Below are 144,179 nucleotides of genomic sequence, written 5' to 3' on the forward strand. Positions count from 1 at the left end.
GTATCGCAACCTATCACCACCCACCGCTCACCAAATCATGTTGGTCAAAAGACGTTTTGCCGACCTCATAAATTTTGAATGCAAGTACATTACGCCACCGTGGCCACTTTAAATTCCGCACAAATGTTTTCCCTTAATGCAATAAATATTCGAGCTCATTTTTAATTCAGGCAATTTTATGGAAATTAAACGAAAACGATTTGAAGCTTTACACTTTCGCAATTTCGTCAACCTACCAAACTGGCAATGAGTATGGGTGTGTGTATGTAGTTGCAGAGGCGAGGAAGTGAAATTTCGTCTAGCAGGACGGAACAATTATCAATGTGTGTATGTGTGTGCGTGTGTGCGTGTTATAATTTGTTTACAAAAAGCTCAAAGTGCGCAATATCACGCATTATTTAATGAGAGAACATTTACTCTTGTGGATACTTATTCAAATCAGTTTGCTGAAGCGTGAAATTTAATTTTCAGAAGAAAAGAACGAATGGATATATTTTTTTTAAAGCATGAGGAAGTATAAAAAGCTTTAACCACGTCATTGTGGAACTTTAATCACAAAATCCTATATTATTTGCGTTGTCAGCGCTAGGCTTAACTTAAGCTTTTGTTCAGATGCAGCTTCTGGGCTCAAGCCAATGGTTTTTGTGTTTAATTTTAATCATCCCAGTTGGCTACCGTATCCTTTTTCTCTTCGTCAAGACCATTAATACGATGCCGAAAATGTTAACTGCGTAACCGCGATATTGCAAGCCGTCAAATGTGGGGAGTATTAGGGCTCGAATCGATAAAAGTTTCCCAAGAGGTCATGGTTTAATGTTTGCCTACCATTCGGAAGTGCCCGCATTCGAAACCGCGAACAAATTAAACAAAAAAAGGCTTTTTGTAATAGCAGCTCCTCAGCTGGCAAAGGCAAACCTCCGTATCACGGCAAGTGCTAACAATATACATATATTTAATTCATCCATTTGCGTAGTTAGATGTACTTTTTTTCGGCACAGAGGCGTTTGCGTAATTTTGATGTCCTCGGATCGTACGCACATCTAAAACACTAGAAACGCGTCTTCCATCTATCGCACCATGATTGATCTGGTTTCTCGTCTTCCGATCAGGAGGCAGCCACGTAGCTTGGTGTATTTTTTTACGTAATCTGGTGCTGGAGGGACCGAAAATTTCCTCTTTGCACACCCTGGCGTTGAAGTTGCCAAGCACGATTTTTATGTCATGGCGGGGCAGTGCTCATCGGAACATTCCAGGCGATCATAGAGGAAATCTTTGGCCACATTGTCCTTCTCTTCCATCTCGATTTGATGCATATTACTGCGAGACGCTCGTCAACCGGAGTGAACGTAAGTATCAGGGCAGTTCATAAGTTCGTGCGTTTTTTAAAGGTGGTTTTAAAATTAGTAAAAAAGATGTTTAAAGTAATTATTAGAATATAATATTTTTTTCTTCATTATTCATAATGTCTTCCTAACGTTTAGGCAAATTTTTAATTCCCTGCTCAAAAATTTGTTTGTCCTTGGAGCCAAAATACGCTTCGATATCCCTTTTTATAGCTTCTTTGGAGGAGTAGTTCTTGTTACTCATATGGGATTGAAGTCCACGGAAAGGGGATAATCACAAGGTGCAATATCCGGAGAGTATGGTGGATGCGGCATTAGCTCCCACCCCAGCTCGTTGAGTTTGCCTAATGTTTGCTTTGCGGTATGAGGTCTTGCGTTGTCATGGTGAAACAAAACTTTGCGTCTATTCACTAAAGACAGTCGATTTTTTTTAAGTGCCTCATTCAGGTTTGATAGCTGATGGGATCAGCAGTTATCGTCTGGTTTGGTTCCAGAAGTTCATAATAAACAATACGAGTACCGGCCATATCCCAGCAAATAGACAGGAGAATCTTCCTGGGGGTAAGGCCATCTCTAGCGGTCGGTTCTGGTGTTTCATCTTTATCTAACCATTGACGTTTGCGAACAGGATTATTGTAAAGGACCCATTTTTCATCACCAGTAACGATACGGTTCAAAAAGCTTTCATTTTCAAGCCGTTGCAGCAGCTGAGAACACATATTCACTCTCTGCTGAAGGTTGGCGACGGAAAGTCTATGCGGAACCCATTTCCCCATCTTTGAAATCTTTCCCTGAACCAGGTGCCTGTGAACTGTTCCATGCGATGAATTTAACCTCTGAGCTATCATATCGACTGTCAGGACGACCAGCGCGTAGGGCTTCCTCCACGTCGCAGTTACCACTTCGGAATTTTGAAAACCACTTTTGCGCAGTCCTTAAACTAAGGGTATTCCCTCCGTGAACAGTGTTTATTTCTGCAGCGGCAGTTGTTGCATTTTTACCACTTTTATAGAAAAAAATACAAAATATGCCTCGTTCGAAGATTCCATTTTATTTTCTAACCGCACGTGCTTCTATCCGCGATTAAAATCACTTGTTGAATGCACAATATATCAAAGAAAATATAAACAGTTCCCTTATATTCCGCGAAAGATACTTTGCGACGAAGTTTCTCTCCCTCAACAAATCCAACACCGAACTTGCGGTCCTTTACATGGCAGCTGTAGTAGACGTCACAAGATCCAGTGCTTTTCTTAGGAATAAGAGTGACTGATAAGAGACTTATTTTTCTTTCGGGCTGCTGTCTCAAGGGAGAAACCATTTCTCACAATCTCTGTTAGGTACTCTTAATCAGATGGTAAATAATGATTATAAATGTTACGATACCCTTACAGAAACTGCAATTTAATCATCCTTACACCTTTCGTACTTATCTTCTGCTTGGCTAAAACCAGAAAAGTGTAATTTCTTCTCCGGTCTGTATATATACCAGATCACTGGGACTTAAAGAGAAACAAGCCACAACCGATTAGAATTTTGTTAAGGAAAATACCTCTGCTTACTAGAAAACATTTATTTTATTTATTTATATTGGTAAGCTGAAAATAGTTATTTCGTAATCCGTTTTGCTCCGGGTATGGGACTCGACGAAGAAGGAACGAAATTAGTCATGAAGAGCGGTACACCAATTTATTTTTACTGCATCATAATGAAACTTCGGGCTTGGTTATTCATTCAATATCCCTCAAAGGAATCTCAGCCCAAGCCACATTTTAAATAGACTTTTTGAAGATATTGATATGATATAAAAAAGTGGGACTTTTTCGACTAACAAAATATAGACAATAGTATTTTGCTTGGATATGAAACACTCAAGGATTTCATTTCTTCCATAGATGCACAGATTGGAAGAGGAACTCCCTACACTCTCACTCTGAGAACAACCTAAAAAGTAGTTATTGACTTAGGCCCCTTAGACATTTTTGTTCTGAAGAAAGTCCTCATTTGTTATATAATATTATTTGTACAGGGTGATCCAAAATCGAACTTTTGACACGACAATGTGTAAGAAATTTAGATTTTTGTTAGACATTACAAAGTGGGTATTCGATTGAACAAAGTGGGAAATATTGAAACCGAATATCGAAAATCGAAGAATCAACCAAACGGTGAGGTCAATTTGCCGACTACAAGCTGATATTTGATCCCATTCGATTATTTTTTAGGCGGCGTTAGTGCTAAATGTAACATAAACCATACAGATATGGTTGAAGAGTTGGACCTTCAAATTGCAATTTATCGAAAATGTACCGAAAAATTTTATTCAGAGGTTAAACTACCGTAAGGCCAGCCGAGAAAGTCAATCGAAATTATGTTCCATCTTGTAAATTGTTCGTGCGTTTTTTACCAAAGCTCTAATTATATTCCAAAGACTAGGTCGACCACACTAAACATTCCGACGAGATCCAGCACAAAACTAATCGACAACTACTGGACCGGACAGTGCTTAGACATACGCTCAATGACATTCATTGGGAGACACTTACCACCGTTATCAGAGTCCAACCACCACCCAAAGTAGATGAAGAGCTTCATCTACCCCGAGAGACCACCGTATTACGTTCTGTATACTGTAACAGACTAAGCTCCTACCTATCCAGAATTGACTCTCACATATTAAACATATGTCCAGCATGTGATGGTACTCCGCACGATACTAACCACCTTTTCTCATGCTCCATCAAAGCTACTCTTACTCTTTCACTCTGGGTCGAAGTTATCGATAGAGCAAGTTTCCTGGGCCTCCCTTTAGGTGAGCTGGACAGGGTTTAGTAAACTGCTACAACAATAACAACAACCACACTAAACATAATTACCTAACTTTCTCATAAAATTTGAAATGCTCAAATGAAACTGATGTGTAATTGTAAAGATCCCAGCCACTATCACTTTAATGATGAAAAAAATGGAGCTGTATGCTGATCGTCTGGCTCATCCGTATTGACGTCTTTGAACCTTTTCCTTCGGAAGTAATTCATGTTAATTGTGATTGTCATCTGACACGGCAATGGCGCAGATTAGTATCCTTTCGAAAGAGGTTTATTTGCTAAAAAGGAAAGTAAGATTCAATTAAATGAGATTTGGAAAAATGGCCCACATTCTCATTTTCATAAGGCATTTAGTTTTTTGTTTGACAGTCTGCAAGTATTGCAATGAGCTAAAATCCTTAATACTCTGAAAGCAAAACATTGAAAATGGATAAATGCATAATACCCCTGCAGGAAAAAGCCAAACTGGTGTGTTAACTTCAGATACTGGTATTTAATACAGGAAATCATAATACTTCCTCATTGACTAAAATAATACCAATAGTAAAAGGATCGATTTGTCTGCAAATAAGTTAATTTTTTCCCCAGATGGGACAAATAAAGGCGTCGTCTATGGGCACGCCAATGCATCGCGATGATTAGAGGATTATGTACAAATAGATACTGATGAGAACTATCACTAATATTTATTTCAAAAACTCTATATCGAAGTATATTAAATAAAGGCAGCAATTATTTAATATTTGCACGAAATTTATTCACTTTATATGCAGCCTCACATTAAAAGTCAGTAAAATTGGAACGGAATAGAGGATGGTTCCATATGGCGAAGCCCACGCAAGTGGGGAAAGTACCTGATCGCCATTCAGTTGGCAGTGGCCAGGACGATTTTTTTCCTGCATATGGTCCAAGTACCAGGCTACGCCCAAATATCCTCTGGGTAGTTTCCGAACATCCGTTCGAGAGCGAGCTAATGTGAGAAAGCGAAGCAGTCCCGGATATCCGGTTGTGCGTTGGTTTGGGGCCCGCCACGCAAAAATCGTCCCCAATGAAAACGAAAACAAAGTCTCGGAGGCCAAAATCGCATAAGCGGTTACCGGGCCAAACAATTTATAATATTGTTGAACTGCCTTAGTTTAAGTTTTAAAACGTCAAAAGAAATATTTTGTTCCCTCCATTTTATTCAATTCGTTCTCTAAATTTACAAATTGATGGAGTATTCACAATTTTTGCCACAACTAAAGATTTATTTTGCAAGCACTCGAAATAATCTGAGAAAATTCCTTGTACTAGCCAAATACATAAAATATGAATTCGAACTTTTTCTAGCATTAATTTTATTCGTGTTCCCAAAGTGAATTCCTTAAATTCTATTTTTTTGTTAATTTTTTTTTTACCACCTGATATTAGAAAAAAGATAGAGGCGAACTTGTTGAGTTAACTTCTAGTTCCCAACTAGTTTTTTTCCCTACAGGGTTGTAATATGAATGCCAATGTGTAATATGAATAAGTGCTCCAATACGAGTATATGTAATAAATTATTTGCCCAAGACCACCTGTTAAATTTCCATCGAAATACACCCTTAGATGAGTGGAATATGGAGATATGTATGTATGTTAGCTTGTTTTAGGTCTTGGAAACGTGCGTATCAACACATTACAAACACGCTTATTCACAAATATTTGCTGATATCCTAATACGATAATGAATATAAATTTTGTCATTGCCCTAAAGTCATGCTCTAAAGTTTATTCTTCGATTAGATGGCCTATGGCAATACCGCAAAAGTGTTTAGGTGTAGACATGTCTGCCCGAATCACTCGAATGTACGCACATACAAACCTTTTCACTTACATATACATTTACTGTGGATTTATGTTTAGGAATATACAAGTATGTACACTTATGTGAAAAATACTTCAGTGGTGTAGGTGAATGAATGTTTTGAAGGTGTGATTGTGTTATTGAATAAGTTGGTTGAACAAACTCATGAATTTAATCTGAAATTGTATTGTATAATGCTGTTCTCGAAAAACTCACTGGAGAATGTGGGTTTACTTACTTTTTGTAAATTGCTTAATTTTGTTAAGGAATGTGTGCGTGAACTTAGTGATTTCTCGCTGAAATACACGAAAGTCCATGCTCTATTCTTCACGTATTTGAACAAAAAATCAAAGCAGTTTATTGACATTTGTAGTTTGTAAATAACATTTATAAACTTTTCAAATGCTTTGATAGTTTCAGCTCTTTCACTTTATTTTATTATTGCGGAAGTTGAAGAGTTAACTCCGTCGCTACTGCTGGGACACTGATATCCCACAGCATGTTCACTTCACCCTGAAACTTGCAATTTTCATAGGAAACTCAACCAAAATGTCCCAATCAGTAGCTGCGAACAATACTTACAATTTACCGTTATCCGCATTCCACACTGTTTCAATAGTGTTTAGTTTTGATCAGTTGTTTGTGAGCAGTCGCTAATATTGCATCAAATTTTCCCGTAATTTTGGTGAAATAATATGTATTTTTATAAGAAGTGTTAATTTTTCTAAAGAAAAATATTGCCCTTTTACTGGTAAGTACAAATATATATTTTAATAAGAGTTTTGTGAAAAATATTCAGCGAAAATTAATTTTGGGATGCATGTGTCCCAGCAGGGCTTTATATAGGGACATATATGTCCCAGCCTCGTAGACAGCAAAAAGGTCGAAATTAAATCGCGATCAAATAAGTGCATTACTTTAAGAAGTTGATGATGAATCCATGGAATCAGGAACTGATTTTAGTGACGAAAGTGATAATATTTATAGTCCTGAGTTAGATAAAACCACTGGCAATGACGATTCTTCCAGCGATTCAGAGGAGACCGGATTGAGTGACGAGAATGGTGGCATAGACGATCAACCTGCGCGAGGTGAGGAAGCCTCAGGCACGGTTATTTGGAGCACACCGATTGAGTCGTTTGTTTCAAGAAAATCGGTTAGTAACCACCGCGAATGCAAAATTGCAGTAAATATTCGGCGCCACTCAACCCCCTACGAAATTTTTTGCAAATTGTTTCCAAGAAGCATGTCTTTGTACATTGCCCAATGTACTAATGAGAGGCTCAGGAAAATATCCATAACGAAGCGAAACAAAAAAAAAAAAACTTCTTCAGACGCACTCCGGTGAAATTGATATCTTACTTGGATGCATGTTTATCATGTCGTATAACCATGTGCCGTCGATTAAAAACTACTGGTTGAATCATAACTCTTTGAGCAATGAATCTATAAAATCAGCCATATCACGTGATCGTTTTGAGCAGATAATGTCTAAGCTATATTTTGCTCCAGTTGACAAGCCTGCAGATTCAGGAAAAACCTATTACATTGACGATTTCATGAATTGCTTGAAAACAACTTTCAAAGCCTGCCGGGATGATAGTAGCTTCCAAAGAATCGATGAACAAATGACTAAATTCGAAGGGCGTTCATCACTCAAGCAATATATGCCACTCAAGCCAGTGAAACGGGGCATCGAAAAGTGGCTTCGCTGCGATTCTTTGACTGGATACACCTATGACATGAGTATCAATTGTGGAAAAGAAGGATCTGTCCTTGAAGGGACACTCGGCGAACGAGTTGTGAATGATCTTGCAGCATCGGCGGGTACGAAGTCAAACTAAAAGCCTTTAATTAATTTTTTAAGTAACTTTCTTGATTGCAGGTACCATAACGGTAAAGTGGCAGGACGTCGAAGTGGTAATGCTACTCAGTAACTGCCACACATCTGAAATGAGTGCTGTTAGACACAAAATGATAGATGGAACTGAGGCAGAGTTTCCATGCCCTGACATCGTAAAGACGTACCGCGCAATAATGGGCGGTAGATCGAATGCCGGGATTGTATGACATAAACAGAAAATCAAATAAATGGTGGGAAAAAGTATTTTATCGTGGCATGATGATGGCTGCTGTAAACACTTGTGTTATATATTCGGAGCTGAATAAGAAGAAACCTGCCTTCTTACCAGTGCTGGTCGAGATTGCTGAGTCGCTAATTGAAAAAGGAAAGGAATCTACCGCATATAAACGATCCCGTCGGTCTGGAAAATCATCGAATAGGTACAAATCAATGACAAATGTGGGGGATCATTTACCCATAGAGCAGTTTAAAAGGCGTCGGTGCGTAGCATGCGCCAATCGAAAAATCGAGAAAAGAACAAAAATTATTTACGGCTTGTAATTTGGCATTCTGTATACAATGTTTCGCTTCATCACATTCATAAAATAAATAAAAGTACAAATCATATGTTATTACCAAACAAATGTTTCTACTTTCTAGGTGTAGTATATCCCATTTTTAAATACTGTTGGGACACATATGTCCCACCTCAAAATACCGTTATCTACATAAGTTACAAGCTTCATCTAGTTTCTACGCACATAAAGTACCAATGGGTATCTAAAATCTCAAAAATAAAGTTTGAGCAAATCCCCTGCAAAAGTCGGAGCGAAAGGGTTAAACATGAATGCAAAGCGACAACGTTTTGCATGCGCGAGGAGAGACAAGAGTCAGTCGAGGAGTAATGCGAACTCAGCAAAGACGTGTTTGAGTTTTATTCCATTATTTTAATTAAATGCATTAAATAAAATGATAAACGACTTAAGTAATTTTGGGTTGTTCAATAAGTTTTGCGGTTCGATAAGAAAAACATAATTTTACGGTTTGAAATACAGTTTATTATATTGTATATTTATACAGTTTATTATATTATATTTATTATACGCTTGTTCCAACTGACTTCCATCCCTGAAGTGAGAATCTGGAAGGGTTGTAATGCTACAACTGATATGATCTTACCATTTAATGAAAAAACGCTTTCCGTGCATGCATTTTTTTAGGTCTGGAAACAGATTGAAGTCGCTTAGGGCCAAATCAGGTGAGTACAGTGGATACTCTAACAATTTAAACTTTGATTCATTGACCATTGTCAAAATGCTCTTGATGCGGTGCATTGTCCAGATGAAAAAGAATTTTTTTCGTTTGCAAACTGGGTATTTTTTCACGAATTGGTTGCTAACACGTTCTTGTGCACACAGCTTTGTGAAATCCAACACTTCAGTCAAAATATTGCTTACACTGCCCAACGAGAGAACGAGATGCCGCCTAGGTCTCCTACTAAATTGCTTTCAGGCGCTCAGCAGCCCGTCTTTCTCCTGTACTAATTGATCGCGAAAAGTTTCTTGACACTTTCAACATTCGTTCATAGTTTTCCTGTATTTTGGAAGCTTGCAAAAATATAAATTCAATCACTGCACAATAGACCGGGTCGATTTGTGGGGAGGCAAAAAAATCGCCCATTGCTCTGTGAAAATCATATTCTAGGGATCAAAATAAGAAACTTTGCCGAAGGAACCATACACTCTAAATGGGTCAAAGTGGGATTTTTCGTTCGACCCAAATTGGGGGGCATCAGAATTCATTTTAGAGGTATGGTTCCTTCGGCAAAGTTTCTTATTTTGATCCCTAGAATACGATTTTCACAGAGCAATGAGCGATTTTTAAATCGACCCGCCCTACTGCACAATATTTAATTTTTTCCATTGCAGAAAATACTATTACTAAATGGTTTGTAAACAAACGAATGAATTGACAGATTGAAATGAAACTTTACTATGCTCATATGAAGAGTGTACCAACGTAACAACGTAGCGACACTCTCTCTAATCGTACCGCAAAACTTATTGAACAACCATTGAAATTGTTTTGCATGGATGCTATTAATAGTTCGATATCGGTAAGTGTAACCGTAAATTATTGTTACTATTATTATCATTGTGAGGGGATCTGGCACTGCGACCTGAAATATTCATTGATGCATAGTTTCTCTGAACCCAAATTCCTCAACCAATTTTAGTACTTATCTCATTTTATTGATTTTTATTTGTTCCCATGTGTGTGTCTTGTTTGTGCATCTGTGTTGAGAACATCTTCCTCCTTACAGAACCTGCAAATTCTATTTCACTTTATAGAAAATAGTCCAAGGCGCCAAATTGGACGATCTTTGGAATTCTATTTATGGCGTTGTATTTGAAATTTTAGTGGCCAGCCTTCTACATGCCAAGGCGGCAATTTGAATGATGTCCTATTCTATAAATAATCGCATGAATGTTGCTTCAAAATAAAGCCAGAACCAATTTGATAGCTCACCATTGTTATTCTATTTAACGTTCTCATCGTTTTTATCTGGTCACCCTATATATAAAGTAGTACATAAACTCCTAAGCCGTTCATCCGATTGCAATGAAGTTTTAGAGATTTATTGTACGTCACGAGTTTGTGGGACGGCCTTTGGGTTGCTATGTCCTGGGGAAAACGTATTTATGGTTTTATTTGGTTCAACTTGCGATATACTACATAAAAATAAATGTTTCTCGGTAGAAGTTGTGATCGAAACTATCCGAATACTTGTTTTTATGGGCCTTTTTGAATAATAGTCCGAAGATATACAATAAAAGGTGATTTTTGAAGAGCTATAGGAAAGTTTTTCAAAAAAACACAAGTAAAATTCAGAAAAATGCATGAAATATTTATTTAAATCGATAGTACAGTCCATATAATTTAATGTTTGAAGATTATTTCATGCAAATGTTGACCGCGACTGCGCTTCAAATGGTCCATCCGCTTAGTCCAATTTTGTGATACTCTTTCCAATGTTTCGGCCGGTATCTCACATATAAATGCTTTAATGTTGTCTTCCAATACGTTAATTGAAGCAGGCTTGTCTGAATAGACATGAGCTTTAACATAGCCCCACAAAAAATAATCTAAAGGCGTTATATCGCACGATCTGGGTGGCCAATTGACAGGTCCCGAACGTGAAATAAAATGTTCACCGAACTCGCCTCTCAACAAGTCCATTGTTGCGCGTGCTGTGTGGCATGTGGCACCGTCTTGCTGAAAGCACATGTCATGCAAGTCAAGCTCTTGCATTTTGGGCAAAAACAAGTTGGATACCATTTCACGGTAGCGCTCACCATTCACAGTTACGTTACGATTCGCAGGATCTTTGAAGAAGTACGGTCCAATGATACCTCCAGCCCATAAACCGCACCAAACTGTGACCTTTTCTGGATACTTCGGTACCTCTTGCAATTCTTCAGGCTGATCTTCACTCCAAAATCGACAATTCTGCTTATTTACGTACCCATTGATCCAAGAATGAGCTTCGTCGCTGAACACAATTTTTCGACTTTAAACTTTCTTAACAGAACACGCATTTTTATAATAAAATTCAATGATTTGCAAGCGTTGTTCGTTTGTAAGATGATTCATGGTTAAATTATAGACCAAACTGAAGATGTTTGACAGTGAAACAAAACACGAAACGTGCGTGAGCTGTTTAAACCAACTGTTTAAAAAGATAATAGCTAAAAAATCACCCGTTACAATGCAGTAAGTAGGAGAATGTTTAATAAAAATTAATCCGAATTGGTTTTGACAAAGTAGGTATTACAGGAGTCAAGATATTTATAAAAATCCGACTTATCGTTCTTTCCCGGGCATCATATACAATAAAATTTGAGAAGAGTTCATTTCGGTTTTGCTGAAAATGTCCAGTTGAGCCCAGAAGAAAATGTAATTAAGGTTTTTAACAGGGGCGTACAAAGAAGGGAAAAGGGTTTTGTTGTTGAAACTTTGCAAAATTTGAATTCATAATAAATGGCCTGCAGACCTTGTGAACGTACCACAAAGAACGAGAAAGTTCAAACGCGCAGACAGACAGGGGATAAAGATAAAGTTTGTTCTGTTCGGAGACTTCAATTAGAGTTTATCTATTTTTGAAGAAATCGCATATTGATAATTCTGATTATTTATGTACCTAAATTAAGACAAAATTAAAAATTTTACTGCAAAGACTTAACAACAGGTTTACATAGGACCAGGCAAGAAGGATTGAATTGCATTTTCACATGCCCTGATGTTTTTACGTCTTATATCGAGCTCGTCGACTAAAATTTTACCATTAACTTTTTTATTCTGAGTTCCATCGAACAGAAAAAGGAAACAATCTTCAGTTTCCTCTGTGAATGCCCTGCCCTATGGAAGGACAGAATGCTAACCCTGGGAAAACCGCTGTTCGAGAGTCTCGAGCAACTGTCTGGCATAGACGTCAACAGCCTAATAAGGTTCTTAACCTCACAGATTGGATATAGTCTTGGTGTAAGTTACTGTTAAACAAGTTGGTAACGAGGATGTGGCTACAAAATGGTGCGAAAGCGCTAGTTGGATTCTGGATGAATCACCACTCTATCCAACCAACCAACCATCCATCGAACAGTTATAGCAATAGAAAATATTCATTATTTTGCGAAATGCAAATTCCCATAGGCCCACAATTTCCGTATTGAATTTTAATTATTTTTAAGCTCAACTCGAACTGGATGAATTTTAGCAAATCATTAATATGATGCTTTACATCTGTCCAAGAAAATGTCATTAAAATGTAACAATTGTTAAAACAAACCACTGCTAAAAACGAAATTTTGTTAGATCCTTCGCCTTATTTTACCAAAGAGGAATTTCTGGAAGCTCAAACAACTAAAATAGTGAAAATAAAGTTTAAAATTTGCTGATGTTGGCAACTGTTAAGATTGTTGCAGGTAATGACGTTAGTTTTTTCAACAAAGAGGGTTACCGAAAAAAAACATTTCTTTTTTTCTTTCAATTTTTTAAACTTCGCGCGTACGTTTTAAGTCCCTGATAAGAAAGACAGAAACAATTTTAAACGTGATATTATTGACTTTCGAATGAATCTATTGGGTTGGGTAATAAGTTCGTAGGATTTTTACCGACGACTTTTATTTAAACAAAAAACAATAATTATATCAATAAGTTAATCAGTTTTTTATTCGGCTTTGCTGTTTACAACCTCTTTCCACCTCTCGACCAATTCGTTGATGCCGTTCCGCCAAAAATCGCCTGGTCTGGTGTCAAAGAATTTGTTGAGCCAGCTGTTAAGGACCTTTTTGTTATCGAAGTTAACGGCCTTCATATGTTTTGACAAGGAGCGGAAAAGATGGTAATCGGTCGATGCAAGATGCAGAATGACCTCGCCTTCGAGCTCTTGGAGTGCGGTTTTGACGACTTGTGCAACATGGGGCCTGGCGTTGTCGAGAAGAAGTAAGGTTTGACCATGTCAATCAGGTTTTTTTAGTGGAATAGCCTCATGTAGCTGGGCAATGTAGACCTCCTAGTTGACCGTGGCATTCTTTTCGAGCGTTACCCAGTGCACCTCCCAGTCCCACCAAACACATATCTTGATCTTCTTTGGCCGAAGATCTGGCTAGACTCTCGGCTTTGGCGTATCTCCTAGAGCCACCCGTCACTCGAAAAAGCGCTGTTTATGACCGCGGGTTGCGCAAGACGAGTGAGATGATGAGAAGCAATTTGAAGGTGATTTTCTTTGTTCTTTTCGTTTAGCTCGTGAGTCACCCAGTCTCCCAATTTTTCGGTATATCCTATTGAATGAAGGTGATTGAGAATCGGTTTATGATCGTAGCTGATTTTTTCGGCCAATTCACCACTGATTTGGCGACCGTTCTCCTGCAAAAGTGATCTGAGCCTATTCTCAATACACGTCGCAAATGTCCCGGGCTTTTTGACCTCGATACAAAGCAAAGAAGAGCAGGTGCCGAGAATTTTTTATTTGTGGCGGATTCAAAAGGCGGATTTGGTGGCGATAAAAGTAACACAGTTTTCAGATAAAAAGTTGGGGAACAAGTTCATCGGGCCTTATAGCGTGGTCAAAGATAAAGGTAATGGACAGTACGAGGTTGAAAAAGCAGCCGATTTCGTTGGGCCGCACCTTACTTCTACCAGCGTCGACAATATGAAGCTTTGGGCGCATTATGCAGCTGAGAACGACGTGTCATCTGGGACAGATGACGAACAGGATGACCGAATGTGACAAATGGCAACCCTGCGACAAGGAGCAGAAGTCACAGGAGTGAACAAGCGAGTAGGGAGTAGTTATGAAGCAGCCGTAAAGCGAAGACGTTCATTTTGACATAAATACAAATACTATAAACTACAAATTGGACAATTACTTATTGTTCATTTTTACATTTTCATTAAATAACTCAAAAATAAAATTAGCATAGTTTTTTAGAGCAGAAATAGTTATATCGAATGAATACTTACCCTTTGCCAAACAACAAACAAATCGTTGTAAAATAAAAGCAAATATAAGAGCGTTATGAACTTATTCCCCAACCAAATATTTTCGTAAGGATGAAACTTCTACATAAAAAGATCGTTTTTAGACACGTCTTCAAAGTGCGGCAAAATAAAAGTAAAAATAGCTGGTTCGAGTTGGGTCCCACCTCTCTTTCGTCATAAAATTAATCACAGAATATAACCTAGTTGGCAAAAAAAACCCTGTACATGGTATTCTAGGGACAAGTCAATGTTGTTTTGGTGGCGGTGTGAAATCTGTTCCTTATTATTCGCAACGCTAATGAAATGCTAAAATACATCACCAAGGCAAGTTACATGACGTGCAAGTGAAAAACTTCATTGTGAAAGGGAAATCCTTACGTTATCATGGAGAAACCATGCATTCACAAGGAGGGACTGTCTGGTACAAACTCCAGCAACTGCCTGCTCTTAAACCTTGTAAGAATTACCAGAGCTATGAGGCATTATTAAACCTACACATAATTGGTTTAGACATAAAACGATAGGTGATGTATTGGAAATTTCTTCGATATCGCTGTAGGAGTGACGGTCGACCATAAAAGTCCTCGTAGTTTTCGAACCATTTACACAATGGTATGAGTTATGATTAAATTAGGTTTGGACACCTAGCAATAGTTCTGTGTGGAAATGTCACTTAAGGGGGGGAATTTTTATTGATATTCACCTCAGGTTGACCATTCACACACAATTATTTTACGGCTTACATCCTACGACTCGGGCTAAGTACATATTATCTGAAATAGCAACAAATCATGTCCCTAAACTATAAGTTCATACGTATAAATGTTTGTATGTATGTACTTATTTAAAGTGAAAGCAAAATTTGGATGTCAATTGCTTAACTTCGCATTTATCAGCAATACATTTGTATGTTTGTATGTACCTATACAAATACTTCTTGGGCGTTTGCTTGAGTGTGCACTTCACAGAGTAGGTCACGGGTACACTACGTGCCATACATACACACATACATACACATACGAGGTGGTCCACGCTCCCTAGGGATCGGACTGCTAAGCGCGGAGGTCCACGCTCCCTAGGGATCGGACTGCTAAGCTGGGCTCTAAGCTACCGTGGGGGTCGGCAGGTTGCGTATAGCCGGAAAGCCTGTAGTAGCAGGCCAGTTGCGAAATAAGTCTAAACGAATAAGCAACCCCCGACAATTGAGCGATCAGGAGCGGAGGATGCGGTATAAAAGCCAGCATAAATCTGATGAAGTTCTTGTGACAGTGGCGAGAAGACACCGCCTCTTAGATATAGGTGTCCACCTCATCATGTGTAGGCATGATGAGTAATACAAAAAACCAGGCGCGACGGCTCCATAATGGACGGCTTCCTGGTCAGCGTCTGTTCACCATGTTAGGTGCGGCTGTCAAACCATCAACAATGACATTAAGACTGAGCCCAGTAAGGTCTTAATTATGGCGTACTGGAAAATGATTGGATATAGGTAAAATCTTGAGCTGACGACTGCACTATTCTGTTTCCTTAGTATGCGGAGTGGTATCTAGCAGAAACGGCATTCAGGCTAATGGTGCAGTTGCCCCCGCCCCGTTAAAATGATGGCAAATCTCTAGGAACGCTCCATATTCCGTCGCCATTAAGTGTCGGCGTAGGTCTAGATGTAATATTCCTAGTTAACACTGATTCGGCTCTGAACTTAAGCTCCCATAAGGAGCCTTTGTCAACCCTAGCATGGCCTCCCTGCATGCAAAGACAACCATGGAATCGTCAATGGTGACTACGCATCGGAATATGGATAACGACTTAGAAGTTGGGGCCCACACAAAATGAATACAAATAATACAAAACTACAAACGACAGAAGAGGCTGAAGTATCAGCAAAAATCACAACAGCTATTGCAGATGGCAATAATGGCTGTGGGGACTTCCTTAAGAACCCTTTCCAAAGGAGTTCAAGGCTGACGCACTCGCCACCAGATACAGGAAGGACTAGATCGGCGTCACCGTGTATGCAGCACTTCGGTTTCGTGAAGGCGATGACGGCTGAAGAAATTCACCAAGCAATTGGCGATAAAGTCAAGGAGTTAGCGGAAATGATGGAGCTTCCAAAGCGAAACATCAACCAGCCAATGAGGGATCTGATAGCGAATATAGCGGATCTCCATAAGAAACTAGGAAGATCTGTCTTTACCCCGATGAACCAGGCACCAAGAGGGACGAATGAGGCGAAACCTGTCATTCAAGACAAAGGGACGCAAACATCACCTCTGATCAAGCGCACAACGGATTGCACGCCAAAGAGGGCAATTGTTAACGCCGCCGTAAGCTCAGCCAAAAGAAGCAAAACTAGCCGGGTTGAAGTCCTAAAGAATACGCCGGTTACAACGAATGAGCAAACAAGCACGGAAAAATGGCAATTGGTTAAATCGAAGAAGAACCAAAAGGGGTCTACGCAGAATACTCTAAAGCGAGACGATAAGAAGACGGAAAATAGCGACGCCAAAAACAATCGCAGACGGAGAAGACCACCACGTAAGGACGCTATTGTAGTCAAAAGCGCTGGTAGCATCTCATATGCCGAAATCCTGAAGCGCGTTAAGACAGAGCCAAGTCTTAAGGAGCTTAGCAATAATATACAAGGAGTAAAGAAAACAGCCAAAGGAGAGTTACTGCTGCTGCTAGAAAAATCATCAGACCCAAATACCTCGAAGGTCCATGAAGCTGTTAAGGCGGCCTTAGGGGAAACTGTAGATGTCAGGGCGCTTACGGAGCTGAGGCAGGTCGAAATTCGTGACCTTGATGAAATCACGACAAAGGAAGAAGTCCACGAAGCGGTAGTAAAACAATTTCAACAGCTAGAGGTACCTATCTCAGCCATCCTGGGTCTGCGAAAAGCTTATGGAGGAACACAAACGGCGACGTTAAAGGTAACACCGGAAATCGCTACCAAACTGGTGGAAGCTAATAAAATCCGTATAGGCCTCGTAATTTGTCGCATACGGGAGAAGATCGAGCCAAAAAGATGCTTTAAATGCATGGAATATGGGCATGTGGCAGTAAGCTGTAAAAGCACAGCTGACCTTACAAACACCTGCTTCAAATGTGGCAATAAGGACCACCAAGCCAAAAACTGCACACAAACAGCAAGCTGTATAATGTGCAAGAAGGAAAAGGCAAGTGATACGGCGCATGCGATGACCAGCAGTAAGTGCCCTCAATATCTGAGAGCTCTTAAAGATATTCGGCAGAAATGAAGATCTTGCAACTAAATCTCAACCACTGTGAAAGCGCCCAGGACCTACTCGAGCAGACCATACGGCAACACAAAATAGATGTTGCTATACTTAGTGAGCCCTATAAACACAAAAAAGGTAACGGCTGGGCCTCTGACACAACAGGCAAGTCAACGATTTGGAACTGTGGAGTAAAAAGATCCCAACTGATGAGCGTGAATGCAGCCCGCGGATTCGTACGTGCACGCGTTGAAGGCACATACATTTACAGCTGTTATCTACCACCCAGCTTAACTCTGCTGGAAGCAACAGGCATCCTGGAGAACCTCGCTCAGGATGTAAAGGAGCATAGACCTGTCATCGTAGCCGGTGATTTCAACGCTTGGGCTGTTAACTGGGGATGCCCACGGACAAGCCCTAGAGGGCAAGCCCTGCTGGAAGCGTTCGCTATGCTAGATATAGCCTTGATGAACACAGGAAGTCAACAGACGTATCAAAAGGCGGGAATGGGGTCTATAATCGACCTTACCTTCGTGAGTTCTAGTCTTGTTCGCGACACGAAATGGTTCGTCAGCCAGCATTACACTCGGAGCGATCACCTCGCAATAATCTGTGAAATAAGGAAGCACGGCGAAGAAAGGTTCTCAAATAACTACGACACGCGGTACAAAATTAAAACAATGGAGGCTGAGATTATCGAAATCATGCTGGCAGATGTAACTCTCGGAGGGGATGCATCTGAGAAAACAAAACAAACCATGAGACACCTAACAGAGGCATGCGACGCAGCCATGTCCAAAACGAGGCCCAATAAGCGCAACAGCGAACCTGTCTACTGGTGGACAGCAGACATTGCAGAACTGCGCAGCGAATGTTTAAGAGCAAGGCGAATCTACCAACGATCTAGGGGTACGGACAGTTTTCAAGAAAACCAGCTCCAATATAAGCAAAGAAGGAAGGCCCTAAAAAAGGCAATCAAAAACAGTAAACGCCGGTGTTTCCTGCAGCTATGCGACGATGCCGATAACGACCCTTGGGGCCTCGGTTACAGGCTTGTTATGAAAAAGCTCAAAGTCTTTAAGCCACTACCAACAACATGCCCAACTACACTGCGTAATGTAGTAGAAACTCTGTTCCCCGTCCAAGACACTACAAGAGACCACGAATTGGTAGGATCCTGTGAAGGCGACCAAAATTTGCAGCTAACCAACAAAGAAGAACTCCTTATGGTCATAAAACGGATTAAAAATAATAAAGCTCCCGGACCGGATGGAATCCCCAACGAGGCCTTAAAAGTTGCTATCCAAAGTCGTACCGACATTTTTGTAGATCTCTACAATACATGCCTAAAGGAAGGTACATTTCCAACCCAGTGGAAGTTGCAGAAACTGGTTTTAATACCAAAAGGATCCAAGCCTGCGGAAGACCCTACAGGCTACCGCCCCCTGTGCATGCTCGACACTGCAGGAAAAATCCTGGAACGACTGATTGCAGTCCGTCTGGAGGCTGCTATAGAGGATGTAGGCGGTCTATCACCCCGACAATTCGGATTCCGGAAAGCCCGTTCAACAACAGATGCTGTGTCTGCAGTCAAGACCATTGCGCAGAAGGCAATTGAAGGTACTCGATGGCTAAACGGTAGCAAGGAGTATTGCCTAATTGCGACACTAGACGTCAAGAACGCCTTCAATACGGCGAATTGGAGCAAAATTCTGATCGCCCTTGATAATTTCCACGTTCCAAGGTACATTCGCAGGATTGTCGCCAGTTACCTTTCCGACAGAACACTGCGCTATAAAACCGATGCTGGGGTAAAAGAGCACAAAATAACTGGCGGAGTTCCACAAGGCTCAGTCCTGGGACCCTTACTTTGGAACGTCATGTACGATGGAGTCTTGCGCCTCAGTCTGCCTCTAGGGTCGCAAATCATTGGATTTGCTGACGACATAGCTGTTGTGGTCGTGGCCAAAACACTCCGTCGAGCCGAAGAAACATGTAACCGGGCTGTCGGCATGGTAAAGAGATGGTTATGTAACAGTGGTCTAACTCTTGCGGACCATAAAACTGAAGTCGTATTAATTAGCAGCAGGAAGATTGTGGAGTCAGCTAATATAATGGTGGGCGACCATGGTATAGAATCGAAGCCATTCATTAAGTACCTGGGCGTAATAATTGACCGTAGGCTCAATTTCAAAGATCACTTGGTGTACGCGAGCAACAGGGCGGCAGAAGCAGTAACTGCGCTAACACGACTAATGATGAATATCAGAGGCCCTAGGCAAAACAGCAGGAGACTTCTTAATACTGTGGTCTCATCGATTTTGCTGTATGCAGCTCCGGCATGGGCGGAAGCCACAAACTACAGCTCGTATGTGAAGTGTATGAAATCGGTGTACCGATTGAGTGCCCTCAGAGTGTGCTGCGCGTTCCGCACGGTATCGGAAGACGCCATTATGGTCATAGCAGGTCTACTCCCAATAAATTTAATGGCAAAAGAGTACGCTGAAGTTTACCAAAACAAAGCTACTTCAGAACGACAGACAATACGCAGGATAGCAAGGGAGCGCAGCCAGCGTTTATGGCAGGAAAAATGGAGCTCGTCTCCCAACGGACGTTGGACGTACCGTTTGATTCCCATTATTTCCAAATGGATTAACCGTGAACATGGACAGTTAGATTACTACCTGACCCAAATACTGACAGGGCATGGGTGCTTCAAATCCTACTTATACAGGTTTAAGCACGAAGACGACCCGTACTGTTCTCATTGTGCACCAACTGCAGAAGACGCAGAACATGTTTTGTTTGTCTGTCCGCGATTTGCGTTAGAAAGGGGGGAACTAAGCACTAGGGTGGGGAAGCCAATTACGGCTGATAACCTAGTCGATATTATGATAGAGTCCGAAGAATATTGGTCCGCTGTATGTAATATGGCAAAAATAGTAATCTCCAAACTGCGTAGCGCTGAACAACAGCGCAGATCTTCATGAAGAGGCAATAGGCCGCTCCCCCTTCCGTGAAGTACTACTTAACGGTTGTCCCGCGGGAGGGAAACGGAGCTGGGGTGGGTTTTTAGTGGGTGAGCCGAAAGGCAAGTCTCACACTTTTCGGCTTTCAATGCTTTGTGCCACCTCCATAAAAAACAAAAAAAAAAAAAAAAAAAAAAACACACATACGAGGTGTGCTCAAAAAGTATCGCGAATTTTGAATTTTCGCAGGTTACGTATATTCGAATTTTGATTTTTTGTGGCGATATGTTGGTACTCATGTCGCCGAGTTCGGCCATTTTGAATGTTCAGTTAATTGTTGACAGCTGCTTTCCTTGCACGTGTTTCAGCTCGTCCTCGATTTTTACCTATTCAAAAAGATGGATCAAAAAACCTTTTTCACATTTTGTAAGAAAAATGAAATTAAGTGCGCGGATGCATTCCTAATGTTGACTGTGTCATCCGGAGAAGCTACTTTGGGCCAAAGCAACGTTTATCGGTGGTACAAAATGTTCTCAGAAGGCCAAGAAGATGGGAACGACGAAAAGCGTGCCGCACGCCCCAGCACTTCAACAACAGTCGAAAAAATTGATGAAGTGAAGAAAATGGTATTGGCCAATCGTCGAATCACCGTTAGAGAAGTTGCTGAGGACCTAGACATATCGATTGGCTCGTGCATTCGGTTTTTTACAATAATTTGGGCATGAGATGGGTCGCCACAAAATTCGTACCAAAACTGCTCAATTTTGACTAAAAACAGCATCGCATGAACATTGCTAACGAGATGTTGGACTCTGTTCGCGACGACCCAAATTTGCTCCTGAGGGTCATAACTGGTGACGAATCGTGGGTTTATGGTTATGACGTGGAAAGTAAAGCTCAATCATCTCAATGGAAGCTGCCGCACGAACCGAGACCGAAAAAAGCGCGCTAAGTTCGGTCGAATGTAAAAGTTTTGGTTACCGTTTTTTTCGATTGCAGGGGCGTTGTGCATCATGAGTTCTTGCCACAGGGTAAAACTGTCAATAAGGAATATTACCTGTAAGTTTTGTTTAAATGTAATGTTCATAATTTTGTAGGTTAGGTTAGGTTGACGTGGGTGGCTGAAAGCCATCACATAGACTTATTGATCCTTAGTGGTACCAGATGGAGATTGTCCTTTACGTTTTTTTGTAGCAGACATCTTGTCATACGTCTGCATCTTTTGCGAATCTAAGTAAACTCTGGAGCTCTATCCTCGAGAGGAATTCTAACTTCTCATATTGTAAAGCTCCTAAGCATTTTAATCTGGTTCTAGCTAACGCAGGTCAAGAACGTAGAAGGTGTTCTATCGTTTCGCTCTCTTCGAGTTCATTGCAAAATCTGCAGCTATCGTTGTTTGTAATTCCTATCTTGTATGCGTGCGCCGCTAGAAAATTGTGGCCTGTCAAACAAATAAAAGAAAAATTTCAACAACTTCATTGGTTAGTCTGCTCTAAATCCAGACTCTCTATACAGAACAAGTTGTTAGTGTACAAAACTATGATTAAACCAATCTGGCTATATTGACTACAGGTGTGGGGAATGGCTAAAAAACTCATATAGCAAAAATCCAACGACAACAATGGACGATTCTTCGAATTTTGACCATGTCTGACAGGTACACGAAAAATGATGACATTCACAGGACTTTTAATATAGCAACAGTAGACGAAGAAATCAAAAAGATAACAACAAGACACTTTGAAAAACACACACACACACACAGTAATGCAGAAATCAACAAACTTCTTGAAAGGGAAAGAAACTCAAAAATACGTCTAAAGAGAACTCGACCAAGCTACCAGCTATGCTGTGATATAGTTGTACAATTGTACTTAATCAAGTAAAATGAAACTTGTATTGTATATTATTTAATTGTATATTATATTGTTTATTTTAGTTTTATTGCTTTTGGCACTGGCCATTAAGCGATGTATATAAATCCTGACCAAATTGTTAAACAACATACTTAATGTCAAAGGACAGATGTATAAAATAAATGGGGACTATACAAAAAAAAAAAAAAACATAGCATACCTACGATAGTTCTGCTTTCTTTTCTAGACAGAGCTAGTACGAATCGGACGTATGTATCTGCATTCTGTGTACACATGATTTTCGCGGTTTTGCAAGTGGTTAGATTATTCCACCTCCTGGCTATCCGTATTTTCATGTCCGCAGTGATGTCATTATATACCGTATTTAAAGGTTTCAGTATGTCATTTTCTTTTTCGAATTGTCTGTAAACAGCGCTTTTGGCAATCTCATCTACAATTTCGTTTCCTGCAATGCCATTATGTCCGGGTACCCAATAGATATGCAACCGTCTGTCTGCGGCTAATCTCCCTATAACTTCCCTGCTTTTTAGAACATTTTTAGATGAAATTTCACATGAGTTTATTGCTTTTATCGTCACTTGGTTGCCAACGTATATGTATATTTATTTTAACGTTGCTTGATGTCTTTGCGAATGCTATTTCCGCAGTCTTACCTACAGCAAAGACTTCTGCTTGAAAGATACTGCTTTTTACCGATGGTAGCAGCCTCTTATTCCACCGACGTTTGGGTTAATATCCTAACCCGTGTGTTATCTTTGTCTACCTCCATATGAGTTTTTATTTCAGGGATCTCCAACCCATAGCGTTTTATTCCTAGCCGCCAGGAACCTCATTAGCAATGATCTTGGGGCCATCCCTTGGGAAAAACATATAGAGCACCCCTTGGGATAACATATAGAGTTAGTCACCGCGGAGAGGAAGGAGAGGTCATACATCGATCTTAGCTAGACATCACATTGCCTGACCACATTGCAATCAGGTAGACCTGGTTCAACCTAACCTCATGCAATGCAGTCAGTGGTGCCCATTGCCCAGTCGGCGCCCACGGGGCGGAACTAGCTACGAGGTTTTTAATTAATATATAATTTTGTAAAACATACATTTCTTTAAAATTAGTTAAATAATTCACTCAGTTTTATTTAGCTTTACTTTTTCTTAACATCTGGTAGCATTGCCCGCGATTGCGGTTATTGTTGGTGTTCTTCTCCTTTCAGCAGTCAAACCATTCTCTCGCTAGTGCAGTGTTTTTTTAAATAAATATGTTATGGTTATGTACAATACAATTTATGGTTTTTGTTTTGTTAAAATAAACTCTTTTGTTAAGAGAACAACTTTTTTGCTATATTTCAGGTTATGTAACAAGATAAGGTACCCATTTCTAAAAATGTCGTTATGGTTTCTTCAGTATTTTCTGGTATTTTGTTGCTTATTTTTTACTATGAGTACATCTCTTGATGCCCTATATCCCACTAAGGATTAAGGACCAGAAGAAACGACTACACCTCTATGGTTTTAATTCGCATTCAGTAAATTCAAACGCGTTTTAAAATGTGTCAAAAGGTTTTCAATGTTAAGAAGAGTTGAGAGAAGAAAATTTAATATTCTAACATTACCTTGAAAGAAGCAAGGAATTAAATGTTCACTTTTAAAATATCAAATTTTATGAGAACCAACAAATTTTCAGTGACACTAAATTCTTCTCATTTTAACATTCTTTTGTTTAATAATACATTTTTGTTTCACTTACAGTTTCGGTAGCTTTGAATTAAAAAAAGAAACAATCAGCAAACTTAAAAATTTTCGCATTTTGGGTATAAAAAAGCACTAAATTTATTGCGAAGAGCAAATGGTTGGCAACGGCGGCCGCCGTAGTCGAATGGGTTGGTGCGTGGTTACCATTCGGAATTCACAGACAGGTCGTTGGTTCGAATCTCGGTGAAAGCAAAATTAAAAGAAAAAGAAAAACATTTTTCTAATAGCGGTCGCCCCTCGTCAGGCAATGGCAAACCTCCGAGTGTATTTCTGCCATGAAAAAGCTCCTCATAAAAATATCTGCCGTTCGGAGTCGGCTTGAAACTGTAGGTCCCTCCATTTGTGGAACAACATCAAGACGCACACCACAAATAGGAGGACGAGCTCGGCCAAACACCTAACAGAAGTGTACGCGCCAATTATTTATTTTTTTTTTTTAAATGGTTGGCAACAGCTAAAGCGACGTTACGCACTCTCTGACGGGCCCAATTTTGTTTCTATCATTCTTGATAAGAGCCTCATAGAGAGTTAGTTTTGTTCGTCGAGAGAGGGCTTTACTACTCAATTGCCTACTTAGTCCAAGGTAGGACTTGTTGGTAAGCGAGATTCTACGTTGGATGTCAAGGCTTTAAATGCTGTGAATAAATATGAATCAGCACAAAAAGGAACTAAAAAATAAAAAATAGTGCTATTTTTTCCTACTGAAGTCGAAAAGTTTAATTTGATTTCTATGTCAAAGCTGCATTAAGTAAAAAGTAGTAGTAAAATTCTCAATTCTTAGTATCAGTTTAATCCATTTACCTTTTGTTGATATTCCATCGGCCTTGTCGGAAGCCAATCTAAAGAAGTATTTTATCTGTTTGGATTTATTTTCGCCTTGCTCTTCCATGACTTTCAGGCCCGTAAGCGTAAGATATAAGATATAAAAAAAAGATAATAAATTAGGGATCGCCAATAAAATTTGTAGGCACTGAATACCCTGTACGCTGCCCGATTTGGCATACATAACATATTTAATTTATTAATTAATTTCTTCCATTGCCCTTAATACTGCAGACGCATATTTGGTTTTTATATGGAATCACCTCCCTTAAGCAAATTTTATTTAAAAATCAAAAAACAAATCCACAGCTAAGGAGGAAGAAGCCGATACAGTCGTCTAAGGATTGTGGACTACTAGACAGGCCTCTTAATTTGTGGAAACATCACAACGCATACCACAAACTGGGTGTAAGCGCTAATTATTATTATTATTATTTTCACCTAAGGCAACTTAAAGTGAAAACAGTTTTTTCTATATTTAAATAACTCACACTTTAATTGCATGCATAAGAATGCATAAGAGTACACAAAGGTATTTGGACTTTGGCGTGCGCAAAACAACCATTTTTATTTCGTTTCTTCATTCTTCTCCAGAGTACAATAAATTCCTATTTCCACAGATTCACGATATGTGCTGGTTGGGAGGAAGTGTAAAGCCGCTAACTGATATGTCTACAAACCCACATAGGTATATATAAAAGTGTAAACATACACACCAGTACAGGATTAAACACAAATATATATAAGGTTATCCGTTCATGCGCACGAACGTCAGAGCTGTTAATGTCAGCCGTTGTAGCTTCTGGCTCCAGCTCTACACAGAAAGCAAGTTGAATGTTGACTGCAAGACAGTCAACACTACGTGACTAACATTCGTAATATCATTGGCTGTGTTGGTGCTTTAATAGAGCATCCTGTACTATTTACTATTGATTATCTTATCTTGTTAAATGTGAGGATTAACAGTACTTGCTGCTTTGGCGGGCCAGATGCGATTTCATTAACAATTAAGTCATTTTCAGCACATACACTCTCAAACAATTTTTTTCGAAAAAAAAAAAAGAAAAATTGCTTGATGAGGTAATTAAGTAAATAAAATAAACATTTTCTGGTTTTGCGGCGGATTTCTTATTTTTCACTTTAGTGGTTTCAATTTTCTTGCCTTGTCAAAGGTTCGTGCGCCTGTGCTCTATGGATATTGTAATTCTTTCACGGAATTGACTTTAGAGATTTGATCTAATGGACTATTTTTCTTAGAATGTTATATATAATCTGAATCTGCTGAGAAGGAATTAACCCTCTAGAATACACATCAAATATTTATAGATTTTTTACTATATAAAATAATTTCTGACGACCAATAACTATAGAACAAAAAAAAAATAAATATTAGGTGTGCAACTAAGTTCCCGCTGTTTGTCAATAGATGCCGCCAGCAGTGTGTGCTAGTCGATTCTAACATAACCTAAACGTCATAAACCAAGCTTAGACATATGGTAAACAAACTGCTTCGACACATTAGTGATTTTGTTTTGCTATCATATACTTTTGATTTTGTGAAAATGTCTGATTTTTTGCCGAATAATCGTCATTTGCGGGAAGTGTGGATTTTCCTCTTTCATTCCAAAAAAAAGTTTATGGAGATGCTGCTTTAAATGAAACAACGTGCCGAGATTGGTTCCGTAGCTTCAAAGACGGTGATTTTAATGTTGACGACCGTCCGCGTGAAAGAAGGCCAAAAATCTTCGAAGACGCTGAATTGGAAGCATTGCTCAATGAGGATCCGTGCCAAACGCAAGAAGAGCTTGCTTCAGTATTAGGAGTTACCCGCCAATCCATTTCCAAGCCATTGCATGTTTTGGGAGTGATTCAGAAACAGGGGACTTGTGTTTCTTATGAGTGAAAACCAAGGGATGTTGAACGTCGTTTTTTCGCCTGTGAACAACTGCTCCTGCGGCAAAAAAGCAAGGGGTTTCTTCATTGCATCGGGATGGGTGATGAAAAATGGATTCATTACACCAATCCAAAGAAAAGAAAGTCATGGGGACTGCCCGGTCATGCTTCTACGTCGTTGCCTCGGCCGAATATTCACGCTGCGAAGGCTATGCTATGTATTTGGTGGGACCAAGTTGGTATTATTTATTATGAACTGTTAAAACCAAGCGAAACCATCACTTGGGATCTGTATCGACTTCAATTGATGTGATTGAGCCGAGCACTACGCGAGAAGCGGCCGCAATACGAGGAAAGGCAAGAAAAAGTGATTCTACAGCATGACAACGCTCGGCCTCACGTCGCCAAATCCATTAAAAACCTACCCGAAAAAACACTGAAATGGGAAATCCTACCCCACCCGCCATATTCTCCAGATATTGCGCCGTCCGATTATCACCAGTTCCGATCGATGGCTTAATTCGTGGATAGTCTCAAAAGACGAACAGTTTTACCGCGACGGTATACGAGATCTACCAGAAAGATGGGGAAAAAGTAGTAAACAACGAAGGACAATACTTTCAATCATTAACTTGTAACCATTTATTTTCATAAAAAAAACAGCGAGAACTTAGTTGTACACCCTTTTTGGACGAGCTCCTCATCCTTCGTTTATTATCATAGCTGAAACCCAAACCAGGTAATATATCAAAAATAACAGAATATAAGATTATTTATATTATATATATATATATATATATATATAATTGGCGCGTACACCCTTTTTGGGTGTTTGGCCGAGCTGCTCCTCCTATTTGTGGTGTGCCTCTTCATGTTATTCCACAAATGGAGGGACCTATAGTTTCAAGCCGACTCCGAACGGCAAATATTTTTATGAGGAGCTTTTTCATGGCAAAAATACAATCGGGAGGTTTACCATTGCCTGCCGAGGGGCGACCGCTATTAGAAAAAAACTTTTTCTTTATTTTGGTGTTTCACGGAGACTCAAACCTGCGTTCTCTGAATTCCGAATGAAAGTCACGTACCACCTTTAGTATTCAATTCGCTTTGTAATCTGTCATCCTTGCAAGAATGGGAGCGAAGAAGATTGCGTCTTCCGAATTCGCCGTGTTGTAAGAGTCCATCAATAAACAAACAAAGGAAGGGGAATTACTTGCTTATGAAGAAGAAGAGTAAGGGAAAGCAATGGAAACAACCAACACACAAGAAATTATACGCACGCACACATACTTTCTAGCCACGCATCTTCCGCATAAAAACGCAAACAGACTGCATTTGGTGGTTTGATATTAATTTGTGCATTCCATTCAAGCACATTCACTGAATTTTCACAATCTCCTAATTTTGATTATTTTGTTCGTTTGCCTTGTATTGCGAAGCGAGCTGAGTCAGACTTGTCAAAATCGCGAAAGATAAAGAAACTGTTTTTTAATGGCGCCACCTTAGATATTCAATTCGCCTTGTCATCCTTGGGCCATTATATGGCTGTCACAATAGGTAATTTTTATCCATTGCGGCATTGCATTTGACCGACGTGACGTGTGAAATATGGTAGTAATACACGGTGGGTGTGACCGTAACTTCAGGATCGGGACGCACATTCATTTAGCAGGAAAACTTCGTTAAGCCTAGCCTTTTCTCTACTCTTTCAAACTTTTATCGACGCATCATGAGCAGAGAACGTAGATACATAGGGAAGGGTTAGGAATGAATGAGCTGGTTAAATGTCAACAGTTCTGCATTCAATTCACGATTGAACCAAGCTTAATCTCAATTCCGAGGAAACTTCGTCTTAGGCCGCGAGATTACACATTAGCTGTGAAAAGGTATCGCAAATTATACAGCACAATTCGATCCGTTCATCAAATCCATCACAATCTTTGACCTTGGTTTTTCTTAAGCGCCGCAGCAATAACATCAGTATATAAACCTGTGACCTCCAAGTAAAGTTGATCGTACTAGCCAGGCCTCAATGATATACATACATATAAATGTTTGAATGGGCACCTGCCACTCTGTCTAAAGCTAATTACAATAGCGCCCTTGGGAAATCTCTAATGGGTACTAATTTGACATTAAATTTTCTTTTTCATCAAAGCTGATAGAATAGATTAATAACTTGGTATTTATGTACTTTATGGAAAAATTAATCAAAAAAGTCTACAATCGACGCGTATTGACCGCAGTACTAATAATCTGAAGAAGCAAAATGATTGATAAATATATTTCTAAAAGCGCACACCGCGCACACCACGACCACGCTTACTTACTTACTTATATGGCCTGATCAAGGATCACAACCCTTGTAACAAGTCTCGCCAGGCATCTATGCTTTGCGCGCGCCTTATCCAATTTGTTACACCAAGCGATGATAGGGTTACCTCTAATTTCGAGATTGTAAAAGATTTCGTGTATTGAGCAACCAGCATTAACACCGATAACAATGTCAGCCTTGAAATTCAACGCAGAATATCTCTTGCCAACAAGTGCTACTTTGGATTGAGTAGGCAACTGAACTCGACGAACAAAACTAACATTCTACAAGGCTCTCATCATGCCCGTCCGATAAAGCGACGGTTGGAGTGTTTGAGAGAAACATTCTGCGTAAGATTTTTAGACCTTTGCACGCTGGAAGCGGCGAATATCGCAAGCGATGGAACGATGAGCTGTATGAGCTTTACGACCACACAGACATAGCGCAGTGAATAAAGATCCAGCGGCTACGTTGGCTGGGTCATGTTGTCCGAATGGATACAAACGCTCTGAAAGTATTCGATGCGGTACCAGCTGGTGGTAACAGAGGAAGAGGAAGGCCTCCTCTGGGTTGGAAAGATCAGGTGGAGGAGGACTTGGCTTCACTTGGTGTGTCCAACTGGCATTGGCTAGCACGAGAAAGAAACGACTGTCGCGCTTTGCTAAACTCGGCCAAAATCGCGTAAGCGGTTATAGCGCCAATTAAGAAGAAGAAGAAGGTGTATATGAGTGACATAAGGCTATTGGGCAACCGCACACTAAATACTAACCTCAATGGTGGTGTGGAAACTAAAAATTGCCAATTTTTGTTTAAAAAATACCCATTCAATGTTTCTTCCGATGTGGCATTACTGACGAACGTTATAAAAAATGCACATTTTTCAGCGCTCTCACGAGAAAAAGAGTTTCGCATCTAGTCACGATTGTACGGGAATTTTCAAAAATGCTGCGATAAAATCTACGATATGGAAGGGAAGTAATTTCTCATTTGCATGGGGCTCTCATTAGTTTGATCGGCACAGCTGACTGGGGACTGCGTTTACGGTGACTGTTTGCAGCATTGCTGAGACCATAGTAACACCTATTAGGAAGCGTGATTCGTCGGTTTATCTCCAGGCTGACATCGTTTGTTGTTGTGACGGCAGTGCCACGTTCAAGCGCCGAATGAAAAACCAACTAATTTATGTTTCAATGCGAATTTAATGCCTAAGATGGCGCCTTGGTGCCGTATATGTGTGAGAAATAAAATAATGTTTTTATACAAGTTTTGGACCATATCATTGGACATAATAATTTACAGCTTATCATGAGTTAATTGACCATTTTAAATAGAAGTAGCGGAATTTGGAAATTTTTGACTAGTTCTTTATTTAATTTTCTTATTTTAAAAAACATTCAGCAACCTCTATGGTTTTAGACTGTGTGATGTCGTCTTCCACCCATTTCTTCCTCTTAGTTTTGGACTTCAACTTGTTTATTTGCCTTTTTGTAAATATAGATGCCAGTTTTCTTCCATATTGCACATCTCGCAACTCATCCATTACCACAGCATGAGAATAGCTTAAAAAACCACTGAAGCTTAAAACATTTTTTTTTAAATACAATAATTTATGTTACCCTTAGGTTGCTCAAGCTTGTTAATTTTTTCCTGCTTTTGTGATCCTGCCGGTGGCGTACCGGCATTAAAAATTGTTGGCACTACATCGCTATTAACTCTGCGATCTGACAGAGCCATCAAAATCGCAGGATCACAGGAACGTAGCCACGCTTGGATGTACATAGGTAAGCGTGATTTATGTTGGATAATATGGACAAATTTCATATAAGGTATGCAAGTCACATCATGTGTTCACATACCATATGGTAGTGATTGACTTAGTTAAGACATTACGTTGAGGTTTTAGGTGTGGATTTTTCCGTTTCTTCTGAGTAGGATGGAAGTAGAACCAATTTCACTACTGGTCTAGTCACCTGCCCCTTTTGTGTCGTAATGTCCACTACGCGTACTCGGTTGTCGGGTTCGGGATGTAGCTTTACCACTCTCCATTCGTTTGGTGGTAGGTTGTCTTGTTTAATGACGACAAGGTCACCTACCTTGATATTAGGTTTTTGCTGTTTCCACTTCGGGCGTTCTTGTAATTCGATGAGGAATTCCCTTTTCCATCATTTGCAAAAGGTTTGATGGAGGGCCTTTAATTTCTGCCACCGATTCACAATGGAGGCAGGATTCTCGCTGGCTTGTATTTCCGCGGAGCTAGAAGGAGTCCGCCAACCAGAAAGTGACCAGGAGTGAGGGGCTCTAGATTGGATGGCTCATTTGAAGGGGATATTAAGAGTTGCGAATTGAGACAGGACTCAATTTGGCATAGGAGGGTATTAAACTTCTCAAAAGTGTACTTTAGACCAGAGGCAATCTTTTTGAACTGGACTTTAAAACTTTTCTCACCTGCTTCCCACCGTCCGCTCATATGAGGAGGTGCTGCAGGTATGAAGTGCCATGTTAATGTTTGGTAGGCATATTTGGAAAACGTGTCATTGCGTGCATCCGCAATAAACGATTTGAATTCTGATCGTAGAGACCGTGAAGCTCCTACAAAGTTGGTACCATTGTCGGAGTTAACATTATTTGGACATCCGCGTATAGCAACGAATCTCGAAAAGGCTGCTAGAAAAGATGAGGTACTTATATTAAGTCATTGGTGGCCTCTAAATGGACGGCTTTGGACGAAAAGACAAAACCGCGAAAACTTTTGATGGCACATGGACCTTCACATTCTTTTCCTGTATTGGTGAAAGCACGGTAAAAGGTGGTGCGTTCCTGAAGAAGGGTTCCCATAAGTTGGTTTTGCGGTCGTTTTTTATAGATCGTGCGGATCTTACAATTACGAATGATGGATCGAATCATATTTTTAACTCGAATCATATTTTCGCCAGGCAATGATATTTCATGAATGAATTGGATTATAAGACGTGACTACTACTCTGTTATCAACTGTTTTATTTTGTTTCAATTTCACGTATTTCTCACCGTAATATTGCTTTTAACTTATTATGATTAAGAGTTGAGAGTTGCTTTGATTTCATCAGGTGAAATTAAACAAGACTTTGCTTGAAATAATATACAATTTTAGTGTTCGGGTGGGTTCTTTGAGAAAATCTTATAATGTCTGATAAAATGCGCCAAATGCACCACATATTTTGGGTGTTTGGCCGAGCTCCTCCTCTCATTTGTGGCGGGTGTCTTGATGTTGTTCCACAAATGGAGGGACCTACAGTTTGAAACCGACTCCGAACGGCAGATACTCGTACTTTTATGAGGAGTTTTTTCATGGCAGAAATACGCTCGGAGGTTGACCATTGCCTGCCGAGGGGCGACCGCTATTAGAAAAAACTTTTTCTTAATTTTGGTGTTTCAGGGAGATTCGAACCTACCTTCTCTCTGAATTCCGAATGGTAGTCACGCACCAACCCATTCGGCTACGGCGGTATTGTATTTAAATATACATATATGTACATATATCGTCAATTTTTTTTTTATATAGTATATTAATATGTTTATATACATAAAAGAGGTTCCCCACCCAAACAATAAATAAGTGTATATAAACATTTATACCGCTAGCAAAGTACGCTGGGATCAATTTTTTTACAATGCAGCGTTGTTCGTGCAGTTGTGTAGTCAACTTCTCAACGGGAATGTGCAAATAGACAAGAAAAATATAAGAAATTCCCAACAACGCGCCTTTATTATGGTTTACCGAGAACGTAAATTTATTCCCGTTGACTATATTTATTTCTGTTGACTACGCTCCGCTATGTTAACTCTTTTCTGTTAACTTTCTTACCCTCGTTTTGATGTGATTTGACATTTAACCTGCCCATTCGTTCCTAAGCCTTCTCTATCAATTTACGTTCTCTGTGGTTTATGAAACAGCATGTAGATGTATTTACGTTCTCTGGACAAAATATAAGAACAAAGAAAAATAAAATATCACGTCCAACACTACAGGACACCTTGTACTTGGCTACAATCCACATATAGCCAAGACACAATCCTCCTATTGCGGCGAAAATTAGAAATACGTTGGTATGTACCCACCTCCTTGCGGTAAATATTTTAAATATATTAAGATGCAATGGTAATCGAATAGACATATACACATTTTGGGCGACAATGTAACCTTGTCGGGTGTCTCATAGGGCTGTGAAAGTTACAATACTTATGGCCAAATACAAGAAAAGGTAAAATGCGCATATTTCGCTAATGCAAAAAAATATAATTTATTTGTTTTTCGTTCTTCTTCGTTGTGATCAACACTGATCAGTCAATGCACCACTGCCTATACATTGCACAAATTCCAGGGACACACAAAGCTAATTAAACAGCCATAAAGCCGTGTACACACCACACACTTTCGGTTTTTCGAAATTAACAGATTTAATTCAAAATCTTTTTTTATATTAGTAAAAAACAAAGGAAAAAACCTGATTAAAAAAATTTCGCCACGCTACAATATTGCTTATGCTTTTTTTATACATAATCGCCAGCCATGACTCGCTATAAATCTCTAAGAAAAAAGGCTGAGCTCCACCCCCATATGCCTTTGCCCAGTTTTCCGCCCAAACGGATCAGTAGACAGACTTCGGGAAGCGCTTCTGGGCCGCTATTGTGCGAACTGTTTATCAATGGCCCACAAATTGCGCAACTACACAAGCGAGGGAAGGTGTAGACGATGAGGCGAAAACCACCACACGACGCTGCATTTCAAGGAAGAACGACGCTCGAGAAGTCAGCAAGTCGCTGAGGAGGACAGCGATGTAATATCTGTCAATGCCACGGAGACACCGTCTCCCGACCATGTTGATGTGACTGGAGCGGAAACCAGGACTTTCCACCCGATTGAGTCCCCAGCGGAAACCAGGACTTTCCGTTCTAACAAAGATGGGCGATTAGAGACGAGGCCTCTACGACCCCAGCTGCAGCATGAACGGCGCGAGGTGGACCGGAAACCAGGTATTTTCGACCACGTGCGCAAACAACGATGGTGCGATTAGGCCACACCAGCAACACGAACGCCCGCTTTCCAAGCGGGATTTTTAACTCCAGAATAGGTGCTATGACTCATGAATACAATATTCCCAACAGCCTTCGTCCGTACGCGCCGTCCACCACTATATCCAGCGAACTAGCATGGCAGCTTAGGTTGGACATTACTCAGGTAGGAGTCAGAAAGGGAGCGTCGTTAACATAAGGGAGCGGAATGGAAACAACAAGCGCATTGTCACACATTTTGCGATCGTACCGGGCTTCCAGAGTGTCAGCCCATTACAAAGCGTCGACCCGATAGTAGCGGGACCATACGTGCACATGAAATTGGCGGACTCACGGTTTTACGCAGCCACCCCAACCCCAAGGCTGCCCGGAGCCATACCCAGCGCTTTTAGTACCCTCCTGGGTCAAAGTTCAATATTTGGCTGGGTATTGTGCGGGGTCTGCCCCTGCTACATCAAGAAATTGAGCCATGTTCTTAATATTTACATATGTATGTACATATATTTTGCAGCAACTATTGAGACGACAATGGCGGACTCAGGTGTCTCACAACAAATCAAACCGTACAATGGCTGAAACCATCGTCCTAGCATACTCATTGCTTGTTGCAAGGGGTCGGCGTGTTTAGGCCACACCCTAAAATCCTATAAAATATAGCCACCATAGTGTTAATAGCGCCCACCGTTCCGACTGATGCAAATAACCGTTTCCTGTCGCTGCAACATTAAGCCCGTTAACCTAGCATTTCCCCGCCGAACAGAGTTTAACACAGTTAACGTTTTAAGGTTAAGGTTCCTTTCCTTCTAGAATTTAAATTTAATATCACTCGAAAATAGAGGACAAGAGGACAAGGATTGTTTCAGACATCAAAAGATGAGAATCCTTTAATTGTTGATAACAACATTACTGATACACTTTTTCTTTCCCATCGTCACAATAAAATCAAAATATCATCGAAGCGACCATGGAGGATGATTACAGTATCCTTAAGATTTTTTTGTGGGAAATATTAGGAGTTTTCCAATGAAACCCACAGGAAATGTTTGTTTAGTGTTTATTTTGCTAAAACTATTGTAGTACCAACACTAATCAGTTTATAATAGTTTTTAAGTTATTTGTTTGTAAAATTTGACTTTCATCTTCACCAAATTTTGATATAAACGTGAGCTTATGACATTTACATTCTGTCAAAAAAGTACCGGGAATTGTTCAAAAAAACTCAAAATAATTGTTTGATCTTCTTCTCTTCTTAATTGGCGCGATAACCGCTTACGCGATTTTGGCCGAGCTTAACAAACCGCGACAGTCGTTTCTTTCTCGTGCTAATCGGCGCCAATTGGACACACCAAAGGAAGCCAAGTCCTTCTCCACCTGATCTTTCCAACGCAGAGGAGGCCTTCCTCTTCCTCTACTACCACCAGCTGGTACCGCATCGAATACTTTCAGAGCGTTTGTATCCATTCGGACGACATGACCCTGCCAACGAAGCCGCTGGATCTTTATTCGCTGCGCTATGTCTATGTCGTCGTAAAGCTTATACAGCTCATCGTTCCATCGTCTGCGATATTCGCCGTTGCCAACGTGCAAAGGTCCAAAAATCTTACGCAGAATCTTTCTCTCGAACACTCCAAGCGTCGCTTCATCGGATGTTGTCATCGTCCAAGCTTCTGTGCCATACGTTAGGACGGGCATGATGAGAGTCTTGTAGAGTGTTAGTTTTGTTCGTCGAGAGAGGACTTTACTGCTCAGTTGCCTACTTAGTCCAAAGTAGCACTTGTTGGCAAGAGAGATTCTACGTTGGATTTCAAGGCTGACATTGTTATCGGTGTTAATGCTGGTTCCTAAATAAACGAAGTCTTTTACAACCTCGAAATTATAACTGTCAACAGTGACGTGGGTGCCGATACGCGAGTGCGCCGACTGTTTGTTTGAAGACAGGAGGTACTTCGTTTTGTCCTCGTCCACCACCAAACCCATTCGCTTTGCCTCTTTATCCAGTTTGGAGAATGCAGAACTAACAGCGCGGCTGTTAAGGCCGATGATATCGATATCATCGGCATACGCCAACAATTGTACGCTCTTATAAAATATTGTGCCTGAGCGATTAAGTTCTGCGGCTCGTACGATGCTCTCCAACATCAGGTTAAAGAAGTCACACGACAGCGAGTCACCCTGTGTGAAACCTCGTTTGGTATCAAACGGCTCGGAGAGGTCCTTCCCAATTCTGACGGCGCTGCTGGTGTTGAGCAACGTCATCTTACATAGCCGTATTAGTTTTGTAGGGATACCAAATTCAAACATAGCGGTATACAGGTAACTCCTTTCCGTTCTGTCGAATGCAGCTTTGAAGTCGACGAAAAGATGGTGTGTGTCGATTCTCCTTTCGTGGGTCTTTTCCAAGATTTGGCGTATTGAGAATATTTGGTCGATGGTAGACTTTCCAGGTCTGAAGCCACACTGATAAGGTCCAATCAGTTGGTTGACGGTGGGCTTCAGCCTTTCACACAATACGCTCGCTAGAACCTTATAGGCGATATTTAGAAGACTAATCCCGCGGTAATTGGCACAAATTGCAGGATCGCCCTTCTTATTGTTTAATCATCAAAATTTATTTTGTCGCCTTCAAAATAGGCCCATACGAAGCACTACACATATGTATGCCAACGATTAGTCCAGTCATCAAAGTACCTTTTAAATGCGTTTGAAGAGATCTTCTTCAGCGAATTCCCCTTAATGGCCCCTATCGACTCAAAACGGCGTCCGCGGTGTGGCAATTTAAGTTTTGGGAAAAGGAAAAAGTTACAGTGAGGTAAATCCGGTGATTACGGTGATGATCACTAAACGGATCAAAAACAATAAAGCTCCTGGCCCAGACGGAGTCCCCAACGAGGCACTAAAAGTGGCAATTCGAAGTCATACCGACATTTTTGTAGATCTCTCAATACATGCCTGAAAGCAGAGGATGTTAATGGAATGAGAAGGAGCAAATGTTAAATGAGCTTTTTTCGAGTACTAATTTGTAGATTCATACTAAGGGATTTTCAAATTCAACTTACCACACTAGTGGGGGATTGCAGATATTTACCACGCTAGTGGAGGGTTTCTATATTTACTTACCACGCTAGTAGAGGAATTCAGATTTTTTCTGCGTTTACCACACTAGTAAGGGATTTCATAAGATTTTTCACCACACTAGTAAGGGATTCGACTTATTTCATGCCCACAGCGAAGCAAATGAATGTGCGATTGGGAAAGATGCGGAAGCAGTCAATTCATGGCGCAGTTGCTAAAGTCGGCGGTATTGTTTGTATGATGTTTGAGGTGTGTATTTAATCCAGGTTCAAGTCCTGAATAGTCATACGTTTTTCCTTGCACTATTTCTTTTTTACAATTCAGTTTGGTAAAATTCTTGAGTTTAATTTAATTATAATTGCTTTAAAATACTGTTTTAGGTATTTTTGAATTTGATATTTAGAAAATTTCGTTTCTGTATAAAATATTTCATACTGGATATGAACTGATTTTATATAAATCAAAAAGGAAATATTTAGATATAAACATGCACATATTTAATCTCTTTAATCAAATCTAAGCTATATTGATGCCAAATATCATTCTAATATCCGTCCAGAAAGCCAAACGCGCATACACACATACATATGTACATATATAAATACGCATACAAACTTTCAACGAACGCAAAATGTATGCATATAAAAAACAACAACTGCGACCGCCTTCTTGTGCTTCAGTGAAAAGATGGGATATGTATACCCTATGAGCAAAAAGAACCGGGAAGGTGATGTTGACTGTTTTCTTCGATTGCCAAGGCATAGTCCACCATGAGTACCTTCCATCGGGCCAGGCAGTCAATAAAGAATATTATTTATCCGTTTTGAAGCCTTTGAGAGATGCTGTATGTTGCAAACGGCCATTAAGAGGTCAATGGATAATGACATCATTGTAATACCTCATAACTATCATTTGCGTGGAGATGGTACATATCCTATCGAATTGCATTTAATGGTACCCTTTTGAGACAATGGGTTTTTAACCACACAACAATCAAAATACAATGCAATATTGAGTTCAACGCGCGTTTTCATTGAACAAGCTTTTGGCATTTTAAAAACATTGTTCCGAATTTTAAAATTTATTGAAGTGCAGCGACTATACCTTCCGAAAATTATTGCAATGGCGTGCATTATACTTCATAATGTTATTATAATAAACGAAGGAATAGACAGCGAAATCAATGAAGGCCTACACGATGATAGCTAAATAATAACTCACAAGAAGCTACATATAAAAGGTGGTTAAGTTTCAAGGGCCGGTGTTGATTTTGAATAAAATACAATTTTTTTAGAAAATTGATATCATTTCTCTTTATTATGATAATATTGGTATGGCTCAATTACTTATGGAATAAAATATCGGCCAAATGGCCTCGTGGGCACACCTCCATCCGATGGTCCAAATTTTCGATGCCGCTGAGGCGTAATTGAGGTTCTATGCCGTTAATGTGCCGAATTATCTCATCCTTTAGCTCTTGAATTGCTGCTGGCTTATCAACGTACACCTTTTCTTTCAAATAACCCCAAAGAAAGAAGTCCTACGGTGTCAAGTCACATGATCTTGGCGGCCAATTAACATCGCCGCGACGTGAGATTATTCGGCCATCAAATTTTTCGCGCAAAAGCGCCATTGTTTCGTTAGCTGTGTGACAAGTGGCCCCATCCTGTTGAAACCACATATCGTCCACATCAATATCTTTCAATTCGGGCCATAAAAATTTCGGTATCATCTCACGATAGCGAACACTATTCACAGTAACTGCCTGACCGGCCACATTTTGGAAAAAATACGGCCCAATGATGCCGCCGGCCCATAAACCGCTCCAAACAGTCACTCTCCTACAGACCCGGTTTGCTCAAACTTTTGCACAATTTTTCCGATTTGGACGATTAAATTGGCCGAAAAAATCACGAAATGCGCGATATGTATTTTGATTTCAACGCCCGTTTTCATAATAAGCCGGAATAACTTTAACGCGTTGCTCGATTGTGTGTCTTTCCACGGTTCAAATTGAGTTAGTCTGAAATTGAAAAATGTCAAATTAAATGCAGAAAAAAACTTGACCTTTAGGTGTGGTTCCCATTCAACATCGGCCTTTAAAATTTAACCACCCTTTATATCAGTCCGCACAGAGAAGAGAATCTGAAACTAAAAGGGATGCCCTTGCCATTCTTTCTTCCGCATAAATTTATAAAAGTAAAAAACGAAATGATAAAAGTTAAAAAGCAAGAAACAAATATATATATATTTTTCTTAAATAACAGACTTAATTTCAATAAGTAATACAGCAATAATTACAGCAATAGAAAATAAGCATGCAGTTAACAGCTCTTACGATTTTTGATTTGATTATTTTATGTTTATTACGTCTTTATACAATTCGACGTAATAATGTGAAAAATATAATTCAAAAGTTCAAAGGTTTTTGAAAAAACCGGTATGAATAAAGGGGTTAAATTTTAGTTTAGTAATATTTTTTATCGAATTTTACTAAAGTAATAAGGTATATGGGCTAATCGGACAAAAATCACTACTCCTGTATTACTTTACCGATTTTAATTTAAGTTGTGTAGCTCATGTATAGAGTTACAACTGTAGCATGAAAAAAAAGTTCTGGGCTAAGTTAGGAGGCAGGAAGTATAAACGAAAAAATTTAAAATATTAAACATTGAACTTTTAATAATATTAATTTATTTAAAACAATAATTTTTGCTATACATTTCAAAAAATCAAAATTATGTTTCCTCTTTAATTATATAGGAATATTTTTAACGCATTCACCAACTTTATATAATAAACTTTAAATAATAAAAAAAAAATATTTTTCAGTAGAACAAAAAAATATAAAGCATATAAAACCAGTCATATAATTCAATGTAAAGCTCTCTGGTATTATTTAAAAGTTCTCGAAAATTGTCGATGTTAATTTGCTTTCCAGAAGACACAACACGTAATATTTGAAAAAATTTAAAAATCAAATTCTCATCAATGCCCGTTATTTCAGAGCTTATTTTGGGATTTTGAAAAAACTTTCTTGCCGTATTTCCATGATTAGTGGACCCGTAACCTGGCTTAGGTTTATCCACAACTAAGCCTAATTTTTTTTTAAAGCCCTCTTGAATTTTTTTCTTTTGAATATCAAATAACGCTTTTTTTTCTGTGCCTTTTCCTTGCCAGCTTCTAAAAGGAAGCCTAAAGCAAAATGTAATAAACATTCGAAGCTACGGATCCACGAATGAAGAGATGACATCCCAAAATTAAAATTTTCGATTTAACTGGTTGTTTAAGAACTTCTTTTGTATTCATTTGTTTTGGTGTAGCTCCCCAAATGAAGCAAGTTTGAGTAGAATTAGTCTCTGATAAGGTATTAATGCAACTTCCATCAAGCATTGTAAAGTGAAATTTAAAATTTACAGTGTAATTTTTGTTTTGAAAATTTATAATTATAGGTTTAAAATCGTTTATTTCTTGCTGCAGTCTCAAGCCTTCTGTTTTAACTAAATCGGAATTTTCTTTAACAAAAATAAATTTAATTGGTCGACAGAAAAATGTTGACGAAGAGCGAGGATTATTACAAAAAATATAACCTTTTTCATCTGACAAGTTAAAGAGTTACATAGCAACTAAAAATAAATATTCGTCAGCCATTTCTGTGGAGCTAAATACTTGTTTGTAGGTGCTATGCTCAGAGCTTCCATCGAATCCGTATTTACGTGTCAGAGAAAGTTTCACATTTTACATATTCTTTGTCTAATATTGATTTTAAAATGCTTTTTAATGTATAATCAAGAAGTTGTTGTAGATTTATTTCAGATCCTTGTTCTGTGGTTATAATATCTTTTGGTAATAAACTGTCTCGAAACTGTCGCAGTTTATAGATGCAAGGTAAAAATTCTGAATGCACACTATTAATAATTGATCTAAGTAAGTTATATTTTCTCTGAGAAAGATCTAACTGAAGATAAAGCCCTAAAGTTTCCTGTAAAGTCAATGAATGTTTTTTGAATTCCTTAAACTCAACCTGACTATTACTTTTTTTAGATAATTCTTTTACCGCAAAAGAAAGCTCCTCCAAGGTGTAGTTTGAGACCAGTTCTTCAATTCGCCTCTTTTTAGTCTTCTCACTTGACTCCCCAAAAGCTACATAAGGTCTTCCACGAGAAGTGGAAGTGTTACCTGGAACAGCTGGTTTTCTTGAAATATAATAGCTTTTAGTGATGAGGTCATATATGTTTCAGAGTTCAGCCATTTGCTTTCTTTGGCTAAAAACTGTTATTTTCTGCGAACATTTTTTTGCCATTTAATATTTATTTTTCCACAAAAAATGCGAACAGATTTTTTAAATTCCTGCTTAGTTGCTTTCGTGACAATCTGAAGTCTCATTAAGTTTAGAACCTTTTCAACTAACCTATTTTTCCTTTGTTTTTTGGGCAATGAAATCCATGTATCCACCAAATCTTTATTTTTTATATTTGGCAAAGTACCTAAAAAATAAAAATTCGGAATAAAGTACAACTTTGCGCAAAAAAAGACCTATACCTTTAAAAACAGAACAGTTTAAAATATCAAATAACAACTTTGGAAAGGCACCTTTTGGGACCTTTTACCAAAAATAGAGTTTTCTAAAAATAATGACTACTTTACCAAAAAAATTAAGAAAAATACCAAACATATATTAAAATATTTACATATTTTGCTGAATATTTGCCATAATAAACGAGTGAAACTATAAAATTTCGGAACGTTCAGAACGAACTACCATACAATAATAAATGTTGATCAAATCTAAAAAAAGCAAAATAGGATTTTATTTAGGTAGACTTTATCATAATTTTACTGATAAGGAAACAAAAAATAAAAATAAACCTAAGCTGATTTTATTTGAGCAATATAATGAAGATTTTATTTCCATTTTAGTTTTTCTAAAATATTGCTTTTAATTTTTCGCATCACTTTCTGAATTAATTTTTAAATTGGAAACTGATCACGAAGTTGGAAAGTTTTGCTAATATGACGCTATAATTTTACCTAAGCATTATGGCCCTAATGAAAGCCTTTCAGAGAAGAAGCGAACTCATCATAAATTTAATTGACTAACAACAAGCTGTGAACATACTCATGCCTTGTTTTACTATGCTATGCCCACGTAAGTTTGGAGTTTTGACCCCCAAGTCGAGATTATTCTTACATTTCTAACTACTTGCCAAACTACCCCGGGCATGAAACACGAAATGATAGAAAATGTTGTTTGTAATAGCGGATGCTCTTCGACAGGCAATGGCACACCTCCGAGTGTATTTATGCCATGAAAAACTCCTCATAAAAAACCATCTGCCATCAGGAGGCTGTGATTAGTTACGTATTGCTAAATTAGCTCTTGTTGGTACCTTATGTATGTTTAAAGTAACCTAGTAAGTACTTCCCCAACCTGTATTTGAAAGGCATCGGACTCAAATAGTCAAAACGTCCATCCTATCCTTCATGTTCATTGCCCTAAAAAGATACTTCATGATATCCTGATTTAAGCTGTATGTCAGTATGTTTTCCATATCGTTTTGGTTATTCACCTACCGAGCAAGTGCTTACACACCCTTTTGAAAAAGAAATGTTTTTTCAACAAATTTTACTTTTCTTCCGCTTTTGCTAACAATTTCTAGAGTTAGCAACCCAGTGTCTTGCTAAGGGAGCCGATTTGTCAAGAGGAAATGAGAAAGCTGCTTACTGAGCAAACCTTTTATTATTGAATCATGTACACTCCCTCTCACTTAATGAAGGCTAAATATTCCCTATTTTTTTTTGTGTCAAATTTGTTTCGGAATCATAAAAAATTAAAAATAAAAATTGTACATAACAATTAGGTGCTGCGTATAAAATATTTTAGACCATCCTCGAAGAATGATAATTTGTTCGTTTTGTTTAAAAGAATACGGCTTAATGGGTTTCCGCCAGGTATTTCGTGCTAAAAAGTACGGCCAGTGTCGGGGCACAAAATACCATTAGGGCGAAGTGCAAACCTTATTCATTCATTCACGGTCAGTGTCAGAATGAGCTATGATTAGGATGAAAGTAGATTAAGTACTAATAAAGTATAAGGTGCAGAAATAGTAATTTTAGGACGATTTAAATATACTTCACCTAATTCATATCAAATGTTATTACAAATCAGAGGATGTATTTTATTTAATTTTGCTCCGACATTCAATGGGAGCGAATTACTATGCGACACTCCAATTTCATAATTGTACTAGTACATACAATGTAGATTTTATTACATACTCCATTACTTATAAATAGATACATATGTATGTATACACATAATATAATATATGTAGCTTACTTTAGTATTTATGTTGCCTGCATTCCATTTTCTTAACTAAACCATTTTCAAAATATTACTCGCTCATTCTCTGCACAAATGCACTTAGATAAATGTGCATGCATTTCATATATACATACAAGCATTGCGCACGTGTTTTGTTTGATTTAATTTTTAATTTTTTTGTATTGGTTGCATTCAAAAAGAGCTTACAGCCGTTTACATTTCTATTATTTTGATTCAGTTACAAATTGTGAAGAAATGCTCAGTAATTCTTTCCTTTACATACATATATATTATACTTTAAAACAAATTAACGAATATTTATGCATTACTTAACAACAAATGTAAAGATATCGCAAGTCGTAAGCTATTAAAAATTGTGTCAAAATTGTCATAAGTGGTAACTTGTAATTTTTGAATCAATTTTAATTGTAATTATGTACATATGTACGAGTATATGCAATTTAATAAGTGCATTATTTATAAGCCCGTTCGAATAGAAGGCGATATGTTTCGCGAAGTAACAGTGAAGGCAACAATAATAATTAAATCTATCCAATTTGAAAACAGTAGCACAGGGGCAGTAGGCAGCATGTCTGAGGCGGCATTATGTTGAACGGCAGCTGGCAATTCACCTAAAAGTATCGAAACAGAGGCGTTTGAAAAATTATATCAAAATATTTGTATCTGCAAAATGCAAAATATATCAACAATTTTACATTAATATTTAATTCAAATTTGTATAGCTCATCACAAGTTAACCAATTAAATACATATGTACCTATGTGTTCATAAAATCTACCCACATAAATTTATGCATTTGTATATGCACGCTAGGATAGGTCGCGAAAAAGAGTTTATAATAAAGCCTCAAATTTGAAAGAGGAGTTTACGTAATGAAAATTTCCTTCCTCCATAACGGGCCAAATCACATAACACTGGCAACACAATGGACCCTAGGGGCCTAAGTGAGATTTTTTTACAGATCAGCCAGCACTAACTAACCTAGCCACGGCCAAATTGCGTTTTCATCATAAATTAAAAAAAAAAAAAATTATTAATGAAATTTAATTAAATTAAATTCAAATGGCCGTTGGAACTTAAGTTAAATTAGGTTTATATGATATGAGTTTATACATTTATGCATATTAGGGTTGACCAATTTATGTGGAATGAGTTTTCTCGACATAGTGCCCAGCAAATTCTGAATCTACACAAATTTCTTAGAAACAAGGTGTATTAGAGAATATCTCTAAAGTAACAAATAAATGAGCTATCTTTAATTAATGTGAAGAATAATATTGACCACAGTATAATGAATGTTATTTTTTACATTTTTAATGGGATAATTTACGTTATTTCCCTCGCGCCTCAAAGTGCAAGCAGGTTAAAGGAGGTAGACCTATGAAGGCAATCTCTCAAGAGACATGGTAGTAATTCTAGGCTGTTAACACTGTATTTCTCTGAGCTTCGTACAGATCTCTTTATCCCCAAACTGAATTTGGAAGGTTGCGCCAAGGCAATCTTTCCAATTAGGCAGGATTCGAACGAGGGGAAAATCTGTACCGAAGCTGGTACCTCTATCTATACTGACGGCTCCAAGATGGAATCGGGCGTCGGAGCGGAGGGTTTTCTCTGAATCAGCCAATTTATATATTTCCTTAAAATTGCCGAATCTGCTAGTGCAGGCAGAAGTCTTTGCGTGGGAACGTGGGAGATATTAACATTTCTCTGCCAATCCCAAGGTGCAGATCCGTACTAGTCAGCTGCTGTAAGGAGGAATACAGGTAACATATCTCTGATCTGGGTTCCCGGACATAGGAACATAGAGGGAAATGAAAGGGACCTAAATTGGTCTCAGAGGCCTCCTACTCGGTCATCGGCAACTGCCTGACTGTTTGTTAAAGGGGAATTACACCACTTGTTTCTCAGGAAAGCGCTGAAGAGATGGAGCTCTATTTCTTCGTGTGCTATTTCGAAAAACCTTTGACCCCAGTACAATAGATGCAGGACGCAGGAAGTTCTGGGGACTCCACGCTATTCAACTTCCAAATTTGTAGCTGTATTTACCGGCTATTGGGCGATCGGCACACACGCGGAAAAGCTAGATTTACCATTCAACCCCCATTGCAGAAGATGTTGGGACCTTTCAGAGAACGAGACTGTTGAACACTTTCTAGACGATTAACGTCACGGGGTGCTCCTTACTTCCACAGCCTGGGGTAGTGCGCCAACCTAAATCCATCCCATCAATCTTCTCCATTATATCAACAGCTCCGGTTGGCTGTAAATATCTGTCTGTTAGAGGTCTCATAATGGTATCAAAATGGTGCTTTAGTGCTCCTTAAGGAGTGCCAGACTGGTACTTCAACCATTTCACCTACCTACCTAATGCTGTCTAAATAGTTTTTGAGTTGTAATTAATTATGCAATACCTATTATCCTATTATATTCTTATGTACTATTGTGGGCACAAAGTAAGGTGAATTTGGTTGTAAAATGAAAAATCTTTATTATTCTTGTAAATCAATTTCATCCCCTTCAAAATGATCCCCTCTCGATTAAATACACTTATACCAACGATTTTTCCAACCCCCGAAACATGCCAAATAGTCCATTTCCGGTATAGCCATCAGCACCTTCTTCGATTCAGCTTTTATCTCCTCAATCGACTCGAAACGCGTTCCCCGGAGTGGTCTCTTGAGTTTTGAGAATAGCCAGAAGTCACACGGAGCCAAATCAGGCGAATACGGTGGTTGCGGAACGATATGCGTGGAATTTTTGGCGAAATGGTCACGAAGAACGAGTGCAGTGTGAGATGGTGCATTATCGAGATGCAAAAACCAAGAGTTGTAGGCCCATAATTCTGGTCTTTTTAGACGAATTGCTTCACGTAAACGACACATAACGCTCAAATAATATTCCGTATTAACAGTTTGACCAGGTGGAAGGAATTCATAGTGCACCACACCATGAAAATCGAAAAAAACTGTCATCATGACCTTTATTTTTGAACGACTTTGACTTGCTCTTTTCGGTCTGGCCTCGCCTTTAGCACGATATTCGCTTGATTGGTCAGTTGTTTCAGGCTCGTAAGCATAAATCCAAGTCTCACCTCCCGTAATGATGCATTTGAGCTTGTCCTGATAGTCTGAAAGCATTGTTTCACACACATCAACGCGACGACTTTTTTCCAAGAAATTGAGAGTTTTCGTTACCAAACGAGATTGGACTTTTCGTAGGCCCAAATGGTCTTTCAAAATGTTTTCACAGATCCTTCTGATATTCCGATCATATCAGTAAGGTCTTTAACAGTTAACCGACGATTTTTGAGCACTAACTCCTTCACTTTATTCACGTGTTGGTCATCTGTTGTCGTCGATGGTCGTCCGTAGCGCTCCAAATCATCAACACGTTCTCGACCCTCTTTGAAGTCTTTGTACCACTTATAAACATTTTTCTGTGACACGGTGGAATCACCAAATGCCTTCTGCAACATGCTAAACGTTTCCGCAGCCGAAATTTCATTCCGCAAACAAAATTTGATGGCACTTCTCTGCTCAATCAAATCAGACATTGTAAAAATCGATGTTTTAATCCCGCGAAGTTTGACAAATAAATTCACCTTACTTTTTGCCCACAGTACTATATTAGGATATTTTTATTTGAACTTCTTACCTGTAAGTACTTGCACCTGCACAATGGCCGTGAAGAGTCTACCAATGGAGCACGAATAATTTCCACTATCAATCAGTTTGGCATCCGGTATAGAAATACGACTAATAAGCCACTTTTCCGATGTGCTTAAATGTAAAAAGAGAATAAGAAAAAAATTACAAAAAAAAGACAAATATTTAAGTTCTGAGGCTTAACTCATACATACAGGAAAGATGAAATCTTTCACGAAAGTCGACAGAGTGTACCCATATTAACAGAGTAACATAAGGACATAGATTAGGTTAGGTTAGGTTATGGTTAGGTCTGTACGATCAACTTACATAATTATATCTTACAAGTCCGTTGTGATACCACAGCACTAGAAAACTAAAAGTTTTTAAGTATTCGAATTAAATTTGGTTTTTTAAAAATTGTCAAGTTAACCAACATTTCTCTATTTTAGTTATTTTCAAGCTCATCTAGTTTCTGTAAGAGAGTAATTCAGTTTCTTAATTAAAGTCTTCTTATTCTTAGTAATTCAACCAGCAACCACCTAAGCGATTTGATTCGATTTTAACAAAGCCCGCCAAATGCCAAGTGTTCTCCACTTGATTATCTTTCCCTGTTTAGATTTGTAGGCGCTCGCTACATGAGCATATAATGCAAATGATACAGCACAGTAACTATCAATAACAATCAAATTTCTACCAACTTTTATCAAATAAAACGAATATATAATTTGCATAGCCTGGTGCATCAATTATTACGGTGTTAGTGCTGGTTCCTAGATAAACGAAGTCTCCTTCAACCTCGTAATCATAATGTCAACAGTGACATGGCTCTTGATACGCGAGTGCGCCGACTGTTCGTTTTGTCCTCGTTCACCACCAGACGCATTCGCTTTGCTGCTTTACTCAGTTTGGTAAAGGCAGAACTAACAGCGCGATTGTTAAGGCGTATGATGTTAATATCATCGGCATATGCCAATTATTGTACGCTCTTTTTTCTTTAAAAAATTGTGCATGAACAATTAAGTTCTGCGGCTCGTCCGATCTTTCGCAGCAGAGGGTTGAAGAAGTCACACGGAAGAGAGTTACTCTGTCTAAAACCTCGTTTAGCATCAAACGGCTCGGAGAGGTCCTTCCGAATCCAGACGGCGCTGATGCGGCCAAAGATGCGATTCTCCTTTCATAGGTCTTTTCTAAGACTTGGCGTATTGTGAATATTTGGACGATTGTGAATTTTTCGCGCGGTATCTAAAGATTTAAATTTTTAAGAAGGCATGGATAAATATGCTGAATACTAAATGTTGTAACCTCTTTATCAAAAATAGCTACACGTCTTTCTGGCCTTTTTTAACAGAAATGAGAAATCAGGAATAAAAAAGAATACGCAACAAACCGTTAGACTATACTATCACTCTCAATTTACATTAGGGTGCCTCACTCGAAAAAATCCAATAATATTTCACCGAAGTTATAAAATCCCTTATAATTTAAGACTTCCGCCAATAAATTTCAGAAAAATATTAAAACCACATCGACAAATCGAAATTTTTATACCTAAGTATCAGGTCAGTCCATAAGTTCGTTCGTATTTTACCCATAATTTCACTTTTGTACGAATTTTCCTTACAAAAAATGATTCGCGGAATATAACGGAACTACTTATATTTTCTTCGATATAATATATTGTGCATTCAACAAGTGATTTTAATCGCGGATAGAAGCTCGTGTTGTTAAAAAATAAAATGGAATCTTCGAACGCGTATAAGAGGCATTTTTTGTATTTTTTTATAAAAGTGGTAAAAATGCAACAACTGCTGCTGCAGAAATAAACACTGTTCACGGAGAGGACACTGTGAGTGTAAGGACTGCGAGAAAGTGGTTTTCAAAATTCCGAAGTGGTAACTGCGACGTGGGGGATGCTCCGTGCGCTGGTTGTCCTGAAGTCTTTAACTCCGACGCCTTGCTTGAACTCGTGGCAGCTGAGCCAAATTTGATAGTCGATATGATAGCTCAGAGGCTAAATTCATCGCATGGAACAGTTCACAGTCACCTTATTCAGTTGGGAAAGATTTCAAAGCTGGGGAAATGGGTTCCGCATAGATTTTTTGTCGCCAACCTTCAGCAGAGTATGAATGTGTGTTCTCAGCTGCTGCAACGGCTTGAAAATGAACGTTTTTTGAACCGTATCGTTACTGGTGATGTAAAATGGGTCCTTTACAATAGTCCTGTTCGCAAACGTCAATGGTTAGATAAAGATGAAACACCAGAACCGACCCCTAGAGATGGCCTTCACCCCAAGAAGATTCTCTTGTGTATTTGGTGGGATATGGCCGGTATTGTTTCTAATGAACATCTGAAACCAAACCAGACGATAACTGCTGATTATAAATCCCATCAGCTTACAAACCTGAATGAGGCACTTAAAAAAAATCGACCGCCTTTAGTGAATAGACGCAAAGTTTTATTTCACCACGACAACGCAAGACCTCATACCGCAAGGCAAACATTAGGCAAGCTGAACGAGCTCGGATATGAGTAACAAGAACTACTCCTCCAAAGAAGCTATAAAAAGGGATATCGAAGCGTATTTTAGCTCCAAGGAAAAACAAGTTTTTGAGCAGGAAATTAAAAATTTGCTTAAACGTTGGGAAGACATTGTAAATAATGAAGGAAAATATATTATTGATTAATAAATACTTCAAGTATCTTTTCATTAATTTTAAAACCACATTTAAAGCGTACGAACTTATGGACTGACCTGATACAATTACTTTTTAAAAGTAGTTTTCCAAAAAATAACTTAATATGTATAAATTTGTTTGAAAATTGTTCCATCTGAATCAAAATATTGAGATTTTCGAAGCTATTTTCGGCATTTTTAGAAGATGCGTTTAAGGAAAATTTGAATAACTCACCAAAATTTTGATTGATTTAGACATCTAAGGTATCATTGCAAAGGATTTTTTTGGAAAAAATATTTTATACAATGTAGCTCCTTCTGCTATTTGTGGTGTATTCATGTTTTTTCCTCAAATGCAGGTACCTACAATTTGAAGCCGACTCCGAACGGCATATGGCGGCCGCCGAATTATACCAAAAAATAAATTATAAGAAATCAACGCATTTCTTAGTAACTTCCAACTTTCACTTTATTGTGCTAAAATTTACTAAGCAATTAAAATGCATCGCAAAAAATTTGTCAAGAAATTCTCATTAAAAACCGTAATTATGAGGGAAAGTTTGTGGATTGTTTATAATTTTCATAAGTCTCGATTTATATGATGTTATGCAGACAATTGTTTTACTTTTGCAAAAAAAAAAAGTACTGAGCATTCAAAAAAAAAAAAACAAATAGTAAAAACTGGTCTAAATGCTGATAAGCTATCGTTTGCCGCGGAGCGTATATAAAATGTTCATCGTGTTCATCTATTTCAACCACAATTAAATATTCAAATTTACCTTGTTCGTTTAATTGCCGTAGAAGGCAATATTTCGTCGTCCTTTGCCCAAAATATCATACTGATAAATTGTTTTTCAAACGCGTGCCCTGACAGCTTGGCATTGCTTTGGTTGTTATTCGACACCAATTCATTATATCCGGAACCCAGCCGGTTGGCCCCTGTGTTACCTTTGTTAGGATTCACTTTTGTTCTATTTTGCTCGTACGGTTGTATGGAATTTTCAATTTTTACTTTCTCCTTAAGTAGAAAACTTCTAGACACTTGACAATAAAGATCGATGGTGCTGCCTGCTTTGTAATATCGGTCACTCACTTCTCGCTCCTGATCGTCTATTAAACGCAAAGGCGGTTCTGCAAAAAGTTTTGATATTAGTATTAGTAATTATCGAGAAAATTTGATGAATAAAGTAATGGAGATGGTGTAATATCAGGGAGTCCTAGCATACCGAGTATCAGCAACAAACGATAGTAGTTATTTTTTCACTTGCTTCTCTACAGATAAATATTTCCTGGTCGATATTATAAAGATAAAATTCAGTTGAAACATAATAACGGTCAGATTTGTAGAATTTTTGTAAAATAAGGGGTGGGGTGCTTGTGAAGACATTTACTGCTCTGAATCGAGGAGGTACAAGAATTTTTCACTAACTAATTTCAAGTTTGCTGGCAAAGCTTCGGACAGTTCTGATAATTCACAGAAATTCACCGTCTCGTCCGGATAACTTTTAATTACTTTCAGTAATTTGCTACCCCAAAAAAGCTGCTGTTCACCGTTTTGCATTGAAACTTTTGCCAAAATACGAAATTTTGATTTTGATAAAAGAATGATAGATTAGATGATTGCGACATCGCTGGGAGTATTTCTGGTTGTGAAATAAAAAGTGGAAGTTCTCATCCGAGGCTTTGTTGCTGTTTTCATTGGGGGGCTTTTTAAGTGGCGGGTCCCAAACCCAGCGCACAACCAGCTATGCTGGGATACTCCGCCTTCTCACGTTAGCTCACTCCCGAACGGGTGTTCGGAAGCTACCCAGAGGATACGTGGGCTAGTCCCGGACGTGGTGAGCCGCTTGAACCATATGTAGAAGAATCGTCCTGGCCATTCCCAAGTGAATGTCGATCAGTAACTTTCCCCACTTGCGTGGACTTCTACACATGGAACCATTCTCCTCGTAGAATCTCTCTTGCCAACAAGTGCTACTTTGGACTAAGTAGGCAACTGAGCAGTAAAGTCCTCTCTCGACGAACAAAACTAACACTCTACAAGACTCTCATCATGCCCGTCCTAACGTATGGCGCAGAAGCTTGGTCGATGACAACATCCGATGAAGCGACGCTTGGAGTGTTTGAGAGAAAGATTCTGCGCAAGATTTTTGGACCTTTGCACGTTGGCAACGGCGAATATCGCAGACGATGGAACGAGCTTTACGACGACATAGACATAGCGCAGCGAATAAAGATCCAGCGGCTACGTTGGCTGGGTCATGTCGTCCGAATGGATACAAACGCTCCGGCTTTGAAAGTATTCGATGCGGTATCAGCTGGTGGTAACAGAGGGAGAGGAAGTCCTCCTCTGCGTTGGAAAGATCAGGTGGAGAAGGACTTGGCTTCACTTGGTGTGTCCAACTGGCGCCGGTTAGCACGAGAAAGAAACGACTGTCGCGCTTTGTTAAACTCGGCCAAAATCGCGTAAGCGGTTATCGCGCCAATTAAGAAGAAGAAGAAGTAAAAAGAGGGCAAATAAAAAATTTGAGGGCGTAGTGCGATGAATTTGAAAGAAAAACAAAAACCCACTTATTACGTCAGTCAGGACGATAGAATACAAGGTTCCGCTTTCCGAATTCGCTGTGTCGTCAAGAAGAACCAAGAATTAACAACATTAAATTTATTAAATTAGATTAATTTGTGCTTTCACAATTTATGTTAGGTTAGGTAGTGCTTGCTGATCTGTAAAAAGATCTCACTTAGACCTCTAGGGTCCATTGTGTTGCCAGTGCTATGCATTTGGAGTCGAATTATTATTTTATGTAATTATTAGTGCACGTCTTCCCAAGTTTTAACAAGCCGTTCAGTCAATAATATCCTTCAAGGATAAAAAGTATATTGGTCCTAGGCACAATTGTAAAGAGCAGGGTAGGAGCAAAGTAGGTGTTACAAAGTACCCCAGCATTCGCTTCGTTGCATGTGTCACGCGCATCGCTCTGGACTATCCCATTTTGGCTGCGTGATGTGGGACAGTATCCCGTCAGTACTCCAACCAATATTTTGCAGTCTTTTCTATAGAGTGATAAAATAAAGAACATAGTTTTCTTATTCCAAGTCCTTAGGCTATTTTTGCCAGTTTTCAACGGGGTTGAGTTTTGTCATGGCGACTGCGTTTCCAGAGCTAGTTCCTCATTCAGTTCCGTTTTCACGGCATTTCGTTCCCATTAGTTTGTTTAGTTGAAATCTCACAAATCGCAATATTGCTAAGCCATTCACTGAATTTTCACAACCATGCGATTTTATCTCCTTTTGTTTGTCTGGTATTGGAAAGGAGCTTGTCAAAATCGCAAAAATAAAGGAACTGTGTTGGGAAGACGCCACCTTCAGTGCTCAAATCGCCGTGGCCATTTTCTGTGTTCTCGGCACCGTGTGTAAATTGCTATCAAAACAAAAAAAAAGAGATAATAGTAGTCGTAATCACCAATTTATTCGGACAGAATATTAGAATCAAATTGATGCAAACAAAAAGTCTTTGTACTCGTACATTTTCGTTATGCCCTGAGAAAATTAAAGCAAAAAATCACGATAGGTGAATTCGCCTTTGGACTGAGAGACAGTTTCCATTTTAGCTTCAACAGTCAACGAAACATACATACGTACATGAAATTGTCCCATCATCACCATATATTTAATTTCATTCTTTAGCTCTAATACTCGTAAAACCTTCTTTACAAATTGGGTTATATACATGTATTTGTACTGGTATGTGTATTTATCAATTAACAAAGTTAATCCTATTTGAGAATGAAGCGTAAAATTTTCGAAATCACTCTTTTGTGCCATTCAAGAAGTAAAGCAAGTAAAATGCGCAATCATTTATTATAATACAATGCAAAGAAAATTAAATGAGGTCATCAGGATAAAAAACAAAGCACTGAGGAAGCATTACAAGCCAAATAATCACCGTTTTTCGTATGTATGCAAAGCACTCAGAGTCAACAATGGGCACAATCGCTTCGTATAAGTAACAAATCATGTACATTCATACATTCATTTTGCGTAAAATGACATGTGTATGTATGTATGTATGTATATGCATGCAGAAGTGTCCGCCCACATCTTTGTTTTCGATTGCTCTTTCTAATGAGGATGACCTTGCTGGCATTACTGAAGAAGATTCAATTACATGAACCCATGAATGTGTAGACACCCTGCAGGGAAAAGCCAAATTAGTATAGCAACATTATATCATAGTTCAGATACTGGTATTTAATTGCAGAAATCAAATTAGTGCGTCATTGACTAGAACACTTTTTTTATTTATAATTGGCGCGTACACCCTTTTGGGTGTTTGGCCGAGCTCCTCCTCCTATTTTTGGTGTGCGTCTTGATGTTGTTCCACAAATGGAGAGACCTACAGTTTCAAGCCGACTCCGAACGGCAGATATTTTTATGAGGAGCTTCTTCATGGCCGAAATACACTCGGAGGTTTGCCATTGCCTGCCGAGGGCGACCGCTATTAGAAAAAAGGTTTTCTTAATTTTGGTGTTTTCACCGAGATTCGAACCGCTTTTCTCTCAGTGAATTCCGAATGGTAGTCGTGCACCAACCCATTCGGCTACGGCGGCCGCCGTAGACTAGAACAATACCAGTAGTAAAATGATCATGATTTGTTAGCAATATTTTTAGATAAGAAGATTTAAGACTCATCTATGGACAAATGATTAGATGATTATATAATATATAAAAAATACTGACGAGTATTGTCATTAATATTTATTTGAAAAACTCTATATCCGAGTATATTAAATAAAGCAAATGCGTAATTAATATTTGCATGAAATTTATGCACTTTATACTCGTATGTAGCCTCGCCTCACAAGTCAGTAAGATTAGAGGAACAGATTTATAATATATCTAGTTATACATATAGTTCAGTTTAAATCTCCGTTGGACACCTTTTTTAAAACCTTCGTTTGGGCCTGGCCTTATTTTGCCCTGTTCGAAGATCCTTTTTAAAAGGTTATATCCATGAATCGATAGAAAATTAAATTTTAAGAAGCTACTTGGAAGCCCAAGTCCGCTGAACTCTACAGAAGTTTAATGAAGATGAATGAAAATAAGGCCCATTACAGAAAAATAGCCTTATTTGAAATGGTTATCCTTTGGAACTATCCTAACCTTACTCTAGTTTGGTCTTCTCTAAACAATTGTGTGGCCTTTAAAAATCTGACTATACTAGCTAGTTTTAGATTCACAATATCCGCAATGCTACCCAGAAAATCGATACCGAGCAATCTCAATCGCATAGAATGTGTTCCACTGTCTCTTCCTCTTCTATATCCTGATAGCTTCTAGAATAGTACTTGGATGGTTCCCATAATCTACTGGCATGTTTTCCTATTAGACAGTGCTCAGATAGGACACCTACTACGATTTTTAAATCCTTTCTACTTAATTTAAGTAGACTCTTAGTGCGACCCATATTCCATTCGGGCCACGCTTGTCTACTCATAGCGCAGGTTTTTAACTGTTGCCAGTTGGAATTGAAATTTTGCAGGACATCGCCGTGTTATAAATACCAATTATTAACATAGAAGAAAGATAAAACCCGAACTGCTTGAGTTGAAAAGTGAACTTGTAGTTTGTAGTCCACATCTAGTACTCTTCCCTGCAGGGTACGTACAGACATATGCTTACGTGTGTGTGTGTGTTATTGAGCTTACCTAAAATGGTCAGATTTGTTGTAAAGACTCGTGGAGGATGCGTTGAAACTTGGCACATATAGACACCTGCATCTTCCCTTTGCGTCGGGTTAATGAACAGTCGCCAATTGTTCGGATACTGAAACTTGACACGTATTCTTGGGTCGCCGCTGTATGTTATATTGCCAACAGTTAATAAAGAGACCTTTTCTGTTGTTCGTCTGACCCACATGACCTAAAAAATATTAAATAAAAATATGAATAGAAATTACACATAAATTTAGATATGAAAATAATTAAGTAGGCCTCAGTAATTTCGTTCCTCACACGTAAGTAGGTATGAATATAAATATGTAATACAACCTAATTATAAAATAGTAACCTCATAACTTTGATCCCGAATGATAGATATGAGTCGAGAAGCTAACACGAATGTAATGTGGGCAATCCATTCATATAAATGGGAGTAGTGGGTTGAGACAAGCCAACCTCAATTGAAAAGACACTTAACTGGTTGCAAATCAGAAATGGTCTGGCATATTACCTTCGGTACACATACATACATATATATAAGGTGGCAGGGCTAAACATATTATATGTCCCGTCGGCAACACCAGATATCAAATAGAAATGGTAACAAAACTGCACAGTCGTGTGTGACACTAAGTCAGAGTTGGTCGCATAAGATGAATCTCTGCCAAAAATCAGGTTTAGTTTAATTTTAAATATCCTTAATATAAAATTTGTTTTACATTAATTATGTACTGCATATGCAGCAATAGAAAGAACCTCGTACTGAATAGCAAAACAAGCGTTTCCTGAAAAACCTGTAAAAAAGATCTGTGAAGAAACACTGGGCGTGGAAGCAAATACAATTCGAGGCGTTAAATTTCTCAATGAACGGGGCACTAAGATAGCAGTTAAGGTGGAATTCTCAACAGAAGCAGCGGTTGGAGCAATCTTTAAGAACATCAAAAAGCTGGCAGACTCTACTATTTCCATTGAGAACGACTTAGGCGTGGGCAAAGGAGAGGCAAAACAGGTACTTCTTCAACTTAAAAGAGAAATTCGTAATATCGATGCAACGCGTAAAATTCAAGTATTGGGGAACAGAATGAAAATAGAAAATAAGTAGTTTAAATGGGATAAACACAAATTATTAGTGAGTGGCGAAGAGAAGGCAACAAATGAACAAACATTAAATAATATCTATGGTAATAAATTTGACGATACAAATCTTAATTTTAATAATTTAGTATTGAAAATGAAAGAATATGAAGTAAACTCAAAAAACTAGGAAAATGTAAATCACAGATATTAAATAATCAAGACTAATCTAAATATGATATATTCTTGTATAACGTACATGGTTTGGAAAACAAATCATTGCCCCATTGGCGAATTTTTTCAATATGTCCAGTCTTTTTATATTTTCATATTACTTGAAACACACACAAGTGCAGATAAAATTGAAAAGTATAACAAATATTTCGGGGGTTGTGAAACAATTTGGAGGCCTTCAAATCGCATTAGTCTTTTTGGAAGAGGTATAGGAGGTACTCGGCGGCCACCGTAGCCGAATGGATTGGTGCGTGACTATCATTTGGAATTCACAGAGAGAACGTGGGTTCGAATCTCGGCGAAACACCAAAATTAAGAAAATGTATTTTCTAATAGCGGTCGCTCCTCGGCAGACAATGTTAAACCTCCTAGTGTATTTTTGCCAATAACAACAGATTTCACACAGAAAATAAAACTTGCTCAATGTGTAATTTAGGCGAGCTTGAAAGCATAGCACAATTTCTGGCGCGCTGCCCAATATTTAGAGAATATAGAAAAGTATTTATTTTTCCGAAAATTTACCTTAAATTATTCTCAATGGGGAAAATGATCATTGTATAAACTTTTGCGCTTTATTAAATATGCCTTTAGATGCAGAGATTACTTCATAAAAGAGTTTAATTGGTTTTAAAAACCGTAAACCGAATAATTCTTTTGCACGAAAAGTAAATCGACAGACGGCTCATGCCATTGTCGTTAAACTATTGTAAATATTATATTTTTATTCTTTTTCTTAATACTAGAATAAGTAAATGTAAGATTTTGTATATTTTACTTATATTTGCACTCAATACTATTACTATACTGCGTTTAAAGTTTGCTTATCGGTTGGATCTGAAGAAGTTATACAGTTTTAAATTAGAATTTAAGTAACTCGAGGGCATGAGGGGAGCTTTAGGAAAACGTAAGCGGGTGCTCAATTTGGCTAACAAATAGTGGGTAAATATAAATATATATATATGGATGTATATAATTGGCGCTCACATACATCATTGGGGTTTGACCGAGCACCTCCTTCTATTTGTGGCTTGCGTCTTGATGTTGTTCCACAAATGGAGGGACCTACAGCTTCAAGCAGACTCCGAACGGCAGATGGTTTTTTATGAGGAGCTTTTTCATGGCAGAAGTACACTCGAAGTTTTGCCATTGCCTATCGAGGGACGACCACTATTAGAAGCAACTATATCTTTAATTTGGTGCCCCATGCCCGGAGATTCGAACCCTGGCGCTTTCGAACGGTAGGTATGCACCAACACATTCGGCAATAGTGGCTCCAATAGTTGATATACTAAAATATTCGTTCTATCCCATGTCGTTCGATGGTCGTTCGTGTTTGGCCCGCTTTTTATAAAAGTACTGCACGGTGCATGCCTTCTACCATTTGTTTAAGATAAAATATTATTAAAATAAAAATTTTGAAAAAATCTCTTCGGATATGTTTAGTTAAAGTTTAGAAGATACCTTATGAACTTTTTGTAATTTTTTGTTGGCGTTATATAATAGAAATAAGCGTCGATTGACATGGGATTAAGGTGCCAAATGGAACGACATAGGATTAGGGGTAGTATTACCCAGGGAGTTTTTTCTAATGACGTGAGTTATTTATTGGTTTCAGTTATAGTATGTCTGTTATTTCAAGTCGTGAAATGGGATTAAAACAGAAACTTTTTTGACGTTACTTAATTATGCACCATTCTTTGCATTGTCGATGAGAATATAAACTTACAATGTGGTAGCCATGCAACCCAGCCCAGGAACATCGACTCGTCATCGATCACAACAAAAGAGAGCCAAAAAAGAGCTCGAATTATTCGCTTCCAAAGTTCAATTGTTCAGCAATTGAAGGCACTCGACTATCCGCTTCGTTATCGTTTCTTAATTTGGCCTTGGAGCAGCTCGAAATCGATAACGATTTTGCTCGTAAAATCATCTTCTCGGACAACGTGAATTTTCGTCTCGATGGCTATATTAGTCAGCAAATCTGCTGCATTTGGGGATCGGGAAACCCGGAATGTAATTATCAAACAGCCAATGTATCCTGAGAGAGTGTGAATTTGGTTCGTATTCCATGGCGCTACAGAAGCATGATAAAAAAATTTTTGAGGCAGGAAATTAAAGACATGGACGTGGACGATCCTTGATTTTGGCATGATGGCACGCTATAAAATTCATCCCATGGCTCAACGCCCTTGCAATCGAAGAAAACGGTAAGCAAAACTTTTACATTCGACTGAACTTGGCGCGCTTTTTTCGGTCTTAGTTCGTGCGGCAGCTTCCATTGAGATGATTGAGCTTTGGTTTGCACGTCATAACCATAAACCCACGATTCGTCACCAGTTATGACCCTCTGGAACAAATTTGGGTCGTCGCGGACAGAGTCCAACATCTCATTAGCAAAGTTCATGCGATGCTGCTTTTGGTCGAAATTGAGCAGTTTTGGTACGAATTTTGCGGCGACCCGTCTAATGCCCAAATCAGTGAAAAAATCGAATGACACGAACCAACGAATGTGTCTAGGTCCTCAACAGCTTCTCTAACGGTGATTCGACGATTGGTCAATACCATTTACTTCACTTCATCAATTTTTTCGTCGTTCACATCTTCTTGGCCTTTTGAGAACATTTTGTACAACCGATAAACGTTGCTTTGGCCCAAAGTAGCTTCTCCGAATGACACAGTCAACATTCGCAATGCATCCGCGCACTTAATTTCGTTTTTCTTGCAAAATATGATACAGGTTTTTTGATCCATCTTTTTGAATAGGTACAAATCGAAGACGAGCAAATACAGCAGCTGTCAACAATTAACTCAACATTCAAAATGGCCGAACTCGTCGACATGAGTGAGAGATATGAGTACCAACATATCGCCACAAAAAAATCGAAGTTCGAATATACGGAACCAGCGAATATTCAAAGTTCGCGATACTTTTTGAACACACCTCGTATATACTTTTCGTTATTTGATTTTGATATGGAAATTTATTGTGAGATACTGCAAACACACTGCTGAGATATTGTACATTTTTTTATTTATTAAATGAATTCTCATATTTTCATCCATACATTTTTATATCTAGAACTCCCGCATACTAAATTCTGTTTTTGAGTTTTGTTATTTTTATGTGAAATCTATTGAATAACAGGGAAATGCGCCAACGACATTTTGAATTTGCATATTCCTGCTAAATTTGAATTTTACGCGCAACAAAAATCAATTCTGTCGACCTGTAGTTTCGGAGTATGTAAATCAATTGTTTATATGTCCCAGTTTAATTAAAACGAACCTTTTGTATTACATAGGTGGATGCAGCAGATATGAAATTTCACCATCTTTAAACCCATTGTGTACTTTTCACTAAAAAAAAATTCGAATTTCGATGGTGCGATGGAAAAGTGATTTGTTCTTATTTATGAAAAAAATGCCATTCATATTGTAACGCCGTAGAAGTGAGAACTGTTTTGATCGCTTCCATTCAACTCCCAGGTCGATGTCGCTTTAATATCTATCGCTCTAATGACTCAAATACGCGCCTTGTCTAAGTCAATAAAAATCATTGATTCCATTCTTTTCTGTATAAATTTGGTGCTTCGCTAATAGAATATTTCACACATCCGCGGACTCATATGATATATTATAAATCTTTTTAATCTAGCAAAAGTCGTTAGAAAGATTTTGAGGCGAGTAGTTATATTCAACTCTCCTTCCGAATGCAAGAGGGACCTACAGTTTCAAGCCGACTCCGAACGGCAGTTATTTTTTTATGAGGAGCTTTTTCATGGCAGAAATACACTCGGAGGTTTGCCATTGCCTGCTGAGGGGCAACAGCTACTAGAAAAACTTTTCCTTAATTTTGGTGTTTCACCGAGATTTGAACCTACGTTCTCTCTGAATACCGAATGGTAGTTACGCACCAACCCATTCGGCTACGGCGGCCGCCTTCATAATTATATGTGACCTGGTCTACGAAAAGGTACCTTACGTGCGAAAACAAGTTTTCGAGAAAACAGCAGTTAAAGTTTAAACTTCTAAAAACCCTTATAACTTTTTTAAATATTAATATTTTTCAATCCGGCTTGGCTTATTTTCTTCAGCATATATCACAGTATCAATAAAATCACAGAAGCAGTGAGCAATAAGAAAAAATTAATGCAAATCGCAGAAATCGTTTTAAAAAATAGGTTAGCCTTTGTACCAACATCCATGCCAAAAAAAACTTGTAAGACCCGGTTACAAACATTTTTCGAAATACTGAATACGAATCTGGTGGCAAATTGGAAAAAATTTAAATGGCATATCCAAGATGGCGCTCCAAACATAGAAAAAATAATTTAAGTTTTCCAAATAGCAACAATAACTATAAATACATGCTTGTAAAGGTTTTTAAAGCCATTGACTATGAATATGATGTCAAATTGACAATTTTGCAGTTGTTACGTCTTCTTATTCTACTTCGTGGCTTTTCTGTTACTACGTTTGTATAATCATTTCTGTTAGTCTTTTGTTCACAAAATAGTGAAAAATGTGTGTTGACGAGGACTTTAGTGCCGTTTACAGTAAATATTTTCCTAAAAACGATGAAGACGATGATGTTAGTTCGAATAGCGATGATGATGGTGAACTATATTTTACTCATTCAGAAGATGATATGGAAAAAGCTTTCGTTAAGATAGATATCTACTGTGGATGAAGAGGAACAGGAGCTGGTAACCAAATTTCTCTCTAACAATTGTTGTACTAACAAATGCCAAACAACTGTTTAGAGTTATCAAAAAATGAGCTCGATTTATTAATACAATACTAAGTCATATCGAAGCTGGAATTATGTATAATGAAAGAAAGAAGGTGTTTATTCCAATCTTGCCCAACTGAAGAAATATGGTCAAAGAAAGGATGTAGGAATAAGGAGGCATAAGATCGAATTTACCTTTTACAACGTACCTGTAATTTGTATCATGACAAAAAAATCAGTCTTTGTCGTATTTGTACTTTTCTTTTTTTTACTTTTAACAAACTTTTAAACAAATTATGACTTACTGGTTTTCACCATTTTAAAGAGCCTTTCACACACTATTCGAATCAACAAAAAAGTGAAAAATGATTTTTTGACACGTAAGGCACTTTTTCATAGACCAGGTCACATATATTTTTTTTGTAATTTTTGTTTGTATTATCGAAAACTATGAATAATCCATCTGTGATTATAGATGGCGCCTACTATCGATAGTTTCACACATCTACGCTACAGTAACTCAGTCTGTGAATCCAAATTGCCAGTAACATCGATTATATGTTTCAGCCCTTGAATCATCTCCGGAAGGTTGGCATAATATATATCCTAAACGGCATTCTACAAAAAATATTCAAATGGAGTCAAGTTGCAGCTTCTAGGCGGCCGACTGACATCACACTTTGAGCTGATTATTGGATTTTCGATTTTAATATCTAGAAAATCGATGTGCATAAACAATCAGTAGTTCAAATTTCTGTAGAATACCTTTCCAACCGTACTTCTTTATTGAAGCACGCTGGCGTTAAGTTAAGAATAGTGCGACTACAGGCATACAAGTAATTACTCTTGGTAGAAATGTTACGGTGCACCAAAGAAACCTAAGTTCTGGGAGAATAATTAAGACATTTTAAATAATTTATTGTGTGAAAGACAACCAAAAACTAAAAATACATTCATCAAAGATTCCGCAGAATAACTCAATTTCATTTATTTCCGCTTTGCTGATTTCGTCAAAAATATGTTTAATAAAATGTATAATGAGAAACAAGTAATTTTTTTGTATTTATTATTTCAATTTAAAATTACTTCTTAATAGCACAAACGAAAAATGGCGTCTCACAATACTCCATTCCATTCCCACTAGCCAATAAGTATATTAGAATTTTAAAAATTTTATTCCATCCCCTTCGAATGGCTACACAGCTTTCGACGAAATCCTAAAAATTCCAAACAGTTTTTATTCCCCCTCTAACAAAAAGCTCAAGGATGAAATGTTAAAAAACAATAAAGTGCTCTCTATTTGTTTTTATTGTGCTTTACATTGGGATAGACAACTTTTGCACTTTCACTTCGAACTAAATAAAAAGGCAGCGTAAAAAAAACAACAAAAACAGCAAAGGCATGCAGACAGGCCAACGAGGTTGCAACTCTTTTATGATGTAGTGACGCTTTTATGAGTACATGCCTATGTCCAGAATGGAGAGACCGGGCGTAGAAATTGGGTCAGTCGCGACTGCTTTCTCAGTGCTGCACCTGCTGCTATCGCTACCTCTTCCAATTAAACTACAACGTAAGGATTTTGAAGTGTTTCAAGTGAGTTACGCTCATGCTTTCATCCAAATTAAACGAATAGTTTCTTGTGTAACATATTTCTTTGAATGCAAACAACTACATACTCGTACATATATATGAGTGCATGCATATACGAGTATATGTACATGCGGATACATATTTATATTTATATATGCAAATACGCGCTTGAATTTCTTTAAGTAGTAGTGGAAACAGAACATCTTCTTTGGGATGTGGTGATTCTTTTGAGCAACTACTACATTAATTTTAACTATTTTTACTTTTTGAAGGGGCATAATTCGTCGGGAAAGAGGCGAGCATGTTCAAAAGTGAACTTAAGTGCAATAACACTACATAGCAGTGAAAATTAGCTCGGAACGTCCCATAGCACAAGTAAATCCAATTAAGTTGAAAAAATCTGTGTAGGGTGCCTTTTATATGTAGGGATTAGAGAACAAAAACAAATTTTAATCATCGAAAATCCCTTTATTGTTTTTCAAAATATTCTCCATGAAGATCTATACACTTTTGCATGCGTTTGAACCAATTGTCGAAGCACTTTTGCCACTCTGAATGAGGTACCTCCAAAACATGAATTCTGAATGCCGCAACCGCTTCTTCAGGTGTCGAAAAACGTTGACCTCTCAGTTTGTTTTTTACGTACGGGAATAAAAAGAAGTCATTCGGTGCCAAGTCAGGACTATTCGGCGGATGACCCATTAATTCGATGTTTTGGGTGCTCAAAAATGCAGTTGTTTGAGCCGATGTGTGAGAGCTCGCATTGTCCTGGTGAAGAGTGATCCGTCTTTGGTGATTGGCGATTCCTAATTTCTTGGAAGATAACTGGCAAACAAATGGTTGTGTACCACTCAGAATTTACTGTTCTGCGTTGTTCTAGTGGTACGGTTGCGACATGCCCAGTTTTTCTGAAAAAAAAACAGGCGACCATTTGCTTGGAAGTGCTTCGTGCGCGAACAACTTTTGTTGGATTTGGCTCATCTTGAAACACACATACAGTCGACTGCTGTTTACTTTCGGGCTCATACGCGTAAATCCATGATTCATCACCTGTCACGATGTCATAGACGTGTTTCGAAGCCCCGCGATCGTATTTTTTGAGCATTTCCTTTGACCAATCGACACGAGCCTGTTTTTGAGCGATTGACAAATTGTGTGGGATCCAACGCGAACAAATTTTTTTGACAGTCAAATGTTTATGCAATATTAAATGTATTCTGGCCCCACTAATGCCTAAGATTGTCTCTATCTCACGATAGGTCACATGACGATCTTGCAATATCAGTTCGCGCACAGCATCAATGGTTTTCGGAACAACAACTGATTTTGGACGACCTTCACGAAATTCGTCTTGGAGTGAACTACGACCACGATTGAATTCACCATACCATCGATAAACACTGGTCCTTCATGGAGCTTCATCGCGAAAAAATGAATTAAGTTCATCCATGCAATGTTGCTGAGTTAATCCACGTCGAAAGTTGTAAAAAATAATCGCACGAAAATGTTCACGATTTAATTCCATTTTTGGACCGAGATGAATCTTTTAAGTTACTTAAACAACACAAATAGCGCTGGTATTGCAAATCGTTCTGAGTACGTAAAGCCAAAAAATGTCAAACTTTGCGATACAGCTGTCAGTTGCCAGATTCCAACACCAGGGTTGCCTAATCCCGACATATAAAAGGCACCCCTCGTATAAAGTTCGGACTGAATCAGGCTTCCTTAATTCTTCGATTTAATTTTTTTTAGTCGATAATACTCGAACCCGATTCGAGGCTATTGTGATTGCAGCAGTAAGAAAACGCGTCGCCTTGTTTGAAACTACCAGACATACGATTTATAAAATAAACTCCGCTCAACTAACTGAGTGGAAATACTTTTTTGAGTCATAGCATAAAAACTATAATATAAACTAGGAAGATCCGATTTATAGTTTAAGCAACTTACAGTTTTGTCTTTCAACATTCCCACTCTGCAATTCAGTGCAGCTTCTGTATATAAATGCGCCGAGAGGAGATTCTCGCCTGATGTTGTTGAATTGAGAGGCTCTTCGAAAAACGGTCCCCAGTGATGCTCGTGGTGGTGCTTGTTGCGAAACGTTCGAGGTCTGTCCCCCGGTGTTGCAGCGGCAGATGTCACAGAGGTCATCGGTGATGAGGCATGAAAACTAACTGCATCTGTTAAAAATACACAAATAAAATTAATTGATAGATATGAGAAGTAAATGCGGACGAAGTGGACTTTAGTAATAAAGTGAGTTAATGGATTTATGTTATATTAGATCTCTAAAAAGTAAAAACTCCTGAAGTCAAATTATGTAGTTAGTTATTTTCGCTATAGACCACTAAAACTCACATTTCATTTGAATTGGCCACTATTTAAAAAATTAAACTTAGTGTAACTTGTAAAATAAAATTTAAATTAATCTGCTGAAAACCTCCGATGTTGGCCGTGCGTTGCTATATTAGTTTATATAATAGCTGATTTGTTTTGTAAACATTAATAGAAAAAAATAAAGTAAAAAAGTTCTTATCAAAATCGGTAAAATTGACAGCCAAACAGTTAAACATTGAAATCTCTGATATAGACCTGCTTGTCAAATTTGATGATACGATAGGCAAAACTGTTTACTTATCTCAGCAATTGCATAGCTCAACCAAAATATTTTCAAATGCATGAAAACACCAGCATGTGATAAGGTTTTTGAATTTTGTTGAAGAAAACTAATATAGTTAAGTATTTTTCAGTTATGGCTCATTTTAATATTTGCAATGGAATTTCATCACTCGCTTAAACACTTAGCCAATTCTTAGGAAAAATATATGGCTTATGTTGGACCAAACATCATAGCGACCTGCTTTGCATTCAAATAAGTTCCTTAATGAAAGAATTGATATATATACATAAATAATAATAAAGAAATAGAAATTGGCGGAATCAATGCCAATAAGTGGTTATGGGATAAAACCAAGCCATTATCAAGTCTTAGATCCAATATTTTAAGGAAGTGCTCCAATAGATGGTTGATATAAGTGTCATAGAGATTTATATTTTGTTAATAACATTAAATGTCATAGTTGTGACATAATGTGGTTACTTTGATATAGCAGTTGTCAATATCATCAGTCAATGGCCGAAAATGTAATAATTTCTGAAAAGATTTATATGTATCTCCGGCGCTACTTAAAACTTTCATAAACCCCTTTGAGTTCACCCTTTCGGTTTTACCTAAGTCTATATAAAGTCAGTTATAAAAGACAGCGAAGGCTAGAGTTCATATGACAGTGGAGTCGAAGACAGACGCAGGCTAAACAGTTTATCCCTTCCTCCAGAAGACCTTCGAGTAGGCTCCTAAACCTTGTATCCAGGTGCTTACGTACTCTTGCTGGATATTATACGGGACTTCGCTGTCTTCGTTATTACCATCTTGATCAAAAAGTTAAAGAAAATACTTCAAATCAGTTGACTTAGTGCGTCTCGTAGCGGTTGGTCCGGGAACTTATTCATAAAGGAAACCAGATTGGTAGAAACAAGCGCCATACATCAAATGTCGCATTGCATTATGGCCAAGTAATGATAAATGCGATACTGTTTTCAGGATTCCCACCAATTTAGAGTAATGAAATATGTTGAAAGATAAGTAGCAAGCCAGTTGCAGATAGCACTAGACTTCAAAAGTATAATTTAAATCAAAGAAAACCGCTTACAAAAACGGCACTTGGAATCGAGAATATCTTCTTGCTTAAATTTCATATTATTATGATTTAACTTTTTGTCTTTAATTCAAGGCTTGAGCTTTTGAAAAAAATGTATAAGAAACACATAATTCCGATTGAACAATTTATGGGAAACTTATTTGAAATATCTGTATAAGTAATTCAATCGAATCAATATTCTATTTTTCTGCCTTTCAGTGGCTTGTTTTACCAGTTTAGTCAGAAACGAGAAAAAATGATAACATCGAGATTAAATTACCTATTCAATTAACTATTGATTTTCATCAAAAGAATTCGGGAACACCTATTTTCACAAAAATAATTGTTGAGACTTCGTTACAGGGAGGATTACTATTGTGCATCGCCTCGTAAAAGTCTCTACATAACTACTTTTATGGAAAAGGGAAAGGGACGAATTTGCTACGGTTCGAGATCACTATTCACTAAAACACGTGTTCAGTACTAGTAGAATTCCCTATAAAGGGCTTACGAATAGTAAACTCAGCATATCTGCATATGTATATAAATTTGGTAGATATATAATTGACGCTTAATCCCTTTATTAGGTGCTTGACCGAGCTCCTCCTATGTGGGCTGTGCATGTTGATGCTGTTCCACAAATGGAGGGCCTACTGTTTTAAGCCGGCAAATGGTTTTTTGTGAGGAACTTGTTTACGGCAAAAATACACTCGGAGGTTTGCCGTTGCCATCCGAGGGTTGACTGCTGTTGGAAAAAATGGAACTTATGCTTTTCCGAATGGTAGTCCCGCAACAACCCATTCGGCTATTCAACTACAACTAAGGTGTTACGCATTTTTACGGATGGCTCCTGGACCGAGCATGGCTCCGGCTCTGGGGTCTACGTGGAATCTAGCGGGACAAAACTGCCCTTTGCTCTTGGAATGCATGCATCTGTGTTTCAAGCGGAGGTGTATGCAGTTCAAGAAGCGATGAACTTTGTTGTGGAAAAACGATGGAGAGGCAGATCTATATGTGTCTGCAGCGACAGCCAAGCTGCGCTTATGACCTTAGACAGTCCTCCAACCACATCAGGGGTAGTGAAGTCCTGTAAATCCAGGCTGAAATATGTCGGTAGACATAATAGCCTGATGCTAACATGGGTCCCGGGACACGTGGGTATCGCGGGTAACGAGACCTCTGACTCCTTAGCTAAGCGCCCGTTTTGCCACTGCCTTCTGCGGCCATCACAGCCACGGTTAGCAAATGGGTAACTATCACCCACAAGCGAGCTTGGCAGGCTGAGAGAGGCTGCAGATGGACAAAACTGGTGTTACCTGTCATGTCCGATCGACTGTCGCAAACCCTTCTGTCATTAAGCAGAGGGGAGTGCAGACGGCTGGTTGGACTGATGACGGGCCACTTTCTGTGGGCGAAGCACATGGAAAGGTTGGGCATCGCAGACAGTGTACTCTGCCCAGCTTGTGAAGAGGAGGATGAGACGGCGGACCACTTCCTGTGTGTCTGCCCCGCCTTCGCTCGAATCAGGTTTGAGGTCTTTGGCACTGATGTGTTAAGAAGCGACCATCTTGGCTCCTTGGCACCACAAGATCTACTCAGATTTTTCGGAGATCGGGTAGATTTAAAGAAAATTAAAAGGGAATCCAAGTGTAGCACAATGGACTTAATTAATGTCTGAGTGCTGCACTTGCTAGTTGGCCCGACAAAAAAAAAAAAAAAAAACACAAGGTGTTACGGTTTGATTATAAAATATTCTTTGGTTTTTTTATTTACACTAAGTTCAACTTACCTGAACTAGCCCACTTCTTGGTGAGCGAATAATCAAATGGCATCTTACTTGTACTTGTAAACGCATTTAATCTTTTTGTTGACGATGAAATGGTCCATTGATTATTTGGAATAGAGCTTGTACTACCCATCCCTCCTGCGCCTTCAATACCTTCACCTTTCGCGCTATTTGTTCTACCGTTCATAGTTATGGACGTTCTGTAGGAGTTGCCAAACAGGGGTGATGGCGTGAATATTGTTGGCGTTGTTGCTGCTGTTGCTGTTGTTCCTATTCCCATGGGCGCTGATGATAAGGATAATGTTGAGCCAAATGTTTCCTTGGCAGTGATGTTAACTGCCTCAATATTTTCTCTATTATTTATTACGGGCGAGGCTGATGTCGCTATAAAAACCAAAGTAGTAGCAGAAACTTTTCAACTTTCGTAATGTTAGTGTAATAAGGCATTTGGTTTTCAATAAATTGCAATTTAAATCAAATACTGATAATAATAAATATTAGAACTAGTATATAATATTTTATTTTGCATTGTATGCTACGAAAAATCATACCCTAGTAAATAGTTTTAGCGTCGCATAGAAAAATATCACAAATGTAATAAACTGAGTTGTATTTAAGCCGCCCTGGCGACCGGGTTACGCTGTTCTCATTGTTGGTTTTTAAAGCCACCTAAAATAGTTGTTGACTGGTTCGAGTAACCCAATGACTTCAACTGATATCAAAAAATTAGTAGAACAAAAACTGTAATCGAACCTTCTTGTTCACGCAACACAACCTAACTTTTTTTCTTCAACTCTGGTTTTAAGTATTTTGTTTTACTTTTTATCGTAAGCGTGGCTATATATGGGCTTAGATATTTAGTTGCGAAGTACGTGGAGTTGAGTAAAAGTGTTTTAATTTTTACATGCACTTTTTCAATATACGCGATAATTCCGCGAGAAAATTGGCTGGCTTCGGGAATGATGCCAATACCGCTAGGAGCTTCTTTAAAAATGCCGAAATGTCAGCAATAATAACAAAAATTGATAAGAATTTAATAAAATGCGGCATACAATTCGAACATCTTTTTCTTGTGGCCATCAAATAGAGGCGGAAAAGTTTCGCGACTACACATTAAATGTAGCGGAATGTTTTGTTAAATGTTATCCTTGACAGAACATGCCCCCAACACTTCACAAATATTTCATACCCCTACATGGAATAGTCATCCACGTTCTGGTACCTAGCGGTTAATTGTCAGAAGAAGCATGAAGCGTAGACTTTAAGAACTACAGAGAGCAGTTGCCTCGCAAGTGCGGTTTATGGAGTAAACGTAGTTAACACTAAACCTACCAGTACCGGTCAAATTGACCGTTTTCAAACTTTTTGTAAAACTTACACATTTTTAAACGTTATAATACTGTTATCCAACTATATGACAATTCTTAGAATATGCATTTATATTTTCTTCACTCTTTGCTTTTAGTTATTTTTTCTATTTTCCAAGAAAAATTTGCTATGTGGCCTAACTACCGCGGTCGGTCAATATGACCGGTGGGAAAAAATGTTATACAAAAAAAATAAATAATTGGCGCGTACACTTCTGTTAGGTGCTTGGCCGAGCTCCTCCTATTTGTGGTGTGCGTCTTGATGTTGTTCCACAAATGGAGGGACCTACAGTTTCAAGCCGACTCCGAACGGCAGATATTTTTATGAGGAGCTTTTTCATGGCAGAAATACACTCGGAGGTTTGCCATTGCCTGCCGAGGGGCGACCGCTATTAAAAAAATGTTTTTATTAATTTTGCTTTCACCGAGATTCGAACCAACGACCTCTCTGTGAATTCTGAATGGTAATCACGCACCAACCAATTCGGCTACGGCGGCCGCCGTTATCGGTTATCTTATTTTAGAGTCGCTTTCAATCGAAAAGAGTAGATAACAATAGCATCGATTACAATCTCAAGTAGTGCACTTCTAAAGATTTTCTTATGGAATTTTTTTACAATAGCTTATTTGAAGGAGAGAAGGTAAAGTATCAAAACATGGATGTAAATTTTTTATTCCTTACAGTTGTGTAATAATCTGTTGTAGATATTTACCCTAAAAATGTCAAAGTATTTGAAAACTACAAATTACCTAAGAAATATAACGGACATGGAAGAAGAATTCTCAGAATATGATGAACAAGAAACCTCTGGAATTGAAAAAAACATGGAAATAGATCAAGAGCTATTGACAAGTGAATTGAAATTAGGAAGCGATAGTGAAGAGGAGAATATTATAAATAAGCGTTCAAAGCAGAAAAGAAAGACGGTTTCATTGACATCCGAAAGTGGGACAGATTTAGAGGATCAACGCATCGAGACTGCTGTTGATGGAACAGTCTGGGAAGAAATAAACGGAAGACCCAAACTTGGCAGGTTACCAATGCATAATATTTTTAGGGATATGTCAGGACCAACAGGATGCACTAAACGACATATAATGAAAGGACAAATGAAGACGGGATTTACTCTTATCATTGATCAAAGCATAATGCATATTATAAAATGGACAGAAGAGGAAGCATTTAGGGTGTTGGGGGCTAAGTGGGAGCTAAATGCAACAAAATTAGACGCATTTATTTCTTATAGCATATAGCAATGCTTGCGGCGCATGTGAGGCAAAAAATTTGGGGACCCGCTTTTTTTCGAAAACATTGAGCCGAAACGACTTTACTGAAATTATGAAGTACATACGATTTGATAAGAAGAGCGAAAGAAGCCAGCGTTTACAAACCAATAAATTTTCTATGATATCTACAATATGGGATCGATTTATTGAAAATGCACAAAATTGTTAAACACCTGGTGCATATATTGCTGTTGATGAGCAATTGTTTCCGTCGAAGGCTGGGTGTAGATTTACACAATATATGCCAAACAAACCAGACAAATTTGGAATAAAGTTCTGGGTGGCGTGTGACGTCAATAGTAAGTTTATAATAAATGGGTTTCCCTATTTGGGAAAGGATGAAAGTAGAGATTGTTCAATTCCACTTGGGGAGTTCGTTGTTCTAAAGCTGATGGATCCTTTTACAGAATGCGGAAGGAATGTAACAACAGATAATTTTTTCACGAGTGTTTCATTAGCCAAGAAATTACTTGCAAAAAAAACTACAATTGTTGGAACAATTCGTGGAAACAAAAGAGAGTTGCCAAAGTTCGCCAAAGAAAGAAAAGATAAAATGGATAGATTTTCAAGTATGTATTGTATTGTATAAATAAAATTACATTACTCTTACAGTGTATAAAAGTAAGACGAAAAAAAGTGCTTGCCCTAAGTTCCAAACTTAGCTCAAAAGAAATAGAAAAAAAACAGCAAACGTATACCGGAAACTATTAGATTTTATAATAGTACAAAATTTGGTGTAGATGTGGAAGACCAGATGGCAAGGAAATACAGCGTGAAGTCGAAAAGTTGTAGGTGGCCACTTCAGGTATTTTTCAACATTTTGGACCTAGCTGGAATAAATGCCTGGATTTTGTATAAAGAAACGACAGGTGAAAATATTTCCAGGCAGGAATTTTTGTTCCAGTTAGCTTCAGAACTTGGCGATGCATATACAATATCTCAAGAAAAAAAGTTTTACCAACACCGGACATATCAAGTACGAGAATATAACTATATTAGAAAAAAAAAAAAATGAAGGATTTGCCGATGGTGAAGAGTGCTGATGAAGATGTTATAGTGGTAATATTGACGATTTTATTAAAGAAGGTTATATTTTAGATACAATCAAGTAGATAATTGGTAAAACTCGGATTTATTATAATATAGGGTAATCAGATTGTAGGTTTTTTCCAATAGGATTTTTCGACAGATCACGCGTGACTACTGTCAAACTAAATACATTATTTTTTCAGTATTAATTGACATTTCATCATGAAGAGATTTACGTCTCAACAACCTTTACAAATCGTACAATTGTATTATGAAAGCAAAATTGCTGTATTTGGGATAAAGTGGAACCCGAAACCATCCAAGAACAGTCATTATATTGAAAACTACCGTTTGGTGCGGCCTATGGGCTGGAGAAATCTGGCGGCAATGTAACAGTGAATGACATATGCTATCGCGCCATGATAAATGGCTTTTTGATGCAATGGAAATTGATTTACATAACATTTGGTTCCAATAAGTCGACGCTACTTCCCATAGAGCCCTTGAAACAATGGATTTACTGCGACGTAAGCAATTTATCTCTCGTCTCGGACCAGTGGATTGGCCATCAAGATCGTATGATATCGCACCTTTTCACTTTTATTTGTGGAAGTATGTAAAGTCTAAATGCTTTGTGAATAAACCAACTTCGATTGAGGCATTGGAAGCCAACATTACTAAAGTTATTCACGTTTGTCATTCATGTCAAGTCATTCAAAACTGGTGTTTACGGATGGGCGAATTACGGCACAGTTGCGGCCAAAATTTGAAAGAGAATATTTAAAAAAAATAAATGCCATGATTCTACACAATCAATTTGAATTTACGTTGTTTTATTTCAGTTTACAAAAAATTACGTTAAAACAATATTGGTTTTAACTTTTCCATGAATTAATATCCTCTCTGAAGAAGCCTTTGGAAATATATTTCCGTGAAATGATAATGTTGGTTATATTGATGATGATTATGAGGCGTATACTGATGGTACCGATATTACTTTCTGTCCAAAGTATTGCATTGAAAATGCAAGAAATAGTTCAACAACCACGTAAATAACAAATCATTGAGCGGTAATTTTTACTAAAATTTGATACAAGCGATGAACCCAAAAAATGAAATACGATGTATACAAAATTTTGAAAAAATGGGCGGTATCTCTATAATGCCGTGACAAAACTCGCCCAAACTCGACACTTTGCTCTCCGCCTTGTTTAAATATGGCTTAAATATTATTAAGATCGGATAAAAACCACGCGTATATTTTATATGCTATGACAAAATTTTTAGCCGTCCCTCTGATGCTGAAATCTACAACTCATTTTTCTATGTGTTTTTCTTATTTCACAAATTAGCAGCGAGCCCAAATTAAATATTACGAAAAAGTGCGCGTGTATAGAAAGTTCGAACCGGCCTTTTTACTTGTTTTTTACTGCACATCGATTCTATAAATGAATTTGTAAAACTCACAAGTTGACATAAGGTACGTTTTCAAACGTCTGCCATTTTGTTATTTTTCAAAAAAATTTTCCCATTGTCACACCTGCCAGAATAACAAGCCTACAGAATAATAATCAGTTTAACTATTTCGGTTCAGATGCCCTGAAGAGCCAAAATCCTGTTGACAAGCCACCACGCTTACACTACTACAAAAAATATGTTAAAAAAATTGTTTTTATATACTATTTGATATCAATAATAACATACTATAAAATCAAAACGATCGCATTTTATTTTCTTAAAACAAAAATTACCAAAAAATATCTATAAAAAATTAGTATTTGACCAGACTACTACCATAAGTAAACGAAGAGCGGGTGTAAATTTCTCACTATGAAGTATCAAACAATATCGAATATATAGACGATGTCGTTAGGTTAGACTATGCAAGGGCGCACTTGGACGAAGAACACAAATTTCGCTCCTTGTGATACCTATGACAGAATAAAAGAGAAAAGTCAAGAAAAGAGAATAAGGGAGAGGGGATTATGTTTGAGGGTTATGGAGAAGACCGAACGAAGACTACTTAGGGCTGTGTTAACCACTTCATATTTCTGATTAAATTCATGAAGTGTGTGGTATCTAAACCTGCTAAATACCCAGGTGTAGCTAAGAAGGGAGAACCGAGATGTCTGAAAAGAATAAGGTTCTGAAATGATGCCACTTCATCCAGACAGGAGTGAATACCTAACGGAAAATATTTGGAAAAGATACCCACAAAATTCGCGATCTGGTGCTTTGTTAGTCTTAAAAGTTCCACTGAGTACCCTCGAGCTAGCCGTGGTCAGGCGAATTTTGCGACATTCCACGTTTAAGCACTTATCTAGTTGGCTCGTTAAGTTGGCTCGAAGTCACGACTCCACGAGAAAAGTACAGATTTTAAGCATACCGCAGTCTTCTCATTTAGCTGAAAAACCTTCTCGAGGCTCCCTCTGCGTAGAAGGCACTACAATAATCTGCCAGTTTCAAATTGATTTTGATGGAGAGTCTCGCGCAGAATGCTCCTCCATCAACCCTTCATCCAACTTCGAGTCATGCGTGAACATGTTTACGATGCTGCCCTACCGCAAATGCTGCATCCCGCCCACTCTTCCCTTGTGAGGAAGGCATTGATTAATCTTCAAACGAATGTCCGTAGGTTAAGTCTTGGTTGCAGCCCGAAAACCACAATCTGATTTTTGTTTTGTTTTGGTGGGTGAGGTAGGGTTCAAAATGCTTTCGCACTTACAGCGACTGTCATCACCGAAACAACCATTCCTCTCTGCTGGGTGTTAAGCGCCAGAGTAGAGGTGGTCTGAAGCGACTCACTGATTTCAATGAGAGGAGACCTTTGGATTCTCTCCAGCTTCTTAACTCTGCAGTGCGTTGCACCAGACGAGGATTTCATATAACGAAACTGGTGGTATGATTTATCAAATGAAATATCATAAAGTCGGATTCTTTTCGCTGAAAAATGGGGTTTCCATATACTGTAGTATATTCGGGTTCGAGACTTATCTATAAAGACTCCGCTAAGCTTTTACTAACCACCAGAGCAGAGTTGCAGTCCTTAGCGCTCACATAAGGCTTACAAGTATGACGAATTAGTAGCTTTATTTACAAACCTGACTCCAGGGGAGCGCGGCCTCCGTGCATGTACTTATGTATACTCGTAGTTAAGCGAAACGTTGATGTTATTGCTTTTGAAGAAAATCACAGAATATTGTTTGATATGCACGACATCCATTCTGCCTACAACTTGGGGGCGGTCACGACCATGATGCTATACCATAAAACGTTGAATGGTGTCAACCACAATGTTGGCACATGGACGACATGCGGACCAAAACTGATTTTGGCATTGTAGGTCACTCAAATCATGTTTTTGCCAAACGATTACCTACCAACCAGCTAGTGAAATCAAACGAGTAAAAATTTCTGACCACATTGGAATGGTAATGGGTTCCCACGCGCTTCACAGATTCACTGCCAGATCCAGATGAAAGGGGGCAGATGCTGAATGCACCATTCCAATGATTGCGTAGTAGGACGTAGAATTAAATATGTTGCTAAATAGCAAGAGTTCAAATGGGTGCTCTTTATTAGAATTGAAGTTAATACATATGTACATACATATAAGTACACTCGTATTACGGTTTCGTGAGAGGTGAAGAGATTCATTTCAACAATGATCTACTTAAATTCCACCACATTCTTCTAAACGGCTAATGACATTGTGAACTATTTTAGAAATGACAGCAAAGCACAAGTCTTATTCTCATGCAGTACATAATAATGAAGACTTAAAACTATTCTTTGCTTGGCCGACACCGTACTTTCCACTGCTTCAGTTGCGATGTTCATTGCATTTTCTGCGCTTACTCTGGTGTCCTTGTCAAATTGCAATTTCATTCAACTACACTGACATTGCCGACTAAGTGGTTAGTGAAATGCGAACGAACGTGCTGAACAGCAAGAATTCTAAATTGCAGTATATGTATGTAAGTGTATATGTATACAGAACGCGCATTAGGGCGGTTCATTTTTCTCAAGCTATCTTATTATGTACGGCGGCCGCCGGAGTCGGCGGCGAATGAGTCGGTGCGTGATTATCTTTGGTAGTGCCGTGGTTCGAAAACCAGGTTATGAAACACTAAATGATAAAAAGTAATTTCTAATAGCGATCGCCCATCATTACGCAATGGCAAACCGCCGAGCATATTTTTGCCATGAAAAATCTTCTCATGAAAAACCTTCTGCCATTTGGAGACGGTTTACAACTGTGCGCGCCCCCATTTGTTGAACAACAAACCAAGAATTGGAATATGAGTTCGACTAAACAACCAGCAAAGGATGTAAACGACAATTATATATTCAGGGTTTGATTGAAAAGTAATGAGCCTTATTTTTTTTAAGCAGTTTTATTAAACCTTTTGGCTTATACAACTAATATTCTTCAAAATAGGACCCTTGAGCGTCAATACACCGCTGGTAGCGGTCCTTCCACTGCAGGAAACATTTTTTAAACTCATCCGCCGGAATCGCGTTCAATTCGGCTGTCACAGTTTTTTGGATCGCCTCGATGGAGTCGAAACGCCTCCCCTTCAGCTTTCTTTTCAAGCGCGGCTGTAGGGATGGTGGGGAAACACCGGAACCCCCATCTTGGCCAATGCAGAGGGGCAGAAGAAGGCGGTGTGCGCCAGCGCATTGTTGTGATGAAGGGTCCAATTGTCGACGAGATCGGGCCGAACCCGGCGACGCGGTTTTTCAGCCGAAGGAGCAATTCTTTGTAAAATGCCGCGTTTACAGTGCTTCCTGGAGGTACAAACTCCTTGTTTGTCTGTTTGCGTCGTGTCGAAGGCCTTCCAGATCGCTGTTCGTCTTCGACGTCCTCCCGGCCTTCCTTGAACGACATGTGCCACCGTTTTACCTGGGCACTGGACAGAGAATGGTCCCCGTAAGCCTCCTTGAGTAGCCCAATGGCTTCGGTACTCGTTTTGTTTAGCTTTACGCAAAATTTGATCGAGTAACGTTGCTCCAACGATCGCTGCATATTTCGCTACTGCAAAATCCTAACACACTTTTAAAACAGCTTTCACGCGCGGAGTGTTTTCGACTGCACCGCTGTTGCCAGCGAACTGGGACCGTTTTCTAGTGGAAGGGGAAGGTCCAACGATCATTTTCCCCCACCAGCCGATTCGGTTGATCGCTTGGCAGACGCTCCGCGCGGGAAGGCTCATTACTTTTCAACCAAACCCTGTACATCATATTAACCTTTGCAGCCCTTTCTCTACTCTCAGCCACCTCTGTACTAATTTTATACCGCATTCATATATGGAAGTAATAAATCTTATTTATTCTCCATAATTTTCGATGTTATGTATCACTGCTCTTTCAACGGAAATTAATTTCGACCAGTACGACAACCATGTCCAAATATAATATGACTGCAAAGGGTTAATACAGAGTAAATTTAGTCATTTTCTATCTAGAGCTGAGTGTGTTACAAAATGTTGGATTGATTTATTAATATTTTAGAGTTGCTTGCTCTGAAAACTGTAATTCGTACTCCGACTTTTCTTGACATTCTAGTTTTATATATTGTTCGACGGAGCCAAGAAGCACCGTGAAATTGATAACTCCGAAAACAAAGAGAGAAGCAACAGAAAGAAAGAGATAGGATTGAATAGCGACATATATAGAGATAGGTAATCCTGTGAGAACTTTCCAGATTATTGGCAAATCTGAAATTAAGCCCAAAATTCGTAGTCTTGCTCTAGAAACAGCGGGTTACTCTAAATTGCATACAGAATCGCTGATACAATTCATAATTCTGCAGAACTGTTTTCGATTATCGACTCTGGTCTCTGTTAATTAACCGCTGATCCGCAGTTGGTTCATAGACAATTTCGTTTAAATTTTCAGGTTAAAAGGTGCTAGTACAGGACTTTGCCAACCAGAAATGTGAGGATTGATAAACTTTTTAAAGTTGCTAAGAGCCCCCCGGTGACACCCATCACATGTTTTTTTGATTATGTAAAAAAATATTCCGATAACAAATTTTTTATATTAATTTTTTTTGTTCTTTTCGATGTTGTTTTCATAAGCACATATGTGTATGATTTTATAATAGGGACAAGCCGACGCTCCCAAGCAATGTCGATATTGTTATTTTGGCAGAGTTTGTGAGATCTGTTCTGTTATATTTGGTCACTGATAAAAACAAAAAACATTTATTTTTCTGTCCGTCACTTAAGACGTTCGGGAAAGACGATGGTTTGTGCAGTAAACAAACATTCTCGAAATATTAAGTTTTTTCAGCAATTCGGTATTCTCACAAGCACTTTTACCACACTTATGTAATGCAATTCCTACAACGCGATGTTCATTAGCTCCTCAATCCATTGATAACAAGCGAAATTTGCCACGAAACTTAGTATAATTTATGAGTAGACAATACATACGAACAAAAGCAAAAATAACGCAACTTTTTTCTGCGAATTTGTGCTCGCCGTATGCATTGTAAAATTTATCACAGAACTTATGGGAAGGCAAAGTACAACCCTTTCTCAAATTTAGTCATAGAAAATCCACGCCAGCCTGCAAAAACCTTCGTTCATTTTAATTCCCCTCGCCCTTATTGGAATATCCCATATAGCAGTTCCAAATAATAATTTGTACCAAAACTTTACAATATTCATAGTATTGGAACAGCTTAAATTTGTAAATGAATAAGAGACCTGCCCAAAAATATCGAAAAACAGCATCAGCCAGACATTATTTGATTATATACGAGTACAAATAATAAATGGCATGAAATCACCTGACTTAAGCGAAATATCCCGACAACCACCTTTCTCCGGTTGTGTCTGTTCTAAGAACAAAAAAAAAAAAAAAAAATAGATTTGGTACACAAAATCTATCCACCAAGTAGTCTGATGGAAAAACAGCTACTTATTTTATTGCAGTGGCCTACGGAGCGATATTAACAAATCACCACCCAAGTAAAGACGCAAAGAACTATCTGTTAAACAGGAACAAAGAATTGATGTAACGGAGATGAGAATGCTAAAATGGGCATCGTGCGTAACAAAACTGGATCAGATAAGCAATAAACACATCAGAGGTAGCTGTCATGTGGCTCCAATAACTGAGAAATTGAGAGAAAATCGTTTGCGTTGGTATTGGCACATTATGAGAAGACCGGAATAGCATGCAACAAAGAAATTGGAAACACAACCGCTACCAACAATGCGACGTGGGCGACCCTTTAAGCCTTGATTAAACACTATTTAAAATGATATGGAGCGAAGCGAAGTCAATGAAGGGACAACCCAAATCCAGGACCGAGTAACCTGGAGATTGCGTACGAGGAGAGCCGATCCCACTAAGGGACCATGGCGAGGACGAAGAAGAAGAAGTTAATCTTATAGTGGAAGAGAAAATTCTTACTATCAGCTGCATGTGAAAACTTGACTGAATTACTGATATTGTAATTATTTGGATATAATTAAAATTGCCAGTCACTGGTGTTTCCTTTAATGCAAAATCAATCAATTAGCATATTCTTGAACATAAGATTATTACGCAGAATATGAGCAATCGAGATTTGAACAAAAGTTCAAAGAAGTGTCGGCAAACCATCGATGGTTGCTTCCATAGATAGTCTTCGATTGTATTTGACACCTTTAGCAAACTTTCGATGGGACCGCCGATAGTTCGACACATAAACATTATGCATATCAACTTTTTTGAGCCATTTAGTTTTGCTGAAAGAAAACACCGTTTTTTATAAAATAAAATTGGCGCAACCATAAGTAAGGTAAGTTAAAAGTACCACGCATATAGAATTAGTGAGTACCCAATTATCGGCTTCATGCGATTTGTTTATGGACCGTTTTCAGAGATAATATTTACAGGCAGCTACCAAAACCTCACACTATTTTCTCTAATTCTAAGTATGAATCAGTTGTTTGTAGTCAACATTAAATGAATATTTGATGTATTTGATCTTGAATAGTAAATTTGATGAAAAATTTAAAATAAACTACATGATCACTATTCTAAACTGTCGATGGTGTGCCAAACAAACCTTCGATTGATTGATTGGGGTTTTGCCAACCCTAATAAAAATATATAAGAATTTGGATCCAGGCATGAATAATTTTGCTAAAAATAAATAAAATACAACCTCTAATAGTAGCCAAACGCCGCCGCTTCCTACAACTTCATCTTTATTTCAATAACACACAGAATATTGATAAAGTTTGTACAAGCTATATATTGGGTAGTCGAAAAAGTCTTTTCGTATTTTGTCAATAGATGTCGTTGGAGTAACTTATCTCCAGTGCTACCAATCACATTGTGTCATATCATATGGTGTTAGAAAGGTGACAATTTAAGCTTCATTTAACCAAAAAAAGGTATAGCTGTTCAAAAATGAGTGAAAATAATGAAGAAATTCGCTATATTTTGAAATTTTTATATAAAAAAGGGAAGAATGCAACGCAAGCCACCAATGAAATTTGTGAAGTTTACGGAGACGATGCTGTATCAGTTCGTGTAGCACAACAATGGTTCGCTCGCTTCCGTTCTGGAAATTTCGATGTGAAAGATGCACCTCGCTCCGGTCGACCTATCGTTGAAAAAGTCGATGAAATTATAGAAAGGATTGACCAGGACCGTCACATAAGCTGCCATGACATCGCCAAGGCACTAAACATTCATCATCAAATGGTTTTGAACCATTCAAAAAAGGCTGGTTACAAAAATAAGCTCGATGCTTGGGTACCACATGAATTGTCTGTAAAAAATTTAATGGACCGAATTAACATCTGCGCTTCTTCCCTGAAACGAAATGAAATCGAATCAGTTCTGAAGCGAATGGTAACAGGAGACGAAAAGTGGATCAAATACGACAATAATGTGCGAAAAAGATCATGGTGCAAGGGTGGTGAAGCTCATCAAATGGTCGCAAAGTCAGGATTGACGCCTCGAAAGGTTATGCTGTGTGTTTGGTGGGATTGGAAAGGAATTATCCACTATGAGCTGCTCCAGCCTGCTTTTGCACTTTACTGTCAACAACTGATGAGATCGAAGCAAGCAATCGAAAAAAAACGGCCAGAACTGATCAGCAGAAAGGGCGTCGTCTTCCATCAGGACAAAGCTAGGCCACACACATCTTTGATGACTCGGCAAAAACTGGGAGAGTTTGGCTGGGAAGTTTTGATGCGTCCACCATATAGCTCTGACCTTGCACCATCGGACTACCATTTGTTTCGGTCAGTGCAGAACTCCCTTTATGGAGTAAAGTTGGCTTCAAGAGAAGCCTGTGAAAATTACCTGTCGCAGTTTTTCGCCGAGAAACCACAAAAGTTTTACACTGATGGAATAATGTCTCTAGAAGAAAAATGGCAAAAGGTGGTCGAGCAAAATGGTATATATTTGGTTTAATAAAGTTGTAATTGTAAAAGTAAAATTGTAAATATAAAAAAAATGAGTTGAAGTTTGCTTAGAAATACGAAAAGACTTTTTCGACTACCCAATATTATATTTTAATACTTCCTCGAAACATGATTCACCCTAATGTACTGCTTATGAACACATACCTACATAATACCTGCATAATATGTGCGATTTGTTCATGGGAATGCCTGCATTTCAGACATTTATTTGTGTGTGTGTATGTGCTTACATTAGTTGGAAATGTAACTGAATGAAGTGCAATTGAAAATTGATTTCTGCATTGCGACTGCCTGAAGTTCTCATGTGGTTTTTGGAGCAATACAAGTGTCTATAGCAAAACTGTATCTCACATCACCGCAGGGAAATTGCTGTGATGTTAGGAAATTGAAATAATAAAATAGTTTTTTGAAGTACTTACGCTCAGCGTTTAAGTTCTCATATCTATTAGTAAGCTGTTGGAATGGAAATTTTATTGAAGAAATTTGTAATTAATAGTTTCAATGTTGGTGCTAAGTTCCCATAACAGCCTTGGTGCATTGATTAATCGATGACGTACTCAGTGCGCTCATTTTCACATTTTTTGACTAATGAATCAGAAATAAAAATTATTTTGCTGACACTGAAATTTCTGAAACGCCAAATAATTTTGCTAGTGCTGCTAATTGGTGGCATTGCAATGAAAGATGCGATTTCAAAGTTTTTAGTTTTGTAACACAGATTAATTTTTGAAAGAGTTTGCAGCTTTAATATTGTGAAAATTGTGAAAAAACAAAATCGCTAATTTTATGGCATTCTTCGCCAAAAGTTATTCCTAAAATTATACTTGTCGTATTTTGGATATTTGTGTGTATGTATTTATAAGACACATATTTGTGTACATTTATTTATTTATTATTAATTCAACTATACATACTATTTGATTAATTAAATACCTAAAATAAATTCAATTTGAATTTACGTACGTTCAAATTAAAGTCCATAAATTAGTGAAAATGCTCGCCGCAAATCAGATAATACTGATTTTGCATATATTTTTATGTTTATAACCGTAGTCCCCTTTTAGGGAGATACAATCATTCCAACGCTTTTCCAATCTTTCGATACCGCCTTTGTAAAACGATTTTTCTTTGCCTTCAAAATAGGCCTCAGTTTCGGCGATTACTTCATCACTTGAGTCAAATCTCTTACCACGGAGCATCTTTTTGAGGTCTGCGAAGAGCCAGTAGTCGCTGGGGGCCGAATCTGGAGAAGACGGTGGATGGGGAAGCAATTAGAAGCCCAATTCGTTCAATTTTGCCATCGTTTTCATTGATTTGTGACATGGTGCATTGTCTTGGTGGAACAACACTTTTTTCTTCGCCATATGAGGCCGTTTCTTTGCGATTTCGTCTTTCAAACACTCAAATAACGCTATATATAGTCGCTGTTGATGGTCTGCCGCTTCTGGAGATAGTCGATGAACACTATTCCATGCGCATCCCAAAATACAGACGCCATAATCTTGCCAATCGACTGCTGCGTCTTTGGTCGCTTTGGGCGGCTTTCACCGGCTGCATGCCACTCAGCAGACTGCCGATTTGACTCTGGAGTGAAATGGTGGATCCATGTTTCATCCTTTGTGATTTGCCGACGCAAAAACTCCGACTTATTGCGCGTAAACATGTCCAAACAGCTCTTTGAATCATCGATTCGTTGTTGTTTTTGCTCCGGTGTGAGCAAACGCGGCACCCATTTGGAAAACACCGTTTTCATACCCAAATGTTCGTGTATTATGGTGTGTACACTGCCTGCTGATATCTTTAGAATGTCAGCAATCTCCCTCACTTTCACTTTACGGTCGAACATAATGATTTTCCGTGTTTTTTCAACGTTCTCCGGAATAACAGCGTCATTTGGCCTTCCAGTAGATGGAATGTCATCGGTGTCTGTACGACCACGTTTGAATTCGGCATACCAATAACAAATGCTTTTTTTTGATGGAGCAGAGTCCGAATAATGTTTTTCAAGCCATTCCTGGCATTGAGCAGCATTTTTTTCATTAAAAAACAATGATAAATCAGCAAACGGAATTGCTTTGAATTCATTTGTTTTTTAACTCAAAAGTAGCGTCACTTAAAGCACTGTAACTTGTAAACAAATGGTCGGATTACCATATGATTTTGACAGTAAGCCTAAAAAGGTTGCCAACTTTTGAAAAAATATTGATTTAGTACTAGTGCCGCCATCTATGTGTCAGTCACACACATTATTGAACGCTCTGGTATTTGTGCAACAAAATCAGATCAAAATTCAGAATTTAAATTTTTATTCTTCACAAAGTAGCTGCTCAACTTTGAACGAATGGTAATATTGACACGAAATTGATCCAGTTACCCGTATTTTAAATTTAAAATTTCAACTAACATTTTGATGACAACATTTAGTGAAATTACGAAATCACCTTAGCCGCATATGCTTATAAGTACGTCGGTATGCCAAATTAAAATGATAGAATGTTGTTTTTTAATTATGGCATTTCTGTTGCGGCACGTTTTTACGCCAGTAGCAGTAAAAGCTTGGACTTTACTTACTGCTTACTTACAAATATATATCAATTAAAAACAAGTCTGCTTTCACATATACATACATACACATGTGCTTAAGTATGCAACACCCACTGTATTCCAGCGAGATCTCCTGCTTTCACCTCACCTTTCTGCATTACATAGAGCATACAACAATTTACGTACATATCGGGTGTTTTTTTAGCTGCATTAGAACTATCTATGGAGCATTCCATGGAAAATGGTAAATTTCGACCGCCGAACAAATTGCATTTCCGGATGATTATATTAGTGTTAATGTATTTAAAATATATCAATCTTCATTATAAACATCGACCTTTTATTTGACCTCAGTTTGAAGTATCTTTTTTTACAACAAAAACGACTCATAAAAATTTTATTTTCTTCTATCGAAATTTGGTCAAGTTTAAGCGCTTAGTTCTCATTATGTGTGGCATATAGCGTGAAACTGATAATTGGTGTTAAAAGAACAAACTTTTACGTTTTGAAACGTAATATTAAAAAAAAAAGTTTATTTATGAACAACGCAGATATGCTCTTTTAAAAAAATGGTTCGATGATGTCCCGTACGAACGCACTTAACACTGTACAGTTTTTTTTTTTTTTTTTTTTTTTATTTGAAAATTGGAAAAGTAATGAATTACAATCACAATGAATTAAAAAGCATTAGCGACTAGGCCATCAGCTTAAAACTGTACAGTTATTTTTGTGCTCATCCGAGGAACTTATTTGTTTCGATTACTTTACATTTAAAGCAAACTACTGGTGCTCTTTTTAATTGTAAAGCATTGATTTCAGTTTGCATCGCAAATAAGTTCAATATTCAGTCATTCAATTTTGTCCCGTACGAACACGGCATATAAGTTTTTCTTTTAACTAAAAAATGGAGAAAATTAGTGAAAATAATAACAACCATAGCGTGTCACGTTATAAAAAATGGAGAGACGAGAAACGAAAAAAAGGTCAAGATTTCAAAAACAACGAAAAAGAAAGAGGGAAAGGAAGAAAAGAAAAACTGAAGCCATGACCCAGGAAGAAATAAAGAAGAGGAAGAAGTACGAAAAAGAAAAAAAGAGAGTCCAAAGAGCCAAAAAGTTGATCCAAACCCAAGACAGGGAGGCTGGTTCAAATATTGTTGGTGATTGCGAATCTGAATGTTTTCCATACAAATGTAAGCAAACGTATGCTAAGGCTGTACAGAAATGTATGCGAAGTCTACCCAGTTCACCCACTAAAAAAAGGCTGTTGTAGCGAGTGTGGCAAAAAAACTTGGACTTAGTATTGATTAGGTTAGGAATAAATCTATAAATGAACCAATTAACGATGATAAAACCACCAAAATGGTGAAAGATTTTTACTTTCGTCCAGACATTGTAACGGTAAAAAACTTACATCACAAAAGCACTACCTCACCTTATATATAATATATAAAATAAGCTTTTTATATATTTAAGGAAGAGTTTCCGAACATAAAAATAGAGTTTTCTGGATTTTGTGCACTACGACCGAAAAATGTTTTGTTATTAAAAGACACGCCACCAGAACAGTGCAAATGTATGATTCACGAGATTTTATTCTAAAATTGAAGAGTTTGAAAATAAGCTACAATAGCTCATACTGGAGCAACATTCTCTGTGATACGGCCCTTGATTCAAGCTGTTGGAGAAATGTGTGCGATACATGTAAAAATGGAAGTAAAATAGTAATACCTTATGACCCAAGAAAAAATATAATTTATAAGCAATGAAAAAAGGAGACGATCAACGAGTAGAACTGAAGAAAGAAGAAATCAGTTGTGGAGAGTTACACGAAAACCTTATATCCGACTTACCATATGTCATGTATCACATAAATATAAAAAGAGTACAAGCACAAGCATTCCAAAGCGATAAAAATAATGAACATGCAAGAATACTTCAAATTGATTTTGCTATGTCTTATTCTTGCGCATATCGAAACGAGGTGCAGTCAGCTTTATGGAGCAGGGAAAGTGTTACTTTTTTACCGCTGCTTCATTTTTCATGGCACAATGTAAAACTTTTGTGATATGCTCTGATACAAAGCAAAAAGATAAAGACAGTATATTCGCCTTCGTGACATATTTGTATGATAAAAGTTTTGCAGCAGATCATGGCGAAAGAATTAAAGAAGTTATATGGAGTGATGGTCCTTCTTCTGAATTCAAAAATCGTTATATGGTCTCGTTATTGGTATATCTCTCTGAAAGATATAGCAAACAATTTGAATGGAAGTATTTTGCCACTTCCCATGGTAAGGGAGTTGTAGACGGAGTCGGTGGCAATATAAAAAGACTTGTTAATCAAAAAGCACATAGCCAAGGAAGCAATACTGTAATCCAAAACGCGAATGATTTCGCAAAAGTTGCTGCCACATTAGTTCCTTCAACATCCATTTTTTATATTTCTGCATCCGAAATAGCTGACAAAATTCGGGATGTTCGTCCCTGGGAATCGTCCAAGCCTATACCCGGAATATCCAAATTTCACGAAATATTAGCAAATGGGCGCGAAGTTACATGTAAAAGCCATGCTCAAGATGACAACAGCATCAAATTTTCCCTTTAGAAAACTTTAAAATCAAAATTTAAGAGCTGAATTTCGTACGCGTCCCGTACGAACATTTTCATTTTTACACTATAAGTCATTTAAACTAAATATGTTTTAAATGTTTTTGTTGTGTTAATAAACTCTAATACAATCACGATCAAATGTCATTTTCGTTTTCTTGTTAATATTATTAGTTTCGCTGAAATTTCACTTAATTCACTATAACTCAGAGTAGTGGTAGACTGGAGCTGTCCCGTACGAACATATAATTTTTTTTTGATTTTGAAAAGATATGCGAATATTTTAAAGCACGTTTATAGGTTTCGTTTAGAAAACTACCACACAGTATTAGTTCACTAAATACCTCGTTTTAAAAAGTTATGGTTTGTCTATAATTAAGGTTGTAAACTGTAAAAATTCGTACGATCTGTACCGTACGAACCATGGAATGCTCCCTATATCGATAAGTATGGACTGACAGCTGGGATTGGTATTTCTGTTTAATAAAGTTTGCTAAGTCGTCATGAATCGTTTAACGCCAGAACAACGCTTCCAAATTGTGGAAATTTACTTTGAGAAAAAATAAATCTGTTTGCGATGTTAATAGAGCACATTCATAGAGCGAAATCTTAGGTTCTTATTTCTTTCGAAATGTGGAAGGAGCTGCTGCTACGGAGAACGGCGAGCGCTATTGAGCTATGCTGACGGAATTTTTTTCCCGAAAATTAATGCGGAATACATCGTCCACAGTTTGCTCCAACAAGACAGCGCAACTTGCATACAGTGCGCTTAACAATCGATTTATTGCAATATTCAAGTCACCATTGACGTCATACGGCCAGATTTATTGGAAAAAGTACAATAGTTAAAACTTGGACCATGTAACTCGTACCCGTGGCGAACATATGCGGGATGTAATATTCAAAAAATAAATGCCATGAAATTACCAACCAGGATATAATAAAAAAAAAACGCATTCCAACAATAATTCATTTTGTATTATTGTTTTAAGTTCTCAAGCTTTTGAAAAAACACCCGATAGTTCCATAACAAAACGGACTAAGAAAAGTTCCGTAAATTGATGATATGTATTTTATATGTTTTCGAAAAATTCAAAAATGGTATAAATTTTGTAACCCCCTTATGATGTTTCATTCTAAATCTGAGAAAAATCTCGAAGAATGGAGATGAGCAAACGTATAATTACGCAGCAAGAAATCCGCCATGCGATTCTTTACACGGCGTCAACTTAAGCCTGCGGAAACTTTCAGTGCATTCGAAATTGTCTATAAAGCAACGCCAGCATCCTTTAACTCTTTCCGGGGCGCTGGTATAAAATTTATGCCACTTATTTAAATGTTTTTCCTGCATTTTATGCGCATTGGTATAATTCTTTTACCTCTTATACAGGCAAATTTAAGCTTATATTTTCTAAAAAAAAATATAACAAGTGTTTGAAAGAGATAAATATATATGTTTTTTACGCGCAAAATGAGTAGAATATTGAAGTATTAAAGTGTTACTCAGTATTTATCATATTTTGTAAATAAAAGCATGTGCAGCATCGGTTTCCTACAATTTTAATAAAATAAAGTGTTTATGAATTAATTACTCAGCCAGTGGAATAAAAATAACCAAAAGACTTAGTGTGGAAAGTGTTTAAAGTTCCTGGTACAAAAAGTATACCACCACGCGGTATATACGTATGTAAATGACAATGGCTAAAAAACTTAAGCAGGGTGATATATGCAAAATATTGGAAGCTTTCGATGATGAAATTGTTTTAGCAGAGATTCCTTCGGACACCGATTCAATTGTTGATGAAGTTGAAGTATTCGATGAAGAAAACTTGCCAGAACTCTTTGATGCCATCGTTGAAGATGACAATGAGGATGTGGGAATTGTTGAGAGGGAAGAACTAGGGCTTAGCAGAGCCCATAATTCACGAGAAGTTTATGACAGCGAGGATGAAGTTCCTCTAGCTGAATTAAGAAGAAACCGTGAACTGCTTGAGCCACCCAAGTGGAGTAAGCAAAATTCTATGGAACCGTTAGTAGTATTTGCTGGCGAAATGCAGGGGCCTACTGATGTTATCGAAAGCATGCCATCACACGAGAATTTTTCAATTTTCACTTCAATTGTAACTACAGCTGTGGTTGAGCATATAGTATTCCAAAGTAATTTGTATGCCCAGCAATCTGGTAAGTCATACATTCCAACAAGTGTGTCAGAAATATATGCATTTATTGGAATCAACTTTTTGATGGGATGCTTTATCAGACCAGTTATCGAGATTACTCGCCCAGAACTGAACGATAGCTATATATCCAAAATAATGCCCGTGAAAAGATTTGACTGGATTTTTCTTCTTTAATGCCAAAAGGATCACCATCATTCAACAAACTCTACAAAGTTCAAACATATTATATTTGGATATTCTGCAAGAACGCTTCGAACTGTGCTTCAATCCTGGCGAGTACCTTGCGGTAGACGAATAAATGATAAGATTCAAAGGTAATTTTTAAGATACGTTGATATTTGTATTCTACAGAAACTGTTTTAATAGGACGATCAACTTTGATCCAGTATATGCCGAAGAAGCCAATAAAAAGAGGGTTCGAAACTTGGATGTTGTGTGACAGCACCGCTTATGTCCATCGGTTCGAGATATATTATATACGGGTAAAAAAGGAGATCTAGTCGAAAAAAAAACTTGGAGAAGGGGTCGTTCTCGGCTTAACTACTGATTTTGGGGGGAAACACCATAAAGTGTTTTTCGATAATTTTTCCACTTCCTTCAACTTGATTCTTGAACTGAAAAAAACAGTTGATAAATGGATGCGGAACAGGGCGAACCAATCGAAAATTTCTTCCTACCGATATTAGACCTGGTAAGCAGTTAAAACGGGGCGACTATGATTGGCAAATTAGTGATTCTGGTATACTCTTTATGAAGTGGATTGACAAAAGTAAGGTTACAGCTTTATCTAACTTTCATGATCCGAGTAAATTTGTAAAGGTACAACAACGCCAAAGCGATGGTTCTGTCAAAGAAATCGAAAAGCCTCAAATAATACACGACTATAATATGCACATGAATAACGTTGACAAGTTAGATCAGCTAAAGAAGTACTACGAGCTGCACAGAAAAAGCCGCAAGTGATGGCACCGAATATTTTTTCACTTTCTTGATATTGCAGTCGTGAATTCTTTTATTATTTGTAAAAGTATAGGGTACCACTTACCACTTAAGGACTTCAAACTTAATTTGATTTCAATACTATGCAGTTCAGCCTCACCAAAAATAAAAAGCATGCTAGAGTCCGCATAAAGAAACACAAACCGTATATAGATCCAAGCCTACGATCCTCGTCATCTCACCAATCAGTCAGAACAACCTTACGTAGATGTGCGTACTGCAGCACGACAAGCCACCAAAGAAGGACACAGTGGATGTGCCACTTTGCCTCAGCAAAGCAAAAATTTGTTTCAATGAGTTTCATAAATAATCCTCGCACTCTATGCGCGATGGTATAAAAATCGTACCACATCCTTGTACAAAATCCTGCAAGGATAAACATTTTTTTTGATGACTATGAATAAGTTCGTGCGGTTTTTTTTCGAAATTTGAAACTTTATTGACGTAAAATGGTTACAAATTTAATATTCAAAATATTGTCCATCGCTTACTACTACTTTTTCCCATCTTTCTGGCAATTCACGGATTCCCTTTGTGAAAAATTCGGTCGGTTTTGCCGCAATCCACGAATCGATCCATTTTTTGACTTCATCGTAATTACGGAAGTGCTGGTCAGCCAGGCCATGTTGCATCGATCGGAAGAGATAGTAATCGGATGGCGCAAGGTCTGGACTATACGGCGGGTGGGGTAGGACATCCCATTTGAGCGTTTCTAAGTATGTTTTGACCACTTGTGCAACATGTGGCCGAGCATTGTCATGTTGCAAAATAACTTTGTCGTGTCTATCGGCGTATTGCGGCCGTTTTTCTCGCAGTGCTCGGCTCAAACGCATCAATTGTCGTCGGTAGACATCCCCCGTAATCGTTTCATTCGGTTTCAGTAGCTCATAATACACAACACCCAGCTGGTCCCACCAGATACACAGCATAACCTTCAGGCCATGAATATTCTGCGCCGACGTCGATGTTGAAGCATGGCCAGGGTATCCATACGTTGCCCGACGTTTTGGATTGTCGTAATGGACCCACTTTTCATCGCCAGTCACAATTCGATGCAAAAAACCCTTTCTTTTGTGCCGTTGAAGCAGTTGTTCGCATGCCATAAAACGGCGTTCAACGTCTCTTGGCTTCAATTCATACGGCACCCAATGGCCTACCTTTCGGATCATTCCCATGGCTTTTAAACGTTTGGAAATGGTTGATTGATCAACTCCCAAAGTTTTTGCAACCTCTTCTTGCGTTTGAGCCGGATCTTGATCGAGCAATTCCTCCAATTCGGTATCCATGAACTTTGGCGGCGCACCCTCGCGTTCTTCGTCTTCCAATCCAAAATCACCACTTTTAAAGCGTGCAAACCACTTCTGGCACGTTCGCTCAGATAGAGCATGCTCACCATAAACTTCCACCAAGATACGATGACTTTCGGCTGCTTTTTTCTTCATATTAAAATAATGAAGAAGAATTCCCCGCAAAAACACATTATTTGGCACGAAATTCGACATTTTCAAGTGTGGTAAAAATATTGTTGTTTACGCTTCAAATAAAAAACTTATACTGACGTTTGTGCCTTACGACAGTAGCTCTCCAATGAATGTTTGGAAATGTGGATCGATGGAATAATAATCAAGTTACGCCATCTGTTGTAAAACCGCACGAACTTATTCATAGTCCTATTACATTTTCTTCATTAAATGTCTCGAATAAATGAAATAAAAAAATCTTTGTGTTTAATTTTTAGCGATTTTTTTTCAGTGTGCCGGAAAGAGTTAAAACGATTTGTAACAGGTATCATAAATTCTGGGCTATACATTTTTCCGTGGAGTACAATCCTCGAGGAGGACGGCCAAATCTTCATACGACTGGATAAATGTTCGCCTGGTGAAGGCAAAAACTGCCCATGATTTACAAAAGACACAAGCAATGATAGTTCATAAATTTGGCTTGAATGCAGTGATAGTATCGCAGAAGCAGTACAGAGACAATCCATGCGGCTAATGTACTTGTAGAACTTGAGAAGCTACAAAAGCGTACTTTTGAGGACTGTTTTCAACAATGGATCCATAGATTAAATAAATGTATTGAAAATAATGGTGATTGCGTGGAAAGATAAACATTAATAAAGATTACAAAATTCAAATGAAAAATATTTTTGTATGTTTCTTTTTATGACAATTACCGAACTTTGGTTTGTGCCCTAGTATATACGAGTACGAGTAGGTAATGTGAATAATTATCTTCACGTAAAATGGTCAAATATACACGAAGCAAATAACACGTGTTTGGATTAATGGAACTCGCTAATAGCGTACAAAAATGTTTTAGCAATGCGAAAATTTATTATTAGTATTATTTTAGACTACCCCGACCGCAATAAAGGAAGGATACTGCATATACATACATTAATTTGTCGACATTTAATAAAAATAAATTTATATGTGTACCAGTATATTGAAAAAGCACAAATCAATGAACTTAGATAAGCACAAATAGAGCTATTACGAAACTAAATGCTTTCCAAAGAAGAGGATACCCTAATGTGTGCCAGTCTCCCTTATGAAGATTAAAGCAATAAACACCGTAACGTATCCAAATAAGCGCTATATGCAAAGATATTTATATGTAAGTATGTTTACATAAATATGTATTTGCTCATATGCATACACATAAATTTTTATGTTCTTATACTCACAAAATATGTGAATTTGCGAGCCAATGACCGACACAAAGGTTATTAAAGGCATAAGTCGCAGTTGGCAGAAATTTGATGGCTGCCTCATTCTTCTCACTTCCCTTCGGTGCGGTGTATGAAGACGATACCGACGTCAATGCCTCACTTTTCATTTTACGTTCTGGGCCCCGTTGATAAAGCTGACTGTGCTCCATTCAGACTTTCTTCATGCCTTATTTTTCCATCGTTTTCATGCGGTTTTTCACTGAGTCTCAGCTGGACCGACCAAACCCTAATTTTAGTCATTATGTTTGAATGCATGTGCGAATTTATATTCCATATGTCTTTCTTCCAATTGTTATGCCATGATGAAAATATGTATTTTATGAAGACACGCGTATAGTGATTTTATGACTAAAATTATCTAGTTTTGATTATTGTCTGAAAGAAAAAACAACAATAATACAAACATGTTACTGAGTGGGAAAACTTTAAAAGTTCTTACAACACAAAAATAGATATATTTTATTAATTATTATTAATTATTGATCAGTGTAGCTGTCATTTTTAAAAATCTTGCCAAACCTAGTGCAGTTAATTTAAAAATTTCCTGTTCTGGAGGTTAATAGACAATTTTTTTATATTATTCACCAATCTCTTGACACCGGCTGACACCGGACAACGAAATAAAATACTTCGGAAATTGCCGGTTGTAAGGGAATTTCCAACATATCAATATAGCTGTTGGCATGGCAATACAGAGCATTTATCATATACGCGGCCGACGTAGTCGAATGGGTTAGTGCGTGACTACCATTCGGAAGCGCGCAGATTCAAAGCTCTGTGCGTGAAACACTAAGCTTTTCTAATAGCGGTCGCTCTTCGTTAGAGAATGTCAAAATCTCCTAGTGCATTTCTGCCATGGAAAAGCTCCTCATGAAAAATCTGTCGTTCGGAGTCGACTTAAGATGCACACCACAAATAGCAGGAGGAGCTCTGCCAAACACCCAATGAAGTGTGTAAGCGCCAATTAGTTCATTTGTTCAAATCTTTCGCCATTCTCTTTTGTTGTTTGAGGCAAACCTTTGAAGAACGATTTGTATATCTTGATACCAAATCTGTCTCAGCCGTGCTTCAACTGATCTACATTTAGATCTCTCATGACGCCAATTTCGCTGAGCATATAGGCCCGTACACAAAAGTCGAGAAGATTAAGATCTGACGACGCTGCAGGCCATTCTTTATTTTTCTGAAATCAGAAAAATTTTGATTACAACAGCATGAGTGCGTCTTGCCTTACGAGATGGAATAGAATTTTGTTGTAAATCGCCATACAACTCTTGGGTAATAAAAGACCTTCCAAAACGTTTTGAATGAAGTAATTTGTAGCAATCTTTACCCATTGATCAGGGAGCGGCAACTTGCTCTTAATTCATATTATTATGCAGTTCAGAAGATTTGAAACCACACCAATTATGTTTTTACTGTTGGGAGAATTCATAATATTGGTTGGTTGGTTGGTTTAAGGGTGATCCCGCATCGGAGTGCCACATAGACCACAAGTTGGGTCCGTTGTGTTGCCCTAGAGCTCATTATGTTATATGATTTCCCCACCTAACCGAGATTTTTATTGTAGATTTTGGTCAAAGATATTAATTCGTTTCGAGAATTTGATGAGAAATTCGATTTTCAGGTTCGAGAGTACTGAAAGATTGTCAATTGTTGGAGAGCCTAGAAGAGCGAGTCGACTTCTGGCTAGTCCGGGACAACTGCACAGCAAATGCCTGCTCGATACTTCCTCCTCTTCGTCCTCGCAGTATCTGCACAGGTCGTTTTGAGGAACCCCGAGCCGACGTGCGTGAGTGTCCAAAAGGCAGTGGCCGGCGATAAGAGATATTATATGCCTTAGTTCGTGTTTCGAAAGACTTATAAGGGTTTTTGTCTGTTTCAGATTCTAGGATGACCAGATTTGTCTGGTCGTAACGCAAGTAGTTTCCACTCGCCACCTCCGATCAGCAATGCTGTGAAATTCTCGATCAATGAGCAATTTACATGTTGAGAGCGGAATGTGGATTGTGGGTAAGTTACTAACATTTGATTGCGCAGCTCCAGCTCTGGCGAGCTCATCAGCTTTGCAGTTACCTTCGAATCCACTGTGACCCGGTATCCAGATAACTTGGACAGAGTTCTGAACACTTATCTCGTTAAGAGATAAGAGGCAGGATCGAACCACATCTGAGTGGGTATAAGAGGAGCTGAGTGCTCGAACGGCCGCTTGACTGTCGGTGAAAAAGCGGATATCCTCTAGTGATATTCTATTTTCTAAGCGAGTTTTGGAAAAGATTCCAAATCCCACTTTGCCGTCTTGTTTTGAGCCATCTGTATATGTAATCAGAGGGCCATCGATTTCGGTTAGATTTATCTTCCATTCTTCCCTAGTTGGGAGTGAACAGGAGAATAGCAAGGTCCTATAAATTCTTTAAATATATTTTTACTCTTGAAAGCTTACGATTTATAACAATACGATTAATACAATTAACGACCCCCTTGTGAATTCCCCAATATTAAGCGAACAAATAGGAGTCTTTGTCAAAGTTCCACAAATTTCTTTTCAGATTTATACGAAAAATATTGAGTTACTATATTCTGGTAGATACACCACTTGCCTGGGAGCGCCGTCAGTGATTTCTGAAAATATACCGACCTCCTCAAAAGGAAGGATGCTTGCTTGATATGCTTTTCGGTATATGAACTGTTGAACAACACAGCACTAGCTTTAGAACCCTTGCTAAATAGACAAACCGATCGGCACCTACTACTTTTCGTCGACAAGGCAGCTGCATATGCATCTGTCATGTCTTACGGAGGTGTAAAATGATTCTGAGCTCTTCCAGACTATTAGTTCTATCAACACAGGAAGGATCTCTTCGAGCTATTTAATATCAATATAATTTTTCTTCAATTTGATGTTAAAGAGCGTGAAACTTGCTAACAATTTCAACTGCAGTCTCAACATACAGATTACAAGGGTAATCCAGCTGGTTCAGGAAGGCGTTATTGTTTTTGTTCAAATAATGAAGGCATACCTTGAATTAGGATGTAGAAAAGTATTTGCTGACAAAATATAAAAATCTCTCACATGCCACTGTTGACAGTTAAATACATGAAGTGTGAATAAATTTTACTACTTCGAACTAACAGAACCCACATCAAGAATGTCGAGCGGAGAGGCTTTGCCAAAGCGAGTTAGCAACCGATCTTAGACCACACTCTCCCAAGTTGCCGGGGACGAGTCAAATTAAGACGAGAGGGCAGTAGGAGCATTCGAAGAAAAGTTCTATTAAAAATTTCTGGCTTGTTTGAGAAGTGAAGTATTCGTATTTGTTGGTAGAAAACGACAGCAAGGGCAGCCGTGAGTATAATGGAAGCACCAAATCAAAAAGAACTACACTTCGCATGAATAACTGGAACAACTTTATAAATAAGATAGGCATCAGATGAAGTTTTTCGGTCTCAATTTAAACAGAGAAGCTGCTGCAGAGGAGCAAGGAGAATAAAACGTACTTGCGTTAAATCAACACTTCCAGCTATAACTTCGTGTACACCGCTACTCGTTTCTTTAAGTCAAAAAAATAATTGTGGAAATGGGTTTCCTTTCATTGGAATAAAAATATATTTGAGGTGTTTTTCTTAAGTTTGCGTCTGCTATGTGCTGGAAGATGTGTGAAGAAATTTCTCTGTACCAAACACGCACAAGCCGTAAGTACCGAATTTGGTTTGGTGCAGACTGAAGCTGTACTTGATGAAAATGTGCCCTTGTTTCCTTTTCACTACTCGTGCTATAGCCGGAAAATCATTTATAGTTATGTTTTCTCGATGAAATGCGTTCGTATAAAAGCTAAAACAATTCGCACAGTACTATCTAAAAATATTGACGAATCTTCAGTATCCCCCGCTATGACTGCCAGAGCCGAATGGCTTGCGCGTGACTACTATTTGGTTGGTCCCGAGCTTGAGATCTGCTGTGAGTATGAAACACGAAAAGATATACAAATCGTTTTGAAAATATTGGTCGCCGATCGGGCGACATTTCAAAGTACATTTCTGCCATTAAAAATGCTTCATGTAAAAACCATCCCAAAATGGAGGAGAGGCTCATTAAAACATCTAACAAAGGGTGTACGCGTCCAATATACATACGTGCATACGAGGTGTGTTAAAAAAATGAGCGAATTTCCAAATTTCGCGGGCTACGTAAATTGGACTTTGGTTTATTATTATTTTTTATGTTGGTACATTCATCTCGAAGATATTTTCCTGGTTTTAGCAATATAGAAGGTTAAGTTTGTTTGTGATAGGCATAAATAAGACAAGTGTTTTGCGTGTTCGGCGATTTTCTGCTGTCGACTATTGGCTCTCCTGGACTCTTCCATTGGGACGATTGGGCTTTGGTTTCGTTGTCATAATCATACGATTATAGCCATAATTCGTCACCAGTTATGATCCTTTTAAAGCCATCGTTGACTACATTCAACAATTCCTGAGCGATGCTCAGGCGACGTTGTTTTTGGTAAAAAATCCAGCAATTTTGGAAGGAACTTCGCTGCCACACGCTTCATGCCCAAAATTTCCGAAAAGATTGCATGGCATGAGTCAACCGATATGCCGACATCCTTAGCAACTTCTCTAATTGTGATTCGACGATTCTCCATAACAATTTTCTTCACTTCCACAACATTTTCATCGGCTGTTGATTTGTTGGGGCGTCCAGAGTGAGCGTCGTCATTTACGTCTTCTCGACCTTCTGTGAAAAGCTTTTAGCACTTGTAAACACTTTTTTGACTCAGAGCACTCTCACCATATGCCACTGTCAACATTTAAAGTGTTTTTGAGCACTTAATTCCCGTTACACAAAATTTGATGCAACTCTTTGATTAATTTTTTTCGATCACTTGTCTTATTTAGGCCTCTCACAAACAAACTAAGCACTGCACACTAATAACTTTTTTTATGAAATTATGATTCATTTTCCCACCAAAAACCATAAAGTCCAAGTCTCCAATTTTGTGGAAATTCAAAAAAAGTCAACATATTTTCACAAAAATTTCACAATCTTTAATCGGAATTTTTATCAAAATTATTGTTCTGCCATATATGCAAGTTTTAAGAGGCACAAAAATCGCCGTGATTTTTGAAATTTTTTTTTGCCGTAAATTTGTATTATACAAATTGTGTATGACCAAAAGATTAGGCACGTATTTTTTTATGTAATATCTACCCTTGCTCATAAAATTTTGAAAATTATCTTTGAATTCCCATGGAAAAATGTACTTCTCAATAAACTAGGTAAAAAATATTTAGATATCGATATTATTTAATCTTCTCTTTTAAAGTCCTTTCACAAATGCCCAAAAAATAAAACCCCTGGCTTTATTTAAAAAATAATGTTTAACTATTTTTTATACTTATAGATAGGTTTCCATAAAGCCATAATAAAATTAGGGATAGCTTCCAGAAGAACAAAGAAAATATAATATATTACTCATATATACTTATATTGTATGTATATATAAGAATGCATGTAAATATATACATATATCCAGCCACTGTACAATGCAAGGCAGCATGAAAATGCTGTAGGAAATTCGCACAAAATAGTAGTGTTGTGCAAAGTAAACTAGATTATTTGGTTCGTAATTTGTGCGAAGAGAACATATCCTTGTGCGATGAGCCGAGCAGTTTATAAGGTGTGATGGATCACTTCAATTACTAGGGCAATGCTAACGAGTATATTGGCTAAGGGCAATGAGTATATACGGGTTTTTAATTAATGGTTTTAATTCTAATGAAATATAAATTTAGTAAATAGTAAATTTTTCACGTACATCTCTAAATATCTTTGGTCTCTTTCCTTCCTAGAACTAGTCGTTCATCTTCAAGCGGGAAAATATTGGTTAAATATTGACGTTATCAACACCTTTGTCAAGCGCTAAAAAGCCAAGTTGTTTGCTAAAGAGCCATATGCAAAAATTATGAATAAATATCTGTCGTGTAAAGTGGCAGTACGGGTAAAATTTAAAAGTTTTTTCACAGATTTTTCGTTTTTTCAGTGGTCTCTTGCTCTAGATTTCAAACAAATAACTAAAAATTCAATGCAAAACCATTTCTAGCTTGGAGTGTTATGTATACATATGTGTTTCAAAATAAATGTTCTGCGTTACCATCTAGACTTATTCACAGAACATTATATTTTATGGCGAAATACACCCGGAAGTGTGCCATTGTCCTGGGACGAGTGATCGCTGGTAGAATTTGTTTTTATGATTTTCATTTCGGTTTGGCTACATCGATGCCGTAAATCTGTTAATATATATATAAAAAAGTTGTCGTGCTCTGGATATTACACCGTTTTATGACTGTTAACTCTTTTTTTTTTAATTTAAAGGCAGCACATGTATACTTGCTTGTGTGTGTAAGCAATAAGCCGATATTCAAAATGATGTATATGCAAATCTTATATTTTGAGTTGAACGTGGTCGGGTTCCGAACTATGAATCGTTCCTTACGCTTCTAATGTTTAAAATTCAAAATTCTAAATTCTAAGTTGCTTTTGTCGTGGTGGCTTTGAGCGTATGTATGGGTTAAGGGGTTGCATGGGTTTCGTTGGTTCAAAAAATCGATTTATTTTATTTTTTTCTTATTAATTTCTTCAACTTCTCAGGAATATTATCCAAAATTTTCAAGTCGATCGGAGATACAGCCTTTGGAATGAGTGCGCTCCAGGCCACTTTTATTGTTACTCAAAACTTTAAACGCGTTTTTCTCGGAACCGTGTTTTCAAAGTCGGTAGTCAAATGTTCTCAAAACTACTCAACCGATTTTAATGAAATTTTACACAGGTGTTCGAAATACAATTTATTCGTGCTTGAACGAAGCATTTTGTTTTCTTTGAATTACAACTATTTAAAAAAAAACAAAATGTCAAGCAAATTTGACCGAAATTTTAATTTTTTTGTAAAAATGTCTGCCACAATTCCAATTTTTACTTTTTTTTTTCTTTCCTTCATTTATTTTTGTTTTTTCATTTTTGATGAGCCTGTGAGGAGTTATGCTGACAACGCGGACGCACCTTTTTTCGAGGGGTCCCGAAAGTGACGTCGCAATGGAGGAGTTTTAATTCTTTTTTTTTTTTTAAAATTTCAGAAATTATTCTTGAAATATGTATCTATAAGAAAGAAAAAAGTTTGAATTAAATAAATAATTTTTTACATAAAAAAAAAATATTGAAAATAGGCCTTTTTTTACCCGACGAAACCCATGGAACCCCTTAAGGAGCAAGTGTACGTAAATCAATTAACTAAAAATATGTTATCTCTGAAGTCAACTAAATAAGATGCCCCATTACTTTTCGTATGAAGACAGTATTATTTGATCTGTATCTATTAATTTAAAATTCGATTAATACAAATTTCAAAGTATTTTCAATAAGATTTTTATTTTGTTTTATATTATTTTTATGTTATTTTGTTATATTTCTTAAAATTTCCTTAATTTTTCATTTTATTTTATTTAATCTTATTATATTTTACTTATTTTTTTTTAGCCCTTATTTTATTTAATTTTACTTTATTATACAATACAATATATTTTTTTCTTATTAAAGTTTTTATTTTTTACTTGTGTTTTTATTTTATTTTACTGTATTTTATTTTAATTTAGTTTAAATTATTTAATTCATTATATTTAATTGCATAATCTTAATTTTTATTTTTATTTTTTATTTTTTGTTTTTTTTTATTTTATTTTATTTTATTTAATCTTATTATATTTTATTTATTTTTTTAGCCTTTATTTTATTTCATTTTACTTTATTATATTTTTTTTTCTTATTTAATTTTTTATTTTTTACTTGTATTTTTATTTTATTTTACTGTATTTTATTTAAATTTCGTTTAAATTATTTATTGTATTGTATAATTTTTATTTTAATTTTTTATTTTTATTTTATTTATATTTTTTATTGTTTATTTATTTTACTTGCATTTTGCTTTGTATTATTTTATTTTAGCTTATATTATTTGACTTAATTCATTATATTTAATTGTATAACCTTAATTTTTATTTTTTTTGTTTTATTTTATTTTACTTTATTTTAATTTATTTTATTGTATTTCATTTTATTTTGTTTTATTTATTTTTTTATTATTATTTCTTTTTGAACTTAATCCATCTCGGCTACTGCCGGATATTACACATCTCGTATACAATTTTCATGGGATTGTGCTCTGGTGGAGCGTAGGCCAAGTTCTACGCAAATGCGATTGCTATTGCTTAAATATTTAAAAATATACGAACTATTGCACAAGAAGTTTTGGCAGTCATACTTCTTCAAATTTTTGGTTAGGTGCTTAGACACTAATCCAGTGGACGATATAATCATTGGAACTATATTCACTTCCCTCGCTTTGTACATCCGTTTTAGTTTTATGGCCAAAGCTTCATACTTTTATATTTTGGTGGAGTATGTGCTTTGGATGTTGCGATTAAGAGGCACCGCTATATCAATTACCTCGATTGTTTTATTTGCCTTGTCGAACAAGATGATGTCAGGTTTGTTTTCAGCTGCTGTTTAATCTGTGGATATAAATCTGCCCCAGTACAGTTTAAAATTTGCACTCTCCAATATTGCCTTTTGTTCATATCTAAAATACAACACTTCTTCTTGTAAGAGACCGTGTTTTATCGCAAGTTGTTGGTGGAAGATCTTCGCTATATTGTTATGTCTCATAACATATTCACGGGCGGAAAGTACGCTACATCCAGCAATTACATGGACAATTGTTTCACCATAAATGCCGCACCTTCTGCACCGGAAATTTCTTGTTAGAATAAATCGGTCCTGCTAGCGATTGCGAAACCTTCAGTTTCAGAAAATAATTTTCCTCTTTTCAACCATAAATTGGATGATTGTGCGTCTATCCATTCCATTTCAAGATCATGGGGATGAATGCCGTGTATTGTTTTTGCCTTCCATGCTGCGATCATTTTTGTTGGGGATTTAACCCCACTCAGGTACTGGGAAGTCATGCTCCATCAAAACTATCTAGCCTCTATCTGCCAAAGCGAAACTTAAATAGATGAGACTCGCTGCTAAGAAAATATGTACGTAATTTCGACGTTTGCGAAAAATGTAGACGCGCTATATAAATGATGCCTCTTCCCCCAACGTTTATATTTTATTTTATTTTATTTAATTTATTTTATTTTTTTTTATTTTATTTTATTTTATTTTATTTTATTTTGTTTTATTTTTTTTTAATTTTATTTTGTTTTACTTTATTTTATTTTATTTTATTTGATTTATTTAATTTTATTTATTTTATTGTATTTTATTTTACATTATTTGCTTTAATTCATTAATTTAAATTGTATAATCTTAAGTTTCTTTTCTCTTAATCTTCTCTTAATTTTTTATTTTTATTTTATTTCATTACATTTTATTTTATTTTGTTTTTATTCTATACTTAATTTTTTATTTTTTAGTGTTTATTTTGCTTTATTCTATCTGAATTCTTTTATTTTTATTTTTTTTATTGCTTATTTATTTTATTGAATTTTTATGTTTTTATTTAATTTTATTCTGTCGTAATGTATTTAATTTAATTTTATTTCGTTTTAATTGGCGTTCTAAATATTTAGTATGTAATCATTTGGAAAAAACTGCATTTACTTCCTGCAAGGTGGTTCAATTCACTTTTCTTTGATATTGAAAGAACAGCAGTTCCTGGGTATTCCTTGTTCATGGTGAACGATAAATATTTAATTTATTTTGGCACTTCTGACGAATTTTTTTTGACATAGAAAATTTCATTAGCGAAGCTTAATAGTACAATCAGTACAATCACGTGTATTCAATTATTTAAGTCACTTCACACTTGGAATTAAACTCGTATATCCGCTTGATTTGTAATATTTCCCAAAGCATTTCTCACATAAATCTCACTTGCTACTCTGTGCATCTGCCACTTTTCATTTTTCACTTTTGTTTCTTTATTTTCATTCGACCATTTTAAGCCGTTTCACTTCATTGTTATTCATAACCTTTTTTTTCCAAATATATAAAAAAATACCACACATAACCGCTTTTTTGCTTGTATATCCGGCATCAAGAGGAAGACATGCTTGGGTATAACCATCTGGGCGGATGAGGTGTTTTCTGATGTTTTGTATACGACGTGTATGTTCTGAGTGGCTTCCGCCTTTTGACAGTTAACTTTTTATGACCGACAACGGCCCTTCATACATATATGTACATGTAGAAGGGAACTTTCTATACGTGCCGAAGTATTATCCGCGTTTACTCGCACGAACATCTTCAGAAACAGGAACAAACTGTTGGCACAAAACCACATCTGTATACAGCATCCCTGAGTCTAGTTAAGTCAAACCAAACTTACCACAGTGTTGACTAAGTGGTGGCCGGACAAATTCAACTTGTTTTTATCACTCGTTTGCGAACGTCATTGAGTGAGTATTGTTGAGTGCTTTAAGGGTTGGATGGCGAGCGAACACTCGACAGACGCCTGTTATACAATAGTACTGAAAAACAATTCGGACTGAAAAGAGCAACGGAGTGTACATACAAACATATGTGTGCTCCAAGTTATTTAAATAGATGCTGTTATTCTACGTTGCGTGCTTCTTTGCGTCCTTTTTTGCGTAAATGTCTTTATTCTATAAATTTTTTCACACGCTATACCTATGCGATTTTTGGTTTATTTTAAGGGTACATGTGCTTGGATGGTTTTGAATAGTTTTCCTAATAAAATAAATAAAAATTTTATTATTTTTAGGCTTGTGTTATAATTATTATATATTGAATTGAATTTGAAAAGGTCGAGCCAGGGAGCACCAGGAGATTTGGTGGCTCCTAAAACACTCAGGCTAAAGAGCCCATTGTATTTAAAGCTCTGGAAAGGGGGTAGATAGTCAAGGAGGGAAGGAGAAAAGTATCAGAAAAAGAGATAGGTAAGAATAGAGACAGAGATAGAGATAGAGATAGTTAGTCTTGTGAGAATTTTCCAGATTCTTTGGCAAATCTGTAAATATCCTCCAGTTTTAGAGAACGAATATTACTTATTCTCACGACATCGGAACCCAAAACTCGTAGCCGTGCTCTAGCAAAGGCAAGACACTCACAGAGAAAGTGCTCAGTGCTATCCGCCTCCTCCAAGCATGACAGGTACACTGGGTCCTCAATGATTCCAGTGGTGGTCATATGCTGACCCGATGGGTTGTATCCTGCAATGATACCGACCATCAACCGAACGTCTTTTTTTCCAAGTTTAAGTTGAAAGTTTGACAGTTTTCTGTTCGGACTTGTCACAAAACACTTTGCAGTTCTGCAGCGTTCTAGACCGGACCATCGCTCTTTATGTAGATTGCCTACATAATCGTTAATCCAGTTCTTGATTCCTGGGGAACTGATTCCGATTATTGACTCTGGCCCCTGTGGAGGCACCGCTAATCCACGGTTGGCCAATTCGTCGGCAATTTCGTTTCCTTGAACACCGGAGTGTCCCGGGACCCATATAAGTACAAGCCTGTTTTGTCTTGCGACAGAATTAAGCTTCTTCTTACATTCTTGAACAATCTTTGAGGTTTGCTTCGCGTTCTCCAGGGCCTTCAATGCAGCCTGACCGTCACTGAAGACTCCAATCTGTTTCTCGCTCCATCTCCTCTCGATTATCCATTCGGCTACTTTTAGGTTGGCAAAAACTTCTGTTTCTAAAACAGTTGCCATTCCCCCCATAGCATAGTGATACTTATTACTATCGTTTAAGTACCATCCGGCTCAAGACCCTATTTCAGTCTTGGACCCATCGGTAAAGAAAATATCCGTCAAACCTCCCTGCATGCATTCTGGATTGCTCCATTGCTCAATGGAAATCTGACATCAAATTTCCTTCCGAATGAAACTGTGGGTATCAGGTCATCTTTAGGTGCCAAAAACAGTGGATACTGCTCCGACAGCAACTTAAAGATTTCTCTGTGTCCCGAAGTTCCATCTTCATGCCAGAAACCATATTTATGGAGTCTACACATTGCTTTTATTGCTTCCTGTTGTATCTTAAGATCCAGGGGGAGCAAATCAAGCATAGCATTTAGGGCATCACCATCATGGCACCCGTGATGCATAAACATACACTTCTTTGCAGCCTGTATAGTTCCCGGATTGTGGACTTAACCATGCTCCGTCGCCACCAGACCACAGAAGCGTAAGTGATGATTGTTCTGATAAGTGCTGTGTATATCCATAGGACCACAGCAGGTTTCAGGCCCCAAGTTTTGCCAAAGGCTCTACGGCATTGCTGAAAAATCTTCAATGCACGATTCACCTTCAGTGAAACGTGTGTCTCCCAAGTCAGCTTATTATATATACTTATATACGAATTTTTTGAGTTTCGTGATATAAACTCAAGAATCGCTAACGAAATTTGGGGGTAAATTTGAAGAGTTACTATAATATGTTTTTTTTTTTTTGCATAATCTTAATAATAGTTTAAATTATAAGTATAATATGTAATATTTTCAAATATGTATTTTTTAGAACTAATTCTTATATAACGGGTATGATGGAGTTTCAGTGAACAAAGTCGGATATCCAATTCTTAATAATTGGCAACGAATTACTGATCCATTGGTTGGCTGATCTTCCTGCAAAATCTTCAAGTTCAAAGTAGTTTCGCAGGAGTGTGTTTTACAGTGTTGCACTATGTACATTTTATTAGTTTCTAAATACTTCACTAAATGCTTTTTTACTACAGTATCTAGAAGTATATTTCGTTCGATAAACACATGTAATGCAGACGCTTTCTCATCCACACTTGCTGATAACCAAAAAAAAAAATTAATGCAACGGTTTTCATGTAAAAGCATGCACATTTTGTAAAAATATAAAATCACATTGATTGTTTTTAAAACATAAAATTTTGATTAAATATATAAATCACAATATTATTGTTTTCATATCACTAACTTAAAAGAAATGTACTTTATAAATTAATTCATCTTGGGTCGGTATTTTGACAACAGTGATTAATCACTATTACCAATAATAGACCCTAGCCTCTGCTAATGACGTGTAAATAGTACAAATATTCAAATGAACATGTAAATCCAATACAAGGACATGCAGTAGACCCGCTGACAATTTTTAAAGGGTAACATTACAAAATTCTTAGGAAAGCGCGGAAAAGACGAAGCTCCATTTCTTTATGTGCTATTTCGAAAACTCTTTGGCCCCAGTGCAATAACCGAAGGACTCAGAAAGTCCTTTGGATTCATCGCCATTCAATTTCCAAACTCGTAGCTGTGCCTACCATTTAACCCTCATTGCAGAAGCTGTGGGGACCTTTCAGAGAAAGATACTGTTGAGCACTTGCCCTGTAAATGTCCGGGTATGTGAGCTAGACGATTAACGTCACGGCGTGCTCCTTTCTACCACAGCCTGGGGCAGTGCGCCAATCTAAATCCCATCAATATTCTCCATTATATCAACAGCTTTGGCTGGCTGTAGATATGATGGTTTGAAAAATGGGTAAAACATTAAATGTACAATATCAGTAAATTCTAGGACTTATAGTGCGTCTTCTTTAGGCTATATAGATTAAAACAGTTAACTTCAAATGGTTCTTGTTTGAAATTTTTCTGTTGAAGTCAAAAAAAAAACATAACAATGTTATATTCATAATTGATATAAAAAAAAACAATTTTTAGTTTTTAGCGCCTTTTTTCATATGGTTGAATTGTGACTTGAAAAATGATACTCTATAATAGAGTTTCTATCTCATGCGAGTTCATCATAAGCAAATCGCACTGTGCTTCAAAATTTATATCTTAGGTCTGAGAAAGCTTTTTGCTTTGAGATTGCCAAAGCAAACTGATAATTTCGAAGGTGGTAGAAATCATTCTGATAGAAACAATTTATTTTAATGTGTTTATTAATTGTTGATGATTGGATTGAAAAATACAAAAAAAGAAATACCAAAAAACCTAATTAACTGTTCTACTGATAACACCTTGAATAGATTCGCGATGTACCCGAGCATGGCTTAAACTGAGAAGATACTTGAAAAATTCGTTATGCCAATACAGAAAAGATTTGGTATGTTTTAGGATTTTAACAGTCACGAGTCTTGCTTAGTTTGAGTATATACCAGCTAATGCGTAACTTGGATCCACCGCAATTATGCAATGGTACCCGCTGGTGGCTTACGGGCCTAACAAGATACATTGTATAAGCCACCATCATCACTGGAGGGCAAAAAGAGACTGTGTTTTGATTCCGTCAATTCCAATAGTTCCCACCAACTTATCGTTTCAATCAGAATCCCGCAGTTCCAGTTGAACAAAGCTTTCTCGATCACTTTACTCGTACATAAGAATCAAGAGAAAACTGTGCTGGTTCAGGTAAGCATCTAGGCACCCCACGTTTTTCGCACGGACAACTCTACCTTGGCTGCTAGCAAGTACCGAGAGCTAGAAATCTTTTAATTATATCCTTCGTTAAATTCGTTGCCGGCGGAGTAAAAGTTACTATTAATATCTTTACTTTTGAAACAAGTTTTAACAAAGGTAAATATTTTTATTACGAACATATAAAAGCTTAATTACCTAGTTCGATCCACACTTTCATTCAATTTTTTTAAATTACTGGAGAAATTGAAACGAGATGAGCATTGCTACTCTTATTAGATTGACAGATGACAAAGCTTCAAGGCACAAAAAAAGTAAATACAAATAAATGCAATACTTCAAAAATAGAAACATTTATTTTATATTTTTCAATTATATACCTACATAAGTTCTGGAGTTTGGATACTTCCTATTATTGGTTCCTATATTCCTATCTCATATGCCTTGAGAAGCAAAGTGGAAAACTAAATAGCTTTTTGGTAAAAACTACTTTCATAGTAGAAATGGATTTATCATAAATTTAGTTGACTAAAAACAAACTTTGAACATACTCATGCCTTTTTTTTACTATGCTTTGCCCACGTAAGTTTGCAGTCTTGACCACCAAGTCATGATTATTCTAAAATCGCACTTATTTAAATTAATTATTATTACATCAGCGGTGGTCGCCATAGCCGAATGGGTTGGTGCGTGACTACCATTCGGAAGTGTGTGGAGTCGAAAAACCGGGCACGAAACACCAAATGATAGAAAATATTGTTAGCGATCGCCCCTCACTAGACAATGTAAAACCTCCGAGTGTATTTATGCCATGAAAAAGCTCTTCATAAAAAACCATATGCCGTTTGGAGGCTGTGAGTAATTACATATTACAAAATGAAATCTTTTGTTTGTAAGTTATATATTTTTAAAACAATCTTGTTGTCCCGGCAATTGGCGGCCCGCAAATAAAACAATACTTAAGTCCTGGTAGTTGTAGGCTGAAATCTTTATTTTTACAATTATTTCAAGTTTAATTATAAAAAGGTATAAAACTTACATTTTGTTCGCTCATTTTTCGGCAGTATTACAGGTCGCTTCACATCGACTGCTACTCCTTCTAAGAAGTCGATTCGTCCTTTCACGCGAAGAATCCCAACCTCGTCCAGATACGGCGACCATTTATATATAGCAGACTGCCGTTGAATATTTTGACCGTGTTGTAGGTTTTTGACTTCTTCGCTAAAAGCATTTTCTTGGCTTACAGCAATAAGAATTTGCTCTGCTGCTTCAATATCGCGCAATTCGAAAAGTTTTAGTAGCGAACGTGGCGTAAACTTCAAGATCCGGCGCAGGAAACGCAAAACAATTTGTTGTGTGGAAAGCAGTCTCTCCCATGTGCTAAGCCTTCTTACGTCTGGAGAAATTACTGACAGGGTAGGGGACAACGGTGTACTTGTACTTATGTGATGCAGCTCTGATGTAGTGCCTACTAGCTCCCCTACAGGCCAACTAGATTTGGGCTGGGCTAAGAACTTTGACCCTCGAAACCAGCGTGCATTGTCGTCAAAATTGCGAGCGTCGGACCATTTTGTGCCCTCATCAGCGATGTTTTCAGAAGATGGCAACCACCTCCCCTCTTTAGCGCTGGAACCCTCAAGAATTTCGCCGACACGTAACGCAACAAATTGGTGGAACTTTCTTGCATCTGAACGCACCCAGCATATCACGTTTTTCGAATCTGTCCAAAAAATTCTAGGGCTTACCTGAACAGAAAGTTGCTTGCCTATAAAAATTGCCAACCGCAGACCCAGAACTGCTGCTATTAACTCCAACCTCGGTATTGAAATGGGCTTCAATGGTCTGACCCTTGTCTTCGAAGCCAGCAATGAACTGTTCACCGCGTTACCAACTGCAGCACGCAAATACGCCACAGCAGCATAAGCGTTGATTTTTGCATCCACGAAAATGTGCAACTGGTTACTCTGGCTACAGCTGGAAAGTAAGTAGCACCGAGGAATTTTGACGTTGTTTATCGAAGAAATTCTTTTCAACCAGTTCCACCAGTTACTGCGATCATCCTCTCTGATAGGCTCGTCCCAATTAACACCTGAACGCCAAATGTCCTGTAGGATGATTTTTGCTTGTATGATGACATACCCGAGCAGTCCAAGATGGAAATGTGTGCTCATCAAAAACTTCTTTAGGAAACATTTCCACAAAGGTAAGCTCATCCGACGCTGGTAACCACCACATTCCAAGCACCTTTTCGATAGTAGCTTCAGGCTCCTCAAAACATCTGGATAGCAGCGTGCTGTTAGCAGAGAGTGCAGTCAAAGTTTTCTTGGAGTTGGATACCCAGTTTCGCATCTCGAAACCTCCTTCGTTATGGATCCAGCGAACAACAGTAGCCAAACGGGATAACTCTTCCTCATTGTCTGCACTCTGAAGCCAATCATCGACGAAAGTGTTATTTATAATGGCTTGTACAGCTTCGGGATAATTTTCGGAAAAACGTTGTGCATTTTGGTTTTTTACGTAGTTCGCTAGCGAAGGAGAACACGAAGCGCCGAAAGTCAACACACACATAGCATATACATCTGGCTGACGATTAGACTCACCGTCGCGCCATAAAAACTTCTGCGCCACTTGGTCCTCTTTGGCTACCTTAATTTGGTGAAACATCTCGCGTAAATCTCCGCATATTGCAAAGGGCAATTCGCGGAAGCGAAGAAGAATACCCATCATCGAGTTTAGCTGATCAGGTCCTTTTAACAGCATGTTGTTAAGTGCAGTATTTCCAGCTTTGGCTGCAGCGTCCCATACCAATCTAGTTTTGTTTTTGTTAACGTTGAGCACCGTGAATATGGGAGGGTACCACGATCTGCCACCTATCGATGTTTCAAGTGACTCCAATTTGCGTATGTAACCCTTTTTCTTGTAATCGTCAATTTTGTCGACGATAAAACGGTGGAGTTCAGAATCCCGCTTCATCTTGGCTTCCAAGCACATTAGTCGACGGCGCGCCATAGGAAGTGAATCGGGTAAATCGACGACGTCTTGTTTCCATAGCAATCTTGTTTCCCATCTCTTCTCTGTTGGCAGAAACTTGGTGAATTTTTCCATCAATTGTAAAGCACGATCATCATCCTTTGAGCGAAGCGGTTTAGCTGGCGCATAGACACCGATAGCGTCGATAGCAAAGTACGCCTTCATCTGTTCGTCCATTCGGTCCCTGCCCGTAGGATCACAGCTGCAGATGTGGAGCACGCGGGGCATCACTGCGTGTTCAGATGTGTCTCGACCATAAACGGTCCATCCCAGCCGGCATCTAGCAGCAATCAGGTTGGAGGTGCTACTCTCCTTAACCTTCCTACGGTCTTCAAATTAACTGACGCGGACGGACTTCGGGTCAAATTTGACCCAATACTATATTTTCAAGGTTTATACTTGGTTTTTGAATATTTTTACTGTTAGGTTTTTTCCATTAAATGGGTATCTTAAATAAAAATGAAAATCCAAATATATTTATTCCATTATCATATTTTTTTATTAATATATATATGAAAATTTTTATTTTATATTTATGTGAATAATACAAACTTTAACAAAAACGTTTATTCAATAACAAAAAGATATTCATGAATAACGAAAACTTGAAATAAAAAGTGTATTTAATAATGAAAGAAAAAAGAAATAAATTATTTCAGACAGTTTGTACACAAAGTAATAGTTTTAGAATGTTGTTTACATATATATTTATTACAAATGTCGCAAACTAATCCTGTTTTGTTATCAGTTTTTGGGCATAGTTGACATCGACTTCTTTTAGTTATTTTCTTTTCTGACGTGTTTTCAAATTGACCTGATGATGATGGTTGTGCATCCATTTGAGAATCCTTTCGTATTTTTTTGGCAATTTCAAGTGAAAAATGTGCTCGTGGTAAAGTTTGTCGCTTTTTTATATAGGGTGTTACGAGCTGCATACCAAGGTTTTCTAAGTAAAAACGGCGCTTTGTAAGACATCCCTCTTTCCAGGTGTGGTTGGCGGATTTGAATAAAACGAAAGCGTTATAAGCTGAAATGTCGATTATGTTACTAAACACTATTGGAGGCCACCGTTTTGTCATTCGTTTGCAAGTGTAACCGCTTACAGCTTTGTCCAATGTGTCTACACCACCTTTACATTTATTGTAGTCCAGTATTATTTCTGACTTTTTATCCCGACGATTACTAATTTTTGAATCATGGTGTAGAGTGCTAAGTAGAATCACAGCCCTATTCTTCTTAGGCATGTACGAAGCGAGAGTTGTTTGTTCGGTAAAAGCGAAGATTGATGAATTTAGTGGTCTTCTTTTTATGTTCACTAAGTCTGGTGGTAGTTCGGGCTTGTTTTTGCGTATTGTTCCTACTATCGTAATACGTTTCTCCAATAATTGTTGTGCCAATTGATAAGACGTGAAAAAATTGTCGATTGTGAGGTTATGTCCTTTTAGCCCTTCAATCAAATCAAGAACAACACGCATGCCTTGATTTTTTTTCGGGGGTTCTTCCGATTGCCTTGCCAGTGTAAGGTTGGATGTTCCAAACATAGCTCGTTGTTGAATTACAAAGTACCCAAAATTTGATTCCATACTTTGCAGGCTTTGCTGGCATGTACTGGCGGAATGGACATCTTCCTCAGAAAGCTACTAATTGTTCATCGATGGTCACGTTTTCCGTTGGATTGTAAAGCTTAGGTAATATTTCAACCCATTGATTCTACAAATCACGTATAGGAGCAAATTTATCCAACGATCTTCGTTCACTTCGAGTTTCCCTGTTGTCGAACCTTATCACTCTCGATATTTTTTTAAAAGTCTTCAAAGGCATAGTTGCAGCGAATATTGGTCTTCCGGTTTCAGGGTTCCAAAGACTTTCACAGCTTTCGTTATTTGATCGAAAAACGCCAACTAATATAATCAATCCAATAAATGCAAATAGTTCGATGTTTTCAATATCCAGCCATTCTTCACCGTATATTCGTTTTCCCTCAATGTTTGTGTAGGTCAATATCGTACGTATTAAAGGAGGTGGAAAAAATAGTTCAAAGCTAGAAATTTCTTTTTCGGTAATTCGTGAGCACGAGTAACGCGTTAGTCCAGGAATCAAGCTGATAATATTTTCTCTTGAAGCTCTTCCGGCACTTGTTACAAGAGGGGTTTTTGAAAAGTTTATTTGACCATTTTTTGACGACATCATTTCAGAAGGCACAAGAGAATTTTCGTTATCACTAAAATCACTGTCGGAAGAATCTGCAACCTCAACATGATCTTCGAATTCAGAACATGATTCATTCCTAATCATCCGAAAACGCGGCCAAAGAGAATTCACTTTCACTATCACTCATCGTTACGAAATAAATAGTCGAATAACCAAACAAAGCACGTGCTTTTAAATTTATGTTTACTGTGAGCTCAATAAAAGCAGATTAAATAATACAATGCAACCGCTGAGCCGAAAATTTGCAATTAGCAAATAAATTTAATTCAAATAACGTCTGATTTATACGTTGGGTCAAATTTGACCCGAGGGTCGTAGATGTATAAAAATTTCTACGCGACAGAGCCTAAATTATTATTTTTTAAGTTTACGCTTATTATATAAAATATAATAAATTAGAAAAAGTCACGAAACATCAAGTCCTGAAAAAATTTGGTTCTTGAAAAAACTAAATTTTTTTCCTGAAATGGGTCAAAAATGACCCGAAGACCGTAGGAAGGTTAACTTCAATTGGCACACAGACTTTCGCGTTGTCGACTCCGATAAGAATTCGAGCCTTAGCACCGTTATATGGTAGTATAGGTAGACCTTTGAGATGGGCATGCTTCTCCATGGTATCGCGGTCCAATGTTTGAACAGGCTGGCCTAAACGAGCAATAGTGCGTACACCTCTTAACACGTAGTTTGGAGAGCCCAACTGTGTCGATGCGATCTCAAAACTTACAAACTTGGAGTTATTTTCGCTTTGAGTAATTTCGTTAGTCCATCGCAGACACAACGCCTCGGACGGCCCGTCCAATTCAAGGTAATCTGCAAGCTCATTCTCAATTAAAGTACAAGACGCGCCTTCGTCGATGAGTGCATAGGTGTCAACAGATTTGGATGCGCTACGAACAGTAACGGCGACGTACCTGAATAGCGAGTTCTGCTTCTCCTTTGGTGAGCCTGAATGACGTTTGTGGTATAGCGCTGTTTGCTCATGACCGACGTTGCTCTTAACGGGAACAGGCGTATGCAGAAGAGCGTTGTGTGCCATCTGGCAGCCGTCAACCCCACACCTATTCTTCAGATTGCATCGGCGAACATAGTGAGAATTGAAACAGCGTAAGCAAAGTTTTTTCTCTCGTACAAACAGCCATCGATCACTTCGCGAGAGCGCAGTAAATTCTGCACAGTCTGACAGCTTATGGTTGGCGCCACACTTTGGGCATATAGTCACCTTCGCGTTTACCTCTACATTTTTTCCGATAACTTCATGAACTAAAATTCTTGCCTTGTGGGAATTGCGGCCTTTCTTCACTTCAATATTTTCAAAGGCAGCTGTGGTTGTGGATGGCTCACATCTTGTTACTTGACTCGCGCATGCAGCAAGTCCAAAAGCCAATCGTCAAACACAGCAATGTCGACGCGACTGAGCGACATACGATAGCCGCCCCAATTGAGCCTTTGATCGCTTGGCAATTTGGCTACCAAGTCATTAAGCAACACAGGATCGTTTAAATAATCGGCCAGGCCTACCGCCTGGATTGTAGCGCGATAGTTTTGCACTGCAAGTGAAAATGCTATGAGCGTTTCCAATTTATCGGCCCTAACTGCTGGCTCTTGTCTCAATTTCATCTGCATTGTTTGATGAATAATGTCAGGCCTACCATAAAGCATTCTCAATGTGTTGATTGCCAGACTTACTGTTGCTGGCATCATTAATCTACCACGCACCGCTTCGAGAGCTGGTCCCTTTAAGCACTTTTGTAGTCTGATCAGATTTTCTTGATCAGTGAAGCCACATCGCTCGGTAGACTGCTCGTAATTCGTGATGAATAGGGGCCAGTCCTGTGCGCTCGAACAATGTAGAAATCAAAAGAATGAATTTGACGTTTGTATGAGGGAATGAGGAAATGACAAACAGATGAGTGCGATGGGTTGCCATCGCACTTTTCGCAGCAAGCGTGAATGTAAAAGATTATAAATTAATCGATAATCGCAATAAATCTAGTGCGTACATCCGCAGCCTATGTATACCATATTTGAAAGGTGTCGGGCTCAGATTGCCAAAATGTCCATCTTGCATGCTCGTTACCGCATCTATGATATCCTGATTTAAGCGGTATGTCCGGATGTACTTCATATCGTGGTCCATCCGGTTCTGGATGTACCGAGCAAGTTCTTGCTCATAAGCACATCCTTTTGAAAACGAAATGTTTTTCCTACATATTTTATTTTTCCTCCACTTTTACTCTAAATTTCTAGAGTTAGCAACCCAGTGTCTTGCTAATGGAGTCGATTTGTCAGGGGGAATCGAGAAAGCTGCTTACTGAGCAATCCATTTATTATTGAATCATGTATGAGAAGTATGGATGCACATATGTATTTATATAACTGTTCAGCTTCATAATAAACATTTTGTCGAGTTAAAAATGTTCTTGCGAAAAGTTGCGAGTAACATCCTGGCTGTGATTGCCTTCCAGCTTCGCTTTAAGGATACTAACCCACCAAGTAAACAAACACTTTGAGCTTCCCCGCGATCTCCACAGAGTACGAAACCTCCATCACTGCCATCCGCGGGAGCAAAAGGAACTACACCAGGGGGACCAGCGTTCAAAATCACCAAAATCAGCACAGCTTGGGACTCCACCAGCTCAAAGCTTAATCACTTTTGCACCTCTCTTAGCTCAAGACCGTGTTTTTACAAATCTTTATGGACGTCACGATTGGCGGCTGAAAGGCGCGCTCAAGCAAGGTGGCTGGTGTGCGTAGCTGATATGGTTACATTGTTTCTCTTTTTTTGTTTTTTGATAGTGATGTTGTGTGTACCAACTGCTGAATGGATGACCATACGAGTATCATGCAAATTTATTCCACAAAAGTGCTCGCAGCGCAATTTTTTTTCAATGAGATTTTTCTTTGACAATTTATTTGTTATTTAATTTTAATATTGTTTTTAAGAATATCTATTTAATTATAATTCACCCGCCTATAAAAACGATAAATCAATAAAATATTCATTCAGATTTAAAATTCTTTGTGTTGTGGTGCAAGTTTTTAGTGACTCAAAAATCGCGTTAATTTTCGACAATTTTTTTTTCTGGTGATCAAAATATGAAAATTTGCTGAGAATGTGCATTTTAATGCTCGTTTCATTTTCGACATAGTGTTACCATATTGTTACCAATGCAGAAATTTCTATTATTAGCTCTAAACCGCGTTGCCGACATACTTCTGTTCAAATATGAACGATACTTTATCAATAAAATGGTCCGCGGATGACATATGGCAAAAATAAATTTTTTGTTTTTTGGTAGGACTGTTATAAGCTTATATGGCAAATTTCAGCGTGATATGTCACATAGTTTTTTTCTGTGCTACTGTAAACAAGTCAAGTTCGAGTGTGTTTTTCGAATTTAACGATGGAAATTCAAGTTGAACAAAGAAAATCGAAAAACAACAAAATTTCGGCTTCAGACGCCTTAAAAATGTTGCATACAACCTATGGGGACTCTGCTCTATCGCGTGCACGTATTTTCCAGTGATACAAATCGTTCAAAGAGGGCCGTACATCGGTTGAAAACTTGCCTCATGAACGTCGTCCAGCAACATCAGTAAACGACGAAAACATCAGAGAAGTAAAGGAAATTGTGCTTGAAAATCGCCGTGTGACCGAAAGAGAGATAGCTAGTGAGCTGAGCATATCAAATGGATCCGTCCATACTATATTATTCATGATGTCTTGGGCATGAGACGAGAGTCTTGTTCCAAAATTGTTGAATTTTCTTCAAAAAGACCAACGCAAAACTGTCGCTAAGGAAATGCTCGCCATGACTGATACGGACATCCGACACATCATAACTGGTGACGAGACTTGGGGTTATGAGTATGACGTCGAAACAGCCCAACAATCATCGGAATCGCGCTCCCCGGAGGAGCCGACACCCAAAAAGCACGCCAAAGTCGCTCAAAAATTAAGGTTATGCTGACTGTTTTTTTCGATTACGAAGGTGTGGTGCACTCGGAGTTCCTTCCGCAAGGCCGATCTGTTAACGCTGAATATTATTTAGACGTTTTAAAGCTTTTGCGCGAGAACATTCGTCTTAAAAGGAAGGAATTGTGGGACAACAAGTCATGGTTCTTGCATCACGATAATGCACCAGCTCACACATCACGTCTTGTTCGCGATTATTTGAACAAAAATAATGTTAATATCGTTCCGCAAGCACCGTATTCGCCTGATATGGCTCCATGTGAGTTTTTCCTGTTTCCCAAGCTCAAGTTGCCGCTCCGTGGAAAGCATTTTGAGACAATTGAAGTCATAAAAGAGAATTCGAAGAAGGAAATCCATACCGAAATCGGCCTTCCAGAAATGCTATGATAATTGGAAAAAACATTGGCATATGTGTATCGCCTCCAATGGTGATTACTTTGAAGGAGATAAAATAAAAATTTAACAATAATTAACCGTTTGTGTTTTATTAAATCAGTCTCGTTCGTATTTGAGCAGAAGTATGTTCATTTGCTTCATCTATTCGCCACTTCCTAAGTCCTTCCTTTTATCGCCATAAAAAGAGGCCGTATGTTAAAATGCTTGAACAAACAAACATAGTAAAATTACGTATGGCTAAATCTTCTCCCTAACATATTCATGTATCTGTAATATTAGCTATTTGTATTACAACAATAATAATTTATTTATAATCCATTTATATGTCACAGACATTTCTGAATACAAAGTAAACAAAAACGCAGAGCAGCGTTCGGTAACTTTGTATAAAAATACCACATAACATGAATTTATATAAATACTTACCATAGTTTTTTATGAGTACGCGGTCAAATGAGTGCAAATGACTACTAGTGTGTACGGGTACTCGTAAGTATGCGAGAGTGCTGATGGGGAGCATTCGAGCATTTATAGAAATGACCGACCGCTGTGCTTTTATGGCGAAGTGTGCATTTAAGGCGTAATGCTAATGTAATTGCACACAATAAAACACGTAATGAAAACGGAAAAGCGAAAAAGCGGCGAGACGGATAATAAAATGAAATTATAGACATGAATGTATGTAAGTATGTATGTATTAGTTATAATTAAACTGTGTACCTTAGCGTAATGAACCAGTTGCAGCTGTCAATAGGCAAGCTCGTACTTTATGAGTTTTATGTACAATAGTATATCCTCTATGAAAATGTGCTAGAAAAAAGCGAGTGGCCACTCAAAATATCTGGTCTGAAAGAGAAAAATGGTTTAAAGTAAGAATACTTCTCAAAAGCAATCCATGCTCGCTCTACATACATATGTATTAGTTTCATGGGCAATTATTGAAAGACATTTATCGTTGGTTGGATGGCACAATGTAAAGATAACTTAATTTCTTATTAGAAGGTTGTGATGGTGGTTTACTTTACTGTCTAGGTCTAACTAAAGGGTAGAAAAACAATTAACAGCGTTAGAAAATATTTATATAACTCCAATTACGACATTTTGCAAACTTTGTATGATGTAATGGAGCTGCATTTTAATATAAAAGGGTTAAGAAATTGGCATTTACTAAAAACTCAATGAATGCTGCACAATATCCACATCTGGGAAGTTCCATTTCATAAGGTTTATTAACCGCCGGCGACTTTTTAGGGCAAGAGAACGGCGGCAAAGACAAACGCCGTGTAGGGCTTTATATAATATTATGATTAAGAAGAAGTTTCGATACACCAGCATAGAGCTCAGACATGAACTTTACCTTTTCAAAGACATTATTACGTATTTGTTCCTCAGATTATATAATAATGGCCTTGCTTGCTTATTGCAGGCTGAGTTTTAGAGCAAAAGTATATAGTATTTATAGAAATCAGATGCTTTATATGATTTATGAGAAAATAGCGCACTCCAACATGGCACAAAATAGAGGAGGGCATCAACTTTTTCAAGGCAAATATAGGTAATTTGTAGATTTATTTGATACTTCGGTTCTTGCAGCTTCTATGGTTGTTGAACTCAAATTATAGATTGCAATTACATTTAAATGAAGAGTGATTATATGACACGTGATGCAAGCATTTCGGGCATGCTGTTTTACAACCTCTTTGAAAATTGGTTTGTTTGAAGGCTTATAAGAGGATATAAACTGAAAAAATTTAAAGTAAACAAAAATTTAATAACAGTGAGATTTGTTCAAAATCGAAAATTTGGTCAAACACCTTTGGTTCATTTTAACAATTTTATAATTTAAATTTTTTCAGTTTTTGTAATATACTTTTTTAACTAATTAAAAAAAAGTAAAGAAATATATATTTAAATCCGGAAAATACACCGAAAAAGTGGAATCTTATCGAATCATCAGCTTATTGGCTTTGCCACTATTCCTCAAAAGAATGATGCCCCTGGTTGAAGACCAAAAATTGATCCCAAATCGCCAATTCGGCTTCAAAAAACACATGGTACCATCGAACAAGTACATGGTCTCGTAATTCGTAATATTCACAAATATTTTGTTCTGTTCAAAGTATTACACAGATGCATTTCTCGACATGTCTCAAGACTTTGCCCGTGTCTGGTATGACGGTATACTTTGTAAAATAAAGGCTACTCTACCCACAAATTATTATATCTTTATCAAATCCTACACAAAAAATCGGCACTTTTTTGAAAATCAAAATGAAAAAAAATCTCAGCTCTGCGAAAGTTTAGTTGGTGTACCCCAAGGCAGTATTATGGGTCCCATCCTAAACTTGCTTTACATTGACGATCTACCAGTTACCGAGGAAACTATCGTCGGAACTTTAGCAGATGACACCGCTTTACTTGCAATTGATTCCCTCCCGGATGTGGCTTCTCTTAAACTCCAATAAGGACTTGATGAAAAAAACACAATGGGTCAAAGACCGAAAAATGAAATCAAATGAAACAAAATCTGTTCAAGTTACCTTTACACTCAAGCGAAATACTTGCCCACCCGTTAAACTCAATAACACAATCATACCCCAAAGTAATGTTACAAAATTTTTACTAAACGCAACGCACTAGGAATCAAGCTTCGAAGTCTTTATTGCCTGTTAAATCGCAATTCCCATGTATCCCTCGAAAATAAGTTCTCACTATACTAAAGTATCCTAAAACCTGTGTGGACATAGTGCATACAATTCTGGGGCACCGCAGCTAACTCAAACATCGAGATACTCCAAAATTCCAATCGAAAACTCTCAGAATGATTGCAAATCGTCTTCTTCTTAATTGCCGCGATAACCCCTTACGTGATTTTGGCCGAGTTTAACAAAGCGCGCCAGTCGTTTCTTTCTCGTGTTAACCGGCGCCAGTTGGACACACCAAGTGAAGCCAAGTCCTTCTCCACCTGATCTTTCCTCTGTTACCACCAGCTGGTACCGCATCGAATGCCCAAATTCACCGTGATCTCAAAGTTCACACAATAACTGGAGAAATCAAAAAGTATGCCTCATCACACAATATATGTAAGACTTCAATCGCACTCAAACCCATTAATTACAGAAATTACCACCAATTCCATTTCCTTTAAAAGATTCATTGCTAAGCAAAAATTGAGGAATGGTGGCAGCACTGGGTGCTTTTCTTGCATACCTCATAGAGTACCTATCTCAGTTTTAAGTATACATGTTGTCAAATGTCATTAAACAAATCGGATATTTAAACAAATTATCGTTAATTAATAGAATTACTTAGTGTCATACGACAGGTGTAATTAATAAAGGAAGCAAACAGAACAAAAAAAAAAATTCCGTATGTTTGCCGAACAAAATATTTGAAAACAGAATTTCGGACCACTGCTGATATCCATGGTATTTCTTTGGCAACTCTCCAATACCGGACAATTTGGTGTTAGTTATTTCCAATTTTTTTTAAGAATGCGTCTTTAATGTTTATAAAAAACTAGCAGTACCCGGCGCGCGTTGCTACGAAAACAACTAAAATAAATTTAAGAAAAATAACTTTAAATAAAAATCAGTACTCAAATATTCAATTCATTCTACACCATTTTATTGATTTTGTTTATTTCGAAAAAATTGGGACATTATAAAGTTTAGTTTCAATTCGATGTTTACTGAAGTGCTATAGGATACACAATATTTCTTGTTTTTCCAAGTGGTGCGTAGACGAATAAATCAGAAGGTTTTCCGACACGTAAACAAGCCACATAGAGATGTCCATGTGAGAAGCATGGATTCTCCAAAATTAATCCACACACTTGTAACGATTGTCCTTGTGCTTAGTTAATAGTCATTGCGAAAGCGAGTCGCACCGGGAACTGTAAACGTTTGAATTCGAATGGCATATCTGTGGGGATCATTGAGATACGTGCCAACAGTAAGTCTTCACCTTTGAATTTTCCAGTCAAAATTGTTGCCTTGATAACATTGTTCATCATTTTCTTGACTTAGAGTCTGGTTCCGTTACGAAGTCGTGGTGAATTTATGTTTCGAAGAAGAATGATGGCTACACCAATTTTCAATGTAACAACGTGCGGCGGCATGCCTGGCAAATTAAGCGAATTCAAGAATTCCGTTGGATAGTTGACAGCCTCGTCTTGATTCTCCACAGTATCGATGGACTTATATGTTGTCGTTTCACTGGGTGTTCCGTGCTGAATGGTGAAGTTGATGGTATTGACATCGATGTTTTGGCTGCTAATATAGCACGCGTACTGAGCCACTGATGGTTTTTGTAGTTTTATGCAATGTTTGGGAAAACTTTTCGCACCAATTCGTGGATGCTTTCTGTGATTTTACAGAAGTTTGCTGGCAGGGTGATACATTATGTAGATTCATCAATTTCCATTCGCCCATTTCCAATATCCAACAATTGTTTTGTAAAATTTCCAGACGATGCATGCCGTTGTAGTTGTACACGCATGTTAGTTTTCAGAGTCAATTTCTGTAAATGACGCCATAGAACTGATGATTCAAGACACGCATTAAGTTCATCAGCGGGTGTTGAACGTGGTATAATGGGCAGTGTCCGTCTGTTTCCTCTCAAATCTCGCAGTGTACGATCAAGCGCTTCAAATGGGCATCTTTCCCGTAGTTCAGTTGTCTAAGAAGAACGGGTCTGATTAGTATGTATTCGATCAGATTTGAACCTTACTTCTCGTGAATATGTCATATTAGTTTCCTCTGTGTAAAAATACATCATACTAATTGTTAAGAGTCGGAAGACTGATTTGTCTTGACTTCGAATTCACTTTATTTCGCTAGTGTATTTTTTCTAATGGTAATTTACATAAGTTGAGTAGGACCTTATATAGCAAAAATGTATGTACAAGATGTTACAGTAAATTAGAAACGAATATAAGTAATAGGCAAAATGATTAAAATAAGAGCGCTTAATTGGTATGTGTGTATGTATGTAATAGAAGTATGCATTGAGTGTAAATGACTGTAAATGACAAAAAAACGAAAGAAATTGCAAAGTCAAAGTGCTGGGTTCTATTCATTACAGCGGTTCCCAACACTAATTTTTATGACAATCGATTGAACGGGGCAGAAGTTGCTATTCTGCAGCGCCACCTGGTGGCAAGTGGCATTAATGAGCATATTCTACAAACCTTCTACGAGGAAAAATACATATATATACCAGTTTTTATAATAATTGGTCCAGTCGTTTTTGAGTTCATCGATGACATACAGACAAATATTCTTTTTTATGTATGTATAATGATTTGAGTAATTTTGATTACAAATATGGCATATTTTAATCTAATTTTTATTAATTTAGTGCTCTCATTTTATAAAATATCTAGTTAATATATACCACCTACTTCCTTCATCACTAATGCGATGAGAGAAATTAAACTTTAACAACGTTAAATTCAAAAAATGTTTTAATTAACAAATAACCAACTGGAGCCTGATAACAACTGCTTTGTTGGCTTTCAAATTCAAGAAAGCAAGCAAAATCGATGCAAAGAATTCAGGCGCCAGTGTGCGGAGTGCACATAAGGTATTCGTTGCGCCACTATTCATATATTTGTCAAACTTTCGTGTTTCTAAATTTCGAAAGAAGAACAATTAATACGGTGCTTCTTCTTTCTTTAACTGGTGCCTCCTTCTCCATAAGAAAAGCAGTGTCGTAGCTAAACAAAAACTTATTCTCGTACAAAGTTATTTTAATTTATTATTTAAGTAACACAGTGCTACAAAATGGAAAATAATTTTAATTCATCTGGTCTCATAGTACTTTTCTGACAGGTTATGGAGAATAAGAATGCAATATTTGTTTCGTATATAAAAGCAAATATTTTTATCTGTATTTTCTTTTTACATTTTATGCCACCCCAAAGTTCACAGGTTTTATGTTATGTGAAATTTTGAGATATTATTGGAAAAAATCATATCTGAAATATAATTTCAGAATCAGAGCTATACAGTGCACTTAACGACGCATCGATCGATTTGATGTAATATACGTTTCGCTAGAGTTGCATTTTTCACTGGTCTGCTGTAAGTATTTGAATATAACTCGATTGGATTACGAAAATTCCATTACGAAACTTTCAAGGATTACTGAAGATAGTCTCAACTACTAATGACAAAAATAAGAAAACATCTGGGGGAAGCGGAGTGTTATTCAAAAGGGCTAAACATATATTTACAAAAAAAAAAAAAAAAAACTAAAAACAAAATGTTTAAAGAGGTTAAAAATGGTTAAAATAAAAAAAAAAAAAAAATTTTAAGTGTTCAAGGATCCAAAAATATTTGACTTTAAACAAAAAAAAAACTATATACCAAAATGTTTAATATTGAATAAATCTCAAAATTATAATTTTTTTTATTAATTCCTACAGTTTACTTCTTAATATTACTCAATCCTACAAATAAACGCTTGAGTCACTTCGCATGGATCGCTCTGGTGTCTTCTGATTTACCACAATCTATAAAAAATACTCCGAGACAGCAGGGATTAACAACTTTTTTTAATTCTGCTGCATTGTGTAATCGCCAAGTGTCTAATTCAACAATACACTTTAGCTTGCAGAAGATCAAATAATTGCTTAACCAGCAAATTTGATTTTGCTATTTATTTTTACACAAAATATTTGTCTAATTGGATTTTAAAATATATACAAATAATGCAGCATACAAGACTTTTTCACTTACTTGAAAGCACTCTGGAATAATTCTTGCATACTTAAGTATTATTTAATTATTATTTAAATGAAACTGATTTTATTCAAACTCCATTTCAGAACTAAAAGGTAAATAACTGAGAAATACCTGTTTTAATTCTATTTAATTTCACTGTATTAGTAACACATACATACATACATAAGTGTGCAACTTTTGGAAAATATTTGATACCAGCTCGTGATGCATTTTAATAAAATCATAAATTTTCGAACCAGGCGCCGCCCTCATTAATACTCGTAGCAACACCAAGCCATTATTTGGCATTAGAAATTATATTTTGACATTTTCGGATCTTTTATCCGTTGATATTAAATTAATTATCCGTTGATATTAATTAATGTGACATATTAGAATCTCCACCGGTTTTAACTTTACGAGCGTTGCAAACTGAGGATAGACATGGCGTATACGTAAAATAATTTACACTTCTTCTTGCCTAGAATATTAATTTCCCGCTAAGTTTCACGCCACGACGAGTTATTAATACGAACTTCTAACATGCATTCACTTATTTATATGTATGTGGTTGATATGAATTATGAATAGTTCAGCAGCTGTTGAATTCACGCAACGAAATTTTCTACAGCGTTCGGATTTTTATTTAATTCGGATATTAAAGAAAGACACATAAATGTTTTGAATGATTGAAAACTTGGCAAACAATTTCATTGAAATGATTTCCACTATTCTTGATTTCTTGATGATTTCTTTACTTAACCGCTCTGTCAATCAAATTTTTCAGTATGTTTTCCTAAGTTTTGACGCTTAAATTATCAGCGGCAACTCCAATTCAATTAAACCGTTGAAACGCTTCTGCATGCGTGGCGTAATATTTAGCATCAAGGGCGACATAAAAACTGTCTAATTAAGTCAAATCGCAGCTTTTAGGTGCCTAATTGACTCAACCGTTTCGTCGAATTATTTGATTCTCTATTTTTGATACTACTTTATTTAAATGAAAAGCGATCTATTTCGTTAATGCCTAGTAAACAAACTCAAAAAAAATTACCCTGCGTTCAAAGCAATGGACTGTACATATTTCCCGCACTTATTTACGTTGTGACATTTAAATTGTTGGGCATACATACAAACATTTTAGTATTTATTCCACCTGCGAAGAAATGCCCCATTATGCATTGAAGATTTTCTTAACCTCTGAGCTCTCCTTTAATGATATGCATTTGTTTTTTTTTTTTGCAGAGGAGGTTAAAATCGAAAATGTCAGAAGCATCATCAAAGGTGCCGTCACACCAGTGATATGTTCTGTACGCACATTCTACTCTGAGCGCGCTAAGTTTGTTAGCTTGCAGCACCTCCTTTGAACGTCTCGTTCGTCCTCCTGACCATACTGGGGCGGCGTATAGGAGAATAGAGTCAGTAACCATTGACAGAATCTTTCTTCTACTTTCTTCGGGTCCTCCAACGTTTGGTAGCATACGCATGAGTGCGTTATTCACTCTCATTGCGTTGTTACTGGTTATTTTTAGATGCTCTTTGAATGTTAGCTTCTCATCGATGTGTACTCCAAGATACTTTACCCATGTTAAGGATGCAATGTCATGTCCTCCAACCATATAGCGAGGCTCTCGCTCTGCGTACATTAACTGATAAGGACTAGCTCAGTTTTTTGCACCGCCAGCTCTAGGTTAGCGTTGCTCAACCACCTTTGGATTATCGCAACGGCATCATTGCACACATGCTTCAAGCAGTCGTTACGTTTATCAGTTACCACTAGAGCAATACCATCTGCGTTACCCACCACATTTACGTTTGCTGGCATCATAATCTTACAGTGTTGGCCTTGGAATGGATCCCTCCCGTTACTATGTATCTTTTTGGACCTTCTTTTGTGTTGCAAAACAGGATGCGCTAGCTTTTTTTGTTTTTTTTGTTTGGTATGTGAACCTTGGAGGTAGAATCTTCTAAAGATACGCATGAGCCGAACTCATACGTATGCCCGATTCAAATGCGATATTCCCCGGCTCTTTTGAACTGGGTTTCGTAGTGCCTGTTGACTAAACCACCCCATCGCCTCGCTGTTCTGCTTTTCCCCTCGATATTACCAGTTAAGATATTCCTTCGAGGGGGCAGGATGTGTTTATTTACTCATTTGCCTGCGTTCATTATCACCGTGTCTCAGCCGCATAATTGTTGAGACTACGTTACAACTATAGTTCCACGTTTATTCGGACTCTAGCAGTTGTAATGCTCTCGCCGATATTTGAGCGCCACATGCTTCGTTCCTCATCAAATCTAGAGCACTCCAACGGGTCATGCTCAGGCGTTTCAATTCGGCGCTTTAGCTCTATAAGGAGTCGTCCTTTCTGTGTTGGCTGAATCGATCTTACCTCCTCGTTAAATTCCTTTAGCTCGGAGTTGGATTTTACTGGCTTCAATATGCCCGCGTAGGAAATACCGTCAGCCGTTTTTGCGATTATAAAGGCACCTGCCCTTGGTTTTATTGCTATTGCCGTTTTGACTTTCTTTTGCCTGCGAACTTACGTCCATTCTTGCTTCTTTTGCCTTGACCTTACCAATTGCTCTTGTTTCTCCGCTGAGGCTGCATCTCTCCTTTTTTTTTTGTCTGCGGGGTCTTCTCAAGTTCTTGCGAGTTTTCCTTGGGACTCGATTGAGCCCTGAATCGCTTACCACCTTGTGGTGGACTTTGTGTGGCTATGGCTTGGCTGTCGGCTGTCGTTTGGATTTCCACCGTCTAGCTCATGGGGACAGAACATGATGTCTTCTGCTCCACCTCGACTTGCATAACTAGCTCCGTATGCCAGCGCCTAATTATGCTGCAGCGTTTTTTGATATCGACATGCACGTTGTGCTACGGTTCACAGAAACGGATGAGCTGATCAATTTCAGAACCCAACTTGCCGACGAGATCTCTGAGCTTCTTATTTTGCGTTGCTAGTACCATTTTGTTTGCCTCAACTTTATTGGCAGAGCTCAGTAAAGCTCGTCAGAAGTCTTGCTGGCTTTGCTGCTGCCTTTTCCACTGGAGTAGGGCCGGGTTTGCCTCTGTTTTGGGTCAAATTTGGCTTACCTTGGTAACTGCAAGTAGGTATCTCCTGCGGCTGCCGCCATTAGGCTCATTGTTCCACCTGTTACTGTATTGCCTCGGTTATCTTTAAGGGGAGGTGAATTCATCACAATCGAGTTTCTCCTAAAGATATTTGCCTGCTCATCTGGTATTTGTTTTTGGTTTTGTGTTTTGTGTTTCGTTAATTATATATATGCTTTTGGGTCCAAACTTACGACCGCTATCGCCGATCGTGTATGTAGTTTCCTAAAACGCTCCATGATAATCTATGCAAGTAGAGAGGTCATGCCCTTGACTCTTATGGGGTCCAGAATTCAGAGCCAATCCCCAATCGGAATTAATGGGGAGTGATCTCAACCCAACCTACACAATCAGTGTTAGTGGGAACGATCATTGAACGTATCTTAAGACCCGCCAAGGCCTTTCTACGAGCCCTTTCTACGGGGTTTCAAGCCGTTTACTAAGATTGCAGGGTAAAACATACCAGCCCAATTACCTCAGTTCCAAATCGTGTCCAGTACGCCGTAATCAGAATCTTACTGGTCTCGATCCTGATATCCTGTCTGCCAGGAAAACTGTTAGGTAGTTAGACGCTCCAATGACGACAGTGTTGAGTTAATACTCATGGCTAACAGGCTGAGGAGTGAGTGGATTTTAGTCGCCTCTTACGACAGGCATCCGTTACCGCGCGCAGTTCTAACCCCTAACCCGCAGGGGGTTATTGTCGCTTGGTCAGGAATGACTCAGGTCCATATGCCTCGGGACCTTTAAGACCCGAATGGCACTACAAGGCCTTGAGTGCTTTCATCTCTGCGCGGGGACAGTGGTACGCATGGAAGACTCCGTCAGCCTTTAACATTGCTTGGACTACGACGAAGTTACCGCAAAAGGGGTTCTGTAATGCAACTCTGTAATCTCTCCTGCGCGAGATCATATATTACTTAGTGGTTGTTTTTCTTAGGATACACATGGCTAACTCGGCTCCTGTCCTCATTCTGGTTTCTTTTGGTATACATCTGTCGTCATCTATCTCTATTCTTTTATGTGGTTACATCCAACCGTTATGCGAACAATACTCTTGGAGTACAGATGCGCGGGTATAAAAATGCACTAAAGTTGAAACTTATCAAAACTTGTGTCTACGGGCTCTCACTATTAACCCGTTTTGTGAAAATTATCGTTAGAATTAGGACAAAAAAATCACTCTTGAGCGCTCACAACTTTTAACTAGAAAATTATGAATTTATTGTTTACTACAACACTTTTATGTTTAACAAAAATAAATTAAATATTTCAAATTGTTGAATGCATTTACACATACATACATATTTATATATAATATATGTGCAGCTAACTCAGCAGAGTATGTACGGACGTTGGAAATTTCTTTGCATTCCAAAAAAAAAAAAAATAGGTAGCAGAAAATAAATTTTAATTGTAAAATAGCTGCAGCAGCGCTCAATAAAACTTGGAAAAAAATACCAATTGTGTTAACAACTTTTCCAATTTCACGGCAGAGAACACAACTTTGGTTTCTAGTGTTTTGGTTCTGATATTCGTTATTGTTGTAGCAATTTTCGCAACAAGTTCTGCTGTTTACCAGAACAATGTTGGTCTAGCATAAATATAAATATTTGTTACAAATCCATGTTTCTAACATTTCAAAGTTGATTCCTTGTTGTGCGTTTGTCCTAAATATACGATAACTTAAATGTGGAAGCCAATCGTTGTTAAAGTTTGACTTTTCGAGCATAGGTGGGCGTTGCGGCAAAGCATCAAGTAGAAGTGTCAAATTCACTCCCCGTTCTTTCCGAGGCATTTAAATATTAAAATAAACCAAATTTTCTTGCATATAAAAAATTGTGGAAAACCCATGGAACAAAAGTAGCTAGCGTTAGCGAACAAAAAGCTTTCAAAATTCAACGGTATTTGGGAGCTACTTGCAACTGGCAACTTATTATCTCAAAATTTAATGAGCTGTAAAACTATGGAGCTCCTATGTTTGCCTTTTTCGAAATTGTACTGGACCCCCTTTCGGCGATCAACATCCGACAGTTTAATAGGCGGCCGATCCAGTGTCGAATAGCAGGTTCTACACCAATGGAGCCTAGGCCTTCCATCAAAGCTTCTGAAGACATATTGTTGAAGGCTCCGGATATATCAAGGAAAGAAACCATCACATATTCTTTAAAGTGCAGCGCAATCTCTATCTCTGGCACCACCCTATGAAAAGCTGTTTCAGTTGGGATACAAGTGACTGCTTTTACCCGGTTTAGGTATAAAAACAACCTTAGCTAATCTCTATCTTCTAAGGACGTAATTTAGCCCCATACAGTTCAGAAATATGTCTTTCAGCCTCGGTACGAGTACAGAGCTTCCTTTCTTCAAAAGTGCTGGAAAGATTTCGTCTTCCGGGGATTTAAATGAATCAAACGACTGCAGTGCCTAATCCATCTTAGTTGTTGATACCAGGCTCTCAAAGTTCTCATCACTCTTTATGTTGTGCTTACGAGGGGACTCAATCAGTACCCATGTTAGAAATGAAACCCAATGTAAAAAAAATTCTTTTTTTTTTCAACACAGTCCCCTTTTAGAAAGATACACTTCTCCCAAAGCTCCGTTCATTTTTTAACCCCTCCAAAAAATAAGATTTGAATTCCAAAATACGCCTCTGTCTCGGCGATGACTTCCTCGTTTGAACTAAATTTTTTCCCGCGAGCCATTTCTTCATGTTAGGAAACAAAAAAAAAGTCGAAGGGGGCCAGATCGGGTGAATACTGGGGGTGCGGCAGCAATTCATAACGCAATTCATGCAGTTTGGTGGCGACAAATCCAGATGAATATGCTGGTGCGTTATCGTGGTGAAACCACTTCTTTTTTTTTGCCAAATGCCTCCGTGTCTCCTTAAATTTTTTGTGAAAGCGGTCCAATAGCTCACTGTGGTATTGTCCAGTGATCGCTCTTCCTTTTTCTAAAAAATCCATGAGGATGACGCCCTTCACATATCCGAAAATTGTGCTCATGACCTTTCCGGTCGATGGGACTGTCTGCGTCTTCTTTCTAGCAGATTCATCGGGAGAAATCCATTGTTTTGATTGTTGCTTAGTTTCTGGTGTGTTATGATGAATGCAGGCTTCATCAAAGGTGACAACACGTTGCAAAATTCCTTCGGATCTCGTTTAAATTGCTCCAACCCATCCTCTTTACTCGTGGGACCAAAATAGACACAACAATAATAAATAAAAACAAAAGCAAAAATGGCGAGAGCAGCCATAATAGCTCACCATCAGAGCACTCAGTACCTCAATCAAAAAAGGGCGAGCAGCCCTCATACGGAGCGATCCAAATGGTCGTCACCCAAGACCCCAAAGGCGAGACCTCAGAGGCAGAAATGCCTCAGCAAACAGCACAGATATAGCCGAACAACCTAAAAAACTGAGCGGCCGTAGCAATAACAGCAACAGCAGCTGCAAAACAATCAGAAAACAGCGCCACCGCATCACCACATGGATGCAGAGGACGAAAGCACTCCATCCAACCGTAACCCGACAGACAATACATTAAGTGTATTCAGGCAAATCTCCAACACGCTAAGGCCGTATTGGTCGAACTTAGCATGAGGTTTGCTAAGGGAAACTTCAACTTAGGGCTTATACACGCGCCCTGGTTAAACAGAGGCCATATCAATGGCCTCACAGTGCAAGACACAAAGGTAATCTGGGGGAGTACAGACAACACAATCTGGTGGAGTAAAACAGGTGAGTTACTTCTAGACTTGACACTCCCAACTAACCACTCACTTGATATGATCAACAACTGGAGAGTCTCCGATGACGACTCCAAATCTGATTATAAGCATATTATGATATTTTTAAAATCAAAGGACCAGTTAAGAGCGCAATGCTGTACAGAAGTCCCAAGGCTACTAACTGGAGCAAATACTCAGAGTGCCTAGAATCCAAACTAACCGAAAGCATGCTTCCTCTAAAATCGACAGAACAATTGGATGCATCGGTTGTAAACCTGACTGACTCCATCATATCATGATATTAGTCCACTGAAGACAAAAACCTCAAGAAAGAGAGTTCCTTGGTAGAACAAGGAACTTGCAAATTTGCGTCAACTAGCAAGATCGAAATTCAACGAAGCAAAGAAATATCAAACATGGCATGAATATAGGAAAGCCCTAACATTGTACAAAAAGGAATTGAGGAAATCAAAAAGGAACTCATGGAGAAAGTGCTGTGAGGAACTAAAGGATGTCCCAGCCACGGCAAGAATACAAAAATCATTGACCAAAGCAGTGACAAATCCAATTGGCACACTAAAGGCACCGGATGGTACTTTTACAAGCAGTTTCGACGGAACAGTAGAGCTTCTTCACAGAACTCATTTTCCTGACTGTAGGCTTAACGAAACCTGTGACACTAATCAAGGAGTGCCAGCGCACACTCTGTTCAGGTCAAAAAGTCCCACTATCTACAGAATAGTAAACTACGAAAGGGTAGCGTGGGCAATCAGCTTGTTCAATCCCTACCAGACCAGATGGTATTTTTCCAGTCCTGCTCTCCAAGGGCACACAGAAATGAATACCAATTCTGATACAAATACTCAAATTAAGTTTTAGTTTGGGTTATGTCCCTAAGATTTGGCGGAGATAAAGGTTTTATTTCTACCAAAGGGAGGCAATAAGCTTCCTGAATCTCCCAAATCCTATATGCCACTCAGTCTTACGTCTTTCATGTTGAAAGCCATCGAAAAGCTACTGGACTGTTACCTAAGAGAGGAGGTTATCTTGATAATCTGCAATTTGCATATCGCGATATAGAAAAGGCCCTTGACCTAAAGGAATTAGCCCTCTGTGCCTTTATGGGCATAGAGGGTGCATTTGATAACGTAAATTTTCCAGCAATAAAACTAGCACTCTCCAATATGGGAGCCGATTGTTAAATGGGTAAGCAACATGCTAAACCCAAGTATAATCACAGGCTCTCTGGGGCTAGCCACCCTAAGTATTACCGCAAAAGGATGTCCACAAGGGGCGTACTATCCCATTGCTCTGGTCTATCCTGGCTGATGATTTGGTACAAATCCTTAACAATACAGGACATAAAACAATAGGGTATGCAGATGACATATCTGTAATAATTAAAGGTAGCCACGAAAGGACATAAAGGACTTAATGCAGGATGCCTTAAATATATATAACCTGGTGTAGAAAAGAGAGATTATCAATCAACCCATTCCAAAACCACTGATATCCTATTTACCAGGAAAAGGGTTCTAAATATACCCACCCTGGGAATAAATGGAATAGACGTATCTCTAAAGGAAGAGGTTAAATATCTGGAAATTAACTTGGATAAAAACTCACTTGGGAGGCCCACCTCAACTTAGTAATAAAAATGGCAACGAAAAACCGGCGGACAACAAAACAACTCTTAGGTAAATCCTGGGGTCTGAACCCTAAAACGATCTTCTACATCTACACCAAATGGTAAGACCTATTGTACTATATGGGATTTTGGTATGGTGGGTTAAAACAAATCAAACTACAGCTATATCAAAACTGTGTTAACTACAAAGGCTGGCGTGCCTAAGCATAACAGGGCCTATGAGAACTACCCTAACTGCTGGCATGCGAAGCACCGAGCGATGACGTTGAACACACGTTTTTCAGTTGTGCTAGATGGCTCGCAGAAAGAAATGCTTTGAGCAACATAATCAGCAAAATGCTCGAACGCGAGGACAACTGGAACGCGGTAAAGAAGTACATCGAGAACGTACTACGAAAAAAAAGATTGACCTCGACACAGTGCAACAAAGCGAAGCCGCACAGATACAGACACAAGAAGACGAGCCTATAGCATGAAAGCTGGCTACAAATATGGTGGACCCAGACGTGGGTGAATAGAATTGGTCCTTTAAGGATGCCGTTCTGGGCCCTCCCGAACTAATATAGAAAGCAGTTCCGGGAAGGGTGTCTCCGCAGAAGGAGAGGAGGGATCATTTTAGTGGCCACACCACACGACGCTGTAGACGACGGTCGCTGTAAGTGCGAAGGCCCTACCTCACCTCCCAAAAAACAAAAAAAAAAGGGGTGTGACTTAACCTATTCTAACTTAAGCTGAATTTCTCTAACAGAAAGTATTAATCTAAAAACCTATTATATCATGATACCCTCCACAAATATATTAAATGCTGCTATGGAAAACAAATTTTCAAAAATACAAGCTGACTTAGTTTTTATTCCTAGATCGCTAGCCAGACCTATATATAATGTTATGAATTAGCAACAATTGCAATGGTTGCTTTGTATTCGCTGCGGGATTTATAAGGAATGATAAGAATCGTCAAGCTTTGTGGAGACAATAATAGCAACTAACAACAACTTCTAGTTATGCTAGAACAAACAATTTCAATCAGCGCCCGTCCATTTCAAGGATCACAAGTCGGTTTTTTAAGTGTAAATTAGCGCAAAAAAAATTGGAAAATTTTGCCTCTCAGCCATCATGTTGTGCCTCTTTACGTTTGTCAATATGTTTCTTATATACCTATACATATGTACATACATATATATGTATGTAAGCATTCGTATTACTTATTTAGTGTCTCCGAGGAAGAGCGAACGACTTTTAAAAAGTGTAACATCCACAGATTGTACGCAATGGAAAGCGATCCTGAAGATTGTGAAGACGACGAAAAGCTGTTTCACATAACTCAACAAATTTTTTTCCCATAGCCGTGGTCCCATTGCTACTTTGTTTTAAATTGTGCAAAATATTTCACAATAATTGTAACTTTAAAACAAGAACTAAATTTCTTATATGAGCGGCTCAGGCTCAGTTTGTTTAAAACATTCGCAGTAACTTCTTAGAAGATTAGGCAGAAACTTGTTCGTAACCATTTGCATAGAGATTATTATAACTATGTTAATTTGGTTGTCGAAGTAAAGTGAAACAATATTGACAGTTTTTTACTTCATCATATATTAGAGAGCTTCCCTGTCATTAAGTTGAATTACGAAATGAATGGGTCTGTGGATAAATCGAAGGTATCACAAAAGCCACTGTTAAAGGGGCATTCGCCAATCTTAACAGGGTAAAAGCGCTGGGTTAATAGATTTGGTAGGTAGATAGATAAAATAGGCCTCGATAATGATTTTGTAACTATAAAACCTGAAAAACTGTTTTGGAAATATAATATTATAAAGGTATGACAGATTTTTAAATAAATATACAAAAAGTAATTGTAATGTAATTTACGTAATGAACAAAACGCTGGAATAAAATCTGAAAAATTAAAAAGAAAACACAAGGAGATCAAGGATTCGACTTGATATTGAGTAAAACCTTCATACCACTGAACTCTATCTATGAGAGCAATGCACAGACCGAAACAAATGACAGAAAATGAAGTTGTAAAATCGGAACACTCAGTTTCTGCCATATTATGAGATTCATATACATAACTATATGTTACTCCCCTTCGTTTTCGTAAATTGTTGTTGTAAACATCCTTTCATGGGTCTTGGAAATAAGACGGAGCGTAATCAAAGAGATTTCGACCTCAAAAAAAATGTATTTATTTTTACAGCAGAGCGGAGCTGCTATCAACCCGGCTATTGTTAAAAGTGTAAGGATATTCTTAATAATGTATGGATAATGGCTCACTGCGTGGCCAAGGCCTCAAATTCAATAACAGCCTAACAGCTTAGAATTATTTAATATTCTCTATAAAAAAAAAAAAATTATTTAAAATTTGCTTTGGATATTGAAAATTTAATAGCAAAAAAACCTAAATTTTAAAATACCCCGAAAATCGTTCTACTTTTATTTCATGCTATCATATTTAGATTCAGCGGAAATTTTTACATAAAATTGATGAATCAAATGCCGTGGTTATGTGAATTTTAGAAAATTTGTCGCCCTGTGTTAAAAATTGAATATGTCGGAAACGCTGTCTTTGAATAGAACAAATAAGTTAGCCTAGATGTTTGGTTGACTGGGAAAAACAAAAGCAAATAACACTTGAGAGTGTGAATTAATTGGTTACCATTAGTTACCATTAGTGACTTGGTCGGAGTTTGTGTGTTACCAGAGAATTTCCAGCTGATGCAGCTAAAAATAAATCCCCAATTTACTTTAAGTTTTTCGACATCTAAAATCTGCAAATACATGCACACATACAAATCCATACACAACAAAGTACACACCCGCATCTGTGCTTGCAGTGTTAGTGAAACGTATGTTTGTATGATAGCTATTTTGCCTTAAGCAATTTCAAAGTCAGTAAAATATTTGTAGTGAAAAATATAAAATAGAGTCTACGGCAAGGTTGCCTGAAGAATTTCCGTTAAATTTTCGATGATAGAAAAGCAATAAAGATGTATATATATAGTAGCTCTTGAACAGACTCGGGCTGAAGGAATGAGAAAACATATTGATGTCCTTTAAGTGTTCATAAATAAATGTAATAAAAATATTTTGAAAGATTTTGTTGGTTTTTCATATCGCAAGAAATTTATGGCTAAATGTGGCGCAGTAAAAGTCGCATTAATCGGCTTTGAACACTTTTGGAATTCAAGATTTGAAAGTCGCTTCATGTAAGTAATCAAAACTTAAGGCTTTGTCTACTAAATCATATTGTACATACATACATATAGGAATGTATGTAGTATTTTAATCAACTATATTACAGCTAGGAAATATTTCCACTTTAATAATAATAATAGTATTCCGCTTACGACACGTGTCAGAATCTTTATCTGTCTTTCCGTTTCAGATTGGGATTCTCATAAATATTGTTTATTTTAAATTCAGCGGTATTTTGGGTACATCTTACCTGACAGTTGTGAAACGATGATAGTTTTGCGGCGACGATTCAAAAAAAATTGTTCTCTCCAACCGTAGTAAAGCGAAATGATGACCAGATAATCCCATTTGGGGCCGTTTGAGTACTTTCTTTGGAAGCTTTGAAACAAAATTACGATTCGTTTGTTTAACATTCCTTTTTCCATTTAATAGTTGCTTGAAGTTTATACTCGTAAATTTGCCCACGCTTCATATTCGAAGAGAGATATTTAGCGGTTTATTCTTGATTGACTACGGAATGGTTAATGAGATGGGTTTTAATACTCCTCTAAAACGTGTGAAACATTTTAAACCTATTGTATATGTCGATTAGGCCGGGTCGATTTGTGGGGAGGCAAAAAAATCGCCCATTGCTCTGTGAAAATCATATTCTAGGGATCAAAATAAGAAATTTGGCCGAAGGAACCATACCCCTAAAACGAATTCTGCAAATGAATATCTACATACAACAACTAACATTGCAGTCGGCACTTACGCATTAAAACCTTGCTGTTCTCTTTTTCTTTTGTTTTTTGCAATAATGGTAAGTGTTGATATGTGGGTATAACGCAAATTACGATTGAGAACATTTTAATGAAGAAGTTTATTTTTGAAAGGCGTATCACTTATTTTTGATGTGAAACATCTATTGCCTCACTTGTAAACCGAATCGTTGGCGTGGCGACGCTTGCCGTGTGTAGTAGTATTTATGTGTAGTAGTATGAGAAGTGCTAAGCCAATTTCAAAGGAACAACTCACAAATGATGTGGGTTAAAGTGTGTTAGTAGTATGTGTGTCATGTTAGAGAGACAAATGTAGAGTTGCTAAAGAGCGGCAAGTTGGATGCTCGTGAGTGCTTAGTAAATGTTGGTGCGTTATGTGTTTTTGAATGTGTTCGGTAATTTGCTATGTAGATAATAGGAATTCGATTGCAGAGAATTCATGGGAAACGGGAAGGCTGGCTAGAGTGGGCACCTTTGAGGCTCGCTCTCTGTGCGAAGAAATGACGAAGGTCAGTGTTTGAGTTGAAAAATATCAAAAGGTCACAGAAAGCAGAGCCACAGCAGAAAGAATTATCAATTATTTAAACCAAGTGGAACTATTTTGCAATGCCAAATTTATTGCTTTATTAATTCGAAATAAAAAGTGCAAACTTATATTATTTAATAGCAAATTCGAGATATGCCAGCTCGTAATGAGCAAAAGTTGAAATTGAATAAAAAGTTTAAGCCTATGGAGGAAGGCATATTTTAAAGACACATTTTGATTATCATATAAAGTGACACAAAATTAATCATGCTATCGGATTATTTATAATTTTTACAAATAGTGCAGTACGTCAATCATAATTGAAATTTGTGAAGTGTAGAGCTGCTGTATAAAAATAGACAAGCAATGGCGGGCGTAAAGGTCAAAAGTCATCACTCAATATAATTTCTTCATTTATTATTTTTTTAATTTTATTTAATAATTTTCAAATACAAATCTGGATGATTAATTTTGTGCCACCTGAAAATTCAAAAATTCCATCATTCAAAATCATTTTTTTATATAATATTTTTTTAATTTTATTTAATAATTTTCAAATACAAACTGGATAATTAATTTTGCGCCACCAGAAACGTCAAAAAATTTCATCACTCAAAGTCATTTTTTTATTTAATTTTTTTAAATTTTATTTAATAATTTTCAAATACAAAACTGGATAATTAATTTTGCGCCACCTGAAAATTCAAAAAATTTCATTACTCAAAGTCATTTTCTTATTTAATTTTTTTTAATTTTATTTAATAATTTTCAAATACAAAACTGGATGATTAATTTTGCGCCTTCTGAAAATTCAAAAAATTTCAGCACTCAAAGCACACTTCAAAAAGAATTTCAATTGCAAATCAACAACAATCCAAGAGAATCTACTACCAAATATGGAACAACAATAGATCCTGTATTTGTGAGATATCTTGATAATATTTCATCCAATACTCTTGTCACGTACTTTAGTTATCATCGACCAATCGTCACAGTAATACCGGCAGAGGAAACATCGAATATAACTATTACTGAAGTCACAGATGAAAATATTTAAATTGTGGCTTGATATTAATATCGATTTTTGATATCACATGTAAATAAATGTTTATTAAATAAAGTTACCATTTTCTGTAAGAAATTCGTAATACTTCATTTTTTCATTAGGCTATATTTGATTCCTGTAATAATATTATCTTTTATGCATATTACTTGTACACACACGATGTTTCACATCTGCCAGGCGTCCCATGACGGCACACATTTTTTTTAATTATATGAAATATATTGTATCATATTTCTGAAGTTTCATTAGAGGAAAACGGCTATCGTAGAGATAATTGTATGGCCGCTAACGCCCAATATTAACATCGAGAAATAAACGGAGATGAAGTAGCATATAACTCGATAGATAAATCAATTGTTTATCCAGTCGGATTTTTGATTATCCTGAGAACATAAAAAAATTCAACTATAAGTAGAAATTGTTTGACTCTCCCTTTCGAAAATTTATTTATTTTTTAGCCATTTTTTATTGCGATGTACGAAGTGTACCCAGTGGTACAACCATTTACTAATTTTCAGATATTTTTATGTATTATAAATATAATTATATAATAATTTAGATTAATTTATTATCATATGAGGTGTTTTGTAAGTCTGGTGAAGGTTATGAGACTTACAATTAAAGGTATTTCTGTGACGAGAGGATTTGCATGCTATTGGAGTCGTGTGTTGTGGCATATTTTCTTGTTTCTTCAGTTATTGTGGGTACTTTGAGATCGCGATGGATTTGTGTATTTGTGATATAATATCATATACAAAGTTGAATGCCATATGGACATAGCTGAGTAAAGTGCGAGCTTACTGTCGGGGAGAAACTAGGCGATTTCGATGGAATAATCCATACAGCTGAATTTTCTCATAGTTCAGACTGTTTTTCGTCTTGTTTGGTAAAGAAATATCCATTTTCGAGTTAGAACTCAATAAAGAAGCAACAATTTATGGGTAGAGTGTGTTTTATTTTATAGAGTTAGCCATCATGCCAAACGCGGTCAAAGGCTTGAGAATTTTGAGAACAGCCACTGTGTAATATTTTTTTGTTCAGATGCTTTGTGTATGCTTTTATGGGTCTATGGACTTGTTCGATGGTACTGTGTTTTTTTCTTCAAACCGATTTGGTGATTTGGGATTATACAAGTGAGCCAAATACAAACGCACTGAGTTTAGTTTTGCGGCTTCGTTTATTGAGTGCTACTTTAGGACTAACTTACAATTTTCAATCTTTAACAAAATTAAATTTGTTTACAGTTAAATTCATGAATTTGTCACGTGGATGGGCCGCGTGAGGTGTAGTAGAGCGATGTCAGCAAGTTCCAGCAGGTATCTTTCTCACTGTTCGATGTCTGTTTGCCCGTGAGCGTTGTTGTTGTTTACGATTCCAGCGGAAGCGGTGTTTGGTTACTTTTATTGCGCGTGTGAACAACAAAGCGGGCACTAAATTTGTGTGAAGTTAACTCACATATTTCGGTCTTCATTTATAGGCATTATTCTTTTGAGGAAAAGGGATTCCATTACTGTATAGGCAACAGGCAATAGATTGATGGGCCTATATGATTGGACTTGTTAGCGTTTTTTCCTGGTTTAAGGACCAATTTTACTTGATGGAAAATCGTTATACGAGTATAAAAAATTTACAAAAACACTGGTCTTTCGTCAGGAATATCAATGATGAATCTGAATATTTCTAATTAAGTTGCTTATGGTTATGGTAATTTCTAATTGTGGAGTTCCCAGAATTTGTTTACCTTTGAGGAAATACAACGTTTTGCAACTATTTTGGTACGCTGTTTTTGTTGTTTCTAAAGTGTTAAATTTCTGCAGCATATAGATTCCTCAACTGCTATGGAATATGTATTAACAATTGTTTCTGCATATTTAATTTTTTAATTTTACTAAATTTGTATTTTTCCCTCCCAAAATAGCAGCAGTCTCTTGAGGATTTCATAGGATTCCTTCTTAATCTTCTACTAATGAAGGAGATAATAGGTTTGTAAGACGAGATTGTTTGTTCGGGTTCTTGGGGTACTTCTGTTGAGATTGAATCCTGGGTTGTAGTGGATTGTTTTTGACAAACGGCTTCTATTTTGTTGTATTGTATATTTGCGAAGTTTTGATATCCAACGCTAGTGCCACACTAGAAGGTAAGCTCACTTCTTCGAATTTTACGAGTAATTCATTATCTTTTCGGATTTGTGGAACCTCACTGAATTTTCTTATAGCTTTTTCGGTAAATAACGATGGCAAAAAAAGAAAGGAATAATTGCCGATGAAGACATGCCTTGATAGAAGTCGGCTCAATCCCATACAAACTCAACAACTCAACCCCAAAGTTGCTAACAAACTGGCAATCCTCTATTGGAACAAATTACGTAGTGCTAATATAATCGCTGTATTCTTGAAAGATATTTCATCACTTTGAACTGTATGTGTATGGCATGACTTTGAAAGTCCATATGTTATTTACACGAAAAATAAGAATTTACACGAAAAATGGTAAGAATCCGAACTCGTTATTGTTGAAGTACTTGAATCGGAATCGTGCCTGTATAAATATTGTATTTAAACTTGAAGTGTATCGTGAAAAAGTATCATTTGTGCATAAAACAACACACATACCATACCCAGATACATGGATATGTAACAGAGGCCAGCAAAATCTTGGTTTTCTTTTCGGTCAGCACGAGTAGCTTTTCAACACATTCTCCCTACCACTCTGACCCCGAATCAATCAATTGTGAACGTACATCACTCAACGATACGAAGGGTAATCTAAAAGGATGTGCAGCTTGAAGTTTATTTATGCGAATCAAAGCTGCAAAAATACATACATACATACATATGAACAAATGAAATCCGAGCGATTGTTTGCATTTTCTTGATTTAGTATTGATCCTGCAAGTCTACTGACCTCGAACTGGTGTATTTCTATGAATATCTAGCTTTGTTACTCTGCTTTGGTTACTCAGAATGGTAACAACACTGACATTAAATTTTCAATGCAATAAAAATGACGAGGATGCAAGTAATAACGATGAAATGATAGGTGCTTCAAATGGCCTCTTTCTGTTGTTGAGATTTTAAGTGCATGGGATTACTCTAATTTATTTCTTATACCAGAATAGGCTACCGGACCAAAGCCTTGCCATGAGTAATAACAACCTTTTTATGTACAGCGCACGCAAAGTGAACACTCCGAAATGTGACTCTATGACATGAACAATAAGCGTTTGAAAATTGGCATGTAGTGTGCATTGAGCTCAAATAAATCTGAGTTTGGGAAATCCCCCGGTAGTACATTATGCGTTCTCGTTTTGGCTGCGAGTCGCAATTTTGGTGAGTTTTTCCTTAGATTCGCTGCATAAAAATGAGTTAAAAAAAAACGTTGTCAGGCACAAAGAAAAAACCGGAGCAAAAAATCTGAAGCAATTTTTATATATAAATTCCAATAAAAGGTGTTATCTATCGCTATCGAGAGATGATTAACGATTTTTTATGTTCGGAATTGGATGTTATTGATCTGGACAACGTTTATTTTCAACAAGGCGCCGCTACGTGCCACACAAGCAATGAAACCATTGATCTTTTACGGGAAAAGTTTCCGCACCGTGTTATCTCTCGAAGAGGTGATCACAACTAGCCACCGAGATCTTGTCATTTAACACCTTTTGACTTTTTTATTTGGGGCCACGTGAAAGAGAAGTTCTACGCCAACAGCCCAGAGTCGATTGAAGACCTCAAAGATGCAAGTCGTGAGGCTATCGAGGACATAGGGCAGCCACTTTGCAATTCGGTTATGGAAAATTACATGAAAAGTATATTGTGCTGCAAGCAATCTAGAGCTTTAACTATATTAATCTAGAATTTCAACTTTTCCAAAGCTTGCGATTAGTGGGGCCCATATCACACACTACAGCTACGACCAGATAGCCTGCATTTTGAAGTGCCAAATTATACAAAACAAAATAATTTTCGTCATTGGGCCATCAAAATTATAAAACATGGGGTGCTTCCACGATTTTCATACTCGGCGTGAAATTACTGCTTGAACGCAGTTATAAGTCTTTCGGGCGTGGTCTTCTGCTTGATATATTCATATCATTCGACGACTTTCATTTCATCAAAAGCAAGAATACACATTTTGGGATCATCACAAAATTTAGCCTTTTGTTTCATGCAATTAGGATACCCTCGTTTATAATTATATCACTTCTGCAATACCAGCGTTGCAGGTCAACCTCTTGAGAAAGCGGAAATCCTTTATCATACCATTGGTTGTATGCCCGGAGTCCCGCTGCGTGCAGGCATATGGCGCTTGATATGACTTTCCGTGACCGCATCACCTTTTGGTCCATATGTAATAAATCAATTAATATAAAACGTTTTTTGGCAATTAACTACAAGACATACCAGGGAAAACTATTCTACGAATTTGACCTGCGGGATGCTAAAATCTGTAGTTTATATTTTCAGCCGCTGCCCTTCCTTTTTAGCTCAGAGATATCGAGCTTCATTGAGGACTCCGCTACAAAACTGGAAGTATGTTTGAGAATTGTTATACTTATTAAAATAGTGAACGAATAAACCTTGCTTACGGTCAAAGATAAAGGCCTCATAATTGCATTAATTAAAACATTCGAATAACATTAGACAAAATGGAATGAAAATTGAATTTGAAAAAGTATATAATATATAATACCTATAAGTAATTAATAGAAATATTCGTTGCTCATTGAAATAATTATAATTAAAAAACAAAATAAGTGAATATGGAAACAAATATGTAAACTATACTTAAGCTTAATATTGAGTTATGTATGTACATAAAGCGTTTTTCAGTAAGAGCTTTTACTCAACTTTTACGAAGTCCAATCGTTGAACCCAATATTCGACCACTCTTTTGCATAAATCGGCCGAAATTCCAGCAATTTCGCGTTCTATATTGGCTCTGAGCTCACAAATCGTCGCCGGCTTGTTACTGTAGACCCCGAAGAAAATAGTCTAGAGGCGTCAAATCACACGAGCGCGGCGGCCATTCGACCGGTCCATTTCTGAAAATAATGCGCTCATCGAACTTACTCTTCAACAACCAAAAATAATCGTTTATCATGTCGCGGTATCGATTTCCATTCACAGTAACGTGGCGATCGTTCTCGTCAACGAAAAAATATGGGTCAATTACGCCGCCGGCATGTAAACCGCACCAAACAGTGATTTTTTCGGGATGCAATGGTGCCTCATGAATCACGTGTGGATTGCTTTCTGCCCAGTAACGCATATTTTGCTTGTTGACAAAGCCATTGAACCAAAAGTGAGCTTCATCACTGAAGATGATTTTTTGGAAAAAATCTGGATCATTTTCGAGTTGATCTTCATCCCAATTTACGAATCGACGTCGTTTCGAATGGTCAAACGGTTTCGGTTCTTGTGTCAGCTTGATCTTGTACGGATGTAGGCCAAGATCTTTTCGGAAAATTCGCTACAATGACGACACAGAAAGGCCCAATTGTTGAGAACGTCGTGTGAGCGACACATTTGCGTCTTCTTGAACTGAAGCCCTGGCGGCAGCAATATTTTCAACACTTCGTGCACTTCTTGCTCTCACTGGCACCGGAACATTATGTAGCGAAAACGTAGATACAAATTTTTTCACTAGACGGTCAATTGTCGAACGGGATGGCTTGTTAAATGGAACGTAAAATGGCCGTAATGCTCTTAAAGTAGCAGCAACAGAACGATTATTTTCATAAAAAATTTCCACGATTTGCAATCGTTGCTCAAGTGTGTAGCGTTCCATGATGAAATGTATACTAATGAAGTTTACAAATGACAAGCGAAAAATAAAAAATATTGCGTCGTTCGCCCTCCCTATCGGAAAAAAGTTGAAGCGCACCTATTGAAAAACGCTTTATATACAGGGTCCGCCATATAACTTTACGGAATTAAAAATGCTATAAAAAAGAAACTACTCAATATTTTTCCAAACTGTTTTTTTTTATTTTGAAGTACAATCCTTCCGGTTATTGATGGAACACAACTTCATTCATATGGCTGCCTCGGCTAGCCATGCACCATCCCATACGATCGGTCCAATTTTTCAACACATTTTCGATTCTATGCGGCTGTATTTCAGCTATGACATCGCGTATGTTGGTCTTCAGTGCATCAATTGTTGCTGGTTAGTTGGCATAACACTGATCTTTGACGGCACCCCAAAGATAATAATCCAACGGCGAGAAATCACAGCTCCGAGGCGGCCAAACGATATCAAATTTTGGCTGATAATGCGATCTTCAAAGACAGTGCACAAAAGATTGATCGTAGCATTCACTGTGTGGCA

At 37.6% G+C, this 144,179-nt stretch overlaps 1 protein-coding gene across 1 annotated transcript; it reads right to left on the reverse strand.

Moving 5' to 3' along the window:
• Positions 1–44,139: 44,139 nt before the first annotated feature.
• On the reverse strand, positions 44,140–103,362 carry LOC128858623 (uncharacterized). Its single transcript, XM_054095042.1, is given in 9 exon segments — positions 44,140–44,234; positions 44,236–44,323; positions 47,367–47,491; positions 50,813–51,164; positions 55,742–55,955; positions 65,334–65,563; positions 68,871–69,251; positions 93,011–93,430; positions 102,720–103,362. Coding segments are annotated over 8 exon segments (1,548 nt in total). The 5' UTR covers positions 93,099–93,430; positions 102,720–103,362; the 3' UTR covers positions 44,140–44,164.
• Positions 103,363–144,179: the final 40,817 nt, after the last annotated feature.

This window comes from Anastrepha ludens, chromosome 3, assembly GCF_028408465.1.
Source record: "Anastrepha ludens isolate Willacy chromosome 3, idAnaLude1.1, whole genome shotgun sequence".
In the NCBI taxonomy this organism is placed as follows: Eukaryota; Metazoa; Arthropoda; class Insecta; order Diptera; family Tephritidae; genus Anastrepha; species Anastrepha ludens.